The following is a 120,703-nucleotide window of genomic DNA, read 5'->3' as shown; positions in this document are numbered from 1 at the left end:
AGATTTGGGAGTTGTTTTCTAGCAGCATAACCTAGTCTATCCTGACTAATATAAGAACCACATACTTATGAAGGCATTCGGTCAATTCAGGACTCATTGACTGCATGCTTACTCTGTGCCAGGCGCTGTTTTAGATCTGGGGATACCACAGAGAACAAGACAGATGTGGTTCCAAGGGCCTGAGTAGGAAAAGAGAAAAGAGAACAGGAATTGGGGGTGAGAGGACCTACCATTAGGGAACCAGAAGAGGACCCAGATGACACAGGCTCCAGGAAGTCCCTCAAGAACAGGAGAACACAGCATGAGCCAAAAGAGGGACAGCAGCCTGTGTCAGTCACAGGCCCTCAAGGGAACTGAAAGAGCCAGAAGAACTGGGAACTGGACCAAGTTTCCCCAGGCTTGCTTCCCCAATGCAGTCATTCTTGAAGTGTGGTCCCAGGCCAGGTGCATCAGCATCACCTGGGAACTTGTTAGTAGTGTTGAATCCCAAGCCTCACCGCAGACTTACTGAATCAGGGCTAGGGCCCAGTGATCTGTGTTTTAACAAACCCTCCAGGCAATTGTAGTTGGATGACCACTGCTCTGCTGCATCCCTCTTAAAGGATGTGACCAACTTCTTTAACAGAGCAGTGAGGAGCTCCTGCAGCCACTAGAGGAACTAGTGGCTATGGTGAGAATTACTGTTGGTAATAAAGTCCCTGCGGTCATCTCAGAAGACAAAAGACTCCGGAGGGGGCACTGAAAGGGCAAGGATGCTGTGCTGGGGTGACAAAGGGTAAGACCCCAAGGAGCAGCTGGTGAGCCGCTGTGGAAATAGGGCTTCTGTTGGGACTCACAGATCATGCATCAGGCTGGGCACCTGATTGCTTGGAGGTTCCCTGTGTCCGGTGTGGGTCAGACCTGGCGAGGAGCAAAGCTGCATTCTGAAAGATATACAGGTGCTAGCTAAGGGAAGAGAATGTGGAAGAACACTCTAGACACAAAGCAGGTGCCTGGGAAGAAGCAAGTGTTGCTTGAAGAATGCCAACTGTTATACACATCAGTGTGCCTTGAGCACAGCGCATGAGGGAGCATGTGTGACATAAGGTGGGGGCAGTTAGGAAGATGCTAGGTCACACAGGTCCATATAGGACTTACGTGGATTGGAGGGAGACACTCAGGGAAAGTGAGTTATCTGGATGACAATCAATATTTCTAACTCAGAGTAGAGGATCTGTTATATTCAGTACAAGAGTTCCGTAATTAATTAATTCCCTGTGAATGAAACTCCTTCATAACAAAGATATCATGATAAAACTAATAGCAACAACAAAGAAATGGTATAGCCTACCTGCATTAGCAAATAAAAAGCCCTGTAGCACATAAAAAGCAATTCTTCAAAGAGATAATTGCTGTCATTTATAGAGAACTTACTCCAAGATGGGCAGCTCTTACTATGTACAGACAATTTATATGTAGTCATTCATTTATTCTTTATAACGAACCTATGCTTTGTAGGTAGAGTAGTCTCTGTATTTTAAAACTGGGAAAGTGAAACGCACTGGCTTAGTTACCCAGCTAGGTAATGCCAAGGAAGGAGGCAAACCTAGTTTCCTGATTCCAGTTTCCAGGCTCTGAGTCACTCAGCCTTTTTTGTCTCTAGTCATCTGTGGAAGCCAACAAATGGCCTTGGGCTTGGAGTTGGCAGGGGCACCAAGAAGGCAGCTGTGGTTCTCTGGCATGGGATGGGATTAGGGAGCTCTGACCCTGAATGTCCATCTGTGTCTTTTTACCTCTAACTTAGATCTGATCAGCCTATGAGAAGTTAGCCCAGGGTCGTCTGTCACGACCTCTTTAATTATGTATCTGTGCTATTTCATAAAAATGAAAGGCCTCGTCAATATCAGAAAATTATTTTCACAAATGAGATCAAATATCAGAATTAAATATTTTACAAATTTGAAGAGCTTCTTAATGCCCTTGGGTTTTCTTGGGTAATATCAACCTCTCATTAAGATCTGGTGTTGCTCAAGAAAAGCTGAGGAACAATCTGCTGTGAAGGACAAGCTAGAATCTTATTTCAATAATGAATGTTGCAGAAATAGACAGCATATGCCATCTCCCACGGATTGCACAGCCTTGGCCCCTGCTTTCGTGGCTTCACTTCTGCGTTCCTGTTCTTCCTTTCTTCCTCCCCCTCTATCAATGGAGTAAAACATTCCTTCCTCTTGTTCCATACAGACCCGTTATATTTAAACCCAGTCCCCTCAGAATCTCCCCCAAACCCCTAATATTCAGCATCAGTCAGGATGGTCTATGTTATACTATGGTAACAAACAACCTGCCAATGTTAGTGGCTTAAAACAACCAAAGTTATTTCTTGCTCATGATATAGTTCATTATAGGCCATCTAGGGCCTTTGTTCTACACCATTCTCTGTCAGAGCCACGAGCTGATGGATGCCCCACTACCCAAAATGTTGCTGCCAACATGGCAGGTGAAAGGGAATGTGGCTAATTTTCTTACTGACTCATAAGGACTTCCATGTGCCATTTCCACTCACAGGTCCATGTCTAACTTCAAGAGGAATAGTTCATCCTACCATATACCAGGAGGAGAAACAGAAACATCAGTGAACAGCACTCATGACTAGCACATACCCATAAAAGTTTATCAAACTATTTTCTCAAACAAAAGGATAAAATTCTGGCACTAGTATCTGAGAGAATAAAATTTTTCCCATCTCCTTACACACATTATTAAACACCCAAGAGAGATTCTGTTTTTCTTTCTCTCAGAAGTGGCCTGGGCATACAGGGGAACAGAAGAAAAAGAAGGGGAGCACCAGTGTATGCCAGACACTGTGGTGGGAACTTTACCTATGCTGTCTCTCTTAATACTAACAAGGCAGCAAGGTAAATATTTTACATTTCAGTTCATAATGAGAGATCTGAGCTGCAGAGAGGATAAGTGTGCAGTGAAGAGTTAATCTTACCTGAGGAAAGGCCTGGCCTTTGTCTCAGGTCCTGGGCAGGGGTTGGAATTTACTGAGTGATAGGAATGTCATTGTTATTCATGGTGGACCCCTTGGACCACACATGATAGTTTATGCTAATGAGATGGCTCTGGGTGGGTCTGGCCATGCAAGAATCACATCTAACTGTGTGATTGGATGGTTGGGATATCAGCCACGTGATATCTGCCCAACCTCTGGGAAGGGACGGGGTTGGAGTTTGAGTTCAACCATATGGACAATGACTCAATTATTGTGGTAATGAAACCCCAATATGCCAGTGAGGCTTAGGTGAGTCTCCAGGTGTGAAAGGCAAATAAATCTTTGGGCCCCCAAATCACTAAGCTAAAGGGAAAAGTCAAGCTGGGAACTGCCTAGGACAAACCTGCCTCCCATTCTATTCAAAGTCATCCCTCTGCTCACTGACATAAATGCATATCTGATTGCCCCTTTGGAAAGGCTAATCAGAAACTCAAAAAGAATGCAACCGTTTGTCTCTCACTTCCCTATGACCAGGAAGCCCCGCCCCTCTTCAAATTGTCCTGCCTTTCCGGACCAAACCAGTGTTTGTCTTACATATGTTGATTGATGTCTCATGTCTCCCTAAATGTATAAAACCAAACTGTGCTCTGACCATCTTGGGCACATGTCTTCAGGACCACCTGAGGCTGTGTCGCGGGCGCACGTCCTCAACCTTGGCAAAATAAACTCTCTAAATTAACTGACCTGTCTCAGATTTTGGGGGTTCACATTTTGGTAACCATGAAGGGATTGTGAGTGGAGGTAACCCTGACCTTTGACAAATCTATTGGTGCTTGGCACCAGCATGAGCTGTCTATATAGCTCAAACCAACAGGACAATTTGCTGAGGCCTGGAAGCATCTCCTCCAGAGAATCCCTGATTGCCCACAATTTGATCAAGACCTAAAGTTTATTTTGCTGTATAATTTCCTTTTTTTGGAGTTTACTTGCTTCCAACACGAGGAAGGCAAGTTTTTCCTGCTTCCATGACAATGGCAAGCAGGTTACTCCTTTATGGAGTTTGAGCTTGGTTCCAACAGGGAAGATAAGTATTTTTTTTCCTGCTTCTTGAATGGTAGAGAACAGTCTTCAGCCTGAGACCCATCCCTAGGTGAGTAACTGAACTCGGGTTTGTCTTGGCTAAAGTTAAGATTAACAACCATCCGGTCTTAATTTCTCCTTACCATTAGAGTGCTTAGTAATCATAGAAATTGTGCAATCCTTTGTTTTTTCGCTTAACTGTTTTTGTTGTTGTTCTTTGTTTCTGTTTTTGTTGTTGTTTCATCTTTTTCCTATTGAGTTTGAGCAACTCTATCCAACTTGATCAAATCTGAAGCAAAGTTCCAAATTATGGGGAACAAAGCTTCTGAAGTGGCTAAATTCCCCCCCACACAAAAAGGTGGTATGGTTGGGGGAGAAAAGCGGCCGGCAAAAAGGAAAAAAAAAATAAATAAATAAAAAGAAAGATACTTTAGGGGCTTTATTTACATAACGAGGCCACCTTTTTGCTAGCCAGGCCAAATTGAAAGAACAATGGCTGTTGCTCCATGCTGCAGTTCCCTTGCTAAACGTTCTGCCTTTTTTTTTTTTTTTTCCCACCATGACAGTCTGGGGTTGGTTCCTAAATCAAGCCCTTTCTGGTTTGAAACTTGGTACTTCTGAGATAGCAGCAATTTGCCCTAACTGAAATATGGTAATGAGATTTTAAATTATCTTTTTAAAGGAGCTCAATGGTTAAAAGTCAGCTTAATTAAAAGCTAACATTCAAGATGCATGTGCATATGTGTGCACGTGTGTGTTGGTATTTAAAAGGCCTTAATGTTTTTTTTTGTTTTTCTTTCCTAGGACTTTGTCTTTTTTTTTAGCAAAAGTTTTTTTTCTTCTCTGTTGACTGAATTCTGTTTTCTTCATTTATTTCTGCTGTCTCTCCTTTCTCTTGCACCTTCTGCTGCATGAGGGACCTAAAATAGCTTATAATAGCTGGGGTTTCTTAAAGAAGATGGAGAAGGTGCCAGGTTCCCTTTTGGGGAGAAATCTCTGTTTTTCCTTATGGAATCCTAAGAGTGTAAATAGACAAGTTTGTCTCAGCTCTTAAACTGCTTGGCTCTTGTATTGCATTACCTGATTTTTGACTAAAATAGTTATTGCAACAGAGGCTTTTCTTGGGTTTTTAAGGAAGCGTGTAGTTTAGACACTTAGAAATGTCTTTGCTTTAAAAAAAATTTTTTTAAGTGCACTGTAAAAACAACACATGGTCTAACCTCATAATAATTCTCCCCTTTGGAAACCCAGGATTCAGTACGGGCTCTGCCCAGAGTTCAGAGATCCATTTAAAAGACAGGTAGTCCCTATCTAAATAAAATTGGTCTCATTATACAGTCCTATGATAGATTTCCATAATTTTATGTTTGATTTGGCATCCATCTTTAGTCTCCCTCTAGCACAACGGACTTTTTCTTTCCATACCTTATAATGTAAATTTTGCTATTTGATTTTCACCAACCCCTGCAAAGTGACTCTGAAAATGACGACAAGCCCTGCTCTAGTCACACCCGGAAGCTGACTGGTCCACACATGGCTGAAGCATGAGGAAACTCATTGCAGGACTGATTTTCCTTAAAATTTGGGCTTGTGCAGTAAGGACTTCAACTGACCTTCCTCAGACTGAGGGCTGTTCCCAGTATATACATTAAGTCACTGAGGTAGGACAAAAGATTGCTACAGTCCTATTATTTTATGGTTATTATAAGTGTACCAGGACTCTAAAAGAAACTTGTTTGTATAATGACACCCAGTACAAGATATATAATCCAGGAAGTGACCAGCCCGGTGTGTGCTATGACCCCTCTGAACCTCCCATGATCACAGTTTTTGAAATAAAATTAAGGACTGGTCTTTTTCTAAGTGACACAAGTAAAGTAACAGCTAAAACAGAAAAAAGAGGGGTCTTCAAAAATGTAACCTTAAAATTTGACACCTGTGCCACTATGAATAATAAGCAGCATGGGATGGGATACGGTTCTCTAAACTGGGAAAAAAGTTACACAGCAGAAAATAACTATATCTGTCAAAAATCATATTTATGTGAAATGTGCCAATACTGGTCTTGTGTCATTTGGGCTACTCAAAAAAAAAAAAGTAAAAAAGATCTTGTTTGGCTCCAAAAAGGAAAAGTCAGCCCCTCCTGCATGAGTGGGAGCTACAACCCTTTAGAATTGGTAATCACAAACTCCTCAGATCCAAAATGGAATAAAAAGATACGTAACATTAGGCATTGATGGAAAAGGACTAGATCCTAGTGTAAGCATCCTAATAAAAGGCAAGCTTCAAAGACAGTCTCCAGAACCAGTATTTCAGACTTTCTATGATGAACTAAATGTGCCAGTACCTGAGATACCAGGAAAAACTAAAAATTTGTTTTTGCAATTAGCCGAACATGTAGCCCAGTCTCTAAAAGTCACTTCATGTTATGTTTGTGGAGGAACCATAACAGGAGATCAACAGCCATGAGAAGCCCAAGAATTAGCTCCTATAAACCCAGTTCGTGATGAACTCCCGGCCCAAAAGAACCACCTGACAATTTTTGGGTTCTAAAAGTCTTAATTATTAGACAGTATTGCATAGCTAGAAAAGAAAAAGGATTCACTCATCCTGTAGGGTGGCTTAGTTGTCTTAGGCAAAAGCTGTATGATAGTACCGCAAAAACAGTCCCACCCAGAATTCCACCAGGACTAGACTGCCCCCACCGGGTTATACTGGATATGTAGACATAGAGCCTATGCTAAGCTGCCTGACCAGTAGACAGGTGGTTTTGTTATTAAATAATCTTTCTTCTTATTGCCCATAAAAACAGGTGAACGTCTGGGCTTCCCTGTCTATGCTCCCCGTGAAAAATGAAGCATAGCCATACATAATTAAAAAGATGATAAATGACCTCCTAAAAGATTATACAATACTATAGGCCTACCACTTAGACACAAGATCCTCATGGGAATACTGGACCCCCATTTACATGCTCAACCGAATCATATGGTTGCAAGCTGTTTTAAAAATCATCACTAATAAAACCGGTCAAGCCTTGACTATTCTGACCCAGCAAGAAACTCAGATAAGAAATGCTATCTATCAAAATAGATTGACTCTCAACTACTTGCTAGCAGCTGAAAGAGAGGTCTATAAGAAATTTAACCTTACTAATTACTGTCTACATATAGATAATCAAAGGCAAGTAGTTAAAGACATCGTCACATGTGCCCGTACAAGTGTAGCAAGAATTCAACCCTGAAACCATGTTTAAAAATTAGTTCCCAGCACTAGGAGGATTTAAAACTCTTATAATAAAACTTATAATAGTAATAAGAACCTGCTTACTGCTCCCTTGTTTGCTACCTGTACTTCTTCAAATGATAAAAGAACTTCATCGCTACTTTAGTTCACCAAAATGCTTCAGTACAAGCATACTATATAAATCACTATCAATCTATTGCACAGGAAAACATAAATAATAAAAATGAAAGTGAGAGCTCCCACTAATAAAAAGTGAGAGTCTCTAAAGGGGGGAATGAGGAAAGAGAGAGACCCTCTCATATTGTTTTATATTGCTTTATACTCAGTACCTATTTTAAGAAAAAAAAATGAAGTAAAAACAAAGACAGGCAGCCCAGCGCCAAGCCCAGAACCAGGCCTGGGTCTGCCTGGACTAAACCCAGTAGTTAAAAATCAACCCATGACTTAGAAACCGATGTTCCTGACATTGTATAGAAGGACATTGTGAAAATCCCTGCCCTGTTCTGTTTCTCTGTGACTACCAGTGCATGAAACCCCTGTCACATATCTCCTAGATTGCTTAATCAATCACAACCCTTTCATGTGAAATCCTTAGTACTGTGAGCCCTTAAAAGGGCAGAAATTGTGCACTCAGGGAGCTTGGATTTTAAGGCAGTAGCTTGCCGATGCTCCCAGCTGAATAAAGACCTTCCTTCTACAACTTGGTGTCTGAGAGGTTTTGTCTGCAGCTCATCCTGCTACACTATAGGGGTCAAAATTTGGCATAGGGGTTAAAAAACTATAAATCCAGCCCAAAACAGAATGATCTTTGCTTGTATAATCTTTAATAAGTAAGACATTGACATTGGTTTAATACAAATAGCTATATTTTGAATTTAATAAGATGACCATACCTTCTAATCTTGTGGTTTTAGACAGTGTAGTCCACAGGCAATGAGGTTTGTTTTGGGAAAGGACTTTTATTATCTTTTTTTTTTTTTTTTTTGAGACGGAGTCTCGCTCTGCCGCCCAGGCTGGAGTGCAGTGGCCGGATCTCAGCTCACTGCAAGCTCCGCCTCCCGGGTTCACGCCATTCTCCTGCCTCAGCCTCCGGAGTAGCTGGGACTACAAGCGCCCGCCACCGCGCCCGGCTAGTTTTTTGTATTTTTTAGTAGAGATGGGGTTTCACCGCATTAGCCAGGATGGTCTTGATCTCCTGACCTCGTGATCCGCCCATCTCGGCCTCCCACAGTGCTGGGATTACAGGCTTGAGCCACCGCGCCCGGCCTATCATCTTTATATCAAAACTAAACTATCAACTAATTTCCTCCCAAAGTTAGTTTGGCTGATGCCCAGGAATGAACAAGGACAGCTTGGAGGTTAAAAGCAAGATGGAACCAGTTAGGTCAAATTTTTTTCACTGTCTTGTTATAATTTCACAATGGTAGTTCCATAACTTTTAATGGTGACTATCACAGTTTTCAAAAATAATCTAGGTAAATAATTAGGTAAATGTAATGGGATAAATACTTGTATACAAACTCACCATAATTTAGAATCTAAAGTTATATTACATTAAATGATAGATATTTAATTATTTGCATATGAGTATTTTCCAATAAAAATATTCACAGAAAAACATTCTTCTAAAAAAAGTGTGTTCTTTTTAAAAATAGGTGAACAATTTTTGTCTAACTCAAAGCTTATTTAAAGGTCATATATAAAACAAGTTAAAAGGAACTAGGAAATAAGAGAGATGCAAAAAAAGTTATAAAAATAAAGAGGGGTTTTTTGCTAAGAAAGCTTAAAGAGAAATAATTTCATGTAAGAATGAATCTTGTATGGTAAATTTAGTCCTTGAATAAAATGTCTGGTTGTTTAAGAAAGAGGGATGTTCAGGACAACAACCAGAAAGTCCAAGTGTGTCATGAATAGTCTGTGTAAATCACAGTAAGGCTTTATTTTGCAGCACTATTCACAATAGCAAAGACTTGGAATCAACCCAAATGTCCATCAGTGACAGATTGGATTAAGAAAATGTGGCACATATACACCATGGAATACTATGCAGCCATCAAAAAGGATGAGTTTGTGTCCTTTGTAGGGACATGGATGCAGCTGGAAACCATCATTCTTAGCAAACTATCACAAGAACAGAAAACCAAACACCGCATGTTCTCACTCATAGGTGGGAACTGAACAATGAGATCACTTGGACTCAGGAAGGGGAACATCACACACAGGGGCCTATCATGGGGAGGGGGGAGGGGGGAGAGATTGCATTGGGAGTTATACCTGATGTAAATGACGAGTTGATGGGTGCAGCACACCAACATGGCACAAGTATACATATGTAACAAACCTGCACGTTATGCACATGTACCCTACAACTTAAAGTATAATAATAATAAATAAATTAAAAAATAAAAATAAAAATAAAAGTAAATAAAAAAAAGAACACCTAAATTCAAAAAAAAAAAACAAAAAAAACAAAAACAAAAACAAAAACAAAAAACTTTTATATGATCAAGTTGTCTATAAACAAAAGGAAATTATAATGGTTTTTCTAGAGATTGGGTTTGATGTAAAAACAACTTATATACTAAATAATTGGTTAGAACAATGAAATTTTCTTAAATTAAGATTTAGTCATAATTTATTATCAGAGATTTTAATTTTGTTTTAACCCAAAGTTCAAATTTTATTGCATCTCACTCTTGTCAGTTTTTTCTCCCCTTTTAAAGGACGAGAAATAGTAATGCTCTTCTTCAACTCATTTTCAGCTCATATTGGTTTTCTTCCTTAAGTTCTGTTTGTTGTGGCCTGATGCTAACAATGTTTTCTTAAGGTTCTAAAGGAAATGTTTTCTTCTAACATAATATTCTGTGTAGTGCAGAAGGTTTCTTTTGCCTTTTGGTAACTGGCCTAACAGATTTTACAGTTTATCAAAACAATTCCTATGTCATTATTATTAAGTTTTGGTTTGCTTAGAAAAAAAGCTGAGATTAAAAAATTTTTAAATTAAGGTTATTACATCTGTGTATCTCTCTATATGCACTGTTAAAGTACTTTTGACATTGAGTTATAGGGCTTTGACCCCTGGTCTAAAAAGGACAAAAAGTCTTGCTAAATTTTAAATACTGACATCAATTAAAGCCCCATCTTCAGGCCCAGTAGAAGATACCAATAAAAATAAACTGCCTTCCTGAGACACAGGGCCAGAAATACAAGCTGTTCAGCTCCTCAAGGCCCATAGACTATCATGGAAGAGGTGGACATGTGAGATTGTAAGAGCTGATTTTGGGAGATAAAATAAGTTCAGTTTCTCTATAAATTATTTATGAATGTCAAAAGCACACTGATGGAAGACCAGTATATAGGCTGCTGTGTCAGATTAACAAGGTTTTCTTGAAGCATTAACTGACTCCTTAATAAAGGTTATAAAGTTTATAAAAGGCTTATGGAAGTTATGTCTTATGGTCAAGATTAAAATTTTATAGATTGTTTATAAAATTTTGAAAAACAAATTGAATTGGCTTCATGCTGTTTCTCTTAGGGCTTATTGATTAGAAAATCAAGTGTCCTCTCAAAGAAGGAAGGTTTTTGCCTTTTTTTGATATCCTTGAGTTATCACTTTGGTTAAATGAATGACTTAGTTGACAATGACATATGATCCCATTTTGTGATATCAAGTGTTTTAAGCTTTTGATATTTGACAAACTTCCCAAAATCAAATTATAAATTATGACTCTTTCTGACCTAATGAATCCTTTAAGATATTAGTTCCCTAAAGTCCAAAAATAACATACTAGGCTTATTTGGTATAAAAATTATACCATGTCATATATGACAATGCTTCCTGTATAATTTGCCTTTCTTTGGGCTGCATTTGTATAAATGTTATTTGTAAGTGTTCCAAAATTATGGAAAACTCTTATGATTCTGATATGACTCAGTGCACATTATCAGTAATAATTATAATTGTTACTGTATGCCACAGAGGTAATAAATTTCCTTGTCAATTGTTTCTTTGACTATGGCTGCCCTACAGCCTTTTGTCATCCACTGAAAATTGTTGCCTTGTTTTGGTCCTCCTTAGAAGGTGGTTTTATAATCAGCTATAAAACCCTAACAGGTGCTCTTGAATGCAGGTTTCTGTTAACTTTGGAGATTATGACATCAAAATAGAAGGAAAAATTTCAGGACTCATGGAAAGCTGAAATGTTCATGAACATCAAGCAGTATAGGAATTAACTGCATGGACTGAACTAGTAGAAGACTGAAGTAATCATTTTGATTTTTTGCTTAAAACGTTGTTCATCCTTTGTTTTGTTTTCTCCAGAGTCAAGAAAGCCTTTCTTTTGAGCTATTGACAGCTTTTAACAAGTGAGTATACTCCTTTGAACAAAATTTGCAACATATTTCTTTTCTCTCTACCTGATTTCTCCAGAATTTGGAAACTATCTGTGAGTATTCTTAACTTATGGCAATACAGTTATTTGCATAAGTGCAGTAAGAATCTGTTTTCATTTGTAACAGGACACAATTGGAGAAACTGGTTATTTTACCAAGGCTTTGACTGGAATAGTGTGATTTCCTTTAAGGAATCAAACTTGGCTTATGGAGCCAATAAAACCCCTTTGGAAAAACTGGCCTCATACCTTGTCTACACAGTCCCTGTTCAGGATTCTGATCTGTGGTAGTAAAGTATGTCCCTATCTGACATGCCCAGGAGCCCCAAGTTTATCTGTGAACCTCAAGAGGGGAGGATCACCCAACTCATAGGTATTTGATGGTACATATCCATGACTGGGCTTAACTTTAAAAAAGTTTTATCTGAGATTCCTTCTGTGGAACAAAGTTCCATAAAAGACAATTTAAAAGCCTATGTAAAAAATATTCTTGCTGCACTATATACAAATAATTAGGCCAAGTATAATAAAGAAAACCAGTCCTCCCATGATTTGTTTTTAATAAAAATGGGAAGCTGGAGAGAGAAAAATTATGTTTCAAAAACTATAGTACACCTGTTGTTAGATTTTAGTCTTGCATAATGTTTTTCAATTTTTATTATTTTTTACAGTTTGGACTGAATTCTAATTTTTCTTGGCTGCAAGTCTTTAAAATAATGTTTTCAACTTTTCCTTCCTTTTTCCTATTTTTCCTAATTTGGAGTCACTGTGCTTTTGTAAAGCCATGCAAACTGAAACTAGACAACTTAAACTTCAGAAGAAAATAATGGTAACCTGTTTACATACAAAAGCCACTTTCATACCTGCCTACTGAAGTATGGACTTCAGAGTGATGTGGCCTATATCAATTTTTCAAGATTGTTATTTTGTTTGTTGTTGTTTTTATCCTTTCCTCCCCCTACTTTCTCTTCGTGGGATATGAGACTTCACAATCTGCTAAAAATTAGTTTTTCTAATAACTTGAGACCTACTTGTCTAGGAATAAACTGTTCTGGCCATGAGAGATGAGATGAAGTCTGAGACCAGAGATTCATTTTCTTCTCAAATACTTTGTCCAAAATAATTTACAAAGAAAAGGGGGGAAATGTGGAAGAAAAATAAATCTTTCTGCCCCCAAATCACTAAGCTAATGGGAAAAGTCAAGCTGGGAACTGCCTAGGACAAACCTGCCTCCCATTCTATTCAAAGTCATCCCTCTGCTCACTGAGACAAATGCATATCTGATTGCTCCCTTTCGAAGGGCTAATCAGAAACTCAAAAAGCATACAACTGTTTGTCGCTCACCTACCTATGACCTGGAAGCACCGTCCCTACTTCAGGTTTTCCCACCTTTCCAGACTAAACCAATGTTCATCTTAGCTATGTTGATTGATGTGTCATGTCTCTCTAAAGCACTTAAAACTAAACTGTGCTCTGACCATCTTGGACACATGTCTTCAGGACCTCCTGAGTCTGTGTCACTGGTGCACATCCTCAACCTTGGCAGAATAAACTTTCTAAATTAACCGAGACCTGTCTCAGATTTTCAGGGTTCATAGAGAGTTGGTAATATTCCATACTTGGGTGAGTTTCCAGGGATGATAATACTCCATACACCTACTGCTACACATGGATGACAGAGGGACACAGAATCTTGAGGAAACAGACGTTTCATGTTTGGAGCCCTCCTAGTCCCAGATTCCTCCCATGTGTGTCTTTCTTTGAAGGGTTCTGATTTGTATCCTTTTTGCTATAACAAAACTGTTATGATCACAAGTATAGTGCTTTGCTGAGTTCTGTAAGTCATTTAGCAACTTATTGAACATAAGGAGTTTGTGGGGACACTTGAATTTGCAGCCAGCTGGTCTGAAGTGAGGGTGACCCCGGGGACCCCCAAACTTGTGGCTAGTGTCAGAAGTCTTGGATAGACTTGGCAGTCTGGGAGGACTTTGCCTTTCACTTCAAGTTTGGATAACTCCACATATTAAGTAACATACTTAAGGCCACACCTAAGAAGTGTTACAACTGGGATTTGCACCTTGGTGTCTCTGTTACAATATGTCCAAGCAGGAGCTCAGTTTTGTAACCACAGCCCCCACTCCGAAACCCCCAAGCGTATAACATGTGACTGTTGCTGTCATTAATCTATGCTTTCCTCTTTCTCATTTCTGAGTATGGAGAAGAGGTTTTTACCTGGGGCAGTTTTGTCCCCCCCATAGAATATTTGGTAATGTCTGGAGGCATCTTTTGGGGAGGATCCTACTGGTGTCTAGTGGGTAGAGGCTAGAGATGCTACTTAACATCCTGTAATGCACAGGACAGCCCTCCCTCACAACAAAGAATTACCCAGCTTACACATGATGCTGAGGTTGAGAAACCCTAGTATAGAGGTATGTTCTGTGCTGGAATTGCATAAGTGAGAGCAACACCTTCTGTATTAGTCTGTTTTCACATTGCTCTAAAGAAACACCCAACACTGGGTCATGTATAAAGGAAAGAGGTTTAATTGACTCACAGTTCCACATGGCTAGGGAAGCCTCAGGAAACTTACAATCATGGTGGAAGGGGAAGCAGGCTTGTCTTACATGGTGGCAGGTAAGAAAGAGAGTGAGTGTGAAGGAGGAACTGTCAAACACTTATAAAACCATCAGATCTCATGAGCTCTCACTCACTATCATGAGAACAGCATGGGGGAAACTGCCCACATGATCCAGTCACCTCTGTGCCTTGACATGTGGGGATTACAGGTCCCTCCCTTGAAAATATTGTGATTATAATTCCCGATGAGATTTGGGTGGGGACACAGAGCCAAACCATATGACCCTCTTATATGTGTTTCTCAATGCACTGGGAAAGGGTAACACCTAGAAATAACATGACAAATCAAAGTACAAGGTAATTAAGCTATGATCATCCTCATTCTCTTAACTCCTGAGATGTAGCTTCAAGCAGGATATTCTTTCATAGGGGGAATGATAATGTTGGGGCTTAGAAAACAATACCCCAAAGTATGGTGCATTGGCATGCTGAGTACTTTGAACTGAAAGATATTGAAAAGACCTCAGAAGCAAAGTATCTTTCTGATCTTCTCCTGCCTTCCTGTCTCCTGCTCCCCTTTTGCCCCCAAGGCAGGTCATATAAACTTGAACACATCTTTCCCAAGCTGGGTTATAGGAACTAGCAATACTACTCTAACCTTCTCCTGCCTTTCTGTGTAGGAGCTGATGACAAATAAATTCTATGACCTGCTTTGTCTGATCTGATAGTAGATCATAAGACCCTCATTCCACAGGGGACTTGCCCTATACCTGGGAAGAAGGAATGCTGCACAGAAAGGTTCAGAAGAATCTGAACAGACAGGCTCTGCTGAGTTCCCCACTCAGTCTATTATCATCAGATCATTCTCATTTTTGTCCAATCACATTTCTACACGGCTATCCATCCTTCATTGAACCAAAGCATAAAAATAGTTTTCCTGGGTCTTCAGGTCCTCATTTCTGAAGGTGTCCAAGTCATGTGAAACTCTAATTAAATAATTCTGTTATGCTTTAGTTCCAGGATACATATGCAGAATGTGCAGATTTGTTACATAGGTATATGTATGCTATGGTGCTTTGTTGCACCTATGAACCCGTCACCTAGGCTTTAAGCCCCACATGCATTAGCTATTTGTCCTAATGCTCTCCCTCCACTAGCCCCCCATGCCTGACCAGCCCCTCCCTGTTTCCATGTGCTCTCATTGTTCAACTCCCACTTATCAGTGAGAACATATGGTGTTTGGTTTTCTGTTCCTGCATAAGTTTGCTGAAGATGATGGCTTCCAGCTTCATCCACGTCCCTGAAAAGGACATGATCTTATTCCATTTTATGGCTGCATAGTATTCCATGGTATATATGTACCATGTTTTCTTTATCCAGTCTATCATTGATGGGCATTTGGGTTGGTTCTATGTCTTTGCTATTGTGAATAGTGCTGCAATAAACATATGTGTGCATGTATCTTTATAATAGAGTGATTTATATTCCTTGTTGTTAACCCAGCTTTTGAGAGTTGAGAGTCTGCCATGACCCTTATAATGGGTGAGGAAAGGTATCACACTTCCCACCTCTATAATAGTTGCCTCCTAGTTAAAGCTATTGTTCCCGTAGATAATATGTTAGTTTGAGTCCTCTAAGAAGGAGATGCCAAGACAAAATCAGATGTGCAAGAAATGTATTAAGGGAAATACTCATAAGAGAAAATAGGGAAGGACCATGGGAAGGCAGAAGGAAGACAGGAAGGTTGGGCAGAAGCATCTGAGGTTGCAGTATCATCCTTTTGAAAATGTGATAAGGCCGTCAGAATGTCTTTGTGCCAAAGTCACCCATCAGAGAAGTCCTGCATCTTGAGGCCTGCGTGTGTATCTCTGCCTTTGCTCAATCCATGGCTGAGAGCAACCCATGGGAAGTGTGGCTTGGTGCAAACACAGCAGCGGACATCTAAGTGCAGCACCTGGGGCTGTCGGTCAGTTTTGCTCACTGCAGTTGGAGATCACAAAGGCACATTCTCACAGCCACTGCAGCTAACAAGCACATTTCTCAAATTAGCATTTTTAGTGTGATATCTGGCTTTTCCTTTCAGACTCCTGAAATTACAAATAACTAGTTGCATCTGTTTTCCAAATTTACCACTTCTTCTCTCAGAATATAGATCAGAAAGTTTCAGGTCTGTCTTTTAAAATTGTATTATTGCTAAAGTCTAAGATAACTCAATAGCATCATTTGGAATTGACCTGATCAGACCGGGACACACCATCCCCAAAATATAACTGTAGAAGACCAGAATCTGCCACCCCAAATATCCCTCTTTTGCATAAGGATTATTTTGAGTTGGTTATTTTGAGAAATTGCAGACAGAGGAGTTCTGAAAAGTTACCCTTTTGTAAGAGAAGTTTGCATCTATATCCATTTGTAAGGGTGTCTCCCTGTCTGCACCAGGGATGAGAAGGATGACTAAATGACTAGAGACTCTATAATCAAGGGAGAAGGTATCCATTAAATCTGCATAACAAATATAACCTGTGTTTTAGTGTTTTTCATGGCTATTACATCTTAATGGAAACTCGCATCACACCCTTCTTTCTTTGTTTCAGAGAACAATGGGATTTAAGCCTGAATTCTAAGACTACCCTTTTGAGATCTACTCTAGAGATTAACTCATTGATCTTGTTTTCTCCTTTGTATACAAGAGGTACACATTGTTAAACTTTTGTTTGTTTTTCTCTTGTTAATCTGTCTTTTGTTAAATGGAGTTCCAGTTAAGAACTCATGAAGGGTAGAAGAGAAAATTATTTTTCCCCTCCTACAGACCCTTTGAAAAGTTCTACAGATATCCAATATTGTGTGATCCATAAAAGACACTTAGCTTCATGTGGATTTTCAAGACATTTGTCATTTAAATAAAGCTTGACTTTCACATTCACCCCAAATTCTACAGTACAGAACCTTATTTTTTAAGACATTAGCTCTTAAAGATTTAAGGAATCTTTATTTTTATGATACTAAAAAAATCTTACTTTTTATAATATTGCACATAAATGTAAAGTGTTAAAAGTCTGGAAGAATATATAACAACTCATCAACAATGAATACCTCTGAGAGGTTTTAACATTTTTCTTTGTATTGATTCAGAATTGCATTTGGCAGTTTATTTAGAAACCTGAGAAACAGAGGCTCAGGCAAATTGGGGAGTCATTTTTCTCACATCGTGAGGAGTCTGAAAGCAGGTGGTTCAATGACACCAGAATCAAGGTCTCTGTGATTCTCTCAGCCTTTCCTTCTTGGTCACAAAGTGGTAGCCACTGCTCCAGCATACTGTCCAGAGGAGGAAGAAGGAAAGAAAAGGGATGAGGAGCAATTGCCAACCAAGGCACTCCATTTATTTATTTATTTATTTTTGAGATGGTGTCTTACTCTGTCACCCAGTCTGGAGTGCAGTGATGCAATCTCTGCTCACTGCAACCTCTGTCTCTCAGGTTCAAACGATTCTGCTGCCTCAGCCTACCGAGTAGCTGGGACTACAGGCGTGTGCCAGCATGCCTGGCTAAGTTTTGTATTTTTAGTAGAGATGGGGTTTCACCATGTTGGCCAGGCTGGTCTCGAACTCCTGACCTCAGGTGATCCACCTGCCTTGGCCTCCCGAAGTGCTGGGATTATAGGTGTGAGTCCCCGTGCCCGGCCAAGATGTTTCATTTTAAAGACAGCTTTTCAACATGCTCCACCCCACAACTTCTAATTTCCCTGTTGACCAAACCTTCTGCAAAGGATACTTAGCAATGTTGTTTCTAGCTACACACATTGACATTCCAAATAAAGTTAGGGTTCTATTGGTGATGGAAAAAAATCACTTAAGCTCTATTTCAACTTCCTTTTATCCCAGTTGTTACAAGATGTATTCTAGTCAACTCTTGGTTAACAAAGTCAGTTCAGCATTTTTATAGTTAAATCACACTTAAACTCAATCAATTCAGATTTCACCTATTTATTTTTCCTTTGCCCTGGGAAGAGCTGGGGAGAGGGGTGTCTGTGTGCTGGGTAAAGCATGCCATGGAGGTGGAAGTGGTGGTGGGCTCTGGTCCATGGTGGTCCACACTGACAATTATGGAGCTGTCTATGGTCTCAGATGTCCATTTCAGACTTACTCACTGTGCCCTCCTTGTCCTGGAATGCTATCATTTTTACTCTAGATCTGCCATACCATCTTGCCCCCAAGAACGCTCTGTGAGGTCTGCCATCTTCTAGAACATTTATTGGGAACAAGGCTGAGACAGGACAGGGGCCCATAATAAGGAAGCCAAGCATGGAAATAAAGGAAAATCTTGAGTTCCTTCAAGAGACATTCCAGGAACCTAGTTAACCTTGAGATGTAAATGAGTAACCTGATAAGCAAGAAGGTAACAATAGCTTAAAACAGTAGTCACCCAAGAAAATTAGAGCCACAAGATGTTTGTTTCCCTGTAGAAACTAAAGATGCCATCTTCACATATATCTCTGGGTTGTTTTTCAGACTCCTATCAGACAGGAAATGCCAACTGCTGCCAGGTAGACCACAGATAAGGGGGAGCTGAAGACTGAACTCTGTCCACCATTCTTTGTTCTAAATTTCTTCCTGAGGGGCCTAGAGAAATTCACATCCACAGGCCACACCTTAACATTTTTTTTCTGTTAACCCTAAGTTTTTAGACAAAGCCTTGCTTCCTTAACCAATTGCAAATCAAAGAATCTCTGAATCTACCTATGACCTGTAAACCCACTACATCAAGATATCCTGCCTTTTGGGGCCAAACCAATGTAACCTCCAAGTATCGATTTACAGTTTTGCCTGTGTAAACCGAAAGGTGACTGAGGTAGGTGTCTCAATTGATTAGAGGTTTATTTAGCCAAAGTGCAGGACATGCCTGGGAAAACCACAAATCATAGGAGCATTTGTGATCTATGCATTTGCCAAGGGTGTCGTGAACTTCAGTATTTAAAGGGGAAAGAGCAAACAGGAGGGAGGGAGGCAGTGAGGCACATCATTACATTCTTGTGAGGCTCTAAGTAGCCTCAGTAAATCTACATTTTACATACGAAAATAGGGAGTAGTGGAAAAGTCAATTATGCATTGTCTCATGCCCAGTAAATCTACATTTTATATAAGATACATTTTAGGGAGGCAGAAGTTACAGGTAAAAGCATTAAATCAATACATGGAAGGTATACATTGGTTTGGCCCAGAAAGGTAGGACATCTTGAAGTAGGGGCTTTCAGGTCAAAGGTGGATCCAAAGGTTTTCTGATTGGCAATTGATTGAAAGACTTAAGCTTTGCCTGAAGAGTTTGAAGTTAGCATAAAGAAATGCTTGAGTTGAGACAAGGGGCATTGTGGAAGCCAAGGTTCTTGTCATGTAGCTGAAGCTTCTGGATAGGAGGTTTCATAGAGAATAGATAGCAAATTTCTCCTATTGGGCCTTACAAGGTGTCAGACTCTCCAGAAGAAGATCTAGCAAGGGAAGGAGATTCTCTACAGATTGCAAATTTCTCTCACAAGAGACAGCTTTGCAGAGTCATTTTAAAATATGTAAAAAAATACATTTTGGGGTAAAACACTTTGATTTCCTTCAGGGCTTACTGTCCTTCATGTGATGCCATACCAGAGTCAGGTTGGAATTTGGTATCCAAAGAGTTTGTTTGGTCAGTCTTGTGATCTCCAGTTTAATGTTAATGCTGGTCAGTTGTGCCTAAATTCCAAAGAGAGGAGGGTATAAGGAGGCCTATGCAGCATTCCCTTCCCATCACACCTGAACTAGTTTTTCAGGTTTTTTTGGGACCACCTTGGCCAAGAGAGCAGTCCATTTAGTCAGCTGGGGGCTTAGAATTTTATTTTTGGATTAGAAGGTAAACAAAAATATTTTATTCTCTCTTAATGTCACACGAAAATCTTGTTCAAAAGAGAAAACCAAATTTTACCTTTGTATTTAGTGTATTATTAACAGCTAATTGTATGTGTGTGTGTGTGTGTGTGTGTGTGTGTGTGTGTAAGAAATGTTAGTTTGATTTAACCAGTTTTCACAACTGAATATTTATTCTATAAAAATTTTACAGATTATACAGTTTATATATAGTCCAAACTACTGAATGAAAAGGTAGGCCCCACAGATGCAGAATTACTATACCAATCAATCCAAGATAAAGGTTGATTTACACACTGTACAGCACTTTGCATGGCTGGGGTGGTGGTCAGTTCTGAGTATAAACTTCAATATCGCACAGAAATAAGGTTTTGATTATTTTCACTCTTCATACATTCAATATGATTGCAAACTCAGAAGCCTAACTAATAATAAGTGATATGGTTTGGCTATGTACCCATCCAAATCTCACCTTGAATTGTCATAATCCCTATGTGTCAAGGGTGGGGCCAGATGGAGATAACTGAATCTTGGAGGCAGTTCTCCCCATACTGATTTCGTGGTAGTGAATAAGTCTCATGAGATCTGATGGTTTTACAAATAGGAGTAGAATTTTTATAAAATTTTTATAGAACAGTGCACAAGCACTGTTGCTTGCTGCCATGTAGGACATGCCTTTGCTTCCCCTTTGCGGTCTGCCATGATTGTTAGGCCTCCACAGCCATGTGGAACTGTGAGTTCATTAAACTTCTTTCCTTTATAAATTACCCAGTCTCAGTTATGTCTTTATTAGCAGTGTGAGAACAGACTAATACAGTAAGCATTTGTAGTGTGGAATGAGTACTCACTCCTGGAAGGAATTCACATGTCTATCCACACAGGGCGCTCTCGGACACCATATTGTAATAGTATATTGTATAGACATAAAAGCAGAGGCCAAGAACATTAAAAGTTGAAAATAAGGTAGTTCTTTTTTTGTTTTGAAAGGAGTTTCTGCAACTAATACTATGTTAAAAGAACTTTAACTTATTAAATTAAATATATTCTAAGTGAACCTAAAAATTACATTTTATAAACATAAAAATACTTTATTTTGAAGTAATATATTAGTCCTATCTGCAAATAGAAAATGAAAACTGTGTATAAGGTAATATTTCTGACCCAGTAATAAAAGGCACTTTGGTAGCTTTGTTTTGTTTTGTTTTGTTTTTTAAAGGGTCAGAAAAACTGTTTAAAGCTTGGTAAGACTAGCGTAACTTAGATATTCATTATTAAGCTATTCAGTGATTCACTAATACTACAAAAGAAGCTTTCTTTTAGAGAGACAGTGGTTTCTTCATGCTAACTGGGTAAGAGCTGGATATGTTTTAAAAAGAAGAGGAAACCAATTGGTATCTCGCATGAATCCTAAGCATATGTTTGGTTTAGGGGTATGCTCATCAGTGGATTTTTAATCAGAAAGATTTATCTTACAAGATAAATCTCACTTTTGATGTAGAATTTCCCATCTCTGAAGTATTTGTACCTTCTTGGAGACAAAGGCAATACCTCAGACATTCTGTATCTCTGTATTAGTGAGGCTGGCTGATACTCCTTTAGATTCTGTACTCCAGAAGAAAAACATGAGAAAAACAAACATTATCAAACATTACTCTAGACTTTTCTGCAATTCAAAACTAATAAAACAGAATTCCTTTTTTTATATTGTACTAGCCAAAGAAAACAAAAACTAGAGCTTCCAAGAGCAGTCTAGTGCTCACCATTACACTTTTATACTTATGTGGACAAAGCAGCTTTCTAGTTACTTATTTTAAAGCTACAGTACTTAAAAGCTTCTTGATAATAAATAACTTGACTATTTCCAGTCCTGTTTCCAAGTGTGAACTAAGGGTGACTTTTTTCAGGCTGCAAGAATGGATTAGGGAAACCCATGATGTTCTTCGGCTCAGCCCATCCCTGCGTCATCAGCAGGCAGCTTGACACTCACAACTCAATTTTCCTCTGCAAGCACTCTAACATGGAGTCCATCAGTTGGGCCAAGCCCCAGATTTTCTTCAGCACTTTGCACTCCATCTCACTGGCCTGCTCCAACTCCATCTTCATGTTGCGGCACACAAGGGCTTCAGATTCCTCAGGCACAACCGGATTACATGAAGCAAACTTCTTAATTCAAATCATAATTTCCCGGGTGAAGGTCCCGGGCCCAAATACCTGGGCTACCAGACCTTTACCGCATGCCTCCTGTGCGGTCAGCTTCTGCCCACTGAGCAATATCTCATTTGCAAATGCTCCTTCCATTATTTTGGGAAACAATGGTAGAACAGCCATCTGGATTCTGTCCAAAGGTAGTAGAGAGCGGTGGAAACCAAGCCTTTTCATTAGTCCAGACCATATTGCAAAGAGGCAATATAGATGCTCTTAGCCTAATGGTTGGGCCATTGACTACTACAGTAATAGACTTCTGAAACTGTATGAAAGTATTCACGAAGTTTCTGATAGCTTCTGCGGTTTTAGTGCTTTCTCTTTTGCTGTCATTTGTTGAACGCTATATAAAATAAATAAAGTCAAGTGCACAACAGAAGACACTGCCAATGGCACTGAGCAGCATAAGCTTTCTGTCATCAGCAGCAGCTGTGCTCAAGCACTTTGGCTTTCTTTTTCTTCTTCTTTTCTTTTTTCTTTTTTTTGAGACAGAGTCACTCTGTTTCCCAGGCTGGAATACAGTGGTGCCATCTCAGCTCACTGCAACCTCTGCCTACCAGATTCAAATGATTTTCCTGCCTCAGCCTCCTGAGCAGCTGGGATTACAAGTGGGCGAATTTTTTTGCATTTTTAGCAGAGATGGATTTTCACCGTGTTGGCCAGGCTGGTCTCAAACTCCTGGCCTCAAGTGATCTGCCTGCCTCGGCCTCCCAAAGTGCTGGGATTACAGGCGTGAGTCACCGTGCCCGGCCTGTACTTCTTTCATTACCTTGAAATTTAGCGAGTTATTCTCTGATGATTCTGTGAATATCACAAGGTGAGTGAAATCATCCTGCTTTCTGATGACAATAGCTCTTTATCTGCAGGCACTTTCTGTTTGCCTCATGCTGAAACGCAATCACTTGCCAAAGGTTGGCCTTTTCTGCCATCAATAAATTTTCTTCTCCCGGGTGTCACTCCTATAACAGATGTCTGCATGTTGGTTGTTCCATTGGCTGTTAACGCATCCATAAACAGAGATGTACCTTTCCCATTAATAGCTAGGGCTGTGGTCATGGCTGTAGTCATGGGGCCAGACACCTGAGGCACTAGTGGGTGTATTCAGGGCCTGTTTCCCATCCTGACTTGCTCCATGCACAGGGGTCCAATAAAACTCCAACTTATTATTCTCCTGCCACCATTCTATAGCTCCAACTGGCTATTCAGTCACTATCATGTCATCCTTACCCTGCTCAACAGGGTCCAGTTTCTGGGGCCTCTCGTTCTGAAAGCCATCCATTGTGGTTCTGCTCTTCATGGGGCTCTTAAACACAAGTATCTTGACACGTGACTTTGCTAGGTCAATATTCTTCCAGCTAGAGAGAGATGGAGCTGTGTTTTTCCTGAACTTCAGGTAGCAGCAAACAACTGGCTGTTTTTAGACTTGTGGTGTTTGCCAATCTCTAGTGACTTAGGAGAGGTCTTATCAAAGTTTCTATTGGTGGATCTGGAGATTTATTTCCTAGCATTGTTTGGAGAGTGCCATTTGTTCTGGTCAGCGTGCTCTCTTTCTGCTTTTTGACGTGGTGTCTATATTCCTCATATTTCACGAGATGCCACTCTGGTTCCCAAGTGTGATCCTCACTGTCATAGCCCTTCCATTAAACCAAATACTGTCTTCTCTTCTTATTTTTCCTTTTGTCAACAATTCTTGCCGGACGCGGTGGCTCACGCCCGTAATCCCAGCACTTTGGGAGGCCGAGACAGGCGGATCATGAGGTCAGGAGATCGAGACCATCCTGGCTAACACAGTGAAACCCCGTCTCTACTAAAAAAAATACTAAAAAAAAACTAGCTGGGTGTGGTGGCGGGCGCCCGTAGTCCCAGCTACTCAGGAGGCTGAGGTAGGAGAATGGCCTAAACCCGGGAGGCAGAGCTTGCAGTGAGCCGAGATCGCGCCACTGCACTCCAGCCTGGGCAACAGAGCGAGACTCCACCTCAAAAAAAAAAAAAAAAAAAAAAAAGAAACAATTCTTTCAGCCTGTCCTGTTCTAGTTGGTGCAGGCCATCATAATCCAGTTTACTCCTTCTCTAAATCCTGTGTACCCAAACCATCGATCATTGCAAACCAGTACTTCCCAAGATAAAACTCTTCAGATCAGGAATCACAACCATTTCCTACCTTAGGAGAACAATGACTTAAAGGTAATTTTTCACAAAACCTTATAAATAAACAAATCCGTCTAATCTCAATCAGTTAGACCATAAGGTAAGATTTCCATAAATCTTTTAAAAACTTTTTCAATCTTTTGTTATAGAGTGGATCAATCCTGCAAAACAAAGAAAGAAACAAACAAAACCCTATTATTCTGACACAGGGTCCCAGACTCTCACATTGGTGTGCTTTTGCTATTAATGCTTAATTTATAGGAAAACTAAATAATCCCTTTTACATTTTAGCCAATTTAAGCACACACAGAATTCCTTTCACAAGATCAATTTCATAAACTTTCTATAACTTGCTTAAACCTTCAGTTTTGTCCTATCATTGTACCTTAGGATAAAAATTTGCATTCTTTTTCACCTTTCTGTATTCATATAGCTTTACCGACACTGTTTTTACTTCTTTAATTAAAAATAATAAAAATCCTCTAAACTGGGAAAAATTACTTTCCCTTTAACAAAAATCACATTTCTATGCCTTCTTAAAATTTTTTAAATCAAAACTCATCTTACTTTCCTTATATAGTTTGTATAAAAAATATAGGCTCTAAAAAAAATGGTTACAGTAAGGCCTAACGACAACGTGGAGCTCTCCCTGGCCCAGCTATGCCTCCTGGTTCAGCTGGGAAGGGCCATGCCTTATCTGCAGCTCTGTTTTTAGTCCTGAGCTCTGCATCTGATACATAATTTAAAATGCTACCTGTTAGGTTTTTCACTAAAAATAAGAGTTGCTAAGAGTTAACATTGTAATTAATGTAAACCTGATCCAAATATACATAAATTGGAAAATTGAAACTGCCTTTGCAAAATTGTAACTGAGGAAATTATGACAGTGAAAGAAATCAGACCTAGCCAACTCCATCTTGCTTCTAACTTTTAAGCTGTTCTTATTCATTCCTGGGCATAGGCCGAACTAACTTTGGGAAGGAATTCAGTTCATGGTTTGATTCTGAAACAAAATTGATAATAGTCCTTTCCAGAAAAGACCCCCTTCTTGCCTGGGGACCAGTCTGCCTAGACAGGACTAACAAATTACCCACAAGACTAGAAAGTACAGTTTAGGGTCATGCAGCCTCTGGTTCCAAGAATCTGAACCTCCCCAAATTGCTCCTGGGGATAACATCACTATTATAAAACCTAAGGTGAGTGCTTGAGGTATTTTGCAGACTCTGCACTCCATGGATCAGCTGACACCACTCAGACCTGTAATCTGGCTCAACCAGTTCTGCCATCCCAAACAGGAACAGAAGACAACAAGAAAAACTCATTTCGACCCCCTATGATTCCATCTCCAGCCTGACCAATCATCACCCCCCGCTTCCCAAGCCCCTTCCCGCCAAATTATCTTTAAAAATTCTGATCCCCAAATGTAATAATAAAACTCTGGTCTCCCACATAGCCAGCTGTGTGTGAATTACTCTTTCTCCATCCATTATGATTCCCCCGTTTTGATAAATCGGCTCTGTCTAGGCAGTGGGCAAGGTGAACTCTTGGATTTCCAACATTGGACGGTGAACTCATTGGACTTCCACAGTGTTCCTCTGTATAAGGACATTCCCCAGAGGCCAGTGAACAACCCAAGCCAATCAGCCCACTCTGTGATCCACCCATTCGCTATTTAATATATACACTCCATGGTCAAGTCTTTTTTTTCACAATACAAAGCAATTTCTGGTACCCCCAAAAGCCAAAGAGATTAGGTAACACAATCCAAAAGACTGAAGATGGCAAAGAGGAAGGAGGAATAGGGTGGAGTAAAAATAAATAGAACAATTTTAAAGAAAGGAAGTGAACAGAAGTACCAAGCACATATTTTTTTTTAATGTTTCAGTCAACTAAAAAATTCCTAAAAATAGAATCCAAAAAGAGAAAAAGCATAATGGTTATATATATACACATATATTTATACACACACAAATTTAATCTACCTTGGATATCAACTTTTAATTAAGCTGACTTCTAATTGTAGATTTGGAGTTTTGGAGTAAGCCAACTCCACTCAGATTTAAAAAAAAAAAATCCTTTCAAATCTCTTATTACAAGATTTCAGCTGGGACAAATAGCTGATATTTTTGGCTTTTGAACATCCTTGCCAAAGATACCCTCTCAATTACCATAACCAAAGTTATAACCACAGATGCACACATGACGTATCTCCAAAGAGGTGACAAGTAGTTTTTACAAGATCCAGAATCACCCCAAAAATAACTAAGAGAAAGGAAAGTTTCACTAACCATAAACAGGGTTTAACCCACATTTCTTTCAGGCCATATTTTCTAGGGTCTTAACTTTACAGCTTACTGTCCATGCATGAAGACCCAAGAGCCTTGGGTCCCCCACCACAGACAGAAGACAGGAAATCAAAAGCTGTCCACGTAAGGGGAAAAGATCAATAATACATTGGTACCCCCAAAGCCACATAAATATTAAACCAAGACAGGCTGGTTCCCTGACCAGGAATCAAACCCATGCTGTGGAGGGTTTTAACAATTAGGCCACAAGGTAGAATGGCCATTGTTATTCCCTAATCAGGAAGCAAACCCAAGCTGCGTTGGGAATTTTAACTACCAGGACTATTTTCGGCCAGAGTTTGCTCTTAATTTAGTCAAGAGAATTTTTAAGGCTAGCCATGAAACTATTAGGCTTCCTTTAAAATACCTGATCTTTTCATTAATTGTTTAGAATAGGAGATCTCTAAAATCTTTAAATTAATAGCACAATGAGAGAGAGAGAGAGGCTGGAAAGGCAGTCTTATTATGCAAAACATTTCAGATAGTCAAATTTTAATTTTTCTTAAGTGACTGGGGTTTAGAGAGGTGGAATTTGACTTTCTACAGCTGCAGGGATTTTAGTCAACTTTAGAGGAGGTTAGAAGTTGGTTAAATCTAATGGAACATGGACTGAAACAAACAAACAAAAAACAGAAAAAAGCAATCACACGATTTACATAAAATTGAGATTTCTGAGCATGAGGAGAAATTACAGGCAACCGACAGTAAGCCTTGACCTTCGGCTACTAAATCCCCAAATGACACCCCAAACCAGCTCCTTACCTGGAGATGGGGCCCAGGCTGAAAACTGCTCTCTGCCATCATGGAAGCGGGAAAGTCATCTTCCTTGTTAGAAGTAAGAACTCCCAGGAAAGGAGTTCTGCAGCAGAATAAACTTCAGATCTCAACTGGAAATTTTTGAGTGATTAGGGATCTCTGGAGGGAGAAACTCTCAGACTTCAGCAAATCATCCAATAGGCCAGAGCAATAAAGAGCTCCAGCTGGTACTGGGGGCCCAGTAGGAGCGCTGCTACAGGCCAAGAGCCAACTCCACTCAGACAGCCCCTTTGTGGTTACCAAAATGTAAACCAAAAAGTGACTGAAGCAAGTCTCCATCCATTAGAGGTTTATTTGGCCAAAGCTGAGAATGTGCCTGGGAAAAAGCATAGATCACAGATGCTCCTGTGATCTATGTTTTTTCCAAAGGGGTTTTGTGAACTTCAGTTCACAAAAGGGGAACTGCAAGCAGGAAGGAGAAGAAAAGGAGGCAGGCAGTAAGGCAGGTGGTCACATTCTTGTGAGCCTCTAATTAGCCTCAGTACATTTTACAGTGAAAAGAGGGAATAGAGGAAAAAGTCAATGATGCATTGTCTCACGTTCAGTGAGTTTTACATAAGATGAAGCAAACGTGGAAAGAGGAAGTAGAGGAAATGAGGCTATGACGTGGGGCTGTGAAATTACAGCTATCTGGGAGTCAAAGGAAGACAGTATTTGTGACTCAGCTTCTAAGCTGAACTTGCCCTTTGGTATAGTGAGTTCAGGGTCCCAAGGTTCTATTTTTTTTTTTCATACCTGTAATTTCTGTTTCCAAAATTGTTCCCCTGCCTTTAAAAACTCTTGCTTATAAGCCACTGGGGAAGTAGGATCGCACACAATAGCGTCTGATTTTCCTTGCTTGGCACCCTGCAAGTAAATGCCCTCCTTTTTCTTGCTGCAAACTTTGGTGCAGGTATTTGTCTTTACTGTGCTGGGCCAATGGACCCAGGTTTGGTTCAGTAACAAGGCATAAATTTTCTCACTTTTAGGTACCCCCACCAACTCTATCTAAGATTCCATCACAGAAAGACAAGGAGCAGGACCCTTTCCCAGAGGCCCACAGTAATGTGTAAGCCTGGAGCTCTAATCTGACTCTAGCCTGATAATTCAAATACCTCTGACCTAGTTTTAAAGAGCAGGGAAGTGTGCATGGTCATCTATTGAGTTTCCATTCTGTTGAGTTGGGCAGTGGTTCTCAACTCTGAGTGCCTATGAGAATCACCTAGTATGTGGGTATTACATGGGGGACTTTAAAAATACCAATACTGAGCCCCCACAGCAAGCGATCTCCTTCAGCTGGTCCAGACCCAGCCCAGGCAATGGCATTTTTAGAAAACATCCCCAGGTGGTTCTATCATGCAGCCAGGTGGAGAGCCAGTGGTGATGGCTTATACTGTATGCTCTGATTTCTTCAGAGCTTTGTTTTTGATTCTCCAGCCAAAATTTTATAACTCAGAATGGTTTTCCTTCCCAGAAAGTACAGCTTTTGTAAATTAAAACCCTTGTTTTTCTCTCATGAATTTCAAAGGCCTGCTTAGAAAGTAAAAAGCCCAGAATCTGACTCTAAATTATCTGCAGTGTGCCTTCTCAGGCAGAAACCCGCAAGCCTGAGCCCAGCCTCACTGTGCAGTGATGATAAAGAGAGATGTCGAGTAAGAAAAAGCATTACTTAGTATGGAAAACAGCAGCTCATGTATTAAAATCATACCCATTCCCTTGAGCCTGTATCAGAAAAAATTCCAAAGAAGCCAGTTCTCCCTACGTCCTCTCGCCCAAGAAATCACAGCCAGACATTTTCTTTTAATCTTACTCCCTAATAAACAAAAAGGCCCTCAGAAACTGTCTGTTTTCTTAACTGCCCCTAACAGTGTTCCCTGGGGAAATAAGAATTTTCTCATAAAGGTGTGAGTGGTATATATTCTTCTTGAAAGAATGAAAGTTACATCAAAGTTTTTTGTTTTTTGTTTTTTTCCCTGGTGTTTTTCCATTGAAGTATGGAATAGTTACCAATTTTCAGAGTACCTCGTGTAGTTCAGATTTGATAAATTATAGAGCTAATTCATTTGCAAATCTATATATTAGCATTCCATAGGTTTATTACTTTTTTCTTAGGCTTCGTAGCTCCGTTGACTATGCTTGTTACTACTGATGTCAAGGTTAAGCCTTCAGTCTTCATGGGGTCTAATTAATTACCTTTGCTGTGTTTTAGCCCTTCCTAAAATATATGCATTTAGTCACCAGGGGGACCAGACAATGTAGATAGTTAGAAGTATAAAATATCCAGAGAAAATCCATGACTTTTCTGAGAAAAATACATGTTTTCTTTTTAGGAAGCCAAATAACTAAAATTTTAGAAAAATTCATAATTTAACCCTTTCCCTAACATTTTATTTTTTAAAATTTCAAGTATACAGAAAAGTTGAAAGAATTTTAAATTAGTATCCATATACCCACCATCTAGATTCTACCATGAACATTTTCCTGTGATAGCTTTAGCATGCTTCTAACCATCTATCTATGCCTCTGTCTAGTAAACTTATGTTTTTTATGTATATCAAAGAAATTTGCAGAAATCAGTGTACTTCACTTCAAAACACTTTAGTATGTATATACGTTTTTCCTATTGGTTGTGTACCAAATTATTAGTATATATGTAAGTTTTTCCTATTGGTGCTGTACCATATTATACAAAGTGGCTTAAGACAACACGAATTTATTATGTACAATTCTAGAGGTCAAAAATCTGAAATGGGTCATCCAGGGCTCAAATCAAGGTGTCAGCAGAGTTGCTTTTCTTCTGGAGGCTCTAGGGGAGAATCTATTTCCTTGTTTTTTGTGACTTCTAGAAGCCATTCATATTCCTTAGCTTGTGGCTATCTTCAAAACCAGCACTGACAATTCGTCAAGTGTCTCCCTGGTGTCTGCCCCTCTCTTCATATCTTCTTTGCTGACTCTGGCCCTCCTGCTTCCCTATTATAAGGGCCCTGTGATTACATTGTGCCTACCCAGATGATCCAAGATAATCAACCCCTCTCAAGATCCTTAATTTAATCACATCTCCAAAGTCCCTTTTGTGGAAAGTAACATACTTATAGGCTCTGGGGTCTAGGACATGAATATCTTGCTGGGCAGAAATTATTCATCTAATATAGCATGCATAACTTTTTCATCTTTAACACTCATTGAAGATTTACAGTCATGAAAATTAGGAAGCTGACCTATGAATGGGAGTGAATATTGAAAAAAAAGAAGGCTAAGAACTGAGGCCTGGGGCACACTTGGAGGTCAGGAGGATGAGAAGGAACCAGCAGAGGAGCCCTGAGAGGAACAGCTGGGGAAGTAAGAAGTGGACATTCAGCAAGTGTGGAATCTGGGAGCCAGAAGAATTTCTAAAGTTTTTCTTAAAAAGAATGATGAGCTGTATCACATGCTGCTTACAGAGCAAAGTTCTATGGTTGAGATCTAGTCACTGGTTGAGTTTAGCAAAGTGGAGATCTCTGGGTACCGTGTTCTGGTGGTGTGGCCAGGGTAAGTGCCTGGTGGGAGTGGTTTCAAGGGAAAAGGAAAGGAGAAGAAGTGGAGTAGGTATAGGAGTGAACCGAGAAGAGGTGAACACATCAGATAACTTTTTCAGGTACTTCTGATTAAAAGAGGAGCAGAGAAAGGGGTGATATCCAATGTTGTCACTATCATCATCATCATCAATTTGACATAGTTGCAAACATTAATCAGCTCTTTTATTAGCTTCAGAAAATAAAGGAATAAAAGAAGGATGGAGTAACAGCCTGCAAGTGCTTAGTTGTAAGTTGTCCTTACCACCATGATTCAACAGGGACACCACTGAAGAAATTCACAAGGCCCCAATGGCCTAAATTCTGACAATGCTATCAGTAGTCTTGACTTCCGCTCTCCTTTCCATCTTCCTTGTTTCATCCTATTCTTTCATTCTTTCCTTCCTTCCTTTATTCCACGATCATATAAGCCCCCACATCTTTGAAACTTGAATCCGACAAAGAGATAAGTGTGAATTGACTAGCAGTAAAATTCTTTTCATTTCTTAATGAAAACTCTTTCATTCTATTCTTGAGAATAAAAATATTCTTAAATTTCAAAACCAGTTGGTTTCATCTTCCAAAAACACACTCTCTGATTTAGTTGTAGACATTTATTTAAATAGTTTTACATGTAAATGTCCCTATTTCATGGTTTTTAGAAACAATTTTTGGAGCGCAAAGTTTAGGCAGCAATATAGGAACAATTTATGTGATGAATTTCATTCACTCAAAAAGATAACCATTCTTTTTCCATTTTAAAAATTGCACTCAGAAATGAATGGGGAAACTTTATGAATGTTTCCATTTTTTTTTTCTGGGGCTTCACATTTCTGTATTTGATTCTTTCTTGACTTTCTCAGACTCTAGAATTTTCCTTTTCTCCATTCATATGCACATATCCTTTGTTCTTTTATTTACATTTCACTGTGTCTTCTCCTTAGTCTCGTTAGTCTTCTTGTAATTTCTTTGTCCCAGGTGTAGCTAAGGACGATTCACATACCTAAGACTGCTTAATATTGTTCTTTTAATCATCCCATCTCTATCAACTCTTTCCACATTATAATTCATTATGTGAGTCTAACAATCTCATTCTCCCTTGCTAAGATGCTTTTCTCACATCTTATGATTTCCTTATGATTGACTTACAATTAAAATATTTCACTGAAAACTTCCTGGCTGAAACAAAGGAAACAGAAAGAATCTTTACAACCTTGATATTTACCTGGTAAAATGTTTTCATATGAACACTCAAAGCATTGTATTTGGATCTGGGCACCACATCTTCAGAAGGACAATGACAAATTAAAATGTGCCCATTGGTGAGTGATCAGGAGTTTGAAGGTCATGTCATGAGTAATGAATAAAGGATCTTGGGATGTCCTGATAGGAAGTAAAAAGTCTGGGGTGGGAGTAGGGACTGGGGTAGTAAGGGACAATAGAAAAAGGGAGAGCCTGGCTGGGATGAGGACTGCCACCATTGGTCAACAGGGTGGCTGACCCAGGAGGATAGTGACACTTGGGATGGAGGGAGGGGGAAATATCTAGAGGAGCACCAAGGGCAAAATGTGGTCTCATGAAGCTTCATAGAAAGGTATCTCATCCATTCCCCACACTTACCTGGCCATGGGCTTTTGCTACTTCCTCAAGTTAGCCTAATGAGCAGAGGTGGTTGATGGTCTCAAAGGACTAACAATGAGACCACCGTAAACAAAATCTTGGGACAATTTAAGAAAAACAGTTGCTGTGAAAGAATAACCACAAACAGAACAGCCTACAGCAGAAGAAGCAGACCTATTGACAGATATGAACAGGAATCTTAATACCAAATAAAACATTGCAAATAGGAAACAAGAATAAGTGGTTTGAAGGAGAGCCAATCAAAGGTACTAGATAAAAAAATTACAATTGCCAATATAAGGAATAGGTTGAAGAACTGAATGAATGACAAATGGGTAGAATCTAGAAACAGATCCATACGTCCATGGGAACTTGGAATATGTATGTAGCATCATAGCCTGATAGAGGGAAGATGAATTAATCAATAGTCCCTAGAAAGCTGGTTAATCATGTGGGAAAAACTTGGAGTAGATGCCCACCTCTTTCTATATACAAAAATAAACTTTAGGTAGAGTAAAAGCCTAAACATGAAAGGCAAAGCCATACATCTGTTAGAAGTAAATGTAGAATTGTTTTTTGTGACACTGAAATGGAGAAGAATTTTGTAAGGTGCTAAAAAGTACAGACCACAAGGGAGACAATCAATGGAGTTAATGACACCAAAATTAAAGATTTCTGATACCACAAAGTTACCAGATGCATGATAGATTTGGAGGTGACAAAGTGGTAATAACTGACAAAAAGTAATAACTAGAGAACACAGAAAACTCCTGCGAGTGGATAAGGAAAGGATGAGGATATTGTAGGGGACCCTGCTGATGCCCTGCCCACATTCCTGGCCCATCTCTGAGTTCCCCTGCAGTTATGATCAATGGTTCCCAGCATGCACACTGCTTCCCACCTGTGTGGGAGCCTCTCTCTTTCTCAGCCTCAGGGTTTTTTCAGGTGCTGTGGGAACTTACTCAATTCAGGTTCAGTGCAAATTGGACAAGCTAGTGGCTGAATCTCGCCAGGGGCAGCTCTCAACCAAAGGGGACCAGTGAGTAGCATATAAACAGCCTAGCTTCCCCATATCCTGGTAGGACAGTTCTGAGGCGTGTTCAACACAGGTCCTCAGAGGGTCCTCAGCAGGACTGAGCCCCGGTTGCCCACAGCAATTATCTGCCCATAACTTACCCTTTAGTGGATTTTCTCCTTCTTGCTGTCTTTACTCCCTTGCTTGTACTTCTGAATAAATGACCTGCATCCAAGTCTGTGACTGAGACCTGCTTTCCAGGTAACACAAATTAGGACAGATATGCATAAGCATTTCACAGAAGGGGAAAGTGGAAAGGATGGCAAGCATAGGAAGAGATACTCAACTTAATAAGCAGAGAAATGGGCCAGGCACAGTGGCTCACGCCTGTAATCCCAGCACTTTGGGAGGCCAAGGCGGGGGGATCACGAGGTCAGGAGATCGAGACCATCCTGGCTAATGCGGTGAAACCCCATCTCCAATAAAAATACAAAAAAATTAGCTGAGCATGGTGGCACGTGCCTGTAGTACCAGCTACTCATGAGGCTGAGGCAGGAGAATCGCTTGAACCCCGGAGACGGAGGTTGCAGTGAGCCGAGATCGTGCCACTGCACTCCAGCCTGGGTGACAGAGTGAGACTCCGTCAAAAAAAAAAAAAAAAAAAAAAAAAAATCAGAGAAATGGAAAGCATATAGGGAAGTACAAATTTACATGAAAATATGGAAAAAATAAAAAGCCTCGATTTCCTAAAGTGCCTATGAGAATTGAGAGAGGCAGAACCCCCATAAATCACTAGTGAGGTCATTCTGGAGAGCAATTAGCAATGTTTAGTGGGTTTGCCTAGATGCACACCCTATGATCTCACAAATCCTCTTCTATGTGTAGGCCCCACACAAACTCCCACACTCCCACCCTACCTGGCCTACGAATCAAACTGATCTTCAGGGTTCCTGGATCTTACCATATTTCTCAAGTCCATCACTCTCCTTCTCAACTTCTTTCTTCTCATATCTTCTCTTTCTTCCTCACATTCAGCTGATGACCTCACTTCTTATTGAATTGAGAATATGGAAGCAAACAGAAAAATATTTCCCCACATTCCCATCACCAAATCTACCAATCTACCAGTAAGTATGCCTGTATCCTCTGCCTTCCTCCCTTCCTGACACTAACTCTTTCCATCTTTCTCATCTCCTCGTGAACCATGTCTCTAGACCATCACTACTGTCTCCTGATCATCAATTTCTCCCACCTGTTGGGTCATTCACACCAGTATCCTGCAGCAGTCCCTACATAGCAGGAGGAGGAGAATGAGGGACAGGGGCAGGAAGGGAAAGCAGAGAAGAGAGAGGAGGAAAGTGGAAGAAAAAAGGAAAGAAAACGTCCCTCTTTTATACATTCCCCTTTATGTTTTGCTTCATATTTATGCTTCTCTTTACAGCAAAATGTCTCCAAAGAATTGTCTATAATTCTCAGTCTTCCCCTTATTGGGCCCATCAATACCAGTGGACATAATAGATGGATTCCTCTGTCTTGAAGCCCTTTCTTCACTGCCCCAGGGATGCTTCTCTCTTGCTTGAGTCTTCTGTCTCATGGCGTCTACTTCTCAGTTTCCTTTGCTGGCTCCTCATCCCCTTTCCAGACTCCATGTGTTGCCTTGCTCCAGGGCTCAGTCCCTTACTTGTTCTATTCTCAGTCTACACTCACTCCCTGCGTAAGCTTGGCTTTAATATCATACGTACCAGGACAACTCTCTAGTTTTATTTCCAGCACAGACCTTAATCTCAAATTCCAGAACTAACCTCTTGACAGCTCCACTTGGATGTCTGATAAGCATTTCAAACTTCAAATGTTAAAACCAAACCATTGGTTTCCCCCTGAAACCTGTTCTACCTGTTGTCTTCTTCTTAATAAATGGTACAACTTTATCTTCCCAGCTGCTCAAGTCAGAACTCTTGGGGTCACCCCTGATGCTTCTCTTCCTCCCATTCCCCATATCCAGTCTATTAACAAATCTCATTGGCTCTACTTTCCAAATTTGTGGCAGTATTCCTACCCTTCTCCCACCTCCACCACCACCACTCAGTCTAAGCACCACCATCTCTGCTCAGGACAATTGCAGTGGTCTCCCAACTGGATTCTCCCTCTCATCCTTACTCTCCTGTCATCTATTCTCCACTCAGCTTCCAGAGGGATCATTTCAAAAAGTCAGGTCTTGTCATTCTTTTCCTTGAAATCCTTCCTACTTCACTCAGAATGGAAGCGTCAGTCTTTACAAGGCCTGGGGACCCTATCTGATTTGGCTCCAGCCTATTCCTGTGGTCTCATATCTCCCGTGCTCCCCTCCAGCCTCCCCTCACTCAGTCTGCTTTAGCCTCACCCACTGCTAGTTCTGGAACAAGTCTTGCACTTGCCATTCCCTCTGCCTGGAATGCTCCTTTTCCAGATATTAGTGTGGCCCGCTCTCTAACTTCATTCACGTCCCTATTCAAATGTTACCACGTTCTCAGAGAGACTTTTCCTGACCACTGTATTTGAAACAGCATCCTCCATTGCTCTCTGCCCTCTTATCTTGATTTATTTTCTTCCTTGCACTTATATAACCTAGCATTGTGTGTTTATTGTCTATTTATTTTTTTTCCATACTAAAATAAGGGAAGGGATTTTGTCTACTCCCAATCATGCTGTACTCCCAGTACCTACTTGTATTTAGCACAGACTGGCACCAGATAAATATATTTTGAATAAAAGAATGAACAGGCACACAAGCAAAGCTTGAGTGCTAAGCAAAGATTTTCATCCCAGCATGTTACATAAAAAATACTGGAAACAAGCTTCATGCCCTTCAATGAGAGAATGAAGAAATAAAATGCAGTCCAAGCAAAAAGAATGAAATGCTGTTCAGCTGTTTCAAGGAACAAACTAGAGTCATGTATCCAGCTATCAAAATGGGTAGGTCTTAAAAACATAAAGTTGAGGGGAAAAAGTAACAAGGAAGATGAAATAAAGAGTATGATACTGAACGAATACTAGGATCGAGAAATGGGGAATAAAAGGAAGACATTTTTAAATAAAATAAATAACACAATACAAGAAAATAGAATAAGGGTTCTTCCATAAACCCACAATGATAGTGTGTTATGAACTAAGTTGAACCGTGTGTTTAAGGTTTAAAAATAATGTATGTGTGAAAAAATAAGAGTTGCCTTGGGAAGTACTTATTTACTTAACTGAAAAATATGGGATGGGATTCCTAAGAGCTGTAGGTGAGACGAGTGGGGCCTGATCCCATCAGGCAAGGCTTTGTGGAAGCAGGGAGACTTGAGGTGTTCCTTGAAGGATGAAAATGATATAAACAATGTAAGCAAAGAGCAGTAGCAAGACATTCTAGTGGGCCCCAAAACTCTGGAAGTAGGAAAGCTGGATATAGACCTATCAGCCTCAGGAGATGGCTCACAGTGTAGGGGAAGGGGTAGAAGAGAAAAAGATAAAATTGAACATACTTGTTAAGGTCAGATGGTAGAATGCCTTGGCTAGACTAAGGAATTTGGACTTGATTCTAATACTGGTGATACCAATTTTGTGTAACACTTGCCCAGTGACACCCAACTATTAATGTGGAAGCCAGCATTTGACTTCCAGCAGTCTGATTCCAGAATTCCTACTTTTAACTGCCATGCTTAACTTCTTTCAGTGAGCAACAGGAATCTAGTCAAGGGTTCTGAGAATTGCAAGGTAATGGACAAGGGATTTTAGCAGGTGGGTTCACCAAAAGTGTGCAGAATGGCTTGCATGAGGCAGAGACTGGAGGTGAGCAGTCTGTGAGGAGGGGAGTGTGACAATGTCCATGTGAGCTGATAAGACACTGACTAGCATGCTGCCAGGGAGATGGGACAGGGAGTGACCAATGAGGTAGAACCAATGGGGTTGACTAATCAGACAGGCCACAGATTTGTTTTGCGGCCCTCCTGTGTGCTAGACATTGGTCTAGGCTCTGAGGACAGTGTAGTGAAAGAGATGAACACAGATAATTAACTACTAGTAAGCATACACACTACTTTCAGGCAAAAGGAATGCAAAGTTCCAACCTAAAGCAGAAGGAGGGCGGTCTTTGTATTTAATTAGAGCTCTTCTTATTAAAATAACAAATGTTAAGCATTAAGTAGTCTTAATGTTTCATACCCTTGAAAAAAATAATTCTGAAAAAAAATCACGGTTTTAGAATTTCTTTCTATAACCAAAAAGGTAGAATATTTGCCTTTAAGAAATGGATTCCCTGTTCAAATTAATCATCTTTATCTGAAAATGCAAAGAAGGTGGCTTAATGGTCATTGAATTGACAGATGTAACTGGAACTCTAATCTGGTTCTGTGATGCACAATTATACAGAAATGTAAGATCTGAGTTTGTGGATAACCAATGTGTTATCTTCAAGCAGATTTTAGAAATCAGAATGAGCAGAAATTTTAACTGGAAGATCAAAAGTACAAATCAACAAAATTCATCCCCAGGCAGAGGTTGCACAAGATGTAGCAATTCTTTATAAATATTTATATATTCACATGAATCATACTTTACTTGCCTTGTTAAGTAAGTTATTTGACCCTCTTAGGCATTCTTTTATTCATGAAATGTAATTGCACTGCTATCAAAATAACTATAATATCTGATACCTATGCAGACATTTATCTTCTGTTTTTGTTTTTAACTTTTGTTTTAAGTTTAGAGGTACACGTGCCAGTTTGTTACATAGGTAAACTTGTGTCATGGGGGTTTGTTGTACAGATTATTTCATTACCCAGGTATTAAGCCTAGTACTCATTAGTTATTTTTCCTGATCCTCTCCCTCCTCCCACCCTCTACCCTCCAGTCTGCCCCAGTGTGTGTTGTTCCCTTTTTTGTGTCCATGTGTTTTCATTATTTAGTTCCCATTTATAAGTAAGAACATGTGGTATTTGGTTTTCTATTCCTGTGTTAGTTTGCTAAGGATAATGGCCTCCAACTCCATCCATGTTCCTGCAAAGAACATGATCTTGTTCTTTTTTATGGCTGCATAGTATTCCATGGTGTATATGTACCACATTTTCTTTATCCAGTCTATCATTCATGGGCATTTAGGTTGATTTCATGTTTTTGCTGTTGTGAAGAGTGCTGCAATGAACATATGCATGCAAGTGTCTTTTTAAATTTTATTTTACTTTAAGTCAGGTTTGTTACATAGGTATACACGTGCCCATCATCTAGGTTTTAAGCCTTACATGCATTAGGTATTTGTCCTAATGCTCTCCCTCCCCTTGCCCCGACCCCGACAGGCCCCAGTGTGAGATGTTCCCCTCCCTGTGTCCATGTTTTCTCATTGTTCAACTCCCACTTATGAATGAGAACATGCAGTGTTTGCTTGTCTGTTCCTGTGTTAGTTTGCGGAGGATAATGGTTTTCAGCTTCATCCGTGTCCCTGCAAAGGTCATGAACTCATTCTTTTTTATGGTTGCATAGTATTCCATGGTGTGTATGTACCACATTTTCTTTATGCAGTCTATCATTGATGGGCATTTGAGTTGGTTCCAAGTCTTTGCTATTGTAAATAGTGCTGCAATAAACATACGTATAAACACCCTAGAAGAAAACCTAGGCAATACCATTTGGTACACAGACTTCAAAGGCATAGACTTCATGACTAAAACGCCAAAAGCAACTGCAACAAAAGCCAAATTGATAAATGAGATCTAATTAAGCTAAAGAGCTTCTGCTTAGCAAAAGAAACTATCATCAGAGTGAACAGGCAACCTACAGAATGGGAGAAAAGTTTTGCAGTCTATCCATCTGACAAAGGTCAAGTATCCAGAATCCACAAGGAACTTAAAAAAATTTACAAGAAAAAAACAAACAACCCCATCAAAAAGTGGGCAAAGGATATGAACAGACACTTCTCTAAAGAAGACATTTATGTGGCCAACAAACATATGAAAAAAAGTTCATCATCACTGGTCATTATAGAAATGCAAATCAAAACCACAATGAGATGCCATCTCATGCCAGTTAAAATGGCAGGTGTCTTTATAATAGAATGATTCATACTCCTTTGAGTATATACCCAGTAATGGGATTACTGGGTTGAATGGTATTTCTGTCTTTAGGTCTTTCAGGAATCACCACACTGTCTTCCACAATGGTTGAACTAATTTACACCCCCACCAACAGTGTATAAGCATTCCTTTTTCTCCACAGTGTTGCCAATATCTATTATTTTTTACTTTTTATTAATAGCCATTTTGGCTGGTGTAAGATGGTATCTCATTGTGGTTTTGATTTGCATTTCTCTAGCAATCAGCGATGTTGAGCTTTTTTTCATATGATTGTTGGCCACATGTATGTCTTCTTTTGAAAGGTGTCTGATCATGTCCTTTGCCCACTTTTTAATGGAGTTGCTTGTTTTTTCTTGTAAATTTGTTTAAGTTCCTTATTGATGATGGATATTAGACCTTTGTTAGATGCATAGTTTGCAAAAATTCTCTTCCATCCCATAGGCTATCTATTTACTCTGTTGATAGTTTCCTTTGCTGTGCAGAAGCTCTTTAGTTTAATTAGATCTCATTTGCCAATTTTTGCTTTTATTGCAATTGCTTTTGGTGTCTTTGTCATGAAATTTTTGCCCATGCCCTATGTCCTGAATGGTATTGCCTATGTCCTGAATGGTATTGCCTAGGTTTTCTTCCAGGATTTTTATAATCTTGGGTTTTACATTTATTACTTTTATAATTTTGGGTTTTACATTTAAGTCTTTAATCCATCTTAAATTATATCTTATAGGGTGTAAGAAAGGGGTCCAGTTTCAATCTTTGGCATATGGTTAAGCCGGTTATTCCAGCACCATTTATTGAATAGCTAATCCCTTCCCCATTGCTTGTTTTTGTCAGGTTTGTCAAAGATTAGGTATTTGTAGGTTTATGGTCTTATTTCTGGGTTCTCTTTTCTGTTCTATTAGTTTAGGTATCTGTTTTTGTACAAGTACTATGCTGTTTTGGTTACTATAACCTGGTAGTATAGTTTGAAATTGGGTAGTATGATGCCTCTAGCTTTGTTCTTTTTGCTTAGGATTGCCTTGGCTATTTGGACTTTTTTTGCTTACATATGAATTTTAAACAGTTTTTTCTAGTTCTGTGAAAAATCTCAATGGTAGTTTAAAGGAATAGTATTGAATTTATAAATTGTTTTGGGCAGTATGGCCATTTTAACAATATTGATTCTTTCTATCCATGAGCATGGAATGTTTCTACATTTGTTTGTATCATCTCTTTTTCTTTGTACAGTGGTTTGTAGTTCTCTTTGTAGAGATCTTTCACTCCTCTAGTTAGCTGTATTGCTAGATATTTTATTCCTTTGTGGCAGTTGTAAATGGGAGTTAGTTCCTGATTTGGCTCTTGACTTGACCTTTGCTGGCGAATAAGAATGCTAGTGATTTTGGTGATTTTTGCACATTGGTTTTGTATCCTGAGACTTTGCTGAAGGTGTTTATCAGCTTAAGAAGCTTTTTAGTGCAGACTATGAGGTTTTCTAGATATAGGAACATGCTGTCTGCTGAGATAGTTTGACTTCCTCTCCTCCTATTTGGATGTCGTTTATTTCTTTCTTTTGTCTGACTAACCTGGCTAATAATTCCAATACTATGTTGCATGGGAGTGTCGAGAGAGGGCATCCTTGCCTTGCACTGGTTTTCAAAGGGAATGCCTCTATCTTTTGCCCACTCAGTATGATGTTGGCTGTGAGTTTGTCATATATGACTTTCATTATTTTGAGGTATGTTCCTTCAATACTTAGTTTATTGAGAGCTTTTAACATGAATGAACGTTGAATGTTGAATTTTGTTGAAAGCCTTTTCTGCATCTATTGAGATAATTATTTGGTTTTGTCTTTAAGTCTGTTTATGTGATGAATAATCACATTTATTGATTTACATATGCTGAGTCACCTTGCCTCCTGGAGATAAAGCCTACTTGATCGTGGTGGATAAGCTTTTTGAGGTACTGCTGGGTTCAATTTGCCAATATTTTGTTGAGGATGTTTGCATTGATATTCATCAAGGATATTGGCCTGAATTTTTCTTTTTTTGCTGTATCTCTGCCAGGGTGTTATATCTCTGCCAGGGTTTTGTATCAGGGTGATGCTGGCCTCATAGAATGAGTTGGGGAGGAGTCCCTCCTCCTCAATTTTTGGGAATAGTTTCAGTAGGAATGGTACTAGCTCTTCTTTGTACACCTGGTAGAGTTCAACTGTGAATCTGTCTAGTCTTGGGCTTTTTTTGGTGGATAGGCTATTTCCTGCCTCAATTTTAGAGCTCATTGCTGGTCTGTTCAGGGACTCAGTTTCTTCCTGGTTCAGTCTTAGGAGGGTATATGTGTCCAAGAAGGGAATGTAACAATTTCTTCCATATTTTCTAGTTTATATGCAATAAGGTGTTCGTAATATTTTCTGATGGTTGTTTGTATTTCTGTGGGATCGGTGCTAATATCTTCCTTGTTGCTTCTGATTGTGTTTATTTGGTTATTCTCTCTCTTCTTCTTTATTAGTCTAGCTAGTAGTATATTTTATTACTATTTTTTAAAAAAAACTAGCTCCTGGATTCATTGATCTTTTTAATGGTTTTTCATATCTTAATCTTCAGTTCAGCTCTGATTTTCGTTATTTCTTGTTTTCTGCTAGCTTTGGAATTTGTTTGCTCTGGGTTCTCTAGTTATTCTAGTTGTGATGTTAAGTTGTTAACTTGGGATCTTTGTAACTTTTTGATGTGGGCATTTAGTGCTATAAATTTCCCTCTTAACACTACCTAAGCTGTGTCACAGAGATTCTGATATGTTGTGTATTTGTTCTCATTAGTTTAAAAAGTTCTTGATTTCTACCTTAACTTCATTATTCAAAAATCATTCAGGAGCAGGTTATTCAATTTCCATGTAATTGCATAGTTCTGAGCGAATTTCTTAGTCTTGATTTCTAATTTGATTCTGCTGTGGTCCAAGAGACTGTTATAATTTCAGTTCTTTTGGATTGTTGAGGAGTGTTTTACTTCCAATTATGTGATTGATTTTAGACCATGTGCCATGTGGTAATTAGAAGAATGTATATTCTGTTGTTTTTGGGTGGAGATTTCTGTAGATATCTATCAGGTCCATTTTATTCAGTGCTGAGTTTAGGTCCTGCATATCTTTGTTAATTTTCTGTCTTGATGATGTATTGTCAGTGAGGTGTTAAAATCTCCCACTTTTATTGTATGGGAATCTAAGTTTCTTTGAAGGTCTTTAAGAACTTGCTCTATAAATCTGGGTGCTCCTGTGTTGGATGTATACATACTTAGGACAGTTAGGTCTTCTTGTTGAACTGAACCTTTTACCATTATGTAATGCCCTTCTTTGTCTCTTTTGATCTTTGTTGGTTTAAAGTTTGTTTTGTCAAAAACTAGGATTGCAACTCCTACTCTTTTTCTGTTTCCCATTTGCTTAGTAGATTTTTCTCCTTATTTTGAACCTATGTATTTCATTGCATGTAAGGTGGATCTCTTGAAGACAGCATACTAGTGGGTCTTCGTTCTTTATCCAGCTTCTCACTCTGTGTCTTTTAATTGGGGCTGTTAGCCTGTTCACATTTAAGGTTAATATTGATATATGTGGACTTGATCCTGTCATCATGATGCTAGCTGGTTATTTTGCACACCTGTTTATGTGGTTGCTTTGTAGTCTCACTGGTCTGTGTACTTCGGTGTGTTTTCATAGTGGCTGATAACAGTCTTTCCTCTTCATATTTAGTGTTTCCTTCAGAAGCTCTTGTAAGGAAGGTCTGGTGGTAACAAATTCCCTCAGTGTTTGCTTGTCTGAAAAGATCTCATTTCTCCTTTGCTTATGAAGCTTAGTTTGGCCAGATATGAAATTCTGAGTTGGAAGTTCTTTTAAGAATGTTACTATTGGTCACCAATCTCTTCTGGCTTATGGAGTTTTAGCTGAGATGTCTGTTGTTAGATTAATGGGCTTCACCTTGTAGGTGTCCTGGCCTTTCTCTCTAGATTCTTTTAACATTTTTTCCTTTCATTTCAACCTTGGAGAATCTGATGATTATGAGTCTTGGAGATAATCTTCTAATGAAGTATCTTACTGGGGTTCTCTGCATTTCCTGAATTTGCACATTGCCCTCTCTAGCTAGGATGGGGAAGTTCTCATGGATGATATTCTAACATATGTTTTCCAAGTTGGTTCTGTTCTTTCCATCTCTTTCGGGTACACCAATAAGTCGTAGATTTGATCTATTTATATAATCCCATAATTCTCAGAGATTTTGCTCATTCTTTTGCATTGTGTTTTCTCTTCTCTTGTCTGCCCATCTTATTTCAGAAAACCAGTCTTCAAGCTCTGAGATCCTTTCCTCCACTTGATCTATTCTGCTATTAATACTTGAATTATGAAATTCTTATAGTGTGTTTTTCAGTTCTATCAGGTCTGTTACATTCTTCTCTATACTAGCTATTTTGTTTGTCAGCTCCTGCAATGTTTCATCATGATTTTTAGCTTCCTTGCACTGGGTTTCAACGTACTCCTGTAACTCAATAAACTTATAACTATTTATATTCTGGATTCTACTTCTGTCATTTCAGCCATCTCAGCCTCAGCCCAGTTCTGAACCCTTGCTGAAGAGGTGATAAGGTCATTTGGAGGAAAGAAGGCACTCTGGCTCTTTCAGTTTTCAGCATTCTTGTGCAGATTCTTTCTCATCTATGAGGGCTTATCTACCTTTAATCTTTGAGGTTGCTGACCTGTGGATAGATTTTTTTTCTTTTATCCTATTTGATGACCTTGAGGGTTTGATTGTGTTATACGGTGTATTCAGCCAACTGGCTTCATTTCTGGGAGATTTTAGGGGGCCAGTGCTCAGCCTCCAACTCCTGGACTGTGAGTTCTAACTCCGAGGGACTTGTATTGGGTCCCAACTTTGTTCTCCAGCTCCTCAGGGTTTGGAGTCCACTGTGCTTGGGGTTGGGCTGAGGTGCAGCAGCTTTAACAGAGTGCCAGCAGATGTGAGGGTGCCTGTCTCCCTGAGGGAATTTACCACAGTGGAGGAGGCAAGGCAGCTGGTGACCGTGTGTACTGCTGCACTGGAGGTGGTGCTGGCTTGGGGCAAGGTGCTGGCTGGCACAGGTCTGGGTGCCTTCTCTGCCCTGCAAACAGGAGTAATAGCTCAGGGGGTGGGAGAATCCCCTGTTCTCTGCACAGTGTTAGCACAAGGGCAGGATACTGGCAGTGGTGGGGTTTGCTGGCTTGGTGCCCACCAAGGCTCTGTCTACAATGGTGGTCAGTGGAGGGTTTGGGGACGCTGCACACCTGTATGCTGGTTGGGCAAGTAAAGCAAAACCTGGCCATGCAGACATGCATGAACAAAGTGGTCTGGGGAGTAGCCATGGGCTCAGGGGAAGTTCCAGTATGGGGAGGGAACATGTGGACTGGTGCACAGCCATAGGGGCTACCTTGCTGGAGCTCTCCAGCAAGGTCTCCATGGTCTGCCAGCATAGAAGCTATGTTGTGGGCCCCCAGGGCACCCGAGACTTTCCTGTAAGCATATGTGGTCAGGCTGGGGCCCTGGGAGTGACCAATAGATCAAGGAGTGCAAAGGTCAGACCAGCCCCATCTGATGTGCAAAACCATTCTGCAGAGATCAGGTCAAATAGTTCCCCTAGGGCTAAAGTCTCTTATGGAAGCATTTTGAGCCTAGAGGGATGGCTGTTCCTGGCCATGCTCCACTACAGACACTCTCACACTAAACCACCTGTGCTCCACATCAGCTGGCTAGCTGCCCCACCACTTGCTTGTCTCCTGGGGGCTCTACCCCAGAGAGATGTGGACCAGCAATTGCTCAGTGCAATCAGCCCAGGATGGAGGATCTGTGCCATGGACCCAAGCCAGGGGTTCCCTGTCTGGTGATGAGCAGTGGGGTTGTGTGAGACCTAGGGGAGATGGACTGGCCTCCTTTCCTTGGGTCGACTGCAGCTTGTTGGACATGTGGATAATGCACTTAGGGTCTTTGCTTCTTTGTTAGTCCAAGGGTAGCAAGGACAGTCTCACCACGGAGGCAGTGTCGGAGAAGCTTTCAGTTGTCCCTGGAAACTCTGCCTGGGAAGTTGCTGAGTTGCTACTAGCTTGATAGCTCTGGTGGGGGGTGGCTAGAGGCCCAGGCCTGGAGGACCTACCTATTGAGGAGATATGGGAACAGGCACCTACACAATAGTCTGGACACTTTTCTGTAGGGCTGCTGTATGTAGTATGCTGGGAGTCCTCTCCAGTTTCTAGTCCCCTTGGAATTTCCAGTACCTGGAGGTATCACCAGTGAAGGCTATGAAACAGCAAAGATGGCAGCCTATCCCCGCCTCTGGGAAATCCCTCCTAAGGAGGTACAGACCTTTCGCTAGCCTGAACGCGCCTATAGGAGGTGGCTGAAGACTCAGTTGGGAGGTCTCACCCAGTAAGGAGAAATGGGGTTGGGGATATGCTTAAAAAAGAAGTCTGGCCACATTTTCACAGAGCAGCTGTGTTGTTCTTGGAGTCTGCTACAGGACTCAATCACCTTAGACACTCCAAAGCCCAAAGGCTGGAATGGCTAAATTGCCCAAACAGCAAAGATGGTGGCCCACCCCTCCCTCTGGCAGCTTTGTCCCAGGGAGGTTTGAAACCTCTGTCAGCTGGAGAACACCGGCTGGGGTGCCTGGAGGCCCCTGTCGTGAGGCCCTGTCAAGTCAGAAGGGATGGGATGGAGGAATCACTTAAAGAAGCAGTCTGGTCATGTTTTTGCAGAGCCGCTGTGCTGTGCTGGGTACCATTTCCTCCACTGGTCGGCTTGGACTCTCCAAAGCCTGAAGGCTGGAATAGCTAAGTCACTCAAACAGCAAAGATGGCAGCTCGCCCCACTGCTTCTGGGAGCTCCATCCCAAGGGGTTTTCAAAACTCTGTTGTCTGGAGAACACTGGAGAGGGTGGCTGGAGAACACTGGAGAGGGTGGCTGGAGATCACAAGTTGGGAAATCTTATGTAGTGAGGAGGAACAGGATCAGGGAACCACTTTAAAAAGCAGTCTTGCCATGTTTTCATAGAGCAGCTGTCCTATGCTAGGGGATCCCTTCTGCCTCTGGACAGCTTGGACTCTCCGAAGGCTGGAATGGCTGAGTCACCCAAACAGCAAAGATGGCAGCCCACCCCCTCCCCTTGGGAGCTCCTTCTTAGGGAGGTGCAATATCACTAGTGGTGGCTGGCTGGAACTCCAAGCCAGTGGGACTTATCCTGTAAGGAGTGGCAGAACTGGGGCCTGCAGACTGTTGCTGCTCAGCCCCCTCTTTCCTAGGGTTATAGAGGTGTAACCTCCTGCTTTGCCAGAGTTGTGGCTGCTTTTGCCAGGAAGCCCAGAGATTGCAAGTATCTAAGGCTCCCGGGTCTCCATGCATGCCCCTGACCTGAGCAGCTGCATTGCTGAGACTCCACATAATTCTATGTGTCAGACTAAAGGCTCTGGTGAGTGGGTTCACAAGGGGATCCCCTGACCTGAGGGTTGCAAAGATCCATGGGAGAAGCATGGGTTCCCGAGGTTGCATATTCAGTCATTGCTTCCCTGGGGAGGGTGGGAGTTACCTTGGCTCCATGTTGCTCCCGGGGTGGAGCATTATCTTGTCTTGCTTTTCTCCATGGCCCAGTATGGCATGGGAAATGGTTGGCCCTGTATGGCATGGGATGGTTCCCTATGCACCCAAGAAGTTCCTGGAAGTCACTGAACAGGCTGGGCTCAAAGGATTCCTTAGTCACAGATGAGGGGCCCAGACAGAATAAATGTCTCCACAGATAGTGTGGGAGGATAACGGCTGAGACCAGATGCCTGCTTCCACCAGTATCCTGACCCAGTGAAGCCCACCTTCCCCCAGTGTCCCTTAGACACAGGAGGATATCCACCCGGATTGAGAAAATTAAGTTTCCACTGCCTGGCAAAATAAGGCCTCAATTAAAAATTTAAAAGAATTGTAGAGAATACAGAGAAACAAACTTCAGTTTGTAAATGGAAATATAATACAGATCTATCTATATATAAATGCTAGATACAGAGATCTATATCTCATATGCTGTATGCTCTGATCTATATGCTATACATAATTAATTTCTTTTTGTCCAGATGAATAGAAAGTGCCATTGGAGTAGGTATATCAGTAAAGGAATGTTTTGGCTAAAATAAAAGAAAACATGGGCTGGGTGAGGTGGCTCATGCCTATAATCCCAACACTTTGGAAGTCCGAGGTGGGCTGATTACTTGAGTCCAGGAGTTTGAGACCAGCCTGGGCAACACGGGAAAATCCCGCCTCTACAAAAAATACAAAAATTAGCTGGGTGTGGTGGCGCATGCCTATGGTCCCAGCTACTCGGGAGGCTGAAGCAGGAGAATCACTAAGCCCAGGAGATTGAGGCTGCAGTGAGCCAAGATCACACCACTGCACTCCAACCAGGGTGACAGAGTGAGACACCATCTGAAAAACAAAAAACAAAAAACATGACCCTCAAAACTTAAGAATTGGAGATTTTTATTTTTCACATGACAATAAGTTTGGTAGTGGGCAGTTGCTGACTGCTCAATGATGTCAGGGACAGCGTCTTTATTGTTTTCTTCATGTCTGTATTTTTTCCCTTGTGGTTGCTCCAATGCTCCATCCATCATACCTGCATTCAAGGCAGAAAGGGAAAGGTCTGGCTCAAGCTGTTCTTGTCTCCCTTTGTGAGGAAAGTCGTGGCTTTCCCAGAAGTCCCCCAGCAGACTTTTCTTTATATCTCATTGGCAAGTACTCAGCACCATGCATATCTCAAATCGTAATTGAGGATTTAAGGTGAAAATTGAATGTAGTTAAAATTGTCCTTGAATAGTTCCTTAGGAGTTTGCCATGTTGGAGGCCAGCCTGCTGGAAGCCTACACTTCTTTTAGAAGCTCACACTGTCATTCCTACCACCACATTGGAACAGATCTTTGTTTCAGCAGGTGAACTAGCTAGTATTAGGTGTTGTAGCATTTAAACAGTAGGAGCTTTAAACAAAGGGATTACACTCAATGCAGCAAGATACTTTTACTGTGAGAGAAATATGGAACCCCCACCCCAAGCTCATTAAATAAACTGGTGGGTAGAAATGACCTCACTATTTAAATAGTTGTCCACATGCTATGAAGCATATGGTGTAGAGGAGTGGTTAAGAGTCTGTCCACTGGAAACAGACTGCCTGGATTTGAAAGCCTGCTCCATCACTGACTAGCTTGTGCTGTGACCTTAGGCAACTTACCGTGGCTCAGTTTCCCATCTGTGAAATGAGGAAAATAATGCAACCAACCTCATAGAGGTTATTGTGAGAAATAAATGAGTTAATAAAGGTAAAGCCCATGTGTCTGACTCATGCTAAATGCTGTAGAACATTTAGGTATTATTATTATTATGGTTCTTGTTGTTCCACAGTTGCATATACTCCTGTAAAATATGCACAAGATGCTACTCTAGAGAGGAAGGCATTCAATCAAGATTTGTTGAATTAATAAATAAACTATAATATTTAAAGTATTTCACCCAATATCTGATTAATATCCAACCAACAGTTGTTACTAACACCGCCACTTTAGTACCTTTGAACCTTAATGATCATGTCTCACGTGAAGGAATGCAGAAATGCACCACAGCGAGGGAGGAAGTACTAGATAGTTAAAGGAAAATGAAATTCAATCCTTAATAATGCATATATTTATCACAAGGTGATCAGTATAAATATTAAGGGTTTAAATCAATTAACCCCTCCTTGCCTTGGTCAGATGAAAAAGTTGAACTAAGAGAGTTTTAAAAGTGAGTTCCCTAAGGTGTTAATAGGTGTCCTTAAAGAAATTTGGGAAGCCTAGAGTTCAAGTTAAATAAATTACTGCTGTCTCTTTTTTTTCTGCGGCATTTATCAGAATCTTGAGGTTAATTTGCCTTATAAATCTCTGAAAGTGTATATAGAATGAAGTACTACACAAATTTGTTTGATGACAGAATCCTTTTTTTTTTTTTCCAATTGCTGTGAACATCCTGCAGGTCTCTTGTTCTATCAAATGCTAGATGCCTCTGAGGTCCCCCATTCATTCAATTCTAAAATCTCCTCTATGACTAATGAAGGTCAGTAGGTGGAGAATGCTTTTAACATATAGTTATATAGTTCAAAAATCCCAAATGGTGCTTTGTAAATATCCGTGCTGGGGCTGGAGCTATTGTTCTCATCTTCGCCTGCACCTTGTAATCACCTAGGGAGCTTTAAAAAATACTGATGCTCAGGTTGCATCCTCAGAGATTCTAATTTAATTGGTCTGGGTGCCACCTGGGCATTAGATTTTTCAAAAGATCCTCAAGTGATTTCTAATGTGCAGCCAGGGTTGAGAACCACTGGGCTAGGAGAAAGAATCTTTGGCTGGGACAGGTAATAACCAGGGTCAGAAATGCAAAGGACCACAGAGTTTGGGAGGGGAAATAAAAGGGAAAGACAGAAAGAGGAGACATGAGGTGAGGATGATGATTAAAACCTAGTGATGGTATGGGTGTAAGCTGTGTGAGAGAAGAGATGAGGCTGTGTGAGGGGATGGAGGATAGAGTGACCATGGAGAATGGAAGCTATATAGAGAGGAGTACTTAGAACACCAACTGGAAAAGATCATACTCCCCGAAAGACAAACATACACAAAAATAATCTCAAAAACGAATGCAAGCAGCCTGGTCTGAATGGATGGAAGCAGACCATATGAGCCATAAGATCCACAGCTTCAGGATTGGGGCCACTCCAAGGAGACTTCCCTTAGGCAGAACCCCTAGTGTTAGAAGAAAGTCTTTGAATTACAGATGAATTGACTGTCTCATGAGAGATCTTCCTTTAGATTTGCCTCAACTGAAGCCAGTGTACAACCTGTTTCCTTCCACCATAGTGAGGTTTATGGTCTGTGACATAATTTTTCATAATTTATGTGAATGCTTCCTGCTGGGCCTCCATTGGATCCAGTAAGAAAGGGGAGGAAGCTAGGAGGAAGTGAATGGGGACTGCATTTGCATCCATATATACATATGGTGCCCAGTTTATACTAAAAAAAACCCCTATCTATTGTTTATCTCTGATTAAAGTTTAACTGAGTGTCCAGTATTTTATTTGGCAACCCTGGAGGAGAAGAAACAGAAAAACCAACTAAGATGTTGTCGCAGGTGTTGGTGACAGAGAAGATGACATGCAGTCGGTTCCAGTTCTATTTGGAAGTAGACTCTTGGAAATAGATTGATGTGGTAGGAGAGAGAGCCTGGGGTCAAGGGCCATGCAGACTCTGGAGAGCCTCTGGATGGACAGAGCTGCCAGTGCATCCAATGCCACTAAATGAAAAGAAAATTAGTTTTAACATTTCAGTCTATTGCTCTCCTCTTGTAAAGTCATGCACCCTGTGTAGCTGTCCTCATGACAACAGCTGTTTATTAACTGATTTCTATATAATGCAGTATTGAAACTAATACTGAGGGAAAGGGCCTTGTGTGCTGCCAAAAATAAAAGTAGCAAATAAACCATAGTTCTGGCGGTGCTGTGCCTAATATGACATTGCTTGTGACTGAGAAAATTATCGAAAGCCTCTGGGATCAGAAGACAATATAAATTAGTCCACAGATGGGAGGAATGCTGTTCTGGTCTTCTGACTGTGTCCCTTAACTTTTCGATTATGTAAAATTTTATCAGTATAACCTGTCTTATCATATCACTGTTGTGAACATCATGTGAATTGCAAATAAAAAAACTCTTTTATTAATATTCAGGTATTGTTGTAGACTGAATGTGGACTGAATCCCCACTCCAAATTTATATGCTAAAGCCCTAATGCCCAATGTGATATTATTTAGAGATGGGGACTTTGGGAGGTAATTAGGGTTACATAAAGTCATGAGGGTGGGGCCCTCATGGTGGGATTAGTGACTTTGTAAGAAGGGGAGGAAAGATCCTTTGACTGTGCACCCTCTGTTCCCTGCACACATGGGAGAAAGGTGATATGAGGGCCTAGTGAGAAGGTGGTCATCTGCAAGCCAGGAAGAAAGACCTCACCAGAAATCAAATTGACCAGAACCTTGATCTTGGACTTTTAGTCTCTAGAACGGTACATAAATAAATTTCTGTGGTTTAAACCGCTTAATCTATAATATTTTGTTGTGGTAGCCAAAACCGAATAATACAGATACTTTTTTTTTTTTTTTTTACAGAAATAATTAGGTATAAGCAAGCAAGAATGTTATCACCAAAGCAAAATCTCTTGCTTTACTTAACTGATTATTTATTTAGAGACAGGATCTCTGTCTATCACCCAGGCTGGAGTGCAATAGTGCAATCATGGCTTACTGCACCGTGGAACTCCTGGGCTAAAGTGATCCTCCCACCTCAACCTCCTAAGTAGCTGGGACTACAGGTACACACCACCATGACCAGCATTTTTTTTTTTTTCTTTAAAACATTTTTAAAAAAAATTTTAGAGTCAGGGTCTTGCTACATTTCTTAGGCTGGTCTTAAACTTTTAACCTCAAGCAATCCTCCCACCTTGGCCTATGAGTAGCTGGGATTACAGACCCAAACTACTGTGCCCAGCTTCTTGCTATTTTCAGTCTGCCAGTGAATTTTCTGAATCTGTAAGCTAGGCCACCTCTAGCATATGGTCTCAAGTCTCCAGTCCTGGAGCAAATTATATTGTGTGTATCTCCTTGCCTTTTCCTTTTCTACCTCCCAAACATTCACATTAAGGGCAGCCTTGAGAAGGTAATGTCACAAAAGGTGCGAGTGTGTGAGGAAGAAAGGAGCTTGGTTGCTAGGAAACCAGGGAGCCAGTACAACCGAACAGCCACTAGGTGCTTAGGGATTGTGTGGTTTGTGCTGACTGCATGTGTATGAGTAGCTGGGGCTTTTCTCTTTTAGCACCAACTAGAAATCTGCCACATCCAGACTTCTAGTCTGACATCAGATGTAAAAAGATGCTGAATAATGTAATGACTAGTGAGGCTTTCCATTGCAGTGGCCCCCCCTTATTCACAGAGAATACATTCCAAGACTCCCAATGGATGCCTGTAACCAAAGGTAGTATCCAATTTAATATATACTGTTTTTTCCTATACATATGTGTCTCTGATAAAGTTTAATTTATAAATTAGGCACAGTAAGAGGTTAACAACAATAACTAGTAATAAAATGGAACAATTAAAACAATATACTGTAATAAAAGTTATCTGAATGTGCTTTCTCTCTCTCTCTCAAAATATCTTATTGCGGTGTACTCATCTGTTTTCAGACCACTATTGAATGTGGGTAACTGAAACCATGGAAAGCAAAACCACACAGATAAGGGGGGACTATTGTACGAAAGACAGAAACTCAACTCCAGAAAAGAGAATTTGTTAAATATAGTAACTGGGAAGTCTAGGGGTGGATACTGCTTTGGATAGGACTGGATTCAGTAACATGAATGTCATTAGCTCATTCTTTATCATATCTATTTTCCTCTGTGCAATAGTCTCATTCTTATCTAATTTATTTTTCTGACTCTCAGTGGGATCCCTGCAGGCAATAAGGAAGGGATAGTCTGGCTACAGAGCTCTGGGTTCCTATGTTTCCAGGAACCATCTCCAAGTAAAGAAAGAGATTTTATTTCCTAGGATTCCTATGTTAAATCCCAGAGAAGGGATCTGATTACTCAGCTGGGTCACAGGCTCTCCTATTGCACTAGTTACTATGGCCAGAGTAGCAGAGTACTCTGATTTGTAGCACCATTAAGAACTGCATGGAATAGGGGAGGCAATTCTCCAAAGGAAAACGGGATGTGTTGTAGGAAGATGAGCGAATTAACTGGGCAGGTCAAAACAGCAAATATCCACAGAAATACTTGAAAAGACACCTATACAGTTAGCTCTGACTTTTATTCATATGTAACTTTAATCAAAATTGCATATGAAGGATGCTCACTGATGCACTGTTTTTAATAAAGAAAAAATGGAAACAACCCCAGTGTGAATTCATAGAAAAGCAGTAAATTATTGTAAATTCATACAGTATAATACTAAATAGCAATTTAATTACTGACACAGAATGTGGCCTTGATATACATTAAAGGAAAAAAATAAATTGTAAAGCAGTGTTTAAAGTTTAAATTTTTTGTAAAAATGTTATTTCTCTGAATATTGCCCCAAATTGTTAAGAGTAGCTTTCTTGTAGGAAGTTACTACTGGATTCCCTTTTGGTGGGTTATAAACTACTAAAATGTGGTATTTTAGAATGAGCAATATTAATTTTACAGTTAAACCAATAAAGATTAAATTTTAAAAATTCATTATAAATATTAAAAAGTAGTACAAATACTGTCTCCCATTTTGTAGGTTGTTTTTCATTTTCTTGATAGTGTCCTTTAAGACACAAACATTTTACATTTTGGTCAAGTCCCATTTATCTATTTTTGCCTTTGTCACTTGTACTTTTGGTGATGTATCTAAGAAACCTCTGCCTACTGGGAGGTCATGAAAATTTACATCTATATTTTATTCTGAATTTTATACTTTTAGCTCTTAAATTTAGGTCTTCGGCCTATTTTGAGTCAATGTTTATACATGGTGTGAGGTACAGGTCTGTGTAGTAAAAAATTTGGCCTCACCCAGAGGAAGGACTAGCCTTTGCCCTCAGCTTCTGAGAGTTGATCTATATAATACCCAATGGGAGTGTCCTTGTTTGGGGTGGCAGCTGGCCACACCAGAGCTTAGGGTGAGGCTAGCTACACAAGAAAGACCAAATATGTGATTTAGGGTGGAGGCTTGTCATGCTAGAAAGATCAATCATGTGATTCAGAGTGTGAGCTGTGGGTCACGTGGTTTTAGTCAACTTAGAGACTGAATTCAATCATGTTGGCAGTCTGTCAATCATGTGTACATAATGAAACCCCAATATAAACTCTGGATACTGAAGCTCAGGTGAGCTCCTCTGACTGGCAATACTCTGTGCATATTGCCACACATTGATGCTGGGAGAGTACATGTGCTGACTCAACAGGAAAGGGGAAACAGAAGGTTCGGGTTTGGCACCCTCCCAAACTCTGCCCTGTACTTCTTCCTTTGACTGATTTGAATATGCATCCTTTCCCTATAATAAACTATAACAATCAGCATAACAACTTTCAGTGAAATCCTGTGTCCTTATGGAAAATTATGAAAACTGAAGGTGGCTTTGGGAACCTACCAGAATTTGCAGTTGCTGTCAGAAGTGAGGGCCATTTTGTGGATATTGTGCTCTCTAAACTTGTAGTTGGCTCCAAATTATCACAGTGGGTGTCAGAAGTGGGATTCATGGGACTAAATCCGACTCACTGGAGCATGTGGTTTGGGAAGAAAAAGGATGAAAGGGTGGATGTTAACGAACTTTTCATTTCTGGATGGCTACAGAGTCAGCCATGATATGGAGCTACAGCTGTGCTGTAATCAGTTACTGAAGGTAAAAGTTACCAATGGAATTTTAAAATGATGGACGCAACTCCAAGGAAGTTGTCTCACTGGATGCATAATGAAATGCAGAGTAACAAGAAAAAGAAAAAGAAAAATATGTGATCTTTGGTTACTGTTATCTGTCATATCTAAAATGTGAGTATGGGGTAATGCAAGAATTTTGGGGTAAATCCTAATGCTGGTAAAGCTTGGATTCCAACTGGTTCAAGCTGCAGCTATTAGCCTGTAGAGCCCCTACCAATGAATATAGTTAAAATAAAATAAAAGAAAGTATTTGTGTGGACCCCCATCCTGGGCCTAGCTTAGATTCCTTCTGTTCCAATTGACAGCTGCTAGCCTCAGGACCCTGACAAAAGGAAAAATTGTGCTGAAACAACAGATAGTGAAGGAGGTTAGAATGATTCGTAAGAGAATAGGTACAACAAAGGGGAAAGAAAGAGGGGCAAATTGGGCACAAATTTGGCCAAGAAAAGTGGAAATCTTTAAATGGTTGTTAACAAATGAGGTGAATAAAGCAAACAGAGCTTAGGTGGAGCTGGGGTTGCCAGCAGGGTGGTCAGGGAACCACCTGCTCTCAGGAATGCCAAAGAGAACAGAACACAAATCATCAAGCATTGTTGATGATAGTTAGTCATCTAGTGACCAGTAGAGACAAGGAACCAGGTGGTTTTCAGATGACAGCACGAAAACCTGCACATAGACCAGCTGGCTTCTCTCCTGTAGATCATGCAATTTTCCTCCCTCGAGATGCTATCTTGGAGAAGAGAGAAAACAGCTAAGTTGGATCATTTGATTTGACTATTTGACTAGATATTTATTCTTTTTTTTTTTTTTTTTTCATATGGAGTCTGACTCTGTCACCCAGGCTGGAGTACAGTGGCGTGATCTTGGTCACAGCAACCTCTGCCTCCTGGGTTCAAGTGATTCTCCTGCCTCAGCCTCCTGAGTAGCTGGGATTACAGGTGTGCACCACCACGCCCAGCTAATTTTTTGTATTTTTAGTAGAGACAGGGTTTGACCATGTTGGCCAGGCTGGTCTCAAACTCCTGACCTCGTGATTCACCTGCCTCAGCCTCCCAAAGTGCTGGGTTTACAGGCATGAGCCACCATGCCTGACTGATATTTACTCTTTTTACTCTATCATATCTATACTTGGCTTCTATATCATTTGAAGAAGGTATTCTGCTGTTTACTGAAAATTGAACAAAGAAAAAACCCTGAAAGTCAAAAATTTTTGGTGTTAGTAACCTGAAAAAGGCTGTTTTAAACAGGAAAATATTGAGATAACTTTAATCAGTGAGTTTAAGATTTTACCCTCTCCACTGGAAAGAACACCTAAGAGGACAATGAGATCAATTCTAGAAACAAAGGAACACTATATATATATAATCTAGCACATATGAATTATACTGCTCATATTTTGACATATTTCATGTCAAATACATAAAGCATAGGTGATTTGGTGCAGGAGGGTGAAAAGGGAGCAGGGGGATTATTTGTACTCCTCACCAGAAAATCCCTGTGGCACCTCCAGAGGCAGATAGAGGTGTTTGAAAACCAGTGATCCATCTAGGGAAATTGGTCCTTCAGTCTTTAAGTGACTTTACAATAACACAACTGCTTAGTCAGTGCAGGAGCCCATACTGGCACCCAGGGATTTAACTTCTAGGACTTTAACAAGGAATAGACCATGTCAACCTCATTCCTTATCAGCAGGTTGACATTTTCTTCTGAACAAATAATGTATGACATTTTCAGCCAACAGCTTTTGAAAGAAGGGCTTTCTGTTGATCTAATGTTAATTATGAGGTCTAGTTCCAAGATTCTTTTTGCTCATTTTATCATGGTGCCTATTCTCTTTCAGCTTCTAGACAGAAATTTTTACTGTAGATATACAGATCTAATGTTGTGTCTCAGGGGTTTTCAACCTTGTTACTCTTGACATTTGGACTAGATATTTATTTGTGAGGTAAGAAGGCTGTCTTCTGCATTCTAAGATGTTTAGTAACATCCTGGCCTTTACTCACTGCATTCCAGGAGGACTATCACCCCACCTCCACCCCAGTTGAGACAAAAAAAAAATCCTCTACATATTGCCAAGTGTCCCCTGGGGAGGCAAAATTACCCATATTTGAAAGCCACTGCTCTTTCATTAGGATATAAACTGGTTCCAAGATACCCCTCTGGTGTACCCACTCCTGATTGATCTCCAGCCTAATCACTATGGTCATACTCTCCTATGATAAGGGGTACTGGGGAAAAGGACTGTGTATTCACGAATCATTACTCCCCTCCCCAACAGTGAATCAGTAACACTCTTGGTTCAGGTTGCTTCACTTCTGTAAGGATGAGTAAATTTGTTGAGAAACAAATTATTCAATGATACTTGTTAAAGCATGGTAAGGAAGACTTCAAGACCATTACATTAGGTGTGGGGACAATTAAAATGGGGTCTTGCAGTCAGGGCGAGAGATTGGTCTCAACTCTGAATATGGAAAGGAGAAATGTACAGCCAAGGAGCAGGGTGAGGGTCAGTGGATGGAAAATTACTAAGGAAGATTCTGGCTAAACCAACCTAACAGGATTCTTGCTGAAGACAGGCCAGGGTGTCAAACATCACCTGGGGGATGATGGAGGATGTGTAACATAATCAGACATCAAGGATAATCAGATATTGAAGAAGGAGAGTTCTGGCTAAACTTACTTAGCAGGGCCCTTTGCTAAAGCTGGATTTTATAAGAAAGTGCACAGATGGGCGCTGGGAGAAGGTCCAGAATCCTGAGTAGTTTGGCCAAGAGAAGACTCTTTGTCACATTTCAGATGAATCTATCATGAAATAATTAGTGTCTCTGCTGATATTACGCAGAATATAAATAAAGAATATATAGAAAGAGCTGGACATCAGCCTGAGGATATTGTTGAATCTTATTGTTCAAGTCATGTTGATTTTTTTTTTTAACTTGGAGTTAAAAGAATTCTAACTAATGAAATTAGACAGCTTAAGTGAATTCATTTTGAATAATTAAGGTTTTCACTAATCAATCAGATCTAATAGCATGATTTTACAAAGAGTGAATCATACTTAAAGATAATCAGATATGTTCTCCCCAGTTCAAGACAGTCTGAGGGGTAAACTTAGCCCAGAGAAGAAGAGATGGGGTTACAGTCTATAGAGCAAAGTCTTCTTATTCTCAATCTGTTTGTTCCCTAGATCAATATTGTTAAGCTTCGAGTTCTGGAAAACACTTACTCTGAACTTACCCACCTCAAATTCTTCTACTGTGTCTCCCTCCTGTAATACACATTTGTTTTTATTCATTCTTTAATTAAGAAAATATTAATTGAGTGTGTGCAATGGGTCAGCCTCTTCTCTGGGGCCACAGATGCAGAGGTGAGAAAGAAACACATGGCCCCAGCCCTCACAAAGTGTGCAAATGAGAACCGAGAAGATGAAGGTGGAATAGAGAAATGGCATTAACAAATTTTTTTTATTGTGGTAAAATATACATAACATAAAATTTACCATTTTAACAATTTTTTCTTTTTTTAAATTATACTTTAAGTTCTGGGATACACGTGCAGAATGTGCAGCTTTGTTACACAGGTATACATGTGCCATGGTGATTTGCTGCACCCATCAACCTGTCATCTGCATTAGGTATTTCTCCTAATGCTATCCTTCCCCTAGCCCCTGACCCCACAATAGACCCCAGTGAGTGATGTTCCCTTCCCTGTGTCCATGTGTTCTCCTTGTTCAACTCCCACTGATGAGTGAGAACATGCGGTGTTTGTTTTTCTGTTCTTGTGTTAGTTTGCTGAGGATGATGGTTTCCGGCTTCATCCATGTCCCTGCGAAGGCCATGAACTCATTCCTTTTTGTGGCTGCATAGTGTTCCATGGTGTATATGTACCACATTTTCTTTATCCAGTCTATCATTGATGGGCATTTGGATTGGTTCTAAGTCTTTACTATTGTGAACAGTGCTGCAATAAACATATGTGTGCATGTGTCTTTATAGTAGAATAATTTATAATCCTTTAGGTATATACCCAGTAATGGGATTGCTGGGTGAAATGGCAAGAAGGTTCTAAATCCTTGAGGAATTGCCACATTGTCTTCCACAATGGTTGAACTAATTTATACTCCCACCACTCCCTTTTTCTCTAGATTCCTCCTCTCTGGGCAGGGCATCTCTGAAAGAAAGGCAGCAGTCCCAGTCAGAGGCTTATAGATAAAACTCCCATCTCCCTGGGACAGAGCACATGGGGGAAGGGGCGGCTGTGGGCACAGATTCAGCTGATGTAAACATTCCTGCCTGCCAGCTCTGAAGAGAGCAGTGGAACTCCCAGCACAGCACTTGAGCCCTGTGAAGGGACAGACTGCCTTCTCAAATGGGTCCCTGACCCCCATGCCTCCTGACTGGGAGACATCTCCCAGGAGGGGTCAACAGACACCTCATACAGGAGAGCTCCAGCTGGTATCTGGCAGGTACCCCTCTGGAACAAAGCTTCCAGAGGAAGGAACAGGCAGCAATCTTTACTGTTCTGCAGTCTCCGCTGGTGATACCCAGGCAAACAGGGTCTGAAGTGGACCTCCAGCAAACTCCAGCAGACCTGCAGCAGAGGAACCTGACTTTTAGAAGGAAAACTAACAAACAGAAAGGAATAGCATCAACAACAACAAAAAGGATGTCCACACAGAAACCCTATCTGAAGGTCACCAACATCAAAGACCACAGGTTAGATAAATCCATGAAGATGAGAAAAAAACAGTGTAAAAAGGCTGAAAATTCCAAAAACCAGAATGCCTCTTCTCCTCCAAAGGATCACAACTCCTTCCCAGCAGGGTAACAAAACTGGATGGAGAATAAGATTGATGAATTGACAGAAGTAGGCTTCAGATGATGGGTAATAACAAATTCTTCTGAGCTAAAGGAGCATGTTCTAATCCAATGCAAGGGAAGCCAAGAATCTTGAAAAAAGGTTAGAGGAATTGTTAACTAGAATAACCAGTTTAGAGAAGAACATAAATGACCTGACGGAGCTGAAAAACACAGCATGAGAACTTCGTGAAGTATACACAAGTAACAATAGCCAAATTGATGAAGTAGTAGAAAGGATATCAGAGATTGAAGATCAACTTAATGAAATAAAGTGTGAAGACAAGATTAGAGAAAAAAGAATGCAAAGGAACAAACAAATCCTCTAAGAAATATAGGACTATGTGAAAAGATCAAACCTATGTTTGATTGTTGTACCTGAAAGTGACAGGGAGAATGGAGCCAAGTTGGAAAATACTCTTCAGGATGTTATCCAGAACTTCCCCAACCTAGCAAGGCAGGCAAACAGTCAAATTCAGGAAATACAGAGAACACCACAAAGATACTCCTTAAGAAGAGCAACCCAAGACACATAATCATTAGATTCACCAAGGTTGAAATGAAGGAAAAAATGTTAAGGGCAGACAGAGAGAAATGTCAGGTTACTCACAAAAGGAAACCCATCAGACTAACAGCAGATCTCTCTGCAGAAACCTGACAAGCCAGAATAGAGTGGGGGGCCAATATTCAACATTCTTAAAGAAAAGAATTTTCAACCCAGAATTTCATATCCAGCCAAACTAAGCATCATAAGCGAAGGAGAAATAAAATCCTTCACAGACAACCAAATGCTGAGAAATTTTGCCACCACCAGGCCTGCCTTACAAGAGTTCCTGAAGGAAGCACTAAATATGGAAAGGAAAAACCGGTACCAGATTGTAAAGACAATCAACACTATGAAGAAACTGCATCAACTAACGGGCAAAATAACCAGCTAGCATCGTAATGACAGAATCAAATTCATGCATAACAATATTAACCTTAAATGTAAATGGGCTAAATGCCCCAATTAAAAGACAAAAACTGGTAAATTGGATAAAGAGTCAAGACCCATTGGTGTGCTATATTCAGGAGACTCATCTCATGTGCAAAGACACACATAGGCTCAAAATAAAGGGATGGAGGAATATTTACCAAGAAAATGGAAAGCAAACAAACAAACAAACAAAACAACAACAACAACAAAAAAACAGGGATTGCAATTCTAGTCCCTGGTAAAATAGACTTTAAACCAACAAAGATTAAAAAAAAAAAAGACGACAAAGATGGGCATTATATAATGGTAGAGGAATCAATGCAACAAGAAGAGCTAACTGTCCTAAATATATATGCACCCAACGCAGGAGCACCCAGATTCATAAAACAAGTTCTTAGAGACCTACACAGAGACTTAGACTCCCACACAATAATAGTGGGAGACTTTAACAACCCATTGTCAATATTAGACAGATCAATGAGACAGAAAATTAACAAGGATATTCAGGAATTGAACTCAGCTCTGGACCAAGTGGACCTAATAGACATCTACAGAACTCTCCACCCCAAATCAACAGAATATACATTCTTCTCAGCATCACATGGCACTTGTAAAATCGACCACATAATTGGAAGTAAAACACTCCTCAGCAAATGCAACGGAACGGAAACCATAACAAACAGTCTCTTGGACCATAGTGCAATCAAATTAGAACTCAGGATTAAGAAACTCACTCAAAACCAAACAACTACATGAAAACTGAACAACCTGCCTGTGAATGACTGCTGGGTAAATAATGAAATTAGGGTGGAAATAAAGAAGTTCTTTGAAGCCCATGAGAACAAAGAGACAATGTACCAGAATCTCTGGGACACAGCTAAAGCAGTGTTAAGAAGGAAATTTACAGCACTAAATGCCCACATCAGAAAGTGGGAAAGATCTAAAGTTGATACCCTAACATGGCAAGTAAAAGAACTAGAGAAGCAAGAGCAAACAAATTCAAGAGCTAGCAGAAGACAAGAAATAAGATCAGAACAGAACTGAAGGAGATAGAGACATAAAAAACCCTTCAAAAAAATCAATGAATCCAAGAGCTGATTTCTTGAAAAGATTAACAAAATTGATAGACCACTAGTCAGACTAATGAAGAAGAAAAGAGAGAAGAATCAAATAAACACAATAAAAAATAATAAAGGGGATATCATCACTGATCTCACAGAAATACAAACTACCATCAGAGAATACTATAAAAACCTCTGTGCAAATAAACTAAAAAATCTAGAAGAAATGGATAAAATCCTGGGCATATACACCCTCCCAAGACTAAACCAGGAAGAAGTCAAATTCCTGAATGGACCAATAACAAGTTCTGAAATCGAGGCAGTAATTAAAAGCCTAGCAACCAAAACAAAAAACAAACAAACAAAAAACAACCCAGAAACAGGTGGATTCACAGCCTAATTCTACTAGAGGTACAAAGAGGAGCTGATACCATTCTTTCTGAAACTATTCCAGACAGAAAAAGAGGGACTTCTCCCTAACTCATTTTATGAGGCCAGTGTCATCCTGATACCAAAACCTGGCAAAGACACAATGAAAAAAGAAAATTTCAGGCCAATATCCTTAATGAACATTGATGCAAAATTCTTCAATAAAATACTGGCAAACTGAATCCAGCAGCACATCAAAAAGCTTATCTACCACGATCAAGTTGGCAAGTCATCCTTGGGTTGCAAGGCTGGTTCAACAAACGCAAATCAATAAACGTAATCCATCACATAAACAGAACCAATGACAAAAACCATATGATTATCTCAATAGATGCAGAAAAGGCCTTCGATAAAATTCAAAACCACTTCATGGTAAAGACACTCAATAAACTAGGTATTGATGGACCATATCTCTAATAAGAGCTATTTATGACAAACCCACACCCAGTATCATACTGCATGGGCAAAAACTAGAAGCATTCCCTTTGAAAACCGGCACAAGACAAGGATGCCACCTTTCACCACTCCTATTCAACATAGCATTTGAAGTTCTGGCCAGGGCAATCAGGCAAGATAAAGAAATAAAATATTATTTTTTATATTCAAATAGGAATTGAGGAAGTCAAATCGTCTCTGTTTGCAGATGACATGATTGTATATTTAGAAAACCCCATCTTCTCAGCCGTAAAACTCCTTAAGCTGATAAGCAACTTCAGCGAAGTCTCAGGATACAAAATCAATATTCAAAAATCACAAGCATTCCTATACACCAATAATAGACAACCAGAGAGCCAAATGATGAGTGAACTCCCATTCATCATTGCTACAAAGAAAATAAAATACCTAGGAAAACAACTTAAAAGGGATGTGAAGCACCTCTTCAAGGAGAACTACAAACCACTACTCAAGGAAGTAAGAGAGGACACAAACAAATGGATTCCATGCTCATGGATAGGAAGAATCAATATCGTGAAAATGGCCATACTACCCAAAGTACTTTATAGATTCAATGTTATTCTCATCAAATAGATATATAGAGCAGTGGAACAGAACAGAGATGTTAGAAATAACACCACACATCTACAACCATCTGATCTTCAACAAACCTGACAAAAACAAGCAATGGGGAAAGGATTCCCTATGTAATAAATTGTGCTGGGAAAACTGGCTAGCCATATGCAGAAAACAGAAACTGGACTCCTTCCTTACACCCTATGTAAAAATTAACTCAAGATTGATTAAAGACTTAAACCTAAAACCTAAAACCATAAAAACCCTAGAAGAAAACCTAAGTAATACCATTCAGGACATAGGCATGGGCAAGGACTTCATGGCTAAAACACCAAAGCAATTGTAACAAAAGCCAAAATTGACAAATGGGATCTAATTAAACTAAAGAGCTTCTGCACAGCGAAAGAAACTATCATCAGAGTGAACAGGCAACCTATAGAGTGGGAGAAAATTTTTGCAATCTATCCATCTGACAAAGGTCTAATATTCAGAATCTACAAGGAACTTAAATAAATTTACAAGAAAAAAACAACCCCACCAAAAAGTGGACAAAGGATATGAACAGACACTTCTCAAAAGAAGACACTTATGCAGCCAACAAACATATGAAAAAAGCTCACCATCACTGGTCATTAGAGAAATGCAAATCAAAACCACAATCAGATACCATCTCATGCCAGTTAGAATGGCAATCATTAAAAAGTCAGGAAACAACAGATGCTGGCAAGGATGTGGAGAAATAGAAACTCTTTTACACTGTTGGTGGGAGTGTAAATTAGTTCAACCCATTGTGGAATGCAGTGTGGCAATTCCTCAAGGATCTGGAACCAGAAATACCATTTGACCCAGCAATCCCATTACTGGGTATATACCCAAAGGATTATAAATCATTCTACTATAAAGACACATGCACACGTACCTTTATTGCAGCACTGTTCACAATAGCAAAGATTTGGAACGAACCCAAATGCCCAGCAATGATATACCGGATAAAGAAAATGTGGTACATATACACCATGGAATACTATGCAGCCATAAAAAAGAATGAATTCATGTCCTTTTCAGAGACATGGATGAAGCTGGAAACCATCATCTTCAGGAAACTAACACAGGAACAGAAAACCAAGCACCACTGTGTTCTTACTTATAAGTGGGAGTGGAGCAATGAGAACAGGGAGGGGAACATCACACACTGGGGCCTGTCGGGGAGTGGGGGGTCAAAGGGAGGGATAGCATTAGGACAAATACCTAATGCATGTGGGGCTTAAAACCTAGATGATGAGTTATAGGTGCAGCAAACCACCATGGCACATGTATACCTATGTAACAAACCTGCACACTCTACACATGTATCCCACAACTTAAAATAAAATTTTTAAAAAAAGAAATGGAATGTCTGGATTATATGGCAATTCTTGCATTTTTTGAGGAATTACCACACTGTTTTCCATAGCCAATGCACAATGGTTTTACTTTCCCACCAGCAATGCGCAAGGGTTCCAATTTCTCCACATTCTTTTCAACACTTATTTTCTGGTTTTTTAAATAATAGCCATCCTGGTGGAAGTGAAGTGCTATTTTATTGTGGTTTTGATTTGCATTTCCCTGGTGAGTAGTGATATTGAGCATCTTTTTGTGTGCTTATTGACCATTTGTATAATTTCTTTGGAGAAATGTCTAGTCACATCTTTGGGAGCAACAACATTTTAACTCATGCTTACTCTTAAGCTCTATAACTTTTCACACCAGCACCCTGTGTGTTAATTTTCATACAGTCTTAGGTTGCCTTTTAGAAAATTTCGGTATAATAGAGAAGTTTTTCTAGCTCCGCATTCTTGATTATTATCATCTTATTCTAGGCTAAGAACAAATGTAACAAGAAATTGTCTGTGCCCACACAAGGACTCAAGTGCAATGGAAACTTTATGGGGCTGATTGTTCTTCAGTTCAGGGAGTTCTTCCAGACTAGGCCCACCTACAACCACTCTCAACTTGCTGGACTCCTAGCTCCCCTGGGATCCTTATATGCTTGACCTTGAAGCTTACCTTCCACCTTTTGTTTGGCCCATTAAGATTTACTAATCTGACTCCAAATATTTTCCTGATTTTCATAGAAGTAGAAACTCTGTCAGATCCAGTTAGTGGGAAGTATTCTTGGGCTCTAAATATCACACTGCAGCCAGGAGTTGTTGAACTCCTGTGTCCAGCATGGGGCCCTGGAAGGCCACTTGCACAGTTAAAGTGTGATTAAAATGGTTGGAGTGGTGGGTGCTGGATGGGATGGATTACTTAGACAGGATTGCTGTAGACTTTTCTGTGGACTCTTACTCCGTTTGGGAAGAAAGATTGAGCAGAAATGTCGCATCTACTCAGACGACTCAACTACCCAGCATTTGTTGCTCAATGTTCTTTCTCTTGCCATATCTGTTCTTATTATAGCATTATGCTCAAATATTAAAGGTATTTCCAAAACATCTCCAAATTTCTTTTAATAAATCACTCGATTTTCTAAGTGCTTTTGCAACGTTGTGCTATTTTTAGCAAATATATCCTCTTGGTTTTTTCATACATGTTGACAATATGCTTTGAAAAGAAAGATAAAAATTCCTTGCTTAATGAGCATTACATTTGTTTTTCCAGGATTGCCTCTTGGAAGAATTTTTACCCATATTTGCAATTTTCTTCAATAATAGGGAAACAGTACTTGAACTCAGCTCATCTTAATATGGGTACACTTTCTAAAAAAAAATATTGATGGTGCCCAGCATAAGCCATTGGATGTTTCCTTTCACTTTGTGAAAGCTTGTATGGCAGTCATTTAGCTTTTCTGGCTAATAGACCCAGCTAGGGTCCCTGCCTGCAAAGCCAGCATCAACTCCCAGACATGAGAAAGAGCCAGCTTTCATGTGATTCCACTCCCAGCTTTTAGGCCACCCAGGTGATGATCTGAGGCAGAATTGAGGTGTTTCCACTAAACCTAGCCTTAACTGTAGATTTATGAGCTAAATAGTGATTGTTGTTGTTTTAAGCCACTAAATTCTGGGTACTTTGCTACACTATAATAACTAACCAATGAAGTGGCACATATGACTTCCGCTCACTGTTCATTGCCTGTGACTAGTCACATTGCCCTGCCTAATTGCAGGAGTCTGAGAAGTACATATTTCTTAGTGCTTAGGGAGGAGAGGACAACCTGACTTTGGTGAGCATTAGTAATGTGTGCAACAATGACTTTGTTTTCAATTATTTAAAACATTTTTTTCTGATTATAAAGACAATACGTGGTCACAATGGAAAATTTGGAAAATATAAAATGGTATAAAGAGCAAAGTGTAAATCACCCAAATGCTGCCACTATCTAGAATTGATGATCACTGCTTCCTGTCATTTTCCTCTGTTTACATTTAAAAAACAAAATTGGAATCATTCACTTTTAAATTTTGACTTTTTTACATTAAAAGCACTTACATGTTCCTGACATTAAACATTTATTTTGTGGTAAAATAAGTATAATATAGCCAGGTGCAGTGGTGCATGCCTGTAGTCTCAGTTATTCAGGAGACTGAGATGAGACAATCACTTGAGCCCAAGAGTTCAAGGCCAGCCTGGGCAACATAGTGAGACCAATTTGTTTCTCTTTCTTTTCTGTCTTTCTCTTTTTTTTCTTTTTTTTTCTTTTTTTTTTTTTTTTTTTTTTTTTGAGACAGGGTCTTACTCTGTCACCTAGGCTGGAGTGCAGCGGCACAATTATAGCTCGTTGCAACCTTGGGCTCCTGGGCTCAAGTGATCCTTCCTCTTCTGCCTCCCCAGTAACTGGAATCACAGGTACACACCACCACACCTGGCTAATTTTTAAAAATTTTTAGTAGAGACGAAGTTTTGCTGTGTTGCCCAGGCTGGCCATCTCTTTAAAAATAAATAAATAAATAAATTTAAATGTACAACGTAAGATTCACCATTTTAAAGTGTACAACTCAAAGCCATCTAACACACTCATAATATTATACAACCATCATCACTATCTACTTCCAAAACATTTTCATCACCCCTAAAGGAAATTCTGTGCCCATAAAACCTTATTCCCCAGTTTTCCCCCTTTTCTCTAGCAACCACAAAACTGATTTATGTCTCTATGGATTTGCCTATGGGAGACATTTCCTATGAATGAATCACACAATGCGTGGCCTTTTCATGACTGGATTATTTCACTTAGCATAATGTTTTCAAGGGTTATCTATGTTGTAGCCTATATCAGTACTTCATTCCATTTTAAGGCTGAATAATGTTCCATTGTATGGTTGTACCACGTTTTGTTTATCCATTCATTATTTGATGGACATTTGGTTTGTTTCTACCTTTTGACTATTGTGGATACTGCTGCTATGAACATTTATGTGTAAGTTATTGCCTGAACATCTGTTTTCAATTCTTTTAGGTATATGGCTAGGAGCAGAATTGCTGAATCATCTGGTAGTTCTATGTTTAACTTTGAACATCTGCTTTCAATTCTTTTAGGTATATGGTTAGGAGCAAAATTGCTGAATCATCTGGTAATTCTATGTTTAACTTATTGAAGAACTGCCAAATTGTTTCTATGGTGACTCCACCATTTTACATTTCCACTAGCAATGTGTGAGTGTTCCAATTTCTCCACCACCTTTCCAATACTTGTTATTGTCTTTTTTTTTGAATATAGTTATTTTGGTGAGACGAAATAACTCTTTGTGGTTTTATTTTGCATTTTCCTAACCACTAATGGCATTGAATGTCTTTCCATGTGTTCGTTGGCCATTTGTATACCTTCTTTAGAGAAATGTCTATTCAAGTTTTTTGCCTTTTTAAATATTGGGTGGTTTTGTTGTTGTTGTTGATTTATATAAATTATTTACATATTCTGGATATTAAACCCTTATCAGATATATGATTTATGAATATTTTCTCCTGTTCTATGGGTTGTCTTTTCACTCTCTTGACAGTGTTCTTTGATACACAAAAGTTTTTAATTTTATGAAGCTCAACTTACCTATTTTTTCTTTTGTTGCTTATCAGTTGGTCTCATATCTAAGAAATCATTGCCAAATCTAAGGTATGGAGATGTACAACTAAGTTTTCTTCCAAGAGTTTTATAGTTTTAACTGTTATATTTAGTTCTTTGATCCATTTGCAGTTGATTTTTGTATATGGCATGAGGTGAGCCCAACTCCATTCCTTTGCATGTGGCAATCCCGTTGTCCCTGCATCATTTGTTGAATAATGTTAAGTGCTTTTTGAAAACATGTTTTGGGTGACTGCATATGTTACATAGTGAATCACCATTTGCTTATTTATTCCTCCTTTGTCTTGTGATGTTCTAGAAATGCAGATAATTTACTCCTTGACCACATCTTTCTTTAGAGAATGTGTTCAGCTCACAGCTTCAGAAAAGACAACCCCTAGAGACATCATAAATATTGATCTTGGACATGGTAGACACTTGGCCAAAGTTGGGCCTGTCAGATCTTTACTCTGGGAATTTAGCACTGCGATACTGATACTATGTCATCTAGGCGTGTGGGAAACAAGTTTAAAGGTAACATAAAGTCTGGGTTCCATAATTTTTTTGACTTTATGAACCATCTGCTTTATAAAGTCTAGTTATCATAATAACTGAGGTTACTATGATAATTCCTGTGTTAAGAGGACAGAAGAAACAGCTATGAAACAGAAAAAAAAAAAAAAAAGGATGTAGACACATTTTAAAATAGAAACTACAAAAAATGGAGAGATTCGCAGTTTGGTAAATTTCTAATTCTCATGAATCCCATAAGAATCTCTGCTTCCTTTACTTTCCCTGGTTTTCTAGAGTTAGTTTGGGTGAATGTCTTTTCCTTTGCAAAAAAACTTTACCTGACTTAGATAGACCTTATATTCATTAGGAATCTTGGTTGCAAGAGACAGAAAACCCAATTTAACTGGCTTAAGCCAAAAGACTCATACTGGCTCATATACCTGAAAGTCCAGGGTATAGCTTGATGTAGGGACTAAAAAATGTCATTTAGACATGGTTCTCTACATCCCCCAGTTCTACCTCCTGTGGTGTTTGCTTAATTCCCAACCTTAGGAACTCTCATCTTTAATCATTCTGGCTATGAACAGTGTAAAAAGAAAGAACACTTTCCTATAACTCCTGAACAAGTCTTGGGTCCACTCTGATTGTGACCACATTGCATGAGTCATGGCCCATCCTTGAACTAACCCCAAGGGATCTTGTGCCAAGTCTGAGTCATACGTTCACTCCTGGGTAGGGAAAAACCTCATTGGAACCACATTGACTGAAAATGAGGAGGGAGGTTTTCATAAAGGAAATTCTGGATTCTGTTACAAAATAGAATGGATGCTGAGTAGACAAAGAAACAATAGACGCCAACACAGGCACTTAGATACATTCTAATTTTTTATTACTGCCGGTAATACTTATGTGCAGCCTTGTCCATAAATATTTGTTCACATCTCTCATCATGTCTTTAGGACATTGTTTAGCTCTGTTGTTGCATTACAAATCACCCCAAACTTAGTGGCTTAAAACAAAGACAATGATTTATTTCTAACTATTCTGTGGGCTGGCTGGGCTCAGCTGGGAAGTTCTGCTCCTTGTGGTTTAGTTGAGGTTGCTCATGGAGCTGCATTCAGCTGGATGAGTGGCTGGGGCTGCCCCATCCGGGACAGTTTCTTCTCCTCCTGGGCCTCTCTCCATGTGGCCTCTCATCATTCCACAGTGTAGCCTGAGCTTATTTATAGCATGATGACTGGCTTCCAGGGTGTAGAGAATGGAAATTCCCAGACAGTCCTCTTAAGGCCTAGGCCTGGAAGTCCCAATGCATTACTTCTACTTCACCCTGTAAGTCAAAGCATGTCACAGGGCCATCCCAGATTCAGGGAGAACGATATAAATATACTCCCAGAAATAGAAATGCTGGGTGAAAGATCATGCGTATTTTAAGGTTCATGATACACATTGTGAGATTTGTTCCCCAGACAGGTTCTACCAATGTCCAGCACCCACCCCACCAGCACTGTATAAGATCATGTGTTTCACCACACAAATGCAAACACTTAGTAATTTCATAGGTTTAACAATAACAATGTGATTGTTGTCTTATTAATATACGAGGGGTTAAACTTTTTCATATGCTTCTTAGCCATTAAAATAATTTTAATGTCTATGTTATTAGATTATGACACAGCATACAAATGTGTGCCATCATCTAGTTTAATAAAAAGCATCTTACTGTGAAATGTTCTGTGGGTTCCTCCCTAATTCCATTCCCTTCTCTCCCTCTCAAAGGTAACCATTATTATAAATTTTTGTTTATACTCCCATGCCCTTATTTTATTTTATCTTTTAAAACGGCTTTTTCTGCAATATAATTCACATATCGTACAATAGACCCATTTAAAGTGTACAATTAATGTTTTTCTTACATGAACAGAGTTGTACAACCATCACCACAATAAATTTTAGAACATTTTCATTATCCCCTAAAGAAACCCTGTACTCCTTAGCAGTTATATTCATTCTCCCCTTTTCCCTAACTCCCACCCTAGGCAATCACTAATCAATTTTATTTCTATTTAGATTTCCTATTTGGGGTATTTCATAGAAATAAAATTAAAGAATATGTGGTCTTTTGTGTCTGGCTCCTTCACTTAACATGTTTTCAAGGGTCATCTATGTTGCAGACTGTATCAATACGTCAATCTTTTTTATTGCTGAGTAATATTCCATTGTATGAATACATCACATTTTATTTGTTCATTTGTCTGTTGATGGACATTTAGGTTGTTTACATTTTTGACTATTATGAATAATGCTGTTATGAACATTCATGTACAAGTTTGTGTAGTCTCATATTTTCAGTTCTTTTGGAGTATTTCAATACCTTGGAGTATAATTGCTGGTTTATTTAAGCTCTGTATTTAAGCTTATGAGTAACTGTCTTTCAGAGTGTTTTACACTTTACCAGATTGTTTTCCAAAGTGATGACAGAATTTTACATTTCCAGTAGAAGTATGAGGATTCCACTTTCTCCACATCCTTACCAACCCTTGGTATTATTGGTCTTTTTAATTATAGCCATCCTAGTGGGTATGAAATGGTGACTCATTGTGGTTTTGATTTACATTTCCCTAATGACTAATGATACTGAGCGTCTTTTCCTGTGCTTAATTTCTCTTCTTTTGTGACAGTTTAATCATGTGTTTGTATTTGTAGATAATATGTTAATTAGTTCTACATGTTTTAGTATAATTTTTAAATTGATATATAATAGTTGTACATATTTTGGAGGTACATGTGATATTTTGATACCTGTATGCAATGCGTAGTGATCAATACATATTTTGAAATTTATATTAATGGAATTCTTTATGCAAGTATAATGTATGCAGTTGTACATCCTTCTGTAAGACACTTATTTCACTAAATTTAACACTTCTGGGGTTCATCCATATTGAGGCATGTGACTGTAGTTTATTTCACTTATGTATATATTCCATTATGTGAACACAGCAAAATTTATTTATTCATTCTTTCATTAATGAACATTTAGGTTAGTTCCAATTTTTCATTATTGTACATGAGGCTGCTGTGAATATTTTTGTATACAGACACACAGGTGCAATGATTTTTCTAGGGCACAAATAGAAGTGAAATTCCTGGGTCATAAGATATATAAAAGTTCACCTCTACTAGGTAATGCCAAATAGACTTCCAACATGGTTGTACAAATTCACACTCCCCCAGTAGTGTGTGAGCATTTGTGTTACTCCATCATCTCTCCAACATTACACATTATCACATTTCTTAAATTTGTCTAACTTGTGTGAATAAAATTGTATCTCAATGTGGTTTTAATGTACATGTCCCTAATTACTAATGAGATTGAGCATCTTTTCACATTTCTACGGACCATTCATATTTTTTCTTTTCTGAAGTGCCTAAGTCTTTCACCCATTCTTCTGTTGTGTTGTCTTTTAAAAATTGATTTGTAGTTCATTTTATAGTGTGAATACTGATACTTTGTCAGTCGTATACGTTACAAGATTTCCAAACACTGTCCTCTCTTTTTATTCTCTTTATTATATATTTTGGTGAGCAAAAATTCTTAATTTTAATGGAACTAAGTCTGTAATCATGTTATGTATTTTGTGCTTTTTTTTATCTTAAATACATTCTTTCCTTACTTCAAGTTCATAAAGCTATACTCTCAAATTATCTTCTAAGTACTTTATATCTCTGCTTTTCATATTTAAAAGCAGAACCGAAATTGATTTTAATGTATGGTGTAACCTTAAAGTAACCTAAGGATGTAATTGAATTGTTTGTAACTCAAAGGATAAATGCTTGAGGGGGTGGATACTCCATTTTCCATGATGTGCTTATTTGACATTGCATGCTTGTATCAAAGCATTTCATGTACCCCATAAATATACATACTTACTATGTACCCACAAAATTTTTTAAAGTAATAAAATAAAAACCTATTACAATTTTTGTTAAAATTAATTTGACTCCATAGATTAACTAGGGAAGAATTGTCATCTCTATAAAATTGAATTTTCTGAAAAATCAACATAACATATTAAGTACTCCTTTATTTTTGTCTTTTTGAATACATTTCACAGATGTATCATTCTCCCCATTCAGCTTTGTACATCTTTAGTAGATTATCTCATTTTTTTTTTTCTTATAGACAGAGTCTCACTATGTTGCCCAGGCTGGCCTTGAACTCCTAGGTTCAAGTGGTTGCTCCACCTCTGCCTCCTGAGTAGCTGAAACTACAGGTACATGCCACTGTGTCCAGCTAACACCTCATGTGTTTTATGCTATTATAAGTTATGTTTCTTTAAAATTATATATGTTTTGATTGCATTAATGTATAGAAATATGTTTTACTTTCATATATTGCATTTTTATCTGTCAAAATTGTTCAGCTCTTTAATTGGCTTGTATTTTTGTGTAGATTCTCTGGGATTGATTATGTAGACATCGCATCGACTGTGAATAATGACTATTTTGTCTTATCGTATCCTATCTCTATTCTTCAATTTTCTTCTATTGTATTGGTTAAGACCTCCAGTACAGGATTAAATACAAAAGTTGATGGTAAGTGCCCTGTTTTCTTTTTCTGTCCTGAATTCAAAGGGAATTTTTTCAACATTTCACCATTTAAGTATAACCTAACATTTGCAGTAGGTTTTTAGTATATTCCACTTATCAGAAAAGGAAATGTCTTTGTATTAACAGTTTGATAAGAATGTTTATCAGGAACTTATGTTGAATTTTATACAACATGTTTTTCTGTAGTTTTAAAGATGATCATATTATATTTATTCTTTAAATTAAGATTGTAGTGAATTGTAATAATTGGTTTCTATTGTTAAGCCAACCTCTCATTCCTGAAATGAAACTAATTTGGCCATATGTTATCATCTTTTCTTAATCTGTTAGTAAATTTAGCTTGCTAACATTTTGTTTAGGATTTTTGTATCTGTGTTTATGATTTAAATTGGGTTTTAATTTTTGTTTCTCACATTATCTTGGTCAGTTTTTACTATGAAATTATGCTAGCCTCACCAAATGAGCTGGGAAATGCTCTCTCTTTTTTATACTCCAGGATATCTTGCATAGGTTTAAAATGTTTGTTCTTTAATGTTTGCTAGAAATCACTAAAAAAAACCCACACAGGCCTGATGTGTTTTGTGGGAAGATTTTTTGGGGTAAATTTTTAGAGACAGAGTATTGCTTTGTTGCCCAGGCTGGAATGCAGTGGCTATGTGCAGACACAGTCATAGCACAATACAGCCTCGAACTCCTAGTCTCAAGGGAATCTCCTGCCTCAGCCTCTCAAGTGACTGAGGCTACAGCAGTATACCATCACACCCAGCCTATGGGAAGATTTAAGTTTCTATTCAATTTACTTCATAATTTTAAGACTATCAAAGTTCTCTGGTTTTTTCTTTTGAGTCAGTTTTGTTGATTTATATTTTTCTAGGAATCTGCATGTTTCATTTAAGTTTTCAAGTGTATTGATACTCTTCATAATATTCTCTGATTTTCTTTTGGTATCAGAAGTATCTGAAGTTACAGCTTCATTTTTATTCCTTAGATTTCTTTTACGTCTTCTCTTTTTTCTTCCTCAATCAATCTAGCCAGTTTTGTTTTCGTTGATTCTTTTGATTATATTTTCATTTTATATTGACCATGAGTGATATAAGTACTGTGAAAATCAAGATACAGAGTATTTTTATTACTGTAAAATGGCTTTATGCTGTCCTTTGTGGTCAAATCCTACTCCATCTCTAACTCCTGGTATTACTACTGAGCTATTTTCTCTCCCTATAGTTTTGCCTGTTTCAAAACACTATTTATTTTTTATTATTTATTTATTTATTTATTTTTTCTGAGTACATGGTGTATTTACGGGGTATATGAGATATTTTGATACAGGCATGCAGTGCCTAATAATCACACCACAGAAAATGGGGTATCCATCCCCTCAAACGTTATCCATTGTGTTACAAACAATCCAATTGTACTCTTTTAGTTATTTTTAAATGTACAATAAAATTTTTATGGACTAGAGTCACCCTGATGGGCTATCAAATACTAGGCCTTATTCATTCATTTAAACTATTTTTTCCTAACCATTAACCATCCCCAACTCCTTCCCACCCTCCAACTATCCTTCCCAGCCTCTGATAACTATTCTTCTAATCTCTGTCTCCATGGGTTCAATTGTTTTAATTTTTAGCTTCCACAAATAAATGAGAACAGGTGTTATTTGTCTTTCCGTGCCTGGCTTGTTTCACTTAACATAATGACTTCCAGGTCTATCCATGTTGTTGCAAATGACTGAATCTCATTCTTTTTTATGGCTGAATAGTACTCCATTGTCACATTTTCTTTATCCATTAATCTGTTGATGGATACTTAGGATGCTTCTAAATCTTGGCTATTGTGGACAGTGCTGCAACAAATATTGGAACTCAGGTATCTCTTTGATATACTGATTTTCTTTCTTTTGAGTATATACTCAGTGGAATGCTGGATCATATGGTAGCTCTGTTTTTAGTTTTTTGAGGAACCTCCAAATAGTTCTCCATAATGGTTGTACTAATTTACATTCCTACTAAAGCTGTACAAGGTTTCCCTTTTACCCACATCTTTGCCAGCATTTGCTATTGCCTGTCTTTTGAATATAAGCCATTTAATCTGGGATGAGATGATATCTCATTGTAGTTTTGATTTGCACTTCTCTGATGATCAATGATGGTGAGCACTTTTTATATGTCTATTGCCATCTGTATGCCTTCTTGTGAGACATGTATATTTAAATCTTTTGCCTATTTTTTTTTTTTTTTGGATTACTAGATTTTTTCCTGTAGAGTTACTTGAACTCCTTATATGTTCTGGTTATTTATCCCTTGTCAGTTGGTGTATTAGTCTGTTCTTTAACTGCTATAAAGAAATACCTGAGACTGGGCTATTTATAAAGAAAAGAGGTTTAATTGGCTCATGATTCTGCAGGCTGCCCAGGAAACATGGCTGCAGAGGCCTCAGGAAACTTACAATCATGGCAGAAGGTGAAGGGGAAGCAGACACATCTTCACATGGTCATAGCTGAAGGAAGAGAGAGTGGGGAGGTGCTACACACTTTTAAGCAATCCGATCTTGTGAGAATTTCATGATGAGAACAGCACCAAAGCAGGATATCTGCTCCTGTGATCCAATAACCTCCCACTAGGCCCCCCCTCCAACACTGGGCATTACAATTCAACATGAGATTTGGGTGGGGACCTAAATCCAAACCACATCAGATGGGTAGTTCGCAAATATTTTTTTCCCATTGTTTGGGTTGTCTCTTCAGTTTGTTGATTGTATCCTTTGCTGTACAGGTGTTGTTTTTTAACTTGATGTGATCCCATTTGTCCATTTTTGCTTTGGTTGCCTGTACTTGTGGGGTACTGCTCAAGAAATCTTTGTGCAGACTGATGTCCTGGAGAGTTTATCTAACATTTTCTTATAGTGGTTTCATTGTTTGGGGTCTTAGATTTAATTCCTTAATTCATTTTGATTTGATGTTTCTATATGATGAGAGATAGGAGTCTAGTTTCATTCTGCCTATGGGTATCCAGTTTTCTCTCGATTGATTTATCGAAAAGGCCATTTATTGAAGAGACTGTCTTTTTCCCATTGCATGTACATGGTACCCGATATGGTTTGGATCTGTGTTCCTGCCCAAATCTCACATCAAATTGTAATCTCCAGTGTTAGAGGTGGGACCTAGTATAGTAGGAGGTGATTGGATCATGGAGGCCAAGTTCTCATGAATGATTTAGCACCATCTCCCTTGGTACTGTATAGTGAGTGAGTTCTCACAAGATCTGGTTGTTTAAGTGTGTGGCACCTTCCCTCTCTCTCTCAGTTCTGCTCCTGCCATGTAAGATGCCTGCTCCCACTTTGCCCTTTACCATGAGTAGAAGTTCCCTAAGGCCTCTCCAGAAGCAGATGCTGCCGTGCTTGTCATACAGCCTGAAGAATTGTAAGCCAATTAAACCTCTTTTCTTTATAAGATGCCCAGTCTCAGGTATTTCCTTATAGCAGTGCAAGAATAAGCTAATATAATACCTTCATCGAAAATGAGTTCATTGTAGGTGTGTGGCTTTGTTTCTGGGTTCTCTCTTCTGCTCCATTGGTCTGTGTGTTTGTTTTTATTCCAGTACCATGCTGTTTGGCTATTATAGCTCTGTAGTGCAATTTGAAGTCACATAATATTATTTTTCCAGTTTTGTTCTTTTTGCTTATGATTTTTCCAGTTTTGTTCAGATACCTTTGGCTATTCTGGGTCTTTCGTTGTTCCATATAAATTTTAGGATAGTTTTTTCTATTTCTGTGAAGAATAACATTGGTATTTTGATAGGAATTGCATTGAATCTATAGATTGCTTTGGGTAGTATAGACATTTTAACAATATTGATTCTTCCAACACATGAACATGAAATATCTTTTCATGTTCTTTCGTGTTCTCTTCAATTTCTTTCATTGGTGTTTTATAGTTTTCATTATAGAAATCTTTCACTTCTTTGGTTAATTTCTAGGTATTTAATTTTATTTGTGGCTATTGTAAATGGGATTACTTTTTAAATATCTTTTTCAGATTGTTCACTGTGGGTATATAGAAATGCTACTGATTTTTTAATGTGGATTTTGTATCCTGCAACTTTACTGAATTTATCAGTTCTGATAATTTTTTGGTGGAGTCTTTAGCTTTCTCCAAATATAAGATTATATCATCTGCAAACTACGATAATTTGACTTCTTGCTTTCCAATTTGGATGCCTTTTATATCTTTCTCTTGCCTGATTGCTGTAGATAGGACTTCCAGTACTATGTTGAATAACAATGGTGAAAGTGGGCATCCTTATCTTTGTTGTGTTCCAGATTTTAGAGGAAAGGCTTTCAGTATTTCCCCATTCAGTGTGATACCAGCTGTGGCTCTATTAAATACGGCTTTTGATCTGTTGAGGCATGTTCCTTCTATACAAACTTTTTGAAGGTTTTTATCATGGAGGGATGTTGAACTTTATCAAATGCTTCTTCAGGATCAGTTGAAATAATCATATGGTTTTTGTCCTTCGTTCTATCGATATGATGTATCACATTGATTTATTTGCATATGTTGCATCCCAGGGGTATATCCCACTTGGTCATGATGAATGATCTTTTTAAGTGTTGTTGAATTCAGTTTGCTAGTATTTTGTTGAGGATTTTTGCATCAATGTTCATCAGGGATATTGGCCTGTAGTTTTGTTTTGTTTTGTTTTGTTTTGTTTTTTGGTGTGTCTTTGTCTAGTTTTGGTATCAGAGTAATACTGGCCTCATAGAATGGGTTTGGAAGTATTCTTTCCTCTTCTATTTTTCAGAACAGTTTGAGTAGGATTGGTATTTTTTCTTCTTTAGATGTTTGGCAGAATTCAGCAGTGAAGCTGTTGGATCCTGAGATTTTCTTTACTGGGAGACTTTTTATTATGGCTTCAATCTCATTACTTGTTCTTGGTCTGGTCAGGGTTTAGATTTATTCATGGTTCAATCTTGGTAGGCTGTATGTGTCTAGGAATTTGTCAATTTCTTCTAGCTTTTCCAATTTATTGGCATATAGTTGCTCATAGTAGCCTCTAATGACCCTTGGCATTTCTGTGGTGTCAGTTGTAAAGTCTCCCCTTTCATCTCAGATTTTACTTACTTGGATCTTCTCTGTTTTTTTTCTTAGTCTAGCTAAAGGTTTTTCTGTTTAATTTTTCAAAAAGAAAAACCCAACATTTTGTGTCATTGATCTGTTGTAATTTTTAAAATTTCAATTTTATTTATATCTGCTCTGATCTTTGTTATCTATTTTTTTCTACTAATTTTGGTTTGGTTTGCTCTTACTTTCCTTGTGCTTTAAGATGCATTGTTAGATTATTTCTTTGAAGTTTTCTTCTTTTTTGATGTAGGCATTTATAGCTAAAAACTTTCCTCTTAGTGCTGCTGCTCTTGCTACGTCCCATAGCTTTTGGCATGCTGTGTTTCCATTTTCACTTGTTTCAAGAAATTTTTCAATATCTATCTTAATTTCTTCATTGAACCACTGGTCTTTCAGGAGCATGTTGCTTAATTCCCACATATTTGTATAGTTTCCAAAATTCCTCTGTTATTGATTTCTAGTTTTATCCCATTGTTGTAGACAAGATGCTTGATATTATTTCAATTTTTGGAATGTTTTAAGACTTGTTTAGTGGCCAGACATATGGTCTGTCCTTGAGAATGATCTGTGTGCTGAGGCAAAGAATGTGTATACTACATCCATTGGATGAAATGCCCTGTAAATAGCTATCAGATCTATCTGGTCTATAGCGCAGATTAAGTTTGATGTTTCTTTGCTGATTTTCCATCGAGAAGATTTGCCCAATGCTGAACGTGGGATGTTGAAGTCAAGCTATTATTTTACTGGGGCCTATTTATCTCTTTAGCTCTAATAATACATGTTTTATATATCTGGGTGCTCCACTGTTAGGTGCATATACATTTACAATGGTTCTATCCTCTTGCTGAATTGACCCCTTTATCATCATATAATGACCTTCTTTGTCTCTTCTTACAGTTTTTGTCTTGAAATCCATTTTGTCTGATATACGTGTAGTGACTCCTGCTCTTTTTTGGTTTCAATTGGCGTGGAATATATTTTTTTGTCCGTTTATTTTCAGTCTACGTGTGTCGTTATAGGTGAAGTGTGTTTCTTGTAGGAAACAGATCTTTGAGCCTTCTTTTTTAAATCCATTCAGACACTCTGTCTTTTGGTTGGAGTGTTTAGTCCATTTACATTCAATGTTGTTATTGATAAGTAAGGACTTACTCATGCCACTTAGTTATTGGTTTTGTGGTGTTCTCTTCCTTCTTTCTTTTCTTTCTGTCTTCATTTTAGTGAAGGCGATTTTCTCTGGTGATATGATTTAGTTTCTTGCTTTTAATTTTTTGTATATCCATTGTATTTTATTTTTGGTTTGAGGTTACCATGAGGCTTGCAAATACTATCTTATAACCTATTATTTTAAGGTGATAACAACTTAACACTGTTTGTATAAACAAACAAGCAAGCAAGCAAAAAGAGAACTAATAAAGACTCGATGCCTTAAATTAATACTATGGCCTTTTAACTTTTTATTGTTACTATTTATATGTTATCCCTCAGCATTTTTTGTCTGGGAAAGTATTTACTTCTCCTTCATGTTTGAAGGTTAATTTTGCCACATATACTATCCTAGAGTAAAAATTTTTTTTGTCCTTCAGTACTTTAAATATGTCATGACACTCTCTTCTGGCCTGTAAGGTTTCCACAAAAAGTCTGCTGCCAGGTGTATTGGAGCTCCATTGTATGTTATTTGTTTCTTTTCTCTTGCTGCTTTTAGGATCCTCTCTTTACCCTTGACCTTTGGAAGTCTGATTTTTAAGTACCTTCAGGTAGTCTTCGGGTTAAGTCTGCTCAGTGTTCAATAACCTTCTTGTCTTTGGATATTGATATTTTACTCTAGGTTTCAGAAGTTCTCTGTTATTATTCATTTGAACAAACGTTCTACCCCACCCCTATCTCTTTATTTTCTCTTTAAGGCCAATAATTCCTAGATTTGCCCTTTGAGGTTATTTTCTAGATCCTATAGGCATGCTTTATTGTTTTTCATTCTTTTTTGTCTCCTCTGACTGTGTATTTTTAAATAGCTTGTCTTTAAGCTCACTAATTCATTCTTCTGTTTGATCATTTCTTCTTTTAAAAGACTCTGTCGCATTCTTCAGTATGCCAATTGCATTTCTGTCAGCTCCAGAATTTCTGATTGAGTTTTAAAAATTATTTCAATCTCTTTGCTAAATTTATATGATAGGATTCTGAATTACTTTGTTGTATTATCTTGAATTTCTTTTAGTGTCCTTAAAACAACTATTTTGAATTCTCTGTCTGAAAGGTTGCATATCTCTGTCTCTACAGGATTGGTCCCTGGTGCCTTACTTAGTTTGTTTGGTGAGGTCATGTTTTCCTGGATAGTCTTGATGCTTATAGATGTTTGTCTGTGTCTGGGTATTGAAAAGGTAGATATTTATTTAGGTCTTTGCAGTTGGATTTATTCGTACCCACCTTCCTTGGAAGGCTTTCTAGGTATTTGAAAGGACTTGGGTGTTGTGATCTAAGCTATAACTGCCTTAGGAAGAACCTCAAGACCAGTAACACTGTGGTTTTTGCAGATTAGCAGTGTTACTGCCTTTATGGTCTTGGGCAAGATCCTGAAGAATTCCCTGGATTACTAGACAAAGACTTTTGTTCTCTTCACTTACTTTCTACCAAACAAATCAATTTTCTCCCTCTGTTACAAGCCACCTGGAGCTGGGAGTGGAGTGACACAAACACGTCTATAGCCACCACCCCTAGGACTGCACTGAGTTTCTCCCAAAGCCTGTTGCAACCACTCCCTGACTACTGCCTATGTTTGCTCAATGCCCTGAGGCTCTACAATCATCAAGTGGCAAACCCAGCCAGGCTTATGTCCTTCCCCAGGGCCTGGGCAGGTGCAGAGGTGCCAAATGGGAGCCAGGGACTAGAATCAAAAATCTTAGATGTGTACCTGATGTTCTATTGTACCACAGCTGAGCTGACTTTTAAACCATAAGACACAGTCCTTCCCACTCTTCCCTCCTCTTCTTAATGGCACAGAAGCCTCACCTTGTGGCCGCCACCAACTCAGGCCCACGAGGAGTACTACCAGACTATTGCTGATGTTCCCTTAAGGCTAAGGACTCTTCAGTCAGCTTGTGGTGAATGCTGCCTGACCTGAGACTCACCCTTCAGAGGAATGGGCTCCCGTATGGCCCAGGGCAGGTCCAGAAATGCTGTACCAGAGCCAAGTCTTAGAACTGTGGACCCCAAGAGCCCACCTTTTGCCCTACCCACCTCTGGCCAAGGTGCTACCTAAGGTGCAAGACAAAGTCCTTTAACTTTTTTCTCCACTTTTCTCGAGCAGAAAGGGTCTCACCCCACAGCCACCACAGCTGGAAATTTGCTGTGTCTCACCTGAAGCTAGCAAGTCTCAGAGTCTCATTCAAAGCCCTTGACATAGTACTGGGGTATTGCTACTGGGTATTCAGGGGCCAAGGGCTCTTCAGTTAGCAGGTGATGAATTTTGTCATGACTGTTTTCTTCCATTCAAGGCAGTGGATAGCCTTGTGGCCCAGAGTGTGTCTAGAAATGTTGTCTGGGAGCTGGGGCCTGGAAAGGGGATTTCATGACTCAGACTGATACCCTATCCTGCTGTGGCTCAGCTGGTATCCAAGATGCAAGACACAGTCCTCCCCACTCTTCCATCTCTCCTCCTCAAGTGGAAGGAAGAGGTCTCTTTTGAAGCCAGGAGCTATGCAGCCTGGCATTAGGGGAGGGTTGATGCCAGCACTCCCTTAGTTGCCCTGGCTGGTGTCTTAGTAGGTCATGTGGCCCCCTAGTCCACCGTCTCTGGACCCAGTTCAGCACTAGGGCTCACCTAGGTATTATGGTCCTTACGGCTTAGACTGCCTTTCAAGTTTATTTGGAGCCCTAGAGCACTTTAGGCTGTGGCGGTGAAGCTTATGGGAACTACTTCCAGCTGCTGGGATTGGTGATTCCCCCCAGCTAGGGCTGATTTAAATGCTCCCTCTATGCGCAGGTGTCAGCTGAGTTTGGTCCAGTTTTGCTTTCTGCTGTAACAAAGGCAGCACTGAGTTCATTGCCTCAAAACTGCTGGCTTGCCTTCTCCCCAGGACACAGAAACACTCTCAGCACTACGCCACTGCTGCTGGTTGATGGGGAAGAGGTGGTGTTGGTGATTCAAGACTGTTTTTGCTACCTCTTCAGTGCCTCTTTCAGCGCTATGAAGTAAAACCAGGTACTGTGAGTGCTCACCTGATTTTTGGTTCTTATGAAGATGCTTTGCTGTGTATAGATAATTGTTACATTGGTAGTGTTGTGGGGAAGACAATAGGTGGAGACTTCTATTCTGCCATCTCGCTCCACTCCTCTCACCAGAATGCTATTTAATTTAAATCATACAGTATATAACCTTTTGAGTTTGGCTTTTTTCATTAACAAATCTTATCCTTAATTTTACTCCATTTTAATTCTTCTTGACTTATGAAATCATACTTGTATTTAGAAACAAATCATTACAGAAGAAATGTAAGAATAATTGGTAATTCACTGGTGTGCATTCTCAAGTACAATTTTTAAAATATTTCACTACATTTCTACCTAATTTTTGATCCACTTTTTTCTTTTCTTTCTTTTTTTATTTTTATTTTTTTAGTTGGAGTCTGTCTCTGTTGCCTAGGCTGGAGTGCAGTGGTGCCATCTCACCTCACTACAACCTCCACCTCCTGGGTTCAAGCAATTCTCCTGCCTCAGCCTCCTGAGTAGCTGGGATTACAGGCACCCGCTACCATGTCCAGCTAATTTTTGTATTTTAGTAGAGACAGGGTTTGACCATGTTGGCCAGCTGGGTCTCAAACTCCTGACCTCAGGTCATCCACCCACCTCAGTCTCCCAAAGTACTGGGATTACAGGCGTGAGCCACTGTGCCTGGCCTTGATCCACTTTTTAAGTTACTTGTATAAATTTTCAAATTTTAATTTTGAAATCATAAAATCAGTATGTGCCCATGTTGATAATTTAATTTGAAGAATTTTGAGGAACTAAATTCCTTAGTTTTACTCTCCAGACTTTATGGCTACTGTCAGTTTCTTGAGTATGTCTGAGGACATTTTATATGCATATGTAAGGACATACTTCGGTGATATTGTGGGTTTGGTTCCAGACTACTGCAGTAAAGTGAGTATCACAATAAAATGACTCACGCAAAATTTTTTTCCAGTGAATATAAAAATTATGCTTATACTGCAGTAGCACTACATCTTAAAAAATATATTTACCTTAATTTTAAAAATATTTTATTGCCAGAAACTGCTAATAATTATCTGAGCCTTCAGCTAGTTGCTGCAATCTCTTTGCTAGTAGAGGATCTTGTCTTGATGTTGATGGCTGCTGACTGGTCAGGCTGGTGAAGCTGAAGGTTAGGTTGGTTGTGGCAATTTCACAAAATAAGACATCTTAAAATGAAGCTTGCCACATTGATTGACTCTTCCTTTCATGAAAAATTTCTCTGTAGAATGCGATGCTATTGAGAGGTGACAACGTGCTAGCAGCCCTCGCTCCCTTGGCGCCTCCTCGGCCTCGGCGTCTGCTCTGGCCGTGCTGGAGGAGCCCTTCAGCCCGCCGCTGCGCTGTGGGGGCCCCGCTCTGGGGCTGGCCGAGGCCTGATCTGGCTCCCTCTGCAAGCGGGGAGGTGTGGAGGAAGAGGCGCGGGTGAGCTGGGGTTGCGTGCAAGGCGCTCTGGGGTCTGCATGGGTTCCAGGTAGGTGCAGGCTTGGTGGGCCTGCTGGGCTTGATGGGAGAATGAGCTCCCTCTGGGCTGCCGTAGTGCCCGGGCTAGGTGCTGCAAAGTCCCTTGGCGAGTGCCATTGAGAGGTGAAGCTGGCTGGGCTTCTGGGTCGGGTGGGGACCTGGAGAACTTTACTGTCTAGCTAAAGGTTTGTAAATGCACCAATCAGCACTCTGTGTCTAGCTAATGGGGTAGGGGACTTGGAGAACTTTTGAGTGTAGCTAAAGGATTGTAAACACACCAATCAGTGCTCTGTGTCTAGCTAAAGCTATGTAAACGCACCAGTCAGCTCTCTGTAAAATGAACCAATCAGCAGGATGTGGGTGGGGCCAGATAAGGGAATAAAAGCAGGCCACCCGAGGCAGCAGCCACAACCCGCTCAGGTCACCTTTTGCACTGTGGAAACTTTGTTGTTTTGCTGTTTGCAATAAATCTTGCTGCTGCTCACTCTTTGGGTCTGCACTACCTGTATGAGCTGTAACACTCACTGCAAAGGTCTGCAGCTTCACTCCTGAAGTCAGTGAGACCACTAACATCTGAAGGAACAAACTCTGGACGCACCATCTTTAAGAACCATAACACTCACTGGGAGGGTCTGCAGCTTCATTCTTGAAGTCAGCAAGACCAAGAACCCACCAATTCCAGACATACTATTTGATAGCACTCTACTCAGAGTAGATCTTCTTTCAAAATTGAAGCCAATCCTTTCAAACCATGCTGCTGCTTTTTCAACTAAGCTAATGTAATATTCTAATTCCTTTGTTGTCATATCAACAATGTTTACAGCATCTTCACCAGGAGTAGATTCCATCTCAATAAATACTTTCTTTGCTCATCGGTAAGAAGCAACTCCTCATCCATTCAATTGCATCAAGTTGCATCATGAGAATGCAGCAATTCAATCACATCTTTAGGTTCCACTTATAATTCTAGTTCTCTTGCTTTTTTTTTTTTTTTTTAACCATATCTGCAGTTACTTCCTTCCCTGACGTCTTGAATCCCTCAAAGCATCCTTGAGGGTTGGAATCAACTTCCTCCAAACTACCGTTACTGTTGATATTTTGACCTTTTCACACAGATGAATGTTCTTAATGGCATCTAGAATGATGAATTCTTTCCAGAATGTTTGCAGTTCATTTTACTCAGTTACATCAGATAAATCACTATCTGTGGCAGCTATAGTCTTTTGAAATGTATTTCTTAAATAATAAGATTTAAAAGTCAAAATTACTCCTTGATAAATGGGCTACAGAATGGATGCTGTGTTAGCAGGCAGGAAAACAACATTAATATTCTTGTACATCTCCATTAAAACTCTTGGGTAACCAGGTACATTGTCAGTAAACAATATTTTATAAGGAATCTTTTTTTCTAAGCTGTAGGTCTCAACAGTAGGCTTAAAATATTCAATCATGTGCAAAGATATGTGCTGTCATCCAGCCTTTTTTGTCCATTTATAGAGCACAGGCAGAGTATATTTAGCATGATTCTTAAGGGCCATAGGATTTTCAAAATGGCAAATGAGCATTGGCTTCTACTTAAAATCACCAGCTGCCTTAGCCACTACCAAGAGAGTCAGCCTGACCTTTGAAGTTTTGAAGCCTGGCATTGACGTCTCCTCTTGAGCTATGAAATTCCTAGATGCCATCTTCTTCCAAAAGAAGGCTGTTTCATTTACACTGAAAATCTGTTGTTTAGTATAGCCACCTTCATCTATGATTTCAGCTTGATCTTCTGAATAGCTTACAGGAGCTTCTACATCAGGACTTGCTGCTTCACCTCACGCTTTTATGTTATGGAGATAGCTACTTTCCTTAAACCTCATGACCTGATTTCTGCAGCTTCTCCAACTTTTCTTCTGCAGCTTTCCCACCTCTCTCAGCCTGCATAGAATTTAAGAGAATTTAGGGCCTTGCTTTGGATTAGGTTTTCGCTTAAGGGAATGTTGTGATTGGTTTGATCTTCTATATAAACCATGAAAACTTTCTCCAAATCAGCCGTATTTCAGAAAGGTATTTCAGGGTATTTCAGAAAGGCCTTATTCATGTGTTCACTGGAGTAGAACTTTTAATTTCCTTCAAGAACTTTTCTTTTGCATTCATAACTTAGCTAACTGTTTGGCACCAGAGGCCTGGCTTTTGGCCTGTCTCAGCTTTTCATATGCCTTCCTCACTAAGCTTCATCGTTTCTAGTTTTTTATTTCAAGTGAGAGACTTGTGACTCTTCCTTTCATTTGAGCACTTAGAGGCCATTACAGGGTTATTAACTGGGATAATTTCAATGTTGTGTCTCAGGGAATAGAGAGGCCTAAGGAGGGAGAAAGAGAGCAAGACACACACAGGGGAAATGGCCCGTGGGTGTGTGGCAGGCCAGGTCTTCATTAGCAACCAGAACAGTCAGTTTTGACTAATCCTTTACCATAATTCTGATGAATGTATAAGTTAAACATTAGGAATTAAGGAAACTGCTGCATTAGTACAAGGGCTGAAATGTAAAAACAAACCCATCAAGACCCCATCTGGGCTTTCTCAGACCTTAAAGCCTGACAAAATGATGAAGGCATTCTTCTTTTGTTTTTGTTTTTGAAATAGAGTTTTGCTCTTGTTGCCCAGGCTGGAGTGCAAGGTGTGATCTCTGCTCACTGCAAACTATGTCTCCTGGGTTTGAGCGATTCTCCAGTCTCAGCTTCCTGAGTAGCTTGGATTACAGGCATGTGCCACCATGCCCAGCTAATTTTGTATTTTTAGTAGAGACGGGGTTTCTCCATGTTGGTCAGGCTGGTCTCGAACTCCTGACCTCAGGTGACCCGCCAGCCTTGGCCTCCCAAAGTGTGGGATGACAGGCGTGAGCCACCACTCCTGGCTAATGAAGGCATTCTTACACACCCCTTGTACCAGGGCCCACTTAAGATTGAGTAATTTTTCCAGGGCTCTAAAGAAACTTTCCAGGCCCTAGAACATAGTTAAAGATTAGATTGAATGAAACACTCTTGCTGGTAGGTGCGTACCCACACGTAGACATATAACTTGAATGTATATAAACACTGAAAGAAAAACTTCTAACTTTGAGTAGATCTGATGAACTTCCCTGACCTTCTCCCTGTGGCTGCTTACAGAAATAAATGCTTTTTCCCAGGTCATCTGCATCTCATTAATTGGACCATAAGACCAACCAGCTAGACCTTAGTTGTATCCAGGTACAAAATCTGGCAGCTCCACTGGGACAGAGCGTCCTCAGTAACTAGAGGCTTGTGACCTGATGGTCTTTGGGAGACTCCCAGCAGCCACTAGGTACAGTTTGTCCTTAGGACACTTCTGAGGACTTTCCCCAGGCACAAGGACCACCCATCCCCTTGCTACTGGGGTAGAAGAGGGGCTAGGACCCTGAAGGGGTGAGTAAAACTGGATCATAAGCTGGGAGTCTATTGTCTTCCTTATCAGGGCTTGCAAAGCCATTCATTTGGTACCCTTAAGGATACAATAGGGCTAATTTGTACATCTACTTTGCATTTGTTTGAAATATATTTACATTTGGCTGTGAGAATCTGTTTTTGTGTGTCTGATATCTGTTAAGTTTTGAGCACTCAGGATGGGAAACACTGTCTCTGTTCCTGCCCATGGCCCCCTAGGGAGAATTCTGGCAGATTGGAAACAAGATGGTTATCCACCCATGACTACAAATAAATTAATTTTCTACTGTAACATAGTTTGGCCACTGTATGTTTTGGAGTCTGAAGAAAGGTGGCCAGTTTGTGGGATCTCGAACTTTCACACCATCTCTCAGTTAGAACTCTTCTGTCAAAGGTCGGGAAAATGGGGGGAAATGCCATATGCCCTGGCATTCATATTACTGTATGATTAGGATGTTAAGAAAGAAGGGAATCAATTAATGGTACAATACACTGCTAAGGTTTGTTCTGACTCCCAAGGGGAGGAAGAAAGGACTCAGAAACCCAACAGCTAATAAATGCTCTTAACCCCATAGTAGCTACTGCCCCAGTGCTAGGGCAAGGAAAGGAAGAGTTACTGCCCCCAGAATATAGGGAAGCTGCAGAGTTAGTGTCTCCGTCTGGAACTAGGCAAAGTACTAATTTGGGGGAGTCACCGACCCTGGAGCAGGGCAATTTCCACTATGACAATACCCAGTAGGGGTTAATCAGCAAGGAGATCTGGCCGGATATTATTGGGCCTACAATCCTTTTTCCACATTCAACTTGTTAAATTGGAAAAAAATATAATTCTTCATATAGAGAGGACCCCCAGAAAATGACGCAATTATTTACCACTATATTTGCTACTCACTGTGTCACATGGGCAGGTGTGCAAGCCCTCCTGAATATTATGCTCACTGCAGATGAGTGCCAGCTAGTTTCAGACAAAGCAAAGGAGGAAGTGCAACACCTTCCTGATGAGGACCTAGATGATACTCCAGATTCTGATAGGGCAATCCTCTCTATGGACCCAAATTGGGACTCTAATGAGGCCAGTGGGGCTGGCATGGTTCACTTGGAACACTACAGGAGATGCATATTAAAGGTCATGAAATCGGCTTGGCATGGTGGCTCATGCCTGTAATCCCAGCACTTTGGGAGGCCAAGGCGGGTGGATCACCTGAGGTCGGGAGTTCAAGATCAGCCTAACCAACATAGAGAAACCTTGTCTCTACTAAAAATACAAAATTAGCTGGGCGTGGTGGTGCATGCCTGTAATCCCAGCTATTCAGGAGGCTGATGCAGGAGAATCACTTGAACCTGGAAGGCGGAGGTTGCAGTGAGCCGAGATCGTGCCATCGCACTCCAGCCTGGGCAACAAGAGCGAAACTCCGTCTCAAACAAAAAAAAAAGGCATGATATCAGGGATGCCTAAACCTAAGAGCTTAAACAATGTACAGCAGCTCCAACAAAAACCTAACGAGGATCCCTCTGAGTTCACGGAACATATTTGTCAGATGTTCAGAAAATACACAGACCCCTACAAGATCCTGAAAACATCAATATGGTTAATATGACTTTCCTAGGGCAAAGTGCCCCTGATATCAGGAAAAAGTTCCAAAAGATAGAAGGGGCCATTAGGATGAATGCCTCCCAATTGATTGATGTTGCATTAAAGGTTTACAACAGCAGAGAAACCAGGGATTTAAAAACCTGTGACAGGCAATACAGGTTCTAGCCATAGCAGGAGGAAATCCAAAAGGAAAGGGACTCCAAAAATGGAGAGGAAAAAATAGAAAGGATCAATGTGCTTGCTGCTGGGAAATGGGACACTGGAATGAGGTTGTCCAAAATTAAGCCAGAGTGAACCAAAATCACTGATGGCAGTTAAGCCTGGAAATGAATTCGAGGAGGATTGAAGGTGCCCAAGGTCCCCAGCAGCTCCAACCCTATCTGATATTAAAATCTCCCCACAGGAGCCTGGGGTAAAACTGACAGTACAGAAACAAAAAGTGAATTTCTTAATCAACATTGGAACTCCTTATTCAGCGGTTAACACCCCAATAACTGGACTTTCTAATACTTCTGTTAATGTGGTTGGGATAAACAGAGAACTAAGATCGGAATGGTTCCTGTGTCCCCTCTCTTGTAAAGTGGGCAATGAATTAATACTCATAAATTCCCTTATGTGCCAGAGTTCCCAGTCCCTTTACTTGGCAGAGACCTGCTATGTAAGCTGCAAGCTCAGATTGTCCGTAATCCCGACAAACACAAGATGTGTCTCCCAAGTGCCTCTAGAACATGGGTTTCAGCTGCAGGCGCTCCTAACAGACTCAGAGGCTTCCAACTCTAAAACAGGGACTATTTCACAGGAAATCCTCGACAAGGTAAGCTCAGAGATTTGGGCTTCACATCGGCCCAGGAAGGCCATCAGTGTGGACCCAGCGAAAATTAAACTTAAAGAAGGAGCCTAGCCAGTCCAGAAGAAACAATACACCTTAAAAAGAGGAGCATTAGAAGACATTCGACCAGCTTGGTCCAGTTCTTGTAGTATGGCCTAATATTACCCCATCAGTCTCCTTACAACACTCCAATTTTGCTGATGAAAAAGCCTCACTCACACAAATTTTGACTTGTACAAGATTTAGGGGCAATTAATGACATTGTAGAAGACGTACATCTCACTGTAGCTAACTCATGTACTGTGTTTATTTCTCTTCCTGGAGATCATGAATGGTTTACAGTACTGGATTTAAAGGATGCTTTCTTTTGCATACCTGCACACATAGAAAGTCAATCGCTGCATGTCTTTGAATGGACAGATCCTGAAGCCACAACGCAGTTTCAGTATTATTGGATTGTGTTCCCACATAGGTTTAAAAACTCTCTGACTATATTCAGAGAAGGCTTGCCTCAAGACTCAAGAAGTTTACAACTGGAAAATGGGGGTGTTGTTACAAGTTGTTACAATTCCTGGATGATTTACTAATATCCAGCCCCTGTGAATGGGGATGTCAAAATAATACCACTAAAACTCCAAATCACGTAGCCACCTGTGGGTACAAAGTTTCAAGTTAAAAGGCTCAAATATGCAGAAAAACTCTGGGGTACTAAGGGTTTCTCTTGCAGAAGGGAACCAGAGCCTTGATGGTGGGAATGTGAAGTGCCCTATCACCACACCCTCTGTCAGAAGACAGCTGAGAGGATTTCTGGGTATGGCAGGGTTTTGTCACATTTGGATTCCTAACAATGGACTGCTAGCAAAGCCACTAGATGAGCTGTTGAAAGGGGCTGACAAGGATCCCTTCAACTGGGAAGTGAAACACCAGCACGCATTCAAATAACTCAATGTAAGTTAATTTCCGTCCCAGTCTTGGGGCTTCCAAATCCTCACAAGTTCTTTCAACTGTGCGATCATGAGAGACTGGGTCTGGCACTCGGGGTCCTCACCCAAAAGTTAGGAGAAATATTACAGCCGGTAGCTTACTTTTCTAAGCAGCTGGTGACTGTGGCCAAAGGCTGGCCCCCGCTTGTTTAAAGGTATTCTCTGCCACCTGCCTGCTGTTAAAGGAAGCTGAGAAGCTAACTTTGGGACAGCCTGTCACAGTCTATGTGCCTCGCCAAGTGCTGGTGCTACTGGAACAAAAGGGAGACTACTGGCTGAGAGCAGCAGGTTAGGCAAATGCCAGGCCATTTTTAGATGACCCCACAGTGAAATTACAAACCACCAGAGCCCTGAACCCAGCTGCTTTACTTCCTCCTACCAAAGAACCAAAATAACCTATGCATAATTGTTTAGAAGTTATTGATCAAGTATTTTCCAGCCATCCTTGATTTAAAGAATATAGCCCCACTGTGTGTAGATTGGACATTGTTCACAGATTGGAGCAGCCTGGTAACCAACGGAAGAAAGAATGCTGTATATGCTGTGGCGACCTCTTGAGAGGTAGTAGAGGCAAGGACTTTACGTAGGAACCTCTGCACAGAAGGCAGAGCAAATTGCCCTTACGAGAGCCCTGCAGTTGTCCCAAGGTAGAAACACCACATCTATGCTGACTCTAAATATGCATTCATGATAGGCCATGCTTATGGGGCCATTTGGAAGAAGAGGGGACTACTGAAGTCTGTGAATACTGAAATTAAATATGCCACACAAGTACCGGAATTACTAGAAGCAATAAAGGCTCCACAGGTGGTTGCCATAATGCATTCTCTTGGCCATCAACACAGCGATTCCAAAATAGCAAAAGGAATGCCTTTGCAGACCACACTGCTTGGCACTTAGCCAACATCAGCATTGAATTCCAGACACCTCTAATTCCTCAAATAGATTTAACAGCCTTTAGGCCCCAATATAATCCTCAGATGAGAAAAGTGCAGAAAGCAAGGGATTCGCTTTAAATAAGGAAGGATGGAAAGTAAATAACAAGGGCCTAATTTGGATACCAGCTCATCTTGTCCATCCAATATTGAAGCATATCCATGATAGCACACACTGTGCGCGAGACTGTTCGTTGGCCTTCATACAGTGGCATTAGAGAGGGAAAGGGCTAAAAGCTAATTTGGAAAATACAGTCCAGCGCTGTTACCTTTGTGCTAGAAATGAACCTAACAATCACAGTTGAGGACAACCCAGACATCAAGACAGAGGAAAATACCTCACTGGAAAATTGGCAAATAGACTTACCTCAAATGCCACCCTCTTGTGGAGGACACAAATACCTCTTAGTTCTAGTAGACACCTTCTCCAGCTGGGTAGAGGCACACAGAATGAGCAACTGAAGTAACTGAAGTTTTCTTAAAGGAAATCATACCTCAGTACGGGCTTCTGAACATAATTCAGGGGCCCTCATTCACATCTGACATAACTCTATAAGTAAATAAGTCACTTGGAATATAATGGAAACTACATTCAGTGTGGAGACCTCAATCTTCCGGACAGACCGAAAGAATGAATCTAACACTGACAACAATCATTGCCAAACTGTGCTGGGAAACCCAGTTAAAGTGAATTCAGGTACTGGTTGCACTACTCCGGTTAAGGGTAACCCCCGGAAGCGGGATTAAGTCTCTACAACATTATATTTGGGAGATCCTTTGCTGCTGATCCATCTCGGGTTACCGAGGCACCCCTTAACAGGGCGTTAACTATTAAAAACCGTATTACTCACTTGGAACAAACTCTTAACATTTTGCATAAATTTGCTTTCGACAGGAGCGGTGTGAACTCTGCAGAGCTGTGCCCCACATTCCAGCCTGGTGATCAAGTGCTGTTAAAAGAATGGAAAGAAACAAACCCTACTCCCCAGCTGCAGGAGAAATACAAAGGGCCCTACGACGGGCTGCTACGCACCAGTTCGGCCCTGAAACTGGTGGACGTCAAGCCATAGATCCACTACACAGGGGTGAAAAAGTTCCTGCAAGAAGAAACATCCACGGCAGAGGACGCGAAGGCCGCCGAGTGGGAGATGGAATCCCTGGAAGGCCTAAGATTTCTGTTCAACAAATGACAAGATTTTCCCTTATCATATTTTTCCTTTCTACTCCTTTTGTTGTTAATGCCTCTACCGCTAACGTTTTCCTACAATGGGCACACAGTTATGCAGATGCCTTACACAAGGAGACCCTTACTGGGTCTGTGGTTCGTTACCCATTGCTAACACCACGAAGCTGCCTTGGTGGGTCTCCCCCCTACAAGGGAAAGACTGGATTTTTTTACAAAGCTTTTTAGAGAATCTTAAACAATGGACAGGGGTACAGATGACTGGGCTAACTAGACAAAACATCTCAGAGTGGCCTATAAATAAAACTTTAAATGAGCTGGGGCATGGTAAACCATTCTCAGTAAATGAGACAAGGGATAAAGTAACAGCCTTTGCCACCCCCTTGTTGGATACCAGGGTGTTGGTCCAGACTTTCAGACCTCAAGAACACTCGATATAGAAATGGGTTTCTCCAGACATGGGATGGGTACATTTGGCTGACAGCCACTAAAGGACACTTAAGCCAGATAGCTCCCTTATGCTGGGAGCAAAGAAATCATTCCCTTGATAACTGGCCAAACACAACCCGTGTTATGGGATGGATTCCACCTGGAGAGTGCCGACACACTATAGTGTTACAGCAAAGGGACCTGTTTGCCACAGACTGGTCTCGGCGACCTGGCTTGAACTGGTATGCTCCCAACGGAACCCAGTGGCTCTGTGGCTCAAACCTATGGCCTTGGCTTCCCTCAGGTTGGTTAGGACGTTGCACTCTAGGTATTCTCTGGGCACAAGGACGCTGGGTAAAAACCATGGAAGTCTATCCTTATCTTCCACACATGGTTGACCGATGGACTAGGGCCATTGTTCACAGGAATGATCACCTACCCACAATCTTTATGCCCTCAGTAGGTTTAGGAACTGTAGTACAGCACATAGAGGCTCTAGCCAGTTTTACCCAACGGGCCTTAAATGAGAGCCTCCAAAGTATTTCTGTCATGAATGCTGAAGTGTATTATATGCACAAGGCCATCTTATAGAACCGAATGGCCCTAGATATTTTAACTGCAGCTGAAGGAGGAACCTGTGCCCTCATCAAAACAGAATGTTGTGTGTATATTCCCAATAACTCTGGAAACATTTCCTTGACCTTAGAGGATATGCGTCGGCAAATCCAAGCCATCTCCAGCTCTGCACTGTCGCTCCATGACTGGATGGCATCTCAGTTTAGTGGAAGACTTTCCTGGTGGCAGAAAATCCTCATTGTCCTTGCCACCCTCTGGGGCGTAGGCATAGCACTGTGTTGTGGATTGTATTTTTGTCGCATGTTTTTCCAACACATTCCCCAAACTCATTCGATTATCTTTCAACAGGAACTGCCCTTGAGCCCCCCAAGTCAGGAGCATTACCAGCGCCAAAGAGACATATTCCACTCTAACACCCCCTGACGATGACCCTATTCAGGAGGAAGTAGCCAGAGAGACTACGTCGCCCATTTCCCTTTAGTCTGCTATATTATAGTTTGCACTTTTGTACTAATCTTTAATGAATCAATGCTTTAAAAAGTAACTGACATGATAGGAATCATGCACAAATTGTGGGGACTGTGGCAGGCCAGGTCTCCATTAGCAACCAGAACGGTCAGTTTCCACTAACCCTATACTATAATTCTGATGAATGTGTAAATTAAACATTAGTAGTTGGAGAAACTGGTGCCTTAATACAAGGGCTGAAATGTGAAGACAAACCCATTAAGACCCCACCTGGATTTTCTCAGACCTTAAACCCTGATAAAATAATGAAGGCATTTTTACACATACCTTGTACAAGGGCCCACTTAAGTAATTTTTCCAAGGCTCTAAAGAAACTTTCCAACCTCAGACTCTAGTTAAAGATTAGATTGAGTGAAACACTCCTAACGGCAGGTGCACATCCACATGTAGGTACATAGCTTGAATGTATATAAGGCCTGAAGAAAAACTTGTAATTTTGAGGGGTCTGGTGAACTTCCCTGACCTTCTCCCTGTAGCTGGTTACAGAAGTAAACCCTCTTCTTTCCCAGTCTGTCCACATCTCATTAATTAGACCATGAGACCAAGCAGCCGGACCCATTTTGTCCAGGCACAGGTGGAGCAGTTCGGAACACACACATTTATTGATTAAGTTCACCGTCCTGTATAGATGTGATTTGTGGTGTCCCAAAACAATTACGATGTAACATGAAAGATCACTGATTACAGATCATCATAATAGGTGTAACAATAATGAAAGCTTGGAATATTGCAGGAAGCACCAAAACGTGACAGAGACAGGAAGTGAACACATGCTGTTAGAAAAATGGTGCCGAATACAGGGTTGCCACAAACCTCCCATTTAAAAAAAAAAAAAAATGCAGTGTCTGTGAAATGCAATATAGCATAGTGCAATACAGCAAAGTGCAATAAAAAAGGCACATCTGCATATGTCCTCTTCTTCACATGTAACATGATAATATACAAACTTCACTGTCCCTTTTTTACTTACTGGCAGAGACTGCTGGTTATTGCCAGTATCTATTCTCCACTTCTTCCTTCATAATAAAGCCTCAGACTTATAGCAGATTATATGGCTGCCCAGAATAAGGAATATATTTCATAGTCTGTGTGGCAGGAACACTTGGCCCTGTGACTAAATTCTGGCCAATGAGATGTAAACACCAGTACAATGTGGCTGCTTGTACATGTTCTTTTCCTCTTCTTTTTCTGTCATCCTCATGCCTGGGATGCAGATATTATTTCTGAAGTTCTATTCCCTGTCTTTGACTATGAAGACAAGAGCCACATCACAGGGAAGATAGAGCACTGACTTAGGTGGGTCTCAGGCCCTCAAGAGCTTCATGGAGCAGAGCTGCTACACTAACCCCCTACATCCACAGTTATAAACAAGAGAGACATGACTTATCAAATAAAATTAAGGAATCAAAATTTTTAAGTGTTGACCTTGTAATTTTTTTCATTTTGTTCTTTTTCATAAAGTGTGCACCATTGTGTTTGAGAGTGCCAGTTTCCATATATCTTAAGGTGTTTTCACATCACATGAAGAATAGCTATAGAGAGAGTTGGTTTATTATACTAAATGTGTAAATTTAGTACAAAGGAAAGAGTGTACTATTACTGGGAGTGGAAGGTTCCCCCAAGACACAGCAACGGGTTTGTTGGCTGTCACGTAGAGACCCATAGTTTAGCTTTTATGAGGGAAATACTCTTGGAGACCATCTGCTAACACCTCGCCTCCAATTGACAGACGAAGACGCCGCCTCCCACAGAGTTTCAGGTGGCCTGCCTTAAAAGGCAGAACCTGTTTTCCAGTCCAGCTGCGGCTTCATTCCATGATTGGGTCAAATCATGTCTTCTTTAGCCTCAGTTTCTTTACCTGTGATAAGAGAGACATGAGAATCTTGCAGAGATGTTATAAATATTAAATAGGCATTTCTATATCCCTACACAATCCCTAGCACAGAGGTGCTCAAAAATGGCCCTTTCCTCCCTTGACTGCTGCTGCCCCAAGATTTTGTGGTACCCAAACTTCCACATGCCTCCTCCTTCAGCTGTTATGTCCTCCTAAATGGTCTCAAAGGATTGTTTGCTGAGGCATTTGGTTCTTCAACTGTACTTCTAGACACAGGATCAAATTCCTCCCATGTAAATCTGCAGCATTAATTCTTAAGATCTTCACAACTATGATAAACTCATGATTAAGGTCTAGCTTTGGCAACAACAGTGGTAAAGCTGATTTCATCAGCAGGTGTTTGAAGCCCGGTGCTTGGCTGAGTGTTCTTTGTTAATCCCTGATTTCAAAGAAAGAAAGGATCTTTGCCTATTTACTTTGCCTGAGTGGTTTTCTCGGGTCAGCAGAATCCTATTAATTATTGAATTGGACAAATATTAGCTCTCTCTAAAGCTTCTTGCTGTGCTGAAACGTCATGTCTTAGAGTGTTAGTTTAGATAGTTTCTGAATTGGATTGGAGGCATTATATAGGCTTAGGCTATATGGTTTTATATGCTCTCTTAAAATCTATGTATTATGGTTTATTACCTCCATAAATTTTCCTTAACTATCTTCGTTGGCCATTTGCATCTTACTAATGACTACTTTCTTTGTTTCTAAAGAGTGAATCCATTTAGGGCAGGCCTCAAATTGTGAGCGTTGTCCTCTGCAATACTTAAAACAAGTACTTTGCATATAGTAGGTGCTGAATGAATAAGTGATTGGATAAAGAAACGAATTAGCAACACATGGACACAGGGAGGGGAACAACACACACTGGGGCCTGTCAGGGGAGGGGAGTGGAAGGGAGGAGAGCATTAGGGAAAAGAGCTAATTCATGCTGGGCTTAATACCTAGATGATGGGTGATAGGTGCAGCAAAACACCATGGCACACGTTTACCTATGTTACAAACCCGCACATCCTACACATGTACCCCAGAACTTAAAAAATAAAATAAAATATAAGCACATAAATATTGAAAAAAGGAACACTGAAAATAAATATCCATTAAATCTTAAAAAGAAACAAATGAACAAGCAAATAGGTTTTTCTCAGGTTTTGTTTCATATATTAAATATATTCAGCCATGTCATAAAAGAAATTTGTGGGTTTAAGAGATCATAATCCCATCATGAAAGACCTTTCTTTAAATTCTATTTTTAAGAATTGAGTTCAATATTAATTAAGAATAAGCTTAGCAGAGACTGAGAGGAAGCTTAAAATTTTAACAGTGACTAGAACAAAAGTGTAATTCAGTATAATTTTTTCTCCTATTGAGGAAGCCCGGAGGTCTATCTCCAGGACTGATATGGCCCCGTGATGACAGGCACTCAGGTTTCTTTCACCTTCTAGCACTGCTGTCCTCAAAAAGTAGCTTCTACCTCATGGTCTAAGGTGGCTGCTCAAACTCCTGCCATTATGTCAGAATTCTCACCTGGTGGAAAAATGAAGAATACCCTCTCTTCTTTAAAAATACTTCCTAGAAGTTACTTCTACTGTTTCTGCTTGCACTTCATTGGCCAGAACTCATTGACACAGGAGTCCAGGATATGTAGTTTTCATCTTGGGCGCCGTGTGCCTGCCTAGTATCAGGGGTTCTATTGTCAAAGGAAGGAGGATAGAATCACTATTGGGGGATGAAGAAGAGTCTCAGGCAGTTTCCCATTGCTGTTTGGATAAAGTATGAACTCACTGTTATGCTCCACAAGGCTCTGATGATTTACTCACTGCTTGGTCTCTGGGCTCATCTCTGGTTTCTCATTTATATTGTTTTATCTCTGTTTTCCTACTTTCATTTTCTCTAATGGGTGGGCTCTAACCCACCTCAATGGCTTTGCACATGCTCTCACTGCTGAGATTTAAGAATCCTAGATTAAGCTCTCTGTCCACATAATATTTTTTCATAACATCTCATACTTTCTCTTTGTAGCACCTACCACAATTACCACTATAACTTATTTATGTAATGATTTACTTTATATCTGATTAATCTATATGTTGTATAAGTGCAGGGACTTGGTTTTGTTCATGCCTATATTTCCAGTGTCAAACATAGTATTTGGCACAAATTAGACACTTAATAACTTAAATGAATGAACTTTCTAATAGAACTCTCTCATTTTACAAATGAGGTAATAGTTTTACCAGAGTACTCAAAGATATGGATTCTAGCTTCCTGAATTAGTTACAATGAAGGTTTGAACTGGTATTAAAAGTCGTACTAAAACATTCCAGTCTAATTATTTCCTGCCTTAGTAAGGACAATGCATCAAGTAATACTTACTCTTCTTTGATGGTCAAAGGAAGGCTAATGTGCCTGAGGGTCAGTATTATAACTATTGATCAGCACTGACCAAAACCACAAATGCGGAACAAGAAAGCAATCATGTGGAAACTGTGGGACTCTGGGATCAGCCTAGAAAGTTCCTTTAAACAAATGTGCTCAACATTAGCTGGTTTTCTTTTCAATTGCCTCTTTCTCGTAAGAGTAGTGTGCTAAAACATTAGAGTGATTGTGTTTCCCAGTTGACAGAGGATTAATTTTATGTAGGAATTGTCACTCTTGTGTTTTGAAATAAAAAAGTAACTTCTTAAAGAGTGTCAGTCACACATTGGGGCTGTGCAATAACAATCATGTCTGAGTTTAACAATTCTTTTTTTAAAAACAGCTGGGGGAAAACAGTGTTATTTCTTGTCCTGATATTTAAATATCAGCTGCTAGAATCAACAGGAAGGAGGGAGGCCAAGAAGAAGGAGGACAATCTTTGGAATACCCTGAATTCCAATGATGGCCCAGAAGCTTACAGCATGTCGTGCTTTGGGGATTTTAGTTTTCTGGAAAGCTGTGAGTCTCAGTTTTCCTGGGATATGGGACTTCGATGGATTTAGGAAACAGAATCTTAAGATACGTCAGACTTCTCAAACCACAATACTTTTTTGGCATTTGCCCAACATTTTAATTTAATAAGAATGTCTTGCATCTTTTAAAAGTTTAGTATTTTTAATCTTTAAAAAACTTACCTGTAATTAAAAATGAACACTTTCTTTCCAAGTATTTGAAATAACATTTACATGATAATGAATTTCCTCCGGTTTGGAAGTTCCTTCCCTTTCCCCAGTGCCTCTCCACCTTTGTCAAGGTTGGCACCTCTTGCCTTTGAAATATAGGAAAATGAACACATCATGGAGCTAAAAGTAGGAGATGAAAGGGTGTAGAAGCAAAATGTCTGATGGTGACAATCTTTAATTTCAACTGAAGCCAGTTCTATTCCCAAACTGTTCCCAAAATAATTTGTCTTCTAGAGAAATGTAGTCATCAAAGTCTAAACACAAACTGGGAGTAAAGGCTAAAATTTTATTCATTTAAAAATGTTACTTCACAGTGTATTTTAGCAACTAACACTTCAGATTAAATTGGTATATAGTTTAAAATATGCACCTATCTCTTCTTGTTAAGAAAATGCCTATGCACCTATTCTTAGTAGCTTTAAGGGAGGTTTGAATCAATGGGAACGACTAGGCTTTCTGGCAAGGCAGCTGTCATTCAATGAATGTTCTAGTTACTTGGTATTCAGTATGACGTGATCAACTAGAAATGAAATCAGTCAAGTAGGGCTTTATATCTGGAGGCAGGGGACAGCAGTGAGGAGAAGTAGTTCCCAGGGGGATGATGATATGGACAGGAGGCAGGAGAGTGGGGTCCCTGGTGAGGGCTCTACCCTCATGCCTGGACCTGCGACCCTAAAGGAGAACAGACATTCCTGTTTTTGCACCCAAATGGTGCATTTTGGCCTGCCACTCCTCTTTCCTGTGTCCATATAAACCCCAAACCCCAGGTTCCACAAGCAGAAGGGTGGCAGAGTGGAAGAGCAGCAGAGTGGTGCAGCAGAGAAGGAGAGAAGAGAGGAAGCGTCTGAACATTGAGAGGAGTCTGGCTGACCACAGTCAGAGAGATCAACCGCAAGATGGCCGAACTCCAGGGGAAGATCATCTTCCCACTCTATCCCCTCTCCAGCTACCCATCCTGCTGAGAGTCACCTCCAACACTCAATAAAATCCTCGTATTCTCCAACCTTCAAGTCCATGTGACTTGATTCTTCCTGGACACCGGACAAGAATTTGAGATGTACTGGGTGCAGGAACCCAGAAGGGCCATCACACTGAGCTGTTTAAAACTTAAGCCATCCCCAGACAGCGAGCTAAAAGAGCATTGTAACACCCCTAGACACTGCCATAGGGCTGGAGCCCAAAAGCACTTGCCCTGGCTCCTGCACCTGCTCATCTGCATACTCCAATCCCGTAAGGGGTTTGAGCATATGGTGGCAAATGTGCCACACCCCTGTCACAAGTCCCATGAAGGGGTCCAGAAAACTCTCCTGTCTCAATGACAGGATGCAGGTAGTGTCTACCATGTTTCTGCCCAGTGGGGAAATCTATTTTCAGCTTAGATCTCAATGAGGAAGTGACACTCCTGTCACATAGATGGTAAACAGACTCTCCCTTTGCTCTGGCTAAGTGACAGATGCCACCTAAATGTAGGCAGAAGGCACAGAGAAGAAGAGAGAGAGCCTGGCACAGGACAGCCATTCCTGAGAGAACAGGTAGAGAGCCAGCATTTTTGATAGGCAGAGCTTATGGAGGGAATCAAAACCTTAACAATGCTACAATGAAGTCTCAATTCTGCTTCACACATAGAAATACAGAAGCAATCGGGGCATGTACTGAGAGGGTGGAGCAGAACAGAGCACGGAGCATACAAAAGGAAACCAGCACACCTTGAAAAATAAAGAAGGGGTATCTCCTATAGTGCCACTCAAGGTATGGATTGGTGTGGGGCCACAGATTGCTAGTTACTAGTCTGCAATAAGAGAAATACAGAAATTTAGAGAAAGCATTTAGAAAACATTATAGGAATCTGACACTGTTGCAGCACCTAAGCATGGTCCCGAATTCTTATAATTTATCTTGCAGAGCTATCTGTTTGGGTTGAAGGTAAAAAGAAAACGTAAGAGACATATATCTAATATTATTCAAGCCATACAGAAAGTCATGAGTCTGTTGAACAAGGTGCTTGGCAGAATGGGTATTTCAAAACAACTCCAACCATGTATTTCCTCTGCTCTCACACCACAACAATCAACACAGAAGACTTTTGTGACTAAATGTGGGCATTTTGGCCCACATATCAAGCAGCAGACAACAACTGGGTGTCCTCCAATTCAATTCCCACATAATCTACCTGGAGACAGTGTCAGATCCCACAGGGTTGTAGCTCATTCTTGCTCCTGCAAGATGGCTTCAAGTCGGGATTCTCATGACCCTCTCTCTGGGTTTGATTAATTTGCTTGAGCAGCTCACAGAACTCAGGGAAACATTTACTTACATTTACTGATTTATTATAAAGGATATTACAAAGAATACAATGAAGAGACACATAAGGTGAGGTACAGGTAAAGGAGTGCAGAGCTTTCATGCCCTCCCAGGGTGTGCCACCCTCCAGGAGGAGCCTCCACACGTTTGGCTATCTGGAAGCTGCCTTCAATTCTTGTTTTCTTAGGTTTTTATGGAAGCTTCATGATGTCAACATTCCTTTTCCCAGGGTATGGGGCAGGACCCTTTCTGGAATGAGGGTCTTATGATTTACACTCAGAAAGATCAGGGAAGATTAGAGTCCTCCTTAGGGGAAGGTGAAAAAAGGTCAGAGATATTCTGTTTCCTCAGGCCTAACATACACCCAACATTATAACAAAAGACTATAACAAAGGTTATGGGAGTTATAAGCCAGGAACCCTGGATGAAAAAGTATATGTAAAACACCACAGTGAGTAGTCAGGAGTTAAACTAAGAGAAGGCATTGAGAGGTGACACTGTGCTAGCAGCCCTCACTCTCAGCGCCTCCTTGGCCTCCGGCCTCCGGCCTTGGCATCCACTCTGGCGGGGCTTGAGGAGCCCTTCAGCCCGCCACGGCACCGTGGGAGCCCCTCTCTGGGCTGGCTGAGGCTGGAGCCTCTTCCCTCTGCTTGCAGGAAGGCGTGGAAGGAAAGGTGTGGGCTGCGGGCTCGCGGGCCAGTGTGAGTTCCGGCAGCGCAGGCTCGGCAGGCCCCGCACACTGAGCAGCCAGCCAGCACCGCCAGCCCAGGGCAGTAAGAGGCTTAGCACCCAGGCCAGCAGCTGCGGAGGTTGCACTGGGTTCCCCAGCAGTACCGGCCCACCTGCGCCGCACTCAAAATCTCGCGGGGCCTCAGCTGCCTCCCCTGAGGGCTCGGGACCTGCAGCCTGCAGTGTCTGAGCTCCCCCGCTGTGGTGGGCTCCCATGTGGCCTGAGCCTCCCCCACAGGCGCCGCCCCCTGCTCTGTGGCCCCGGTCCCTTGGACAGCCCAAGGGCCGAGGAGTGCAGGTGTGGCTCCGGACTGGCAGGCAGCTCTGCCTGCAGCCCTGGTGCAGTATACACTGGGTGAAGCCAGCTGGGCTCTTGAACTGGATGGGGACTTGGAGAACTTTTATATCTAGCTGGAGGATTGTATGTGCACCAATCACCACTCTGTGTCTACCTCAAGGTTTGTAAAAGCCTGTCAGTACTCTGTATCTAGCTAACTTAGTGGGGACTTGGAGAACTTTTCCGTCTAGCACTCTGTGTCTAGCTCAAGGATTGTAAATGCACCAATCAGCACCCTGTGTCTAGCTCAGGGTTTGTAAATACACCAATCAGCACTCTGTGTCTAGTCAGGGTTTGTAAATACAAATTGGTACTCTGTATCTAGCTAACTCTGTATCTAGCTAACTAGCACTCTGTGATTCTGTCTAGCTCAAGGATTATAAATGCACCAATCAGCACTCTGTCAAAATGGACCAATCAGCTCTCTGTAAAATAGACCAATCAGCTCTCTGTAAAGTAGACCAATCAGCTCTCTGTAAAATAGACCAATCAGCAGGATGTGGGTGGGGTCAGATAAGGGAATAAAAGCAGGCTGCCAGCGCTAGTCACCTGCAACTCAGGTTTGTTCTTTTGCTTATTGTGGTGAGTCTTGCTGGTGCTCACTCTTTGGGTCCACGGTGCGTTTATGAGCTGTAAGACTCAGCGCAAAGGTCTGCATTTTCAGTCCTGAAGCCAGTAAGACTACGAACCCACCGGGAAGAACGAACAACTCCAGAGGCACTGCCTGTAAGAGGTGTAACAGTCGCCACGAAGGTCTGCAACTTCACTCCTGACAGCGAGACCACAAACCCACCAGAAGGAGAAAGCTCCAGACACATCTGAACGTCTGAAGGAACAAACTCCGGACTCACCATATTTAAGAACTGTAACACTCACCGCGAGGGTCCTTGGCTTCATTCTTCAAGTTACTGAGACCAAGAACCCACCAATTCCAGACACAGCGTGACACCGAGGGATAATAGTCAGGATGGAAGAAACGGTGGACTTCTACCTCTCAACGGGATATAAACCACTATCTGGTCTTTTACAGAAAATGTTTGCCCTGTTGTAGGCTGTTGTTAATCCTATTATTACCCAGTTTATCTCACATTACACACAGTCAAACAATGTCCTCTCACATACAGCCTCTCTCCTTTAGACTTCACAGTGACCCATAAAAGGCAGTTTTCCCCATTTTATAGATGAGAAAACCAAGGTATAGAAAGGTTAAGTGAGTTGCCCAAGATTATGCAACTAAGAGGCAAAGATGAGATTCCACTTCACATCTTCTGAATTCAAGTCTAGTGTTTCCCACCTAGCCTCCACTTCTCAGGCTCCAACATGAAAAATACACATCTGAAATTACCCACTCCTTACAGAAGGCCATGCAACTATTGAGGGATGTTCTTGCTTGAATGAATGGGCATTTAGAAGTTAAAGTAAGGACAGGCATGATGTCTTTCAGAGCATTGACGAGACCTGGAAAGGTCTAACGGTGATAGAGGAACTGAGGCTCAGGTACTGGAAGACTTTTTTAACACTACAATGTCTGTTGCAACTACTCCATTCTGCCATTGTAGTGTCAAAAAAACTTCTACAATATGTAACAAATGCCCTAATCAAACTTTCGTTTATAAAACCAGGAAGTGGACTGGATTTGGCCCAAGCACCATAGTTGGTCAACCTCTGAACTAGAAGCCTAGAAACTTGAATTGTAATCCTAGCTCTGTTTTAATCTTGGTAGGTGACCTTTTGTAAGTTATTTCCGGTACCTGAGTCTCAGTTTCTCTATCACTGTTAGAGCTTTCCAGGTCTTGTCAATGCTCTGAAAGACAGAAGAGTGAGGCAGAAGACAAGGAACCTTGCAAAAGCAAAAGGATTTTAATGAACAACATTTTGATTAAAAACAAACATTATAGCAACACTTAGGATAACAAGAATTCATTGAGGTGTAAGTACATGGGTATGGGTAGGATAAAGCTCAAAAACCTACCAGGAATTGTGTAGCCTCCATAGTTCGGAAGTGGATCAAACAGAGTGAAGATGACACAGGATTGACTTCAATCTCCTTTGTTATCAGGAAATATCCCTCAGCCCCAAATCAGAGAGTGTCCTGAAACCCAGGGGCCTGATCATCTCTGTCTCCAAACCACATGAGCAGGGCTTAAGGTCTATGTGGAAGGGAGCCTTCAGTGGAAGTTGTCAGTGTCCTGCTGGTAAGCCCTCAGTACTCACTTTGAATATAGGTGGAAAGCTTCATGCCTCTAGCTCTCACAACTCTCCTTTTTTGGCCACAGGTACTTTTTTGCCTGCATGTGGGCAGATCAGACATGCTAGCAGTTGGCCTTCTCATGAGGTTAACTCTCACCCAATGAGAGATGGGCACTGGTGGATAAATACTCCAGCTCCCTTGCTTTTTGGATGAGCCAACTTTGAGATGTCTTCTACACTATTTCCCAGATATTCACACAAGGATTGAGTACAGTTTCCCAAGCAGTAAACTCATTAATGCATCCTTCATTGGCTCCTGTCTCTTGCCTGTCTTCCTTTTTCCCTCTTTTACCAGCGCTTCCTGGGATCAACTCTCCAATAGGTTACTTGCACATGCCTGTGTTTTGGGTTCTGCTTCATGGAGAATTAAAAAAAAAAAAAAAAAAAAAAGACAAAGACCTTTAGGTACGTTATCATTAAGAGATAACCAAAAGCTTTAAAAAATAGATTTCCTTCAGTTTCAGGACTGTAAGAAAGTCACCCAGGTGCCAGAATAACAAGTCCATGCTTGTATGGTAGGCTTGCCAGCCGTCAAGATCCAAGAGAAATTATTATCCACCCATCGATTATTTATTATCTATCCATCATTTATCCACTGAGCTAGCCAGCCAACCGGTTATTTTCTCTCTCTACCTATTTATCAAACAAATATTGAGTTGCTGCTCTCTTTCAGATATTATGTTAATCATTGGGGACATGAAGATATTTGATCTTCACTCTTTAGAAGTTAAAAGTCCAATTGAACAAATAATTAAAAGTTACTGCAGTAAATGGATCAATCGTGATATAATGCACGATTTGGAGAGCATAGAGCAAGAGTTGTGACTTTATGCTGGTTGTCTTTACCCTCATTTTCCAATAATATATAATTTGCTCCACAAACATGGTCCCAGGAATTGGAGTTACCGCTTCCCTATGACTAAGATCTTGACTGAGATGTCACCTGCTCCCCACATGGACTCACTTGTTTCTCACCTCCTCTCGTTGTTATCAGGAACTTATTCCCTGAGCTCTAAACATCACACTGTAAAAATATATGAAATAGAATACATATTGGTATGGATGTCTTTAGAAAATATGGTCTGCCATATCCTTCTAGTGCTTTAGTGCCCAGGGGCTCTCATTCTATTCCCTGCTTCAAGGGAAGTCCCATGGCCTGCTATGTTAGTCAATTTTCTATTATGAAAGCTGAATACCACAGACTGGGTAATTTGTAGAGAAAAGGAAGTTTTTTTCAACTCATAGTTCTGGAGCTGTTAAGTTCAAGGGTGTGGCACTGGCATCTGGTGAGGGTCATCCCATAGCAGAAGGGTGGAAAGTAGAAGTTAGTGAATGAGACAGAGACAGCAAATGGGGACCTAACTTTCCCTTTTATGAGGAGCTCATTCCTGTGATAACTGGCCCACCCTCCAATAATGATATTAGTCCACCTCTTAAAGGCTCTGTCTCTTAATACTGTTATAATGGGAATTAAATTTTAACATGAGTTTTGGTTGGAACATTCAGACCCTAGCATTCTATCTCTGGTCCCCTAAAACTCATGTCCTTCTCACATGCAAAATACGTCCACTCCATCCCAACAGCCCCCAAATTGTTAACTTATTCCAGCATCAGCTCAAAAGTCCAAACTCCAGAGTCTCATTAAATCAAATATAGATGAGACTCTGACATAGTTTGGCTCTGTGTCCCCACCCATATCTCATCTCTAGTTGCAATCCCCATGTGTCAAGAGAGGAACCAGATAGAGGTAAGTGGATCATGGGGTTGATTTCCCCCATGCTGTTCTCATGACAGTGAGTGAGTTCTTACAAGAGCTGATGGTTTTAAAGTGTGGCACCTCCTCATTCTTGCATTCACTCCCTCTTGCAGCCTTGGGATGAGGTGTTTGCTTCCCCTTTGCCTTCTGCCATGATTGTAAGTTTCTTGAGGCTTCCCCAACCATGCAGAACTGTGAGTCAATTACACATCTTTCCTTTATAAATTACCCAGTCTTAGGTATTTATTTACAGCAGTGTGAAACAGACTAATACAGACTCAAAGCATGATTTACCCCAAGGTAAATTCTGCCAGCTATTGAGCCTGTGAAATCAAAACAATGTATCTTCTTCCAAAATACAACGGTGGGACAGACATAGCACAGACCTTCCCATTCCAAAAGGAAGAAATAGGCAAAAAGAAAAGCATAACAGGCCCTAAGTGAGTGTAAAACCCAAAAGGGCAGACATTAATTTTTAAAGCTGGAGAATAGGATCACATGAGGCAAGAAAAAAAAAAAGCTGGAGTCCTTTGACTCCATGACCTACTTCCTGGGCACACTGGAGGGGTTGAAGTCTTGTGCCTGCAACTATCCCAGGCTGGCATTGCATGCAAGTAGCTCTACAGTTCTGGGGTCTTTGGGGTGGCCCTAACCACATGCTTTCACTGAGTATTGCCCTAGTAAGGGCTTTCTGTTGTGACTCTCCACTCCCACACTTGACTGTGGCAGGTGTCTGCCTAGGTTTTCACATGTGGTTTGCAGCATCCTTTGCCATCCAGATAGAGGGAGCCATGCCTTCACAGCTCTTGCATTCTGCACACTTGCAGAATTAGCACCACGTGAACACTACCAAGGTTTACCATGTGTGTCTTTCAGAGCAGAGAGTTGAGCCATATTTGAGCCCATTTGAGCCACAGCTGGGGCAGACAAGGGGTGCTACGCCAGAGTGCAGGGAGCTGAGTAGCAAGGTGGCCCTGGACAGTGAGCCTGCAGAGGGTACCCTGTTCCCATTCCCCAAAACCATTCTGCCCTACTAGAGCTTTGGGCCTGTGATGCGAAAGAAAGGCAGCCTTGAAGATCTCTGAAATGCCTTCAGAGTCTTGATGAATAGCATCTGCCTGCCTTCTATCCATGCTAATCTCTGTAGCAAACAGTCATTTGGCCATACCCATGCATACTTTTCTGTTCCTTACATAGCCATGCTCTGAATTTTCCAAATCTTTTCACTCTGCTTTAGTCATAAATTCTGTCTTTAAATTATTTCTCTCTTCTAGCATCTTACAATAAGCAGTTAAAAGTAGTCAGGCAGCAGCAGCAGCCTAAATGCTTTGCAATTTAGACATTTCTTCTGCCATATATCTTAGTTCATCACTCTTAAATTCCAAACTTTCCATAAAGCAATTTTGGGCTTGGATAAAGTTCAGCCAAGTTCTTTAATACTTTACAACAAGAATGACCTTTGCTCTAATTTTTAATATCCTGTTCTTCAGTTCCATCTGAGACTTTGTCAGAGTTACTTTTACTGTCCATATTTCTATCAACATTTTGGTCATGACCACTTAAGTCATGCCTAAGAAGATTCAGACTTTCCCTAGTCGTCTTCTGATCCCTCTTTATAATCACTCTTAATGCTCCATTCACAGCGATATAGGTTTTTCTAGCCTGCCTCCCAAATTCTTACAGCCTCTGCTCATTACCTAGTTCCAAAGCTGCTTCCACATTTTTGGGTATTGTTATAGCAATGGTCCCACTTCTATATATCAATTTTCTGTCTTAGTCTGTTTTCTGCTGCTATCACAGAATACCACAGATGGTATTTTGTTTTATTTTATTTATTTTCAGACAGGGTCTCACTCTGTCGCCCAGGCTGGAGTGCAATGGCTTGCTCTTGTCTCACTGCAACCTCTGCCTCCTGGATTCAAGTGACTCTTATGCTTCAGTCTCTTAAATAGCTGAGATTACAGGCACGTGCCACCATTCCTGCTAATTTTTGTATTTTTAGTAAAGATAGGGTTGGGGCAGGCTAGTCTAGCACTTCTAGCCTCAAGTGATCTGCCCACCTTGGCATCCCAAAGTGCTGGGATTACAGGCATGAGCCACTGCACCCAGCCAATTTATTTTTTAAAACGAAGTTTATTCAGCTCATGGTTTTGGAGACTGGGAAGTTCCAAGGACACAGTGCTGGCGGGTCATCCCATAGTGGAAGGGTAGAAAACAAAAGTGAGTGCTTGAGACAGAGCAAATGGGGGCCAAACCCATTCTTTTATCAGGATCCCACTCTCATGGTAGCTAACCCACTTCTGTGATCAGAGTAGTGATCTATTCATGAGCGTAGAACCCTCATGACCTAGTCATTTCTTAAAAGCCCCACCTTTTAAAACTGTTACAATGACAGTTAAATTTTAACATGAGTTTTAGTGGAGACATTCACAGCACCTGAACAACATGAACATAGCTCTGTAGGAGTTGATATTTATTCGTAATAATTAAAATCTGTTTCCCTGGTACTCCTATGCCTTGGCCTTAATTCTCTGCACGTGGGACTAAGACCCAATCTGTTACTTATAGTGTGCTTAAAGAAGTCTATCAGGCCGGGTGCGGTGGCTCACCCCTGTAGTCCCAGCACTTGGGAGACCGAGGCAGGCGGATCACCTGAGGTCAGGAGTTCGAGACCAACCTGGCCAACATGGCAAAACCCCGTCTCTACTAAAAATACAAAAATTAGCCGGGCATGGTGGTACACACCTGTAGTCCCCGCTACTCTACTCGGGCGGGTGGAATGGGAGAATTGCTTGAACCCGGGAGATAGAGGTTGCACTAAGCTGAGATCACGCCACTGCATTCCAGCCTGGCTGACAGAGTAAGACTCTGTCTCAATAAAAAAATAAATAAGACTATCCAGTCATCCAGTAATTTTTGGTTCTTTAGACTAAAGCTATTCCAAGTTTCAGGTTCTCATTCTATCTCGTACATTCTTCTCTGAGCAGGCTTCAGTTGTTTTTAATTCCTTTGAAGAGTGGTATCTTTAAATGAATACATACTCCAAATACAGCTCCTCCATTTGAGCTTAGAAGACAATGAGCACCCCTCTTGGTCTAGTTCTAGACATGCTTCAATCATCCCAAGGCTAGTTTGGCTTTTATTTTTGGTCATCATGTGTTACTCTTGACTCACGCCCAACCGTCAGCAACTAAAACTCCCAAATCCTTTCCTATGTGTTGCTACTAATCCATGTTCCTCATTCTGTACTTCGGATTTTTTTTTTTTCCTTTTTAGACTAAAGTCCAAAATTTGTAATTTTGTCTAAGTTTATCTCATTAAATTTATCCCATCAGTTCAGCCAGTTAAAATCTTTGTGGATTTATGAGCATTATCTGGTTTAGCAGTCCATTTAAAGCTGCATATAGCCTAAAATCTCTGTTATGCCATCAGGGCTCATACCCAACTCATTGATAAAAATATTAAATAAATATATGAGTTTTCATCGGATGTGCACATGAACAATCAAACATGGATAAGCAGATAAAATCATCCCTGCTTTTGAAGCGAGGGAACAAGGATTCAGAGAGGTTTGCTCAATGTCACATTATTAATAGGTGTGGCAAAGAAGGAATCTGAACTTATATTTTCTGTTTTTCTGTTACACTGAGATATTCATCCATCCCTGGACACTTGGATAAGGAGGGGTCAGTAGAAAGGGAAGCAAAATGCAAGCTTTGTGAGAATGATTAAAATGTTAAATTCTAATAGTAACTGTGGGGAAAATAGCATGGTACATTACTTCCTTACTTTCCATTTTCTACTATGGTGCATTTTCTCCTCATTACTTTTAAGTACCTATATCAATCTCAGAAAGCTGTTTTCTAAGCTGTTTTCTTGAACCACACACCTACACAAACACACATCTTCTACAAGACACCAGAAAACAATAATGGGGAGAGCCTCTGATATGGTTTGGCTCTGTGTCCCCGCCCAAATCTCATCTTGAATTGTAATCCCCACGTGTGGAGGGAGGGACCTGATGAGAGGTGATTAGATCATAGGGGCAGTTTCCCCCATGCTGTTCTCATGATAGTGAGGGAGTGGTCACAAGAGCTGATGGGTTAAAAGTGTTTGGCAGTTCTCCTTCACTCTCTCTCTCTCTCCTGATGCTGCATAAGACGTGCCTTGCTTCCCCTTTTCCTTCTGCCATGATTGAAGGTTCCTGAGGCCTCCCCAGCCATGTGAAACTGTGAGTCAATTAAACCTCTTTTCTTCATAATTTACCCAGTCTCAGGTAGCATCTTTATAGCAGTGTGAAAACAGACTAATACAGCCTCCATGTCTGTCAAAGTCAAGGTGAATCTAGAATGGGGCTGAGTAAATAGCATGACCAACTGATACAGTTTGCCTGGAATGGTCCTGGCTTTAGCCCTGAAAGTCATGGGCAAGCCCGAGGATTAGTCATCCTGTCAGTGGGATAGCATAGTACTCTGTTCTCTAGTCTCCTTTTTAATGCTGTAGTGGTTTAAGATGGCCGCAAATTCTTTGATATTCCTCCATTGACAAGTGGGGTCCAGATCCCCTCCTCTTGAGTGTGGGCAGCTCTGTGAGTGTATAGAATACAGGGGAAGTGATACTGTGGCAGTATCTTGGCTCAGGCTTTAAGGCACTGTCATAGTCCCCTTCCCATGTCTTGGAATACTTTCACTTGCAGCCCTGAACCACCATGTAAGAAGTCCAATTACTCTGAGACTGCAGTGCTGAAGTAGTCACACATGAGTACTCCTGTTCACAGTCCCAGCTGGGTACAGCCTTGCATGCATCACTGTGGCACTAGACATAGAGTGAAACTGTCTTGGATATTCCAGATCAGAATCACATGAATACCACTAGAGAGGTCACCAAGTGATCTCAGTTGAGGTCATATGAAATAAGGGAATTGCCCAGCTGAGTCTTAGTCAAATTTTTGGCCACAAAATTATCTTATAAGGTATAATAAAATGGTTGTTTTTTTTTTTTAAGCCATCAGGTTTGGGAATGGTTTGTTATGCCACAGGAGATATCTGAGGCAAATGCTAAACCTGGCCTAAATAAACCACACCTAATTTTTCTACTTGCTATTATAAGCAATAGCCCGTCTTCAAATAATGTTCTGCATAAGATCTATGCCATCTTTGACTAACTTCAGCAAGTCTTTTCTAAATGGGCAAATAGTATAAGGTGAGATGAGATGCTGGCTTTGACTGCCTACATCCATTCTTCCTGTGTCTTTAGCACACCACCTTGGCACACTTCCTTCCATTGTGAATTGGCTCATCTCTGTGCCATGTGCTTCAAGGTCTACTTCTTGGTGAGATTCACATCTTTCATTCCAGTGTTTAGCGGTTTTTTGGCAGTAACAAAGGACACCCCTGTAGGCTGCAGTCTCCACCAGTGAAATCTCATACATCCTCACATTCATCTAGAGAAGAAACACTTGACTGCTCCTTTCCAATTTGGCCCCATGATTGGAAATATGATTGATGAATCTGTAGATTTCTGAAGAACAAGGGCTGTGTTTTAAATGTCCTTGAGTCCTGGTAGCTTCTCTTTGGATGAATGAATATATTCTCACTATTGTGGCAGTATTAGGCAGCTTTGCTTCTGCTACTTCCCTTGCCTGATCTTTTCACTTTTAGGGTCTTTTTGTTTCTAGGAAAGGTAGTGTTGGGGTTCAGAAAATGATACCCCAAAGTATGTGCCTTGGCATGCCGAGTACTTTGAACTAAAGGAGATTGGAAGGCCTCAGAAGCAAAGTCTCTCTATGACCTTCTGCTCTCCTTGTCTCCTGCCCCTTTTTCTCCTCCAAAGCAAGTGATAGCGAGTCAAAACTTAGAAATGTCACTCTTTTTCTCTCTCTTGTCCTTTGAGGACCCTCATTCCAGAGGGTCCTTCCCCATACCTGGGAGGAAGAAAAGCTACACAGAGAGATCAAGAAGAATGTAAACAGACAGGACTTGCTGGGTCCCTGCCGACCTGACAGTCTATTACTATTAGATAATATCCTTTTTATCCAATCACATTTTATGTGGTTGTCCATTCTGCATAAAACCTAACCATAAAAACAGACAGTTTTCCCTGTGTCTTTGGGTCTTCATTTCTGGAGTCTCCTGTATCGTGTACAATTTTGATTAAATACATTTGCTACACTTTTCTCTTATTAACCTGTTTTTTGTTACAGGAGTGTTGGCCATGATCCTTATGATGGGTGAGGAAAGGTATCACCCCTTTCATCTTTACAGTAGGTCTGAAGAAAGAGCAGAGTCTACTGTTGTCAGAAGAGGATTTTAAAGTAAAAAGGGGGTGAAAGAATTTTGCATCATTTTGAGACTCCTCAGTTCTCACTGAATAATTTGCTTCTGATTCTCTTCCTACTTAAAACTTTTGAATGTTCATGGATTGTGGCAAAGGAGAAGGTGACACAAATGCTCATTTGTTATGCATCGAGGTGGCAGGAGGAAATGTCAGGGATCGGGCTCACAGAGGCAGCTGATGGGTGTCAGCTCTGTGGGAACATTCTACCTAAAGAATCTCAGAATGTTGGAGCTGTAAGGGACTGGTGGGGAAAAGGAGTATAAGAGCATGGTGATGTTGATGGTTGATGAAATTAGGATAAGTACTCTACATCCCAGTCAAATGCGCTTGAACCATACCATCTTATAACAATGTGACTTTCTTGGTCAGGATGGTGGACCACATGCATTTGTCTTCCCATTCTCTCTCTGAATTCTATTGAAATTATGACACAGAAGTTCCAGAGGAAATAAGCCCCCAAGAGTGTGGAGCGTGGGAGTGAGTTATTAATGAATGTCTGGATGGCAGACAGTGAATGGGAGCACACTGACAGGTAAACAGATGGAGGAACCCACCACTGCCAGAATGAAGGCTGCAGCTCAGCCTGGAGCTCATCTCCCCCAGGGGCCCAGTAATATTGGAAGCAGGGAGTCACCAGGTAGAAAGAGCTAGTGTGGGAGGTGGGATGGTAAACTGTGGAAAAAGTGTGAATTGGAAGATTGCCTGTGGCAAAGCTATGCAAGTTTCCCTGCCCCCACGACTCACATGCATAAATGCTCCCCTCACCCACCCATGGAGCTGCAGGAGAACTAGCAGTTAGGGGTTCATCTCCAGGACAAATGTGGGAGCACTGTCAGCTAAAGATATTACAAGAACTGCTTGGGGAGAGAGCAGAAGCTTCCAAAATGGGGGGCTGGCGTCTCACTGAAAAGCCCTTCTGATTCTCAGAGGGGGTTTTCATGATCTCATATCCTAAAGTGAAGCTGCCATCAGATGACTATATGCTCTCACGTTTACTGTAAAGCCTCTTAGAAAAGGACCCACACAACTGAGGAGGAGTCACCAGCCATTTGCATTAGTCTGCATGAGCCTTTATATTTTAAGATGAGTGGGTGACCAAAAACTCTTAGCCCTTTGCAAGCGACCATTTGCATAAGAAAGAGAAACAAAGAGGAAAAGATAGAAAAACTGAGTATGGAGACGTGAACATTTAAAAGCAATCCCTATTTCAGCCAGTGAGAATATTTACAAAAAGAGAAAACAATCAAGAATTGAGAGTTCTTGGATATTAAAAATACTTGCTATACATCAAAATAAATAATGATAGTAATGAAGTATAACTCACTGAATAAAATAAGAGTCCATGAGTCTGCACGGACTTTAAAGAGGTGGACAAGTAGAGAGATATGGAGAGAGACAAACAGGGAGAGAGGCACACAAATAGAGAGAGAGTTACAGAGAGGAGGAAAAGAACTTCCTAACAGTGGAATGATGATGAATAACTATAGAATAAATGATGGAATTAGAAAATCCTTATTTTGCAAACACTGTAGTATTAATTCATTCAGGCAAGAATCATTTATGGATATTAAAACTCATGTGTAAAAGTGTGATAAGGAACAAGATTTTTATCACCCCACAAATTACTTACAAAATTACAAAAGGGAAATAGTAATTCAACAATGACAAAAGCTGGCAGTTACCACTTGAACTAAGTGATCAAAGTCAACATCACAATAATGAGTCAACATCATGTGCCTCTTGCTATGCTGTACCAGGAAAGACACAGTATTACCCTGTGACATTCCTGTGACAAATGCACAGTCTGAATCTAAGCACAAGGAAACATCAGACAAATCCATATTGAAGGACACTTTGCAAAATAAATGGCTTGTGCTTCCCCACAATTTCAACATCATGAAAGACAAAGAAAAGGTGAGGAACTGTACTAGATTAAAGAAGACTGAAGAGATAACCAGAACTAAATGTAAAGCAAGATTCTGGATTGAACCCTAGACCAGAAAAAGAAACTGTAAAAGATATTATTGAGATAATTGGAAAAACTTGAATAAATCTGCAGATTAAACAATAGTGTATCAATTTAAGTTTTTCTGTTGTCGAAAATTCACATTGGAGTATTTTAGGGGGAAAGGGATTCAATATTTGCAATTTATCCTCAAATGTTCAGAGTAAAAGAGAAATAAAGCAAATGTGACAAAATGTCAACAGTTAACAAACCTGGGTAAAAGGTAAAAGATTATACTATTCTGGCTACTTTTCTGTAATTTTAAAATGGTTCCCAAATAAAAAATTTTGCAATACAGTCAAAAGGCAAGTAAAAACTGAGAATAAATATTTGCGACATGTATTACAGAGAAAAGAGAATTCCTGTCCATCAATCTATGTACATAAATATGCATAAAGAGCTCTTAAAAATGAAGGAAAAAGAAAGTAGAAATCTAACTAAAAAATAAGATAAATGACATGTGCAGACAGTTCACAGAAAAAGGTTTACCAAAGGCCCCTACATTTAAAGAAATGCTCGACTTTACTCATCTTAAAAGAAATGTAAACTAACCATACTGGTGTGCCATTTTACCTGTTAGATTAGTGAAAAGTAAGAATTTTAATATGGCCTGTTGTCAAAACTGCTGGGGAATCAGGCGCCAAAATATATCATTTTGGGGACTGCAAAGTGGTGGGATCCCTATGGAGGGCAATTTGTCAGTATCTGTTCCTACCCTTTTAGCCTTTGATCCAACAATTCTGCTTTAGGCATTTATCCTGAGAATATATTTCTAAAAATATGAAACAACATTTTACGAGATTATTAATTATAGCACTAATTATAGTGCTAAAAATATTGGAAACAACCTAAATATCCATTGTATTATTTTTCCAGGCTGCCGTAACAAAATTCCACAGACTGGGTGGTTTGAACAGATGTTTATTTTCTCACAGTTCTGGAAGCTGGGGAGTCCAAATCAAGGTGTCAAGAGGGTTGGTTTCTCCTGAGACCTCTCTCCCTTTCTTGCAGATGGCCTCCTTCTTGCTGTGTCCTCACATGGCCTTTCCTCTGGTGTCTCTTCCTCTTTTCATAAGGAAATCGGTCTATTGGATTAGGGCCTCGCCCTTACGTCCTCATTTAACCTTAATTACCTCTGTAAAGGCTCTACCTCCAAATACAGTCACATTCTTGGGTAAAGGGGGCTAGGGGACTTCAATATATGAATTGGGGGAGGGACATAATTCAGTTCATAACACCCATCCATACGAAAGTGATTTGACTAGAACATAAGATATTCACACAGCAGAATACCATGCAGCTATTAAAAAAAAAAAGATATGAAGAAATGCTCTTTGAACTGATATGGGACAATTTTCAAGATGTATTCTTAGATGATAAAAAAAACCTAGAGGTGAAATATTCTATATGTTATCTAAGAGAGAAGTGTGTGTGTGTGTATGTATGTATATGTATATAGATATATATGTATATGAATATAGACATACACACACATATACTGTGCTGAGAATAAGCTTATATGTCTATATATATATGAGTACTGGGAATACTCAGAGGTTATATACATACAGTATGTGTGTACAATCTCTGAGTATTCCCAGAAGACTGGCTATTTGTAGCAATCAAATTGGGTTACTGACTGCTAATAGCAGCAGTCTTTCAACATGTAGTTCTTTCCAATTAATGAATCAATTAATTACTTTCTATAGCTTAACTGAACTTAGAACTGTGAACTGTGGGTCTTAACACTTCATTTTAATTAACCAAGATTTTATTGATCTAATATTACTTCTAATTAGTTGTCATTGCCACATATACTAATATTTTTTAAAGGACTTGGGGATGAAAGATAGTATTTTTAGGACTTAGGAATGCCTTGGTTTGCAAGTAACAGAAAACTTCACACTTCACTAGAAGTTGCTTAGACAAATGGAGGTTTATTTTTCTCTGTAACAAATGTGTCATGTATCAGCAGTCCAGGTGAATGCTTAATGTAGACAGACTCTATCTTTCCACTCAGCCATTCTTAGCGTGTGAGCCTGTTGCCTCATGATCACAAGATGTCTGCTGCAGTTCCAGGTATCATATCTGTATTTCATACACACACACACACACACACACACACACACACACACACACACCCCGATGGAACAGGGACATCTTACTCTGTCCCTTTTATCAGGAAAATCAGGAAAGCAAAAACCTTCCTAGAATCCCCCAGTGAGCTTTATCTTACACCTCTTTGGCCAGAACTAGTCATGTGGCAACTCTTAGCAGCAAAGAAGGAGTAATAGTGGAAACAATGTTGTCACAGTTGACATAAACCAATCAAGATTCATCACCTGTGGCTCAGCACATTGCACTCAACTTCTAGAGAAGGAAAAAGTGAGAGACCGTTCTTTTCTCAGTGCAAATCTATCTTTATTTATCTCTGCCTGTCACCTTATTGTTTTCTGTCCTTTTACTTTTTTAGCTAGCTAGTGAGCCACTTTTAATTCCTCTTACATCTGTCTTCCCAGTATGCATTTTAGGGACCCTCTTTCTAGCCAGTCCTATAATAACTCTGCCTCCTCACTCAAATCCACATCTGTGGCATATTCTTATTACATAGATAACCCTTTCTAGTTTCTGTAGTAATGAGGAGAATTCAAACATAACCAATAAAACATCAAAATGATTTTTTGAAATCCCACAAGTTTTCTTTTTTTTTTTTTTTTTTTGAGACGGAGTCTCACGCTGTTGCCCAGGCTGGAGTGCAGTGGCGCGATCTCGGCTCACTGCAAGCTCCGCCTCCCGGGTTCCCGCCATTCTCCTGCCTCAGCCTCCTGAGTAGCTGGGACTACAGGCGCCCGCCACCGCGCCCGGCTAATTTTTTTTTTTTTGTATTTTTAGTAGAGACAGGGTTTCACTGTGGTCTCGATCTCCTGACCTTGTGATCCGCCCGCCTCAGCCTCCCAAAGTGCTGGGATTACAGGCTTGAGCCACCGCGCCCGGCCAAAATCCCACAAGTTTTCACTGGACAAAACAGTGTTGTTGGAGCTGGCACTAAAATGGAAAGATGGATTGGTAATTGTTGTCTAATTATGGATTCCCCAAGAAGCCCTGGGACCAGGAATTGAGTGCAAGTAGTTTATCTGGGAGATAATCCCAAAGGGCACTGGTGTGAGGAAGTGGGACAGGAAAAGGAAGGCTTCAATGAAAGGTACAAGTTGAAGCCAGTTATTACTGAGGACAGACCTAGAAGTCCATATAGACCATGCCCCCAGAGTCATCCCACCTGAGGGCAGAAGGTAGTGTGGTATTTATCCTTCAACTCTCAGTTGCTGTTGGGCTGTGGCATGGGGATAGGCATTAATGCACTGGGACTTGTGTCTTCGTATGTTTGGACAGAGTGGGCTCCAACCACCCAAGTAAGCCCATAGGTGGCTGGAAGTCAGGCAGCTGTACACTACAATGGTAAGGCTAAGGTCATTGATAGCAGCAGTTGTAGGTGTACATATATGTACATTTGCAGCTCTTGTATATGCTGGTATAGGTGTACTGTTTTATGATTGTCAAATCACTGGAAATGACAGTAAAACACGACTAGCTACTAAGAGGAGCAGGAAAGCAGAACTTTAATATGGAAAGAGAATCATTGAGTGTTGGCTATTTTGTTGGGATCTTCAGTATTTGAATACCCCAAGAGTAGAGAAGGACATTGTGCACTACCCTCCCCATTCCCCTCCCCCAGTTACAATGCCACTTCCCTGGGAGCACCTGGCACAAAGATCCACTCCTGGACTCAGGCGAGAACTATAAATCCTGCTAAAAAGCATTAGTGTTTAACCTGCACTACATAAACATATCTTTGTTTCTGGTGGTGATACAGAAGACAATTGCTGTAGTCCTAAAAGGAAAAAGCTTTGTGTCTCAATATTGCTGGCTTGCTGAAGCCACGAAGAGAGGCGAGGTGCCTCTGGAATCCTGGGCTCGTGTGTGCCTAAATTTGTCTACCCCAGTGCATGTTCTGTGTATTAGTTCATTCTCATGCTGCTAATGAAGACATACCTGAGACTGGGTAGTTTACAAAGGAAAGAGGTTTAATTGACTCACATAGTTCTGCATGGCTGGGGAGGCCTCAGGAAACTTACAATCATGGTAGAAGACATTTCTTCACAGAGTGGCAGGAGAGAAAATGAGTGCCCAGCAAAGGGTGAAGCCCCATATAAAACCATCAGATCTCATGAGAATTCGCTATCATGAGAACAGGATGGTGGAAACCACACCCATGATTCAATTATCCAAACCTTGTCCCTCCTACGACACATGGGGATTACGGGAACTACAATTCAAGATGAGATTTGGGTGGGAGCACAGCCAAACCATATCTTTCTGTTTAATGACTCCTAACCTTTACTCAAATGGGAAGCAGAACTCAAGGGAACAGGCTTCAGTATGGGGTTTTTACAGTTCTTGAATAGATTTCATTGTGCTATAAAGGACCATTTTTCATCTTTCAACCCACTCCTCACACAAGCCTCTACTTGAGCTGCCTCTAGATGACTTCCCAGTGCTGATCTGCTCCCTCCACCCCCTGCAAATCCCTCTGGTGTATTCCAGGCTCAATGTATCCCTTGAGCCTCCATGCTTTTGCCTCTTTGTGTTCCCAGTGAAGTACTTTCCACCTCCCCACCTGGTGGATTCTAATAGTCTTTTAAGGCTTAT

General features: G+C 40.3%; 1 long non-coding RNA gene and 2 pseudogenes across 7 annotated transcripts; 1 reads left to right on the top strand and 2 right to left on the bottom strand.

The window, feature by feature from the left end:
• The first annotated feature begins 3,592 nt into the window (after window positions 1-3,592).
• Window positions 3,593-93,817, top strand: LOC135969618 (uncharacterized). Of its 7 annotated transcripts, none has more exons than XR_010584918.1 (6): window positions 3,593-4,124; window positions 11,622-11,665; window positions 73,478-73,568; window positions 73,748-73,890; window positions 83,101-83,225; window positions 84,501-86,770. It is a non-coding gene; the product is annotated as an uncharacterized lncRNA (long non-coding RNA). The 7 variants fall into 7 exon arrangements; XR_010584917.1 differs by lacking the exon at window positions 84,501-86,770 and adding an exon at window positions 93,419-93,817 and having other exon boundaries at window positions 3,594-4,124; XR_012430652.1 differs by lacking the exons at window positions 73,748-73,890; window positions 84,501-86,770 and adding an exon at window positions 93,419-93,817 and having other exon boundaries at window positions 3,596-4,124.
• On the bottom strand, window positions 22,125-23,428 carry LOC135969553 (chromodomain Y-like protein pseudogene; annotated as a pseudogene).
• On the bottom strand, window positions 23,559-24,461 carry LOC135969552 (chromodomain Y-like protein; annotated as a pseudogene).
• Window positions 93,818-120,703: the final 26,886 nt, after the last annotated feature.

This window comes from Macaca fascicularis, chromosome 2 (genome assembly GCF_037993035.2).
Source record: "Macaca fascicularis isolate 582-1 chromosome 2, T2T-MFA8v1.1".
NCBI classification, from domain to species: domain Eukaryota; kingdom Metazoa; phylum Chordata; class Mammalia; order Primates; family Cercopithecidae; genus Macaca; species Macaca fascicularis.
The sequence above is the reverse complement of the archived record's forward strand: the minus strand, read 5'-3'. Positions and strand labels throughout refer to the sequence as shown.